General features: G+C 41.1%; 1 protein-coding gene across 4 annotated transcripts; it reads right to left on the reverse strand.

Annotated features, from left to right (window-relative positions):
* Positions 1–9,143: 9,143 nt before the first annotated feature.
* Positions 9,144–94,538, reverse strand: IPCEF1 (interaction protein for cytohesin exchange factors 1). Of its 4 annotated transcripts, none has more exons than XM_055713359.1 (11): positions 94,229–94,538; positions 56,151–56,201; positions 50,195–50,231; positions 49,357–49,526; positions 40,677–40,750; positions 38,886–38,957; positions 35,858–35,919; positions 31,785–31,873; positions 26,120–26,489; positions 16,786–16,976; positions 9,144–13,250 (listed from the first exon to the last, which is right to left on the reverse strand). In XM_055713359.1, the coding sequence occupies exons 2-11, from the start codon at positions 56,172–56,174 to the stop codon at positions 13,050–13,052; spliced, it is 1,290 nt and encodes a 429-aa protein (XP_055569334.1). In that variant the 5' UTR covers positions 56,175–56,201; positions 94,229–94,538; the 3' UTR covers positions 9,144–13,049. The 4 variants fall into 4 exon arrangements, with proteins under 4 accessions (XP_055569334.1, XP_055569336.1, XP_055569335.1 ...); XM_055713361.1 differs by having other exon boundaries at positions 26,120–26,486; positions 94,229–94,536; XM_055713360.1 differs by lacking the exon at positions 94,229–94,538 and adding an exon at positions 71,703–71,773.
* Positions 94,539–106,081: the final 11,543 nt, after the last annotated feature.

Consider the following 106,081-nt stretch of genomic DNA (forward strand, 5'->3'; position numbering starts at 1 on the left):
CTTATGAGGAACAGCTGAGGGAACTGGGGGTTAGACTGAAGAAAAGGTGGGTCGGGGGAGACCTTATCACTCCCTATAACTACTGATAGGAGGCTGTAGTGAGGTGGGTGTCGGTCTCTTCTCCCAAGTAACAAGTGATGGGACAAGAGGAAATGGCCTCAAGTTGCACCAGGGGAGGTTTAGATTGGATATTAGGAAACATTTATTCACCAAAAAACATCAAGCATTGGAACAGGCTGCCCAGGGAAGTGGTTGAGTCACCATCCCCGGTGGTATTTAAAAGATATGTAGATGTGGCACTTAACGACATGGTTTAGTGGTGGACTTGGCAGTGCTAAGTAAATGGTTGGACTTGATGATCTTAAAAGGTCTGTTCCAACCTAAACAATTCTATGAGTCTATGATACTACTTCAGTGCAACCAATAGACAGAAACACAGGTGGTGTGACTGTGAATGTGTAATTCTGCTGCTACTTCTCCTATTTTTATACAAATAACATTGACTCTCTCTGCCACCTCTAATGCATGGTTTTCTTAGGAAATAAAAGCTTTCTTACAATTATCCCATATTAACAATTCCAAATGACAGCAATAATGATGGCAATTTTAAAAGGCAACATAAATGCTCTATCAAATACTTTAAAAAAATTAGTTTTGTGTTGCTCTGTAATGAACTGCATTAAGCCAGAGACTATCAGCACAGAGGGAAGTTATAATTATTAGCAACACCAGTGGGAGTCCTCCTGTTCAGAGTTCATCTAGTGATGATACTCATCTTCTCCATTGCTAATAGAACTATCGTCAATGCATGAAGTTAGGATCTGTCATAAGCTGAGGCTTAGATTTTGTCTGATCCTCTATTGATAAAAAGTAATCTCTTAAACATTGTATAATAACTTGTTAGTCAGTGTTACGATGTCACCATTCTCTGATTTTATCTAATTGCATTATGATACACAGAAGCAATCTTGATTTCTAAATCTTTCAGAGCAAGATTTGACTGCTGTTGTCATCAGACTCCTAACACATTTGGATCCACCAAGCTGTATTTATCCCTCTGACTCAAGATACAGGGAACTGGGATGAATGCTTTCTTCTGATGCTGCATACTAGCAGCATTACAAGAGAAAAAATAAAATAGATATTTGCAAAAAGGGGCTGTGACAGTAAACAGATGTGCAGAAACACCCAAGTAATGCATCATTTACATGCAAACAGCGCATGCCTTGAGCCCTTCCATTTCCTGTTCTTTTGTCTTCTGATTCTCTGGAACATCAGATACAAGGGAATATTCCAACGAAGGAATACAAAAAAGCAATTAAATTTGAACAGCCTATATAATCTCTGCAGTGTTGACTAAACCAGGCAAACATTCAATAAAGAGGTTGAATATGTACATTATCAGACTTGTTAAGTAAGGAGAGAAAATTTGGATTGTCCTGAATTAAATTGCACTTTATTCACAAATATATTGATTCTTCCAAAAAATCAAAAGAAAACACTCATTGTTATAAATCTCAGAGGGGAAAAAAGGAGAACAATATGATCCTGTGCCTTGTTAAAATTCAGCCAAAAGAAGTGAAATAGTTTTCCTTTATTGTATTTACTAAAATGCAATACATAAAAGCACTCATCAAGAGGAAAATTTTTTGAAGTTCGAGAGAAACAGTGAATTAGAAAACTGGGTACCAGTGGAAGGTAAGTGTTGATCTTATTGCCTGGTTTGGAGATTTCAGTATTGACAATACCTATATGATGTATTTCCCAATCCATTATCAATCCTGCCACAAGATTAATCAATTTGATCTTATCTGATGGAGGTAAAAGTTTGGTAGAAAGCAAAAATTAAAATAAGGTTTTTCAATTTGTTTGTAGGAAGATGTTTTCAAGAGAACTCAGCATAATCTTAAAAACATAGTTCTGAGGAAAACAAATTACTTGGAAGTCACTGTAAAAGTTATTGAATGGTCTCTGGAAAAACATAGTTAATCTTTTTTCCTGTTATACAGGACCCTATATTGAAACCTTTTTTGGTCAAAAAATGGCAGTGAATAATAAGTAGTAAGGACAGGGACATCCCAAGGGACCATGGCTGCAGGCAGCCCATGCTGGGGCAGGGATCCATCTGAGGGCACCAAAGCAGTATTTTGACCACTGCAGCTGGCACATTTTAGTTAATTTCCAGAGGTTTTCTTCAGTACCTGAATCCTGATGAAAAGTTTGTGGTAATAGGCAAGAATTAGTCAAGATTGTTTTGCCCGTGACACAATCTGCCATCCGCACCCTATTTTTTTCTGTTAATTTGGAGATATGGAAGGGCCTTATGGATTTCTAAAGCAGCCTCCCATTATTGAAAATGAGTCAGATGCCTGTAGCAGAGGGTAAGCCTACTCACACTGCCCTGACTTCAACAGTGATAGAGCCAAGAAGATGGAGAGTTCAGCTGCTGAGCCCCCCTCCGCAGGGTGCCAGCTGAGTGCACCCCTCTGCCATTAGCTGAGTGAACCAGCACAAGCCAGCTTAGCTGTGTATTTCTTCTGAAAAGGCATCTGCAATTGCACACAGCTGTATTCTAGCTTCAGGAAAGACAAAGTCACACAAGAAGAATTTGGCTTATGGGGTCTAACTCCACAGTGGACAATGTCAGCTCTAGGATGCAGCACCTCTTGCCAGGGAGGACACCTAAGCAGGGAACCTCTTCAACTTGCCTCTTGCCTAACACAGAGACTCCTAATAGTACGTAGGGAATTGGCTGATGTAGTTCCCAAGCCACTCTCCATGATACCTGAAAAGTCATGGCAGTCAGATGAAGCCCCTGGTGACTGGAAAAAGGGAAAATTGCACCCATTTTAAAAAAGGTATCATGGTTTAACCCCAGCCAGAAACTGAGCCCCACACAGCTACTCACTCACTCCCTGCCCTGGTGGGACAAGGGAGAGAATCAGAGTAAAAATGAGAAAACTCATAGGTTGAGATAAAGGCAGTTTAATAGGTAAACAAAAGCCACATGCACAAGCAAAGCAGAACAAGGAATTCATTCACCGCTTCCCAATGGCAGGCAGGTGCTCAGCCATCCCCAGGAAAGCCGGGCTTTGTCACATGTTAACAGTTTCCTGGGGAAGACAGGCATCATAAATCCAAACGTCCCCTCCTTCCTTCTTCCCCTAGCTTGACATCATATGGTATGGACTACCCCTTTGGTCAGTGGGGGTCAGCGGTCCCAGCCGTGCCCCTCCCAGCTTCTTTGCACCGCCAGCCTGCTCACTGATGGGGCAGCATGAGAAGCAGAAAAGGCCTTGGCTCTGTGTAAGCACTGCTCAGCAAAAACCGAAGCATCCCTGTGTTATCAATGCTGTGTCCAGCACAAATTCAAAATAGCTATATACTAGCTACTGTGAAGAAAATTAACTTCATCCCAGCCAAAACCAGCACAAAGGGGTAGAAATGAGGACCCCTGTGAACTACCAACCTGACAGCCTTACATCTGTGCCTGGAAAAATCATGGAACAGATCCTCCTAGAAGCTGTGCTAAGGCACATGGAAGACAAGGAGGTGATTCAAAACAGCCAGCATGGCTTCATCAAGGGCAAGTCCTGCCTGACCAACATACTGGCCTTCAGTGATGGAGTGATACATCAATGGACAAAGGAAGAGCTACAGATGTCTATCTGGACTTCTGTAAGGCCTCTGACACAGTTCCTCACAAAGTCCTTTTTTCTAAATTGGAGAGTTATGGATTTCATGGGACTGTCAGTGGATAAGGAATTGGTTGCATGGTCGCATCCAGAGTAGTAGTCATTGACTTAATATCCAGATGGAGATCAGTAACAAATGGTGTCCCTCAGGGGTCCATACTGGGACCAGTACTGTTTAATGTCTTCATCGATGACACAGACAGTGGCATTGAGCGCACCCTCAGCAAGTTTTCAGATGACACAAAGCTGAGTGGTGCAATTCAAATGCCTGAGGGACAGGATGCCATCCAGAAGGACCTGGACAATCTTGAGAGGTGGGCCCCTGTGAACCTCATGAAGTTCAACAAGGCCAAGTGCAAATTCCTGCACATGGGTTGGGGCAACCCCTAGTATCATTACAGGCTGGGGAATGAAGGGCTTGAGAACAACCCTCCAGAAACAGAAATGCAGAACTAGACCAGGTGATCTAAGCTGGATCCAGATCCACAAATCAGCATCATGTCAGAGAACAGTTAGCATGGGTGCTAACATCCAGAGGAAAGGCCTGGCCGCATCATCTCCCATTCCTCTAGCCCAGCACCGAGGCAGGCCGACCTGGGGTACGGCCCAACCAGATTGCCCTGCAATCTCTCAGAGCAGCCATGGTCCCAAACCAATCAACACCTTCCAGCATCTGGGCTTTGTTCCCAGGGGTCACTTTGCACTCGGATTTTTGTATGAACAGTGCTGTCACACAAACTCAGCCTTCATCATTCCTCTGATTCCTCAGGGGATTTGTTTCTTTCCTTTGCTTAATGAGTGAGGTTCCCACATCACCTTTTCAAGACGTGTACATCATTTGTGTCACTGTCTCCAAAGTACTGAGCTTTGTTTGCTGCTTCACTCCTGAGACTCTCACCTGCTTCTTCCAGCCAGTACTTCATCCTTTTTTGTGTGTTAGAAAACACAGTTCAGGAACAGCACATAAGATGCCACCAACAGAATTGTCTCAACTTGTCATCAGCAAAATGAGCAGAATAAATTATTTCACAGAAAAAAAGGGATGCTCATGATAAAATATCACATCAAGCTGGAAAGGTGATGTGTGTGCTTTACAGCAGTATGAAATCTTATTTGGGACTCCTCCTGGCATTTGTAGAGTGAAATTTTCAAATTACACACGAAAGGACACAACCACCAGGGTCATTTTCATTGCTGCTGTAATTTATGGACTTCAGTGCTAGCCAAGGTGAACTGAATTTACTATCTGTAATAAAAATAAGATTTAAGAAAATGCACCTTAGAAACATATCTTTTACTTCAGCAGCAGGACCACAAGAGCACAGATAGGCCCATAGATTGCCAGGACATGGCTGCCAATTGCAAGAGCTGAGCACGTTGGAGATGCTGCAAAATTTTCAGCTGTCTTCCTGTACCACACCGCGATGGTGGCTTTTGGGTTTTACCAGACCTGCACAGACATTTCACAAGGGACAGAAACATGCCACAGTCCCTAATTCCAACATGAGAGCATTTTCCACAAAAGAACCACCAACCTCTCAACCCTCGTCTTCTAGGGTGGTCTGCAAAACAGCTTCAACAACTCACTGGCTGAGATTCACGGTTGTTAAATAACCAGATACTAAAACCATCCCCCCGAGATTTGAGTTGTATGGCAGCTTTTGGGTTTCCACTGATCTCACACTCCTCATTTTCCCACAGGCAATAATCACCCCTTTCCCCCTCACCCCTCCCCACCACCACCCCCACCCCACCACCCCACCACCACCACCCCGATTTGCCACCTTGCCTTCCCTAGCGCCTGCCTTTGCCCCTTCAGGCATTAACTTGCTTTTCCTCACAGAGCATCTTTATCCTCATTTTATCCTTATTTTATTTTAAACTGAAACTGTACCTGGTTTCAGTTTACTGCTGCTGTTTCAGGTCTGGAGAGGGCCAGTGCGCCAAACAGCATCTCCGGTTTTCCATCTGCAGCAAATGCTGTCACCTCACTGTCAAATGTGCTCAGATGCAGACTAAGACCATCACGACTACAGCAGTAACTACTTTCCCTCTTCCATATAAAGCGGTGTTTCTCCCTTGCTTGCTGCCTCGCCAACAGCCAGCAGGTTGTGCTAAGGGACCAGCGTTCTCCATCCGCAAAATGTGCGGAGCCCGGTTCGGGAAGCGGCGCTCTCCCACCGGCGGTACCCGGGGGATCCGCGTGTCTGCCCGAGGCTGACACCCTCTGCCTAGAAGTGGAAGGGGGAGAGACGCACGTTTCCCCATCAAAATAACGGAGCAGGTTGTCACCATGCACGACATTCCATGTACTACCAAGGCTTCTGTCGGGCAATTTTAAACATTCCCTAGTGACAGCTAGGTCATTTCTTGAGCACAGGAAGGTAACACAGGAACTTGCCCCCTGACAGCAGGTGCTTTCTTCCAGTAATAAGAAACAGCCCATGATAACAGCAGAAGAATGATGACCGAGCCTTTCCAAAATGTGAAGTGGTGAGATAGGGTCAGATGCCAGCAGCAGTGCCTTTGTCCTCTGTGTTGCCAGCAAACGTACTGACCCCAAGCTCACAGGGACTGCCTGGAAGCCCAGCGAAGCCCAGCAGGGTTTTTTAAGCAGAGAAAAGACAAATGTCCAAATCTTGATGTGCAACTCATTTCTGTTCTTACAAAGCTTTGGAGCCGGTTATATTTTGTACTATCACAGGAGGGTGTAAATCAAATGCCAGAGGAAAACAAGAGGCGGTGCAAGTCCGAGAGGTGCGGGTGTGAGAGGTGCGGGTGCATAGCTAGCCTAAACAGGTACACGTATGGTCCTTGAGCCCCAGCCACTGCATCTCTCATGCCTGCACCAGCATCCCTGCAGCAAGCATGACAGAAAAGATGTTAAGGAAACATAGCACTTTTTTTTGTAGAGTTTCACTTTCAGACCCAGAAACAAAATGATTGGCCATGCATGAGGCATGGAAAGCAAGAGCACAGGCTGAGATCACAGTAAACCCCACATGAAAATCACTTCCTCAGGTTGTCTTTGCAACCACATGTTGCAGGGCAGAAAAAAAGGAAATCACTTGGTGAAAGTGAAGCTATAGCTTTGTGGGAAGCTGAGTCAAGCTAATGCTTTGCTCCTAAAAGGAAAAGGACCCCTCTTCCCTCCTGCTTCCATAGCTCTTTTTCCTTTTTCTTCTGCCTACACAATCCAGCTGCCTCCCTTGTGAGGGCTGTAGCAGTCATTGAACCCCTCCGTAAGCCAATTTTAGTCACCATCACAGTAGGTGACTATCCAGCTTGCTGCGTCTGTTTCTTACTGCCTGACTCAGCTGAGCTGAGACAGGTGCCAAATGATGAGCAGATTAGCCCAAGGCAAGTGGTGGGAACATGTAGGAGACTGGGGGAAAGAGGGGGACAGGGACATTCTACCTTCAGGGCAGCTCAGCCCTTAGACAAGCTCATTTCTTAGGAAACACACCTTCACTGTGCTGCTATCTGACTGGCCTGGCTGGCTAAACCGAAACTCTTGACAAAGATCCCAGTCCTCTTCTAATTGAAACAGGCTGCTCTGTCCGCTAAAAAAAAAATAAAAATCCAAGAACGCCCCACGCCTGTCAGAAAAGACCACCATTCCTTAAGTGTGGCTACAGCAACCTGTTAAAGAGAACTACTTTAACAGCAGTTTCAAAAATTACATTGCAAACTAGTGGAAGGTATTCTCAGTTAAACCATTCATTGACTCTTCCTGGTTCCAGATTACTTAACTTAATAGTAATATTAGTCCCAAGGAGAAATTGCTTGTTTAAAGAACCAGCAAATCCTTATTTTATTATATAGCAGTAAACTGGAAAATCTGCAGTGAAAAGTAAAAAAAAAGGCTGAGCAAAATATTCTCTCATTTCAGTGTTTAATTGACAAGTGCAAACATAAGGCTCTCATTCTGCAAGATGTGTGTATCATTCCATTAAAATCAAGTCACATATGTGGGCAACAAGCAGTAAAAAGGCAGTGCTGAGTGCAAACACTGTGCTTTGAGTTTGAAACGGGGGGCGGGGGGTGTGGGGTGGCGGTGAAGCCACAGACTTAGCAGATAAAATACCTAATTGGGATTCCATGTACCTTCATGGTGCTGCAGGCCCTAGCCCTGCCTAACAGATACCCTCACAAATACTCCTCTGTGCATGGCTTTCCCTTTCCACACAGAGGGTATGGGAATAGATGCCCCCATCCCTCCCTTTGGCCAGCCCTCAGCACTGAAAGCTTTGCACAAAAGCACTGCTATTAGTACGCACATATGCCATTTCACTAGGGGAGTTATCTTGCTAAATGTTCGTTAAGTGGCTTACCTGAATCTTTGCTAGGCTAGTGCTGGTTTCTCTTCACATGAGAGTGGGAGGCATGTTTTCGAATCCCCTTTTCTTTGGTTTGAGGCGAAAGAAGGTAAAACTGCCATAAGCAACAATGGTTTCCCAATGAAATAAATTGGCTGCTTTAAAGGCCCGAGTCATTTAAAGTCAATCATTTCAAGGTAATACATCAAGATTGACGAACTATCAATGAATTACATGCATGCTTCATTTTTAACTTTCTGCCAGCTTATAAACAACTGCCTTTGGATTTTTACCAGGAGGAAATAAATCAGAAAAATACCCATTTTTCCAGAGCAAACAAGTCTTGGAACTTTTCCTGTAGCAAATTTCAAGGAATGTAGTACTCTCCTCAACACCTATCTTTTTTCAGTGTGGAAATGCCTAGCTTTTGGCAAGCTTAACTCCCATTATTCTCATGCACAGAGACAAGAATCATAGCCTGATCTTAGCTCAGAGCTTTTCTGTTCCATCTTTTTTCTTCTTTCATTATTAACTAAAGCCAGTTCTTAAAAATGCAAGAATGTGGCAGCTTGCAGCAGTCCAAAATGGGATAAATTTTCAAGCCATCAAGGAAATGCTAACTGATGTCTTAAGATGCCTGCTGCTTCATCATGCCCCACACAGAACAGGAAACACCACTTGGGCTCTACTGCTACAAGAAAACCACTTTGGTTTCCTGGTAACAGAAAGACTTTTCATATGAAGTAAGCCCAGTTCCTCATTGCAATTGGTTACTTTTGTACCACCAACAAGCAAAACAAGACAAAAAGCCCAAACCCCAAACTTCAATCACAGTACATGGTGTTCCTCACATAGAACTAGGATTACATGGACTCACTTGCTACTTTAAGAGTTAAAAAATACAAGTTTTTGTATTAAATCTGTAGTACACATAAGCTTACAGGCTCACACAATAGACACAGCATGCCCATAATTTTTCTTAGTTATAAATAATTTAAAATTCTTAAATTCCACATAGTTTTAAATAAATGCCACCTCTTTTTTTCCCCTCCCTCCTTGGCTGTCCCAAAACAGTCTTTTCTCTCAATATCAAGGTTTTCTCCAAAAAGAAAACTATTGGCAAAAACAAGAAGGTTGTAGCACATTATTTATTCCTGTTTATTCCTGTTTCACGTGAAACCCAATATTGAATGAATCATCAGAACTAGATGTGGAAACAACTCACAGTCCTCGCGTGAAACCTCTTCCATCTTAGGAAAGGAAATGCGTTCCCACCTCATTCTGGTAACTCATTCCGGTGACAGCTACACCACCAAAACAGAGATTAAATTTCCAGAAAAGCCACCAAAGCCAGGCTGCAGAAACAACTGAAATCAGATATTGTCATTAGTTACTCCAAAATCTGGATAGCTGGACTTTTCTGCGCCAATAACCAAAGGCTTTACTGACGAAAGAGTAATTGTGCATGTGCACACGTCCATAAATACACACCTTCTCCTGAATAATTACATAAAACAGGTCCCATGAGGCAGATGGTTAGCGACTTTTAGACATTCACTAGGGATGCACAGTTTCCCTATGTTATAAGTCAATAGTGCAGGCCTTCCAAATTCAGACCAACAGATACCGTTTACCCCAATATCACTGAGTGGAGCGCAGAGTTGTCCAAGTTTTTCCTGCCAAGGTGGCTCCTCGCTGCATCCACTACTTGTAGCTGCCAGCTCGTGCACACTTCTTGCTCCAACTGTGCTTCCACGTTGCTGCACAGCCCCTTGTGTGAACCCAGCACGAGGTGAAAACTGTCACATTAATTAGCAATGCTGGAAGATGAATCCTGTTGTACTGCAGTTTTCACTTCCCATTTCCCACACTTTCCATTTGTTTTGTGTCTAAATAGTAGCTGAAAGAGAATGGAGATAGAATCCCAGCACTGCGCTTGCATAAAACCCATACATTTGTTTTCTTGAACAGCCAGAAATTTGTCATAACAACGGCATTACAGTAACCCTATTCAAGAATTTTCTGTTCTTTTCTAAGAGGGTGATACAGCCCATCCTCAGCAGGTTCCCAAAACCTCAATAGTTCAATAGAAAGTATCTGCTGACCACCTGAGAGTCTTTTAAAAGCTATTTTAGGCTATACAATCTGTCAAAACCAATAGTACAGCTTGGGCACTCTGAGGACATTTGTCTGTCCCTATATTTGGGAAACCTGTTTTGTATATTCTTGTATAAGCACAGTGTGAAAACAGCCAACCCAACCTGTGCAGGCCACATAGTGCCTTCCTTTATATAGTGCAAATCTACATCAGCAAACAAACTTGACTAGGACTTTGCTCAGAACTGCAAGGCACTGACTTGTCTGGCTCAGTTTGACAGGCCACTGAAGTATGTGCTTGTTTTTAAGATCTAAGTGAAGACGCTTTTGAAGAAAAATGGTGTTTAGATGCTTTGTTTCATGAGAAACTCATGAGAAAACGTACGTGCAATTTGAGCTCCATTATTTATCAGTTATTTCGTGCCAGTTCTTTAAATTGAGATAGACCAGGTAGATTAATCCCTACACTCTTAATTTTCAGTGTGCTCTCGGCAGTTAATTGATATCATGTCAGAATCAGGGACTACCCCTCTCCCACCTATACATCTGCTTCGAAGAATTTCAGTTAGGAGCAGGACACTCACAGTTGTCCGCTGTCCAGGGGGTCTTCTGGGAATGGTGAAAGATTTAAAAAAAACCAAACAAACAACAAACAACAAACCCACACCTTAAAACGGGCTCAATTTTTAAGACACAATTTCTCTAAATGAAATCACACCAGTTCTTGAGCTTGCTTAATTTCCATCAGCTTCTAGTTAGAATTAGCGAAGTCACCCACTTCCAGGTCTCAGCTAACATTTGTTCCCCGCTGGCAGACTAGCCCTAATTTTAAGTCCTGACCCAAGATCAGTCCTTACCCTCACATTCCTCAGCTCTTTTATACCTGAGGCAGTGATGCTATCCCAAGCATAACCCTGCTTCAGCATTCAGCTAGCCCCCATTTTCCTTGACTTTCTTCCCTTAAAGCCTGCATCAGAGGCTTACATTCTTCCTTCTGTTTCTCCTTTTTTATAGCTTGGTATCTGCTCCTCAGTTCTCACACTCAACACAGCCTTAACTGCCATTTTTGGCTGCCTTGGCATGTAAGTCCATGTCTCTATTATAAAAGGAAAGCTGCTGAGTATTAAAGATGCAGTATGAACAGTCAGACATCGCTACGCAGGTGGAAAAGTTTTTACGTGTTCCTACTAACACTATTAACTTTTGTTTCTTAGTCAAGCTATGATAAAACATATAATGTATAAAGATGGATGACTATGGCTGTATCTGTATAGCATATTTGGCTTCAAAAGATAAACTGTGTTGAAATCTAATGACAAAGAATATCTTTAGGAAATAGCCAACAGAAGTACAGATTGCAACAGTTCCTGTAGTGGCATTAGTTTGAGAATGGTGGGCTAATTCTTGCTTTTCAAAATTCATCACTCTGCAAAGTTCTTCATACTTGTACACATGCAGAAGATGAGAAGGCAAAAATCCCAAACCTTGTACTGAAGGCAATGAAGCCAAAAAGTTAGGATCCTGCAGCAAAACCTCTTAACTTGCTTGGTTTTGTTTGCGCAAAGAGAAATCCTGAAACTTTCTCAAAAACTTCATTTCCTGCTCCAAATTGTACAGATTTTCTTAATCCAAAACTTAAAGCTAGAAAGACAACAAAAAGTCACAGCACATGTCTCAGGGTAATCTCAAATTTCCAGACACTACTGTGATTTATAATGGAATGAAAAACAAATAGGCATTTGAGGTCAACCTGTAAGCACTCTCATCTGGGTGGGCCTGGTCCATGTGTGCCTATCTACATTAAGAAATTCAGCATATATAAATATATAAATAAAACATATATACAATACATAGTCACATTCATATAAGCCATAACATGACATATATTTACAAAAAATATTTGCAGCTATATTTTGCACATTCAGGTCCACATCAGGAATTCAGTTATTTAGCTTCTGCCTTGTAGAACTTGATCACCTTCCTAAGTAGGAATCTGGGATGAACTTGTACCTTATATATTCACAATATCCAAAAATAAGAAAGAAGAAAATAATCGTCCAAGGAGTTCTGCCAAGTTTATAAGAAAAGTTGAAACTTGTTGAAGCATTAGCTGCCTCCCCGAAGAGTGAATTACATGTTAGCAAACATTGAGAGACCTTCTCTTCTTCATGTAGAAAGACAGTACTTTGGCTTGGTCCATAAATAAATTTGAAACTCCTAAAATGCAGGCAGAACACAAACTGGGTCCTGACAGATGTCCGTAGTATAAACTCATGCATAACTGCTATTCCATTTGTCTCAGTTTAAACTGGTAGAGTGGTGAAAATGAACAAATGTAGAGATGAAAATGCCTACATTAGGTTACCTTACAGCGTAAAAAGGTAGAGAGTAGACTACATCCTGCTGGCATAGTTATAGTTTCCTTTAACGGTAAGTTACGTGGTTAAAAAAACCCCAAGGATCTCACATTTGTACAGGACATATTACACAGGTCTGTGATTTCCAGGAACTGGACATTTAATTTATTTCTCCAAAGATGGAAAAACATTTCTTCGCTGCTTCATAAAGTAGTCTTCTTAGGTATGCAGCCCAGGTTCAGGCATGCTTTTTTAAGCTGGGGGGATTTGCCCTCTTGACATGAAATGCATTTTGCAAGAGCAATTAAAGCTTTGGAGAAGGGGTTATTTTCCTTTCAAAAACACTTGGAAAAAATAAACCCCAAAATGCAGTAGTTTAAAGTGCCTATATGTCTGTCATGGTTTAACCCCAGCTGGTAATTAAGTACCACGCAGCCGCTCGCTCACTCCCCCCTCACCCAGGGGGATGGGGAGTAGAGTTGGAAAGGAATGTAAAGAGGGGTGAGATAAAAACAATCAAACCCAGGAAAACGTGAAGACCCGTGGGGAAGTATTTTGACATGAACTGTTGAACCATGGCCTCAGATAGCACTTTCAGCAATAGGCTGTGAAGTCATCTCTTGCTCCTCGCTATTCTCTGTGGACACGTCCTGGACCTCCTGCTGCTGATAAATATCTTGGACCAGCATGATGTTTGTGTTCCTCCACTCTCTGTACTTCACTGCCGTCAACTTTGGGTCCTCTAGCAACTGGTTAATTGTGGCGAGGTCATGTTCCTTACACTAGGAAAAGAACAAGTGGTTATTTCCTATAGAAACTGTCAAGCTCATTGTCCATAACAAAAACACTCTGGGAACATTAGAGAACCATATCACAAGAAGATGGCAAATAATCCAGCCTCCTGGCAACTTGTTTCCATTTTTAGAAAGCAGATCATCAAAGTTAAGTCCACAGCAGAAATTTGTCCCAGTTGAATGAAAGATTATGATTTCATGTAGTTTATGTTATAGGATCCTTAGCAAAACCTCATGAGAGGATTCATGTGAAAATTAGACATTGCTATACTGACTCACAACAAGTTAGTGCTTGCATGAAACTAGCACAATAGCATTTATTTTTGTTACTTACACCAGTTTCAACTTTCTCAAAAATACTTATTCCCTGGTCACATTATAAAAGTTTCCTCTCTGGGAGCTAGCAGAAAATAATTTTGGGTATTATCTGTGCACTGGCATTAGAGTGGCTAAAGTACATGTGGCGGCTAATACATCTACCACTGGCTACTACTACTAAATCTGGTCTCTACTTTTAGGCAAGAGCAGCTCAGACCATATATTGCAGGCACTCTGATTCAATTGAAAGGTATGAACTGTCACTGATGTAGGGACACCAGTACCCTCTACGTCACAGAATCACAGAATGGTTGAAGTTGGAAAGGACCTTTGGAGGTCACCTGGTCCAACCCCCTTCTTCAGGCAGAGCCACCTAAAGAGCAGGCTGCCTAGGACCGTGTCTGGACGGCCTTTGAATATCTCCAAGGATGGTAACTCCCCAGCTTCTCTGGGTAACCTGTACAAGTGCTCATGCTAACAAGAAGTGTTTCTTGATGTTCAGAGAGAACCTCCTGTGTTTCAATTTGTGCCCACTGTCTCTGGTCCTGGTGCCACTGGGCACCCACTGGAAAGACCCTGGCTCTGTCTTCTTTACACCTTCCTTTCAGATATTTATATTCATTGCTGTCATCACATTTTCTGACACAACTTGCTTTTCAAGCCCTTATTGCTTATCCATGCAGCGGACCACAGGAAAAAGAAGCCTTTGTTAGCAGCCACAATTTCCTAATGGAGGCACACAAACTTTCCTTGATTTTGCCTGGCTCTCCACACTCCTGTGCCACCCTGTCCTCACCCCCACCCCTTCTCTGTGTGAAATCAGTGGAATAATTCTAACCATTTTCTTCTGCTGCCACCAATTTGGTCACACCTGAGGGCACTCCATGGTAGTGGCTGCCTTGAAAATGCTCCCACACATTCATGACACTTCCTAATAGTAGCAATTGGCTGCTTAAACATCCATATCCCACTACTACTCTAACAAACTATCTGCTGTAATACCTTTGATACCTGCACCATTTTTAAATACAAAAACTTGTTCAACTGTTGGTTAACAGAGGTCCTACTCTCAAGACCTAGTGCTGACCCTTGTAAGAAGACTTCTGGCATTGATGCAGAGATATGTGCAGTTAGCCTAAGAGAAGAAGAGGAGACAGGGAGACAGAAAGGAGAAAAGAACATTTCCAGTGGACAAACTTGGTGGCAAAAAGCCATGCAATGGAATTTTTCCTGTAGCACTAAATCTATTTCCCACATTCATTAAGACTGTGATGCATTTGCACACAGCTTCCTCCTCTTCCAAACTATCTAAAGCATGTTTTGTTAACGATATGTTGTAGCAGCAGCATTAAACTGTTGTTAAAGATGTGGAGTCAAAAGTTCAAAATTAAAATTGCACTGAATCTTGCATAAATCGCTTCTCAAACTAATAGTTTTTTAATTAAAGCACAGTAAATATGGATCAGATGCAAAACTTTCCTGATTTTTAAACTTCCAATACATTATTTCTAATTATTTCATGTCTCATGTTATATATTAAGAAAATTGACTTTAAAAGCACATAATCCTACTGATGCAAAGAATATGGCACTTTCCCACTGCTGCAGGCATTTGCCTTTTAGATAGGCTAACTTAAACACTCCATGCATAGAACTCTGTTTGTGTCTGTGAGAAAACGTCTGTGCTATGTTTGTCTTGTCAATACTCCAATTTCTTAGTTTGAAGAAAGAAAAAAATATCAACACATTTTATACATTATGAACACTCCAAAAGTGATTTTTCCATATTAAATACAAGTGTTAGACAAGCCTAAGGTTATAAGCACTACTAATCACAACTTATACAATACTCCCATGCTAAATCAATGTAAAGCTGTCCTCTCTGCTCATGTCTGGCAGTCAGACTTCCATTCAGCTCCATACTAATTGAAATTGATTGTCCCACAAGGTACAACTCCATTTCATACTAACTGGTTCTTAGATTTATTAATGAGGTTCCTACCAGGGAAAAAACTTTGCAGTATGTTTCTATATTTAGTTTCCCATAGCATAAAATAGGCATACTTTTAAAGCTAACTTTCTCTTTTGTGGTATGCTCACTGTATTGCTGATGCAGATGGATACTGCTATAGTCAGTACCGTGTCACTGAAGACTGATCCTGAGAGACTTCACCAGGTCTTGTATGGAGCCAGGGAGAATGCCTATATTCCCACTTGTCTTCTCAACTGTATCATCAGGAATAATAACATTTAACAATTTGGCTGAGGTGCCAGAGCTCAAGCCTCCCATTGCAACTAATAATCTAATGATAATAATAATAATAATAATAAACTAATAAAAATTAAAAACAATTGTGCTGATAGGAGAAGTTTTTACACACATTTCTCCAGCTTACAATGCGTGATGCCAAACACACACACTTGAAACAAGATACTCAATTCCTGCTTCTAATGCATACAACAAGAAAAAAGGGAAGCCCCAGGTTTGCACTTATTCTTTCTTCTCCTTACGATTTAAATACTATGGTTAAGCTTTCAGTCTCCCTCAGTACCATTCGGAAGCAGGCTTTGAAATCCCATGACGCTTGATGCTGGCGAGTAAACAGCCTCATAAATCCCCATATTCCAGACAGATTTACTGGCCCTTTCATGGAACATCCCCTGAACCCCTCCACCCCTCCAGTTCACGATACATTTTCAACATAAAAGCAGGATGCATTTGTTATTAAAAATATTTTAGTTACAGGAGGTCTTTACAATAGCTTTGGCACTTCCTGTACATTCTCCAATAATCACATAAGGAAAACTTTTTTTGGCTCAGGGTCATTGTCATGTCCTTTATCATCAACACACTTTGTCTGCTCTTCCTTTTTTTAAGGCTCTCCTGTTTAGTGTATTCAGCCGAGATTGTAAGTTTTCCAGCTAACTAAGAGAAGCTTTCTTTATTAAATTTTCCAAATGGGCTGGAACTTCTGCAAGAAAAGTCCCTTCTGAACTATTGCCTCTGCTTCCAGTTCAAACTGAACAACAAAACACAGCTCAGTATTCAGAATGAAGTAGAAAACAATTCAAATCTTAACCAAATTCTCTGGGGCTTTAAGGAAATACGTAATTATAGAGTTTGGCTGAAGTCTAAGCTTGCTGCTTTTTTCAGCCAAAATGTTTCTTTCTCTCAGGCTTTTCTTTGGCCAGCTCTGCGATCTCACCTTTAATGTGCTGTTCAGCATTCGAATTTTGTGGAGTTTCTCATTAATGGAGGGGTTTTTGCTGCGTTTTATAAATGACTTCCTGAGCTCCTTCTTTGTTGACAGCCGACGATCACCAATGGGAGACAGACTTGCTTGTTCTAATGACTTGTAAAGTCGCTCCATCTCATCATCATCACATTTTTCCTGATCTGCAAAGAATAAATTGGGTATGAGAATGTGAATGTGGCAGCAGATAGCAGAAATGTTAGGTTCAGCCATCAGGAAGGCTCTTAGCCATCAGGAAGGCTCTTAGCCAACTGTAATATAATGGTATTAGAGTTAAAACCAAGGGCAATTTTTAGTGTAATTTATAGGGTAATAATGCATATGAGAAAGACATATTACCAGACTCAAATGCTTTTAAGAACCAGGTCGTGATCCAGATACAAGCACGTATTTCCACTGATACAATGCTGCCTTAATGCTCTGAATATATCACAGACTTCTTTGAACAACTGTCAGTAATACCACATTTGAACAAAAAGAACTTTGATAGCATCTACACCCATTTACCTTTCCCTGCATGCTGCACACATTTCTACCTGGCAACTCACAGGTCACATTGTGTTTGGTGTTCTTATTCATCACCAGGTTTTGATAATCATTAAAACCAGATTTTAAAAAAACTGAGTGGTGAAATGAAACATAGGAACTTTTCAGGGCCCCCAAGAGAAGGTCCTTAGACAACATATTAAAGCAGGAACCCTTGAGGCACCTGACACCTAAACCCTGAGTTTCACAGATTGCAGCACAGAATTTGCTTTTGGTGCCTTACAACAAAGACTTCTTATCTCCACCTTAATTTTTGTGATGGCTTTCAAGCTGTGGTACCATCTTCCATGAGGGAGAGGACATGAAAAGAAAAGCTAGTAAACAGCTGAGAATGAAATAACATAAGATAAGACAAAAATTGAAGCAAAGACATTATCCAGAATAACACAACTTAAAAATGAACAGTCAGAAACTAAAAATGTACCAGATCTATATAGGGGGGGGTTGGCAGAAAGCCATTCTCAGCAACAGACTGTGCAACCTGCTTCTAGTCTCTCAGTCCACACTGCAAGCTTTTCTACTTCAGTGTTAGCTAAAGGAAAATCTTAACACTATTGGTGTTTTCAGGGTGCTAATGAAGCCATCAAAATCCAACGGGATAACATCTGTTTTTATTTCACTGGGGATGGTGGTGGTGGTTCTTCTCAGCTGCAGTCCGTGTGCTGGTCAAACTGGCTGGGCTCTTTTTTCTCTTAACGAAAAGTTAAACATTGAGTTCTCTACATCACCTTCAGCCAGCAAACATTTTCTGAACAAAAGGAGAAGTCCTTTTTCTCACTCATGCTCTAGCAAAAAGACTTCTCCAACATGTCAGCACACTTACAAGGCTGCTCTTTATCTTCACCATGTTTTAAAAAGTACAGCATCCTCCTACACCCCTGTTCTTTCTAAATATTTAGGTTACTAGAAAGGTTTATGATATGCTACAAATATTTGCCTTCACTGTGTTGCTGGCCTTTTTTCACTACTTTGAGATTATAAAAAGTCTGCTGTAACTGACAAGAACTAAATATAACTTCTAACATTGGTACAGTGCTGGGAGGAAAAGGAGAACTGTTGTATATTTAACAAGCTGAGGGAAATAGAAAAAAATGCAAGTGTAAGGCATAATACACGGCAGTAGTATTTCCTGAAAACTGTTGGCTCATGCCATGAGGCTCATAACTATAACTAGCTTCCTGCCAGCTTTCTTGGGATGAAGCAGCTGTTTGTTTCATTAGCCAGCTCCTGCACAGGAGTGGCTCAGCTTTACCATAGGCATCACCCATCAGGACTGTACACAGTATCACTTTGAGAAAGAAATTGAGCTTTATCAGACATCCAAGAAAAAGTATATAAGAAGAAAAAAAAAATGCATTGATCCTGTTCAACAACTTTAAAAAACAGTCAAGCCCTTGGGGACATAAGGTCCCTCCTGATATTTTTTAAGGCTAACTTGTGAGGCTCCTCAGTGTCTTAAAAGGGTTACAGAGCAGAAAGCACAAGAAAACACCCTCACTGAACTCTTCTCTTCCATGCTAAATACTCTGATATCTACCATGCACTTGTGGGTGAAGGTGAGGAGGACAGTAATACTCAGAAAAAGATGGAGCCAAAGTCAGAAATGCCCAGCAAGTTGCTACCAGAAAATGCACTTGATGAGCAATGCATACTCAGCTCCTGCATCCTTTCAAGATTGCGACCGTAAACTACTCTCCTATTTCTTATTGTTCCATGATTACCACCCCCAAAGGACTGATCAGGGTCAGGTAATTCCAGAGGGAATGTGCTAGATTCTTCAGATTGGGTGGATAAAGGGAGTGACAGGGAAGGAGCTAAATAGGATTTCAGGAAACAGTTGGAAAACAAGGGTGAGTGAAACGTGCCAGCTGTATAGAGCCAGGTATGAGCTATAGAGTACCATTTTTTGTCTCCATCTTTGTTTACATTGATGAGCAGGGAACCCCTCCCACAAGTTAAAAAATTACAAAACAGTATCTTAACATTGTGCTTTTGTATAGAAGTAGATAATGTTGCCATCGATGAAGAGCATGGCTGCCAAGAAACCTCTGTAAATTGAGGCCAGACAACTGGTACCTGCCTGGACTTTTACCTTCACTGTCCCGAGTTCCCCTGCACCAAGCTCAGAAAGCAAAAGCCCATGTTTTGCAGGCTTGAAGCTACCACTGAACACACTAGGTTGATGCTGTAAATCTGAAAGGGGGAGAAGTAATGGAGGAAGGGAAGAGACATTATGTCTAGCAGTCAATTAACAAGCCAAATAAAATAATCTGTGATAAGGAAATATTTCTCCTCACTCACACAATGGTGCATTATGGTATTTCACAAGCCTCTTAATGCCACAAAAGTAAAAGAAGAAAGCACTACCTGTAGTTTGCTTGCTTGTTTTCTCCACAAAACACCCGAGAGAAAATTAAATAGCAGAGATAAAGCAAGTCACTCAAGGCTTAAGCACAGACCAGACTTTTTTTCTCCAGCTTCAAACATTCACAGCACATTTTCCCAGCACTTGGTATCACTTAACTCCCTTGCACCTGGAGTCAGATCACTGTCCTGCAGATGAGCAAGTCTCTAAAAGAAGCACAGGCATTCACCAGCTCTGTATTTTTAGGCTTCAGTGATCTGGATTCCTCCTATGAAACCTGAACTGTCTAGACTATACTATCTGATTGTTATAAAATATTTGCTTTCCATTACAAAGTAAAACAGTATGCAAAAAGCACACAGAACACAAGATCGGGGCCGGGTGTTAAAATGAACAGATTGTCTGTGCCAGCCTCCCAGAGATAAATGTACCATGCCTACTCTAAGTTTTGTTAACCTCTGAGGCTTTATAACGATGGATGTATTTTGCTGGCAAAGATTTGTAATAGCATGCGTCACTAGCACTGCTCTGGAGTGAGTCTTTCTAGACAGGTCACACAGCTAACAGCAAGCACTCATTCAAAATCACTTAAAAATAAAACATTGCAAGTTAACACTTTCACCAGTCCTCTTCAAGCTAAGCACCTTCAGTCTTGGGCATGCATGTTAGGAAACTGAAATGCTACTACAGCACTTCTTTATCTCATGTTATTTTAAAGATAAAATACATTCATTTTTTCTCTCAGGACCTACTGAAGGATTAGTGGTAAGGAACAAATGGCAACAGCAGAAGGATACTACATATCATGTGCATTTATGAGTATGCACACAGAGAAACGCATGCATCGTGCACTTTTGCCTTCCCTCGGTGGTATTAACTATAAGCAATTCTGTTCAGTGATGCCACAGAAGGATCAGTCTTCTGAGGATCCTTCACCATGCCCTTCACTCACAAGCCTTGCAGCCTGCTGAAGTTTCATAGCACTTCTGGAAAAATTCTTTAGTGTTGTACAGCTCTTAATTAGGCAAAGTCTAATTGGACAAAGTCTAACTTTGTCAGACTCCACAGTGGGGAAAGTGGAAAAGAACCAGTGCTGACCTGAGGGAAAGAGAAGCTCTGCCCTGAGATATTTTAACATTCAAGAGAAAGAGACCTTCTAGGTTGGAGTGAGGAAAAAAAGTTAATATTTCAGGCAAGCCAGAACTTCTGACAAATTCTGTTTCAGGAGAAGTAAAACACAATTTTGTGGCTTGATGCAACTTAGCTGGAATTTTCCTTTAACTAATGGAAGATATTACAGACAAGAGCAAGCCACCAGAGGTTCAACACGCCAGCTTTTCACCTCCTCGATTTTCAGCTTCCACCTTCCTGTCGGCCAACTTACCACAGGTGGGAGACATTAAGGTATTGAGACTACCCACCTTTCAGCAGCAATACAGGACCCTGCCTGAAATCTCAACTTCCATGCTTTTTAAGCCTAAAAAAGTGAAATTATCCAGAACTTTTCAAAAAGCAGCTGTGGGAAACCAAGCTGATTGTTTCCCAGCAGTAAAGATAGAGAAACTGGCAATGTTCAGCAGAAAGTGCATTTTGCATTAAAAACTACCTCCAACAGAACATATCTTACTAAATCTAAACTGAAATATGAATACTTGTTCTCCCATTCTCTAACTGAGATTCCACAGCTTTCCAACTGTGTATTAATCCCAGGCAAAAAAAATAAAATAAAATATCTGCTTCTTCCTCCTGTCTTTGCTGCTCTTAGGAGCTTCTTGTAGCTGTGCCAGCACCTCCATTTCTAATTCTTCCAGAACTTTTGATGCCAATGGGACAACATATACACCTAGGCTGGTGGGAGCAGAGGGAAAAAACCATAAACTGCTTTTGCCCTTGCCTACCCACCTACCCACACCCCCATCCCTTCCTTCTCCATAGTGGTAATGGACTTTTCAATGGGAATATGATGATACTTTGGGGAAATCACCTTTTCCACATAGCTACAGAACAGAAAAGACAGGAAATATTCAAATTACATGGGCATAGCTTAGGCAAACTCCTCACTGGCAAATGCGGAACTAAAGGTAGAAGAAAGTGGGAGAAAATAACAGGAAAAGCATGTTACCATGAACAGTTAGATGATCATGACTATAACAGTATAGAGGACTCAGCAGTGAGGGATAGCATTTTAACAAACTGTGACTGAACTGGAAACAACACAAATAAGTATCCCTTTTTCAGAGAGTTCAGAAAACCATAACATTATAGTTTTCACTGTGATTTCTAAAGCCTTTTTGATGAGAAACAAAATAATCATTCAAACACAGTTATTTCTCTACATAGTTGTTCCTACCATAGGCACACTGCTTGGCTAGTCTCAGCCATGATCTGGACATTTTGTGTAACATTTGCAGAAGGAATAAAGGGGCCAGAGCACACCAGAGGATCTGTTCTGGCTATTACTGGCACAGGCAGACTACAAAGAAGAAGAGGATGTCAGTTCTGAGAAAAGAAGGAATTCAATTCATCCAGTTCCTATTTAACCAACTCCTTCCCACAAATCCAATCCAGGTAAAATTCAAGTTATATTTGAAAAGCTTTCCAGGTTTTTCAAAATACTGGCACACACCAGATCTTCTACTAGCTACTGTGAGCTAAGGTAAAATAAATAACCCAGAAGTGGTACCATAAGAATTCCTTGCCAAGGTACATTAACTTCACGTGATCATAAAACCTTCAGAAAATGCAAGGAAGAAGGATGTTGTTGCTACAGTAGAAGATCCCTAAATAAATATAAACACACACTCCTGCTCTCTTACAGTAACTTCTCAGTTTTTGCAGCTTCCTTTTCTTATCATAGTTTTTGATGATGATGGAGGTGGGTCATAGTCAGATTTTTTTTTGTTCCAGTGGTTGCCAGAAGAAATATAAAGGATGGAGTTCGGCTGCAGAGTGTGTCTAGCCATTCCGGACAGGGCAAGGCCAGCTTCTGGATACAGAGCACGTAGTCAGATAGCTGTTTGTATTCTCAACCATTTCTTGTTTACCTTTCGGTTTCTTTGTGTCACAGGCAGCTTTGTATCCTTTGTCACTATGCATGAAGCAAGCTGCAACATGAAAGTATTAAATATTCCCACAAAGCTGATCATCTTCCAAAAGAGAAAACTGTTAAACTCATCTTTTTTGTACCTTTGTATTGCTTTCTGGTATGTAACCTCTCCCCAGTAATCAACACTGAGAATGGTCATAACACTAAGAGTGTTCCAGTTTCACTAAGAGTGGCTGGAAAGATCATTAAAAACATTGTATGGTACAGCTCCTTGCACCAAACACAGTTGCTTAGCAGATTTCATTAAATAATTTTCATTGAAAAAATTACCCATGATCATTTAGTTGAAGCTGTAGTTTCTCCTACAGAGATTCATCCATTTATCTTTGAGAAACTTCTTCCATTGTTTAACTCATCACTGAGGTTTCTTCACTATTTTTGTATTTTCATGATAAGTTCTTCCCACAAAGCCACAACTACTCTTTCTTCCTTCTAGGTACCAACTTTTCTCACATTGGCCTCCATTTCTTTTGCTATTTTCCACTTTGGCCACCAAAAGTGTTCTTCAACAAAAGTGCTCTTGAAAACTCACACTTCAGCTCTAGGCTGCTATCAGCTACAACCAAAAATTCCTCATTGGCTTTCACTAAACAGAGTGTGGCTGCAAAACAGAGTGTGTGACAGGTTTTTTCTGTACTCACAAGGAGAAGGAGAGAGCATGGACACACTTGAACACTCTGTGGGAAGTAGGTTCAAGGACCACATACCTGTTCTGATAACAGCAAGGCTGGCTTTATGCACAGGGGACATGCACTTCCAGGACAGATGCCCATGCAAGGCAGACCTGTCTCCTCCTGGATACAGTCTCAGTGCTCTAAAACATGATGAGCTGTTGAAAATACGCTATTCAGAAGCATTGTATAGCAAATAATATGAACTGCACTGAGATATGCATTCTTGTTTCACATCAGATAACAAGGGTGTTCTTACTAGTTATTGTAAATCATGAGGCTTTGCAGCTAGCTTTTATCCCACAGTTTGCATTCATCTCACAGTATTTGTGCACATCCTTATCAACTAGCTGGAGGGGAAAATTCTTGGGGGATAAGCCACAGAAACAGAATTGTATCCTTTTTGATAACTTTCATTTGGAACTGAATTGCTATTTTATGTTAATCCTTTTTCCTACCTCATTCTCAAATTGAAGTAGCTTAACTAATCTCCTTGCAAATTTACTTTTTCAGTGGCCATTGCAGGGGAGGGCCCCACATGCCAACACTTTCCATCCCCTCCCCATACTGAAAAAGAAAAGAAAAATGTGTGTGGTGTACATCTTACTTGTTCAACAGTGGGTTACAATGCAGACAGTAACTAGTGAGGTTATACAGTTTCCATAGTGACTGTCTCATTGAAATGATCTATTTCTGGAATTCCATCAGAGATCACGGGTGTGCTTAGGATGGAAGTATTCTTCGATCAGGGTTGGCCATCAGCTAAACAGTGAGCAACAGAAGAATTCATTTCCCCGGGAATATTTTTGGGAAAATTAAACCACTTTACAAATGTCAGGAATATACTAAAATGTGCCTTGATTTACAATTTAATCCTATTTTTATTGGTTAGTATTATTGAGCCTGTCAAACTGTGCTTTAAATAATTATAAATGTGTCATGCTAATTCTACAACCATAGAAAGTACTTGTCACCCTTGCAGTTATGATGGAAAGCATTAACCTATGAATTACTGCAGGACTGCTGACAATACCAGTGTAAGATATTCTAAGCAAAAGTTCAGATTTCTGAAGAGCAACCACTGAATCTTGCTCAACAGGATCTACAAGCCATCATGTCATAAATGACCTACACTGCAACAATCCACCTGAATGTACCTAATATTGTTTCCCAAAGGCATTACATAGTCAAAATTAACCCAAAAGGTGAAATTACAGAAGACTATGCATTTACTACATCTTTGTGACATTTTCTATAGGGATCCTGTTTTTGCCAGCCTCAGCCTTTTCACTACTTACAAAGACAGAGCTTATGGGAATTAGATTCCACAGTAACTCTCCCAAAACATCCACTCTTTTCTGCCACATGGTACATACATTTGCTCTCAGTTTTCATACTGATCTTCATTGCTACAGAAGTCTCTAGTGGAGCAGCCTAGAATATGGATAATGAAGCTGAGCACAAAACACTCTGAGTTAATTTTCACTTTTGCTAAAATCTGTACTTCACTCAGTTTCTGGGGTTTTTTTTGGAGGGGAGTTTTGGTTGGTTGGTTGGTTGGTTGTTTTTTTTTTTAATCAATGCCAAGCTCACCCACAGAGAAAAACTCCTAAGTTCCCAGCAAGTCCAGCACGGTTTCTTTCCACCTTCGCCTTACCTTCAGCCTAAGCTTTTAGATGCAGCTTTGTTTTGTATTGTAACAAGACAACACTGCTCTTCCAAAAAAACCAAAGTACTTGCTTCAAATCTTTACAAGGATTTGGAATCATGGGTAGACCTGATCCACAAAAACATTGTTGCTTCCTCATGTATTACCTCTCCACACAGCATGCTGAGCATCTTCTCATTTCAATATGTTGTATGCCAGGAATGCCTCATGCTTCAGTTGCTTTTAATGCAGGAAGAAGCAGCTTTGCTCAAAAGGCAATACACATTGCCTGGCTATGGCAGGAGAGCTATTAACAGTAACAATGAGCAAATTCTGGAACTACGCCACCCTTTTAATTTAGCAGCACATTTCATTAGGAAAATACCTATGTAGATATCCATTTGGTTAAGCAAAATCAGTGCTAATGGACTTTCTTATTCAGGATCACAGTTGTTTCCTTTTGATTACAATGAAGCTTAATGAAACAAATAGGGAATACATACTGGAAGTAAATGCAACTGCTTTTATTTTTAAAATTAGGTTGACCTAACCCCGTGCTCAGCACTTCCTACATATGCCATTTTCCTTAGAGTGTCAATTCTGTGACATACTTTCTTAAAATTTTTATTCAATCCAAACTAATAAAAGACAGCTGTATTGAAATAAAGCAAGCTAATAAAAATGTGTCTATGTTAGAATTTTATACAGAGGCTATGATTTTAACACATAAGAAAAATTTGAGAAGATCTGTAAAGGTACTTACCAATTAGATACTAGGTTACATATTTAACACGCAATAAACAAAATATTAGTTATAAATGATGTGCCACTGGAAGACTCTTCAGTGAAGAATGTAAAGGAAGGAAGAGAGGAAAGGAAGCTGAGGAAAAACCCTGAACTCCCATATCGTATGGATTTGCAGACAAAACTCTCCTCTCTCATTAGCTCACCTTTGGCTAGTGATCTCTGTCCTGTTGCGTCTGGCACAGCTAGACAATTTGTATCTGGACCTAAAAAAGAGTTTTGGGATCCACCACTGGGTTTGGAAAGCTGGACCTCCTGGCTGTCTGCTGCATCTCCACAGTCTACTTCTGGTGGCTCATCAGAGTGAATCTGTACGCAGAAAGTTAAAGGCTGATCACCCTCTTCCATGGCAGAGCTGTTAACTAGGTCAAGCCAGGACTGCCTCTCGGAATAAACCACTTTGGATGTCAAGGAAGATGATGACTCTTGGGAGTTGAAAGTACTTTCAGGAGAGGAGAGAGAACAAGATGCTTCACTTGACAGAGTTGAGGTGAAAGAAGACTTCTGTGGATCCTGCTTTCCAGAAACAAGGGGAGAGGGGGAGAAAAATTATTTGCAAGTTATTCTTGTTCCTAGGTTCTATATGTAGATATGCAGCTGAAATGCTGACAAAAAAAATTATGTAATCTGATTAAGTAACCATTCAAACAAGCCTGAGATATGGCAGCCAATATCAATCTCCTACAAAGCAGTAACTTCAGAAACTAAGCCACAAGGAAGCCAGAGATAAAACAAATAAAAAACTGACAATGCCTAAAAAAAACACTAAGGAGAAATATTGCATTGAATGTAGCCTTCCATGCTAGGCCTTACACTCACATTGACTTTTTCTTCTTCATTTTATAGGTCTAATCAAGAATGCAGAAAAAAACCTCCTAATTAGCACTGAACATGAAGTTGTTTTGAAGATTCAATAAATCTGCCAATGCCATAGCCACGGACAGACAGAAATGGGCCCAACGCACTGAAGTACTTTGGCCTTCTCACCACACAAAGCCATTTTACCTGATCCATTCAAGGGACTAATCAATCACCACGGCAAAAAGGTTGATGAGTAATAAGATAGCAAATTAATGGTGGAAATTAAAAACAGACAGTCATGGGGCGGAGGGCGGGAAAAGGGGAATGGTACAAGATTTGTGCTGCTAGTTCACCTGCTAAGATTCATCCTTCAGTACATTAATTTGGAAAGGGACCCAAACTTTACTAGAAACATGTCAGAAATCATTAAGACATCCTAAGGCCCTCCATACTGAACTTGTCACCCTGCTTTAACAAGAGCACATACAATCAGAAAGGTCTCAGAGACATCTAATAGTCATCGTTAGGAGCTAGGAGTTGAATGAGAGAGGGCTTGATAAATGCACAATTAAATGCAAAGAAAGGTTGAGAGAAAACAAAGTTTTGAGAAGTATTTAGCTTCCCAGACAAGTCATAGATGCCCATCTGCCTACAGTAGGCATCTATATTGATTGAGTTGTATTATTAGTTTGGTCACCAAAAGCAACTCACTCATGAAGAACTAGCTCTAGTCTGCTTTTTAACCACCAATACCTACACAAACACACAAATATGCATCCAAATATGCAGAAGAGGATTAATTGACAGCAATAAAGTAATGGAAGACAAGGGGAGACAAAGCCTTCAAGTTAAGCTCTTAGCAGAAACTACCAGAAATTGTGATGAGATCATCATGATATTAAAGCCAAATTTCTTGTATCTGCTATGGCAGAAATTTACTCCTTTGCAAATCATCTGCTACTGGCCGATGCCAGAATCAGCATACCAGGCTTAATGGACCACAATTCTGGCTAGTTTATGTTCTTAATACGTATGTAGAATAGATTTGTGTAAGGATTAAACCAGATGATAACTAAACTGAAAGTACTGAAAATTACTGAAGTGTGAGGGAAACCCAGACAAGCTGCAAGCACAATAAAGGGACTAGCTTGGAACACTTACTTACAACCTGGTAAACTAGAAATAAAATCTATTCATATAAACCAAACCAAGAGTGACAATTTTTTTGTTTATGATATTTAAACTTCTGCAATTCAGTGTTGCTGTATTGTATACTACTTCCTTTTCACAGGGAAAAAAAAAAAAGAGAGTAAATTTAGCTTCTGTGCTTCTAATGTAGCTGTATCATGCAGCTACTAATCAATTCAGAAGATGAGGAGGACCAATATAAAATTGTGGGTCACCATTTGTAGCACTTTCTTCACTTATCTAAATTTTCAAAGCAGTTCCTCCAAGACTGTCCCAAAGGAGACCAGACTTAATTTATATTCCTATTACAAGACGTACAACATTGTGTTTCAGGTGCATTTTTGTTTTTAAAATGGAAACTTTCACAAATGCATCCTAAAGCAAAGGACAAGGAGATGTTGTCATAAACTACAAGTAGGAGTAATAAAAATGTCCTTGGGAACAAAGGGACCTTAAGCATTTCATCTAAGAGCTCCTATTGCAATGACAAATTGTTGAAGCATTTGTATAGCCAAGCAGAACAACCAAACAGTAAAAGCTCTTGCTCACTTGGTGTGGATCGTCTCATTTCAAGTGTTCAAAGACAGGAAAGGAAGATGTTAGATCTCACCTCTATTTTTCTGGCATTTTTCCATGCAAAAGAAAGTGCTAATGAAATGAAAACTGTGCCTTACTGAGTGGAATATATTTTTGTTTTCATTTTCATTGTGTATTAAATAAAAAAATGTGGGTGAGAATAAAGATGACTACCAGAATGTGTTTCTTTTTCTCTACATATGTGTTGTGCTTTTTTTTTTTTTCTCCCCTTTGGCATGACAAGTGTTTGCCTAACTTACTTGTGCAGTTCCTTTGGAAGTTTTGCAATCATCCATATAATAATAAATGTCCATTTGAGGACATTTTAAAATGCAGATGCTTGAGCCAGCAGATCATAAGGATTCCACTGAAGATCAATGAGTCTCTAGGCATTTTTTAAAGAAAAATTATCACCATGAAACACCTCAACTGCTCTTTTGGGACTGCTGAAATCTATTGTCTCAATATATAGCTGCTGCTTTTAAAACTTTAAATCCATTCACATGTGGAGAAGTCAATGCAGATGGTCAGTTTAACTTTTCTCCTACAGATGTTAAAGTTTACTTGTTCCTCGCTTGCTTTTTTCTTCCACAGTACCCAAAAGCATGCATAGACATAGAAAGCTCATAATCACTACTCTTTTATTTTTCAAGATTCAGAGTGGTTTGGATCAGCAAGTGAAAATTTTTTGCTAGAATTACAGCAAAATATTTGCTGTTCTAGTATGTCATAGAGCCTGCACCTGGGTGGCTATTAATTTCCAGGCTTAACAGTTTTAAGTCTGGAGTTGATCTCAAGAAGTATGGAGGCCTTTCTGCTTAAAAGAGTATTGGTCTGATTTTCGAAATTACGTATAGCTCCTAATATTTTGCAAAATCCCTTTGGCACTTGGAAGGAAGAAGTGCAACAGTAAAAAAAGATAAAAATTATATAAAATAATGAACCCCAGTTGCTGCCTGTGGCATTCTTGATCCTGGGCTGGGTTTCCAGGATAAGTGTCTCTTGCAGTAGCAATGTGAAAAGGTTCAAGCAAGCCTTCCAAAAGTGGTGTACCCACAGAGTGTCAACCCAAATCCGTCACATGTTTGGGACCTCACAGCTTGGTTCAAAAACTCCACAGCAAATAAACAGGCAGCAAGCAACGTTTAACCAGCCTTCCCTGAGACAACCAAGAGTTCCACTCCTAGAACTGACTTTCCATCAGGAGCTGTTCTTTCCCAACAGTTCCAGTTTCCTTGCTCCAGTACTTGTCCAGAAGGGAAAGGGTCATTAAATCAAGTGTTTAAAAGAAGACTGTTTTGCAGTCAAACACAGCTGTGTTGGCTCCTGTGGCCACTTCTGGGGTGAAAAAAATGACAATTTTTCTCAGGAGACACTAACCTTTGTCCATGGGGGAAGGGATGTTAAGCTGGGGATGAGGAGAAGGAAAATCAGCTGAGAGAGCTAAAGGCTGGAGGGAGGATAACTTTACCTTTAAGGTAAAGGCTGAGAAAGCAGGACCCCCCAGCACCTGCACCACTGCCTGCCTCCTATGTGTCCCCTGCTGAAACGTGGAGCCCAGCACTCAAGAGGAGCATATGGGAAGGATACAACCGGAGATCACCTCTGCAGCAACAGACTGACAAGCAGCAGGAAGCCAGAAAAACAGAAAACTAAAAAACAGCACCTGTTTAAAACTCATCATCTGGAAAAATGCAGGCATTCTCTCAGAGGTGAGCAGACGGGAAAGACATCTACAGCCTTTTAAAGGCAAACCACTGAGGCATAAAATTCAAGATGCTTCATTATCGGCCTTGGGCCTAGAATAACTCCTGAAGACATATTGCCAAGGTTCCTATTTTCTCCGGTATTTATAGCCACTCAGCCACATTTAACTTCCAGTTAATACAGGCAATGAAGAATCACGCTTTACACAGCAGCGGACACCACGCACCCCCTGAGTGCCGGGTGGGTTGTTTTACAGTGATTAACATTACACAGCTGTTTCAGGAGGGGAAGTGAAGACTGGCTTATCTGACTGAAGCAGAAGGGGGCAAGTGAGTGACAGTGTGATATACACTCCCAGTTTTGCAGAAGCTAACTAAGGATTGCCAAATAGGCAACCCTGCGCTTGACATCTCCTTTTATTGTTGCCTGTGACCGCGCAAGCTTCTCCAGCTCATCTGTGTATTTCAAATTTGCTCCTGCTTCACTGCCTCTGTGCCAACTGCAGCTACTGGGTATCATTTCAGTGTGCTATACGGGAACCTGTGCCACACCAGTGAGGCAGCAGACACTTCCCTTCCATGAGATGCAATGAGGTGATTTAGTACTAAATATATTGCTGCATAGCCCTCAATGTTAACTTTCAGCTGGGGAAGGGAAAGGCTTAAACTCAGGATCCCCTGTTTCAGCTGCATTACCATCCCAAACCAGATTACTCATTTCTAAACACAGAATTAAGTAAACCTCATATCTTAAAGCACATGTAAAGGGAGATGAGATCACTGGGAAGGGCAACAGTATAGAAATAAGATTAATAGGGTGATAAGTGGCTAATAATTAGGCAAGTCAATTTGATTAGATGCATAAGGGTACATAGTGCTTATTCTAATTTATGAGATGAAGCAAGGCAGGAAGGAAGATTCCGGGCAAATCTGCTTCAGCGAGAGAGAAAAATAGCATAGATTTTGGGAGGGTGGCTTTTTTCGTGTTTTCATAATCTATTTTTCAGAAGTAGAGGAAAAGAACCAATTTTATCACTGTAAGAAGAGGCCTCTTTCCCTTCACTTCAGTGCCACAAAAGTAGCTTCAAATTCAGTAGCCTTAAGAACAGCTCAAATAAATATAAATACAAATCTGTTGGATGATGCTACCAGGGTCACAAAAAGAAAGAAGATTTGGGACAGGTTTTTTTTACAAAAAGAATAGTATGAAAATCTAGGTTATGGCAGTGTGTTAAAAACCTTGTAAAGAAAAGACACAGCATGCATATGAGGTAGGGACATCTTCCATTCTCCAGCAAGACAAATATGCCTCCATCTGAAATAGCTGCTCTTTTACAGCATGAGGCTCCCGGCAGCACAGGTTGCAATAACTGCATGTTCTGCCATGGGGCAGGGGCAGTCAGCGCATCCTCATGTCACAGGCACACAGGGTCAACATTTCCAGCCACTTTTTAGGTTAGTCCTCAAAGGTCCACCACCTCAAGAAAGTTTTGTTCCAACCAGCTAGCAAGAAGAAACAGGATAATTACAACCTACTTACCGAAGAAGGAGGTGGTGGCTGGACTGTGTAGGGAGGAGGTGGTGTGTCTGTTATTTCTGGATCATCATGTTCACTTTCACTATAGCATTCTGAGGCAGACATGGAAAAATGAGCAAAAAAAGAAGTATTAGACCAATGCTTACTTATTTCTCACAGCATTGCGGTAACCAAAGATCACCAAATAGGATGTCCTGGGCTGAGGACCATGCTGTAACATCAGTGTCTCCTACAGTGAAAATTAACCCACCTGTGGTAATGTGGTACTACTTCATGGCAGTATTTTTTTCTTTTTTTTTAAGTAAAAAAATCTGCTATGGCTGGAAACACTAGGTGTCCCTCCTCTAAATAGCTTCACAAATAAGTTTGGGGTGGGTTTTTTCCCCCCCTCCCTTTCTTTTAAAGGCTGCATCATTTGTAGTCTAAGTTAGGGAGACAAACTGCAAGTAGCAGATGCTGTCCCTTAATCTCTGTAACTAGTAAGTTTTCCTGGAGCTAGCAACAGGCACTGGTGTTTTGGCTGCAGTTTTGGAGGAAACAGATTGCTTACATAGTGCTTTGGAAACCATAGAGCAGCCTTATGAGAGTCTTCTGTCACCACACAGTAACTCACATAGGCATGCCATGTGGTATGGCAGTACATGTGCAGAGCTAGTACTAGAAGTAAACACAGTACTTTAGCACTATATGCACCACTCATTTTTTTTCTCTTTTTTTTTTTTTAATTATTATTTAATAAAAAGTAAGCTGATGGACTCTCAATATCCCTTGACAAGTGGCAGGCAGGTAATCACATTGTTATTTCTTTCAGCTACCTGTGTAGCAGGTGAAAGCATAATCTTAGATGCTTTTAAAAAGTGGATTAAATGAAGTGCTAATCATTGATAGAATGAGACACAAGAAAGAGGAGGCAGTAAGTTGCTGGTTCCTATTCCCAGGGTCTGGCTGCAACCACCGAGCAAGATCACTTCCTCTGCTAAATCTCCCAGCACACGTTGGTCAGCAAGTGGTGAGCAATTGTATTGTGCATCATTTGGTTTTGGTTTTTCCTTTTGAATTTTATTCCTCTATCCCTCCCTCTCCTTTTCATCACTACTATTATTATTATTCCACTACTATTATTATTTTTATTACTACTACTACTACTATTATTGCTATATTTCATTTTATGCCAATTATTAGATTATTCTTATCTCAACCCAAATATTTACTTATTTTCCTGATTCTCCTCCCCACCCCATGGAGTGAGTGAGCAGCTGCGTGGTACTTGGTTGCCAGCTGGGGTTTAACGACAGTCCTTTTTCACTTCCAACCCTTACAGCAGCAAGTGCTTGCATCCTGCCCTGCACCACGTGTGAGGGGTGACAGTGCTCATCCCCATCCGACAGAGCTGGGGACATGAAAGGTTGCAAAGACACAGCTGGAGCTTAATGAGGACAACCTGAGTGAGTACCAAGGGTCAGGAGAGCAGAGGCTGCCCTGCTTCTGCATTCCCCATGCGAGCTAGCACTCTGCACTGCCTCTCCCTCCGCTGCTGGGGCATGCAGCAACTTGTGCTGTCCCAGGGCAACTGGGACTCTCCAGTGGAAACATCCCACCAGGTCTCTCCCCAAGTAGGTGAGGGTTGTTTATGTTCTGGGATTACTTTGTAAGAGCTGGACTTCTGGGTTCACACCACTAGAAAGCAGTGTGTTGGCACCGTTTCTGGGAAATCACCTGTGATTATCCCATCTTTTAACTAAATACCCACACATCATCTTTTTTGTGCTTGTCATTTGGGTGTTTTAATAAGTATAGTGTGAGGGGAACAAATTTTTGAGAGAAAAGTTTTATACGTCAGAGATAAGTTTCTATGTTAACAAAGTCAAATTTAAAGAGATTCATCACTTTTTCTCCCCGTACTGCCTGCAGAACTATAGGGGGTTTTAACAGCATAGTTGCTACTCTGTTTACTGGAAATATGTGCTGGCACATCTTAGCATAAAGAACTAAAACTGGCTGCAATAAGGCCTATATCAAATTCTAAGGCTTTATTAATGCCTTCTTGAATAACTCTTAGCAAAGAGCTTATTGTTTCTACAGCTCCTCTTTTAGGCACACAGAAGAACTGAAAAAGAATCAACAGCTGTTTCTGATACTCTGAACAGGCAAATGGGGTTGGAGGGGGGGGTGTTAAAATGCATTGAAAGTACATGAATACACAAGAACTGCCATAACAAGTGCCAAGACCCTCCTGAAGAGTTATGATGTGTGATACAGAGGAAAGAACCAGGTTAGTAGGAACAGAAGTGACTGTGGGTAAGACAGCGTTTTTCTGAAACATAGCAATGCCCCTGCAAGGGCACGTCCCCTCAAGCATGTCAGTGGGGTGCTAAACCCATGCTCAAACCCATGCTCAAGGCTGCTGCTGGAGCACCTGTGACAAAACACACTTGCAAAGATGAGATGTGCTTGAAACCAGAACTGGAATGCCTTTTTCTGAAGTGGAAGTGGGCCACCAGCTTTAAAAGCTGAATAAATCTTAACTATGTTATGTTCGCTGCAGGGTACTTAGATAACCTGATGCAGAGGTTGAGTAGATTATTTTGTATCTTTCTGTCATTTTTTTTTTTATTAAGATTAGTGGGCTGACTCATTTTGAATTGAATTCTCAATTCAGCCAACACAACCAATGCTACGTTTTTTGAGGCTTTAAAGAAAAATTGTTTTCATGTATAGAATTTTCATGATCTTCATCTTCCATCCGACTCCTGCTTTGTGAAAACATGGACAACATATTTCAACGCTTCCTCCCTGAGTACAATTACTATGCAGCTCTTGCTACATAGTCTAATACTCAATATAGACCTTTATCCTGATTATCTCTGACTGTTTTTATACAATATTGGGTTCAAAGAGGACACATGCATTTCTAAGTAACTTGGGAGCATGGGAATTAACAAGTTTCCTAACAAGAAATAAAGAGGAACCATTAACTGAAAACAAAGAAATTGATGAGACCTGCTGAGTCTTCAGAAATTGGTGGTGTGTATGATTACGAGCCCTAAAGCTGCTTTTATTATAAAAGGCAGAGTATAAATGGAGCCAGAATATAAACAGAGCCAGATCAAACTGATCAATAGTGCAATTACATGTCCAAAGCCTGGACTTAAAGCATAACCTTATTCTGGGAAACTGCAAAAGGGATGCAGACAGGAACATTTCAGTGCTTAGACAAAATGGGCTGCACCACCTAAATGTTCATACTACTACAAATACCTGTTTCTTCTTCATGACAGCTCATTCACAACCTGAGAAGTTCCAAAAAAGACGCTGGGTACCAATACCCTAAAAACAGAGGGTCAAAAGCCCAGATGTTACATGTTCCTTAGGTCAGAGTCCATCCCTGGTGTGTTAACATAACACTACACACAGCACTTCTCATTCTAAACAAGCTCCCAGGATGTGTCCTCACCAGCAGCTTTCCCAAGCACTCTGACAGGTGACTTGCTTTGTCTCTGCCCAGTTTTGTGATCTGAGTGCAGGTACCCTCCCCAAAAAATGTTCTGTTAGGTTAGGGTGCAAATTAAGACAATAAATAAATTGATAGGGAACTTTTAAAATTACTCATTCCACAATGAACACTTAGGCTTGGCTCTGAATGAACTTGTAGTCTTCAGTACACCACTACTACCACCCCCGAACATTGCTGTTATTGAAACCTTTGCACAAGATGTTCCCAAGCTAGCAGGCTCCTGGGCCACAGCACAACTCTTGTAATATACCTTACCAGCTCAAAACTCAGAGTAGTACAGCTCTTTCTCTTAGTATTTGGTAGGCTTAGCAAGCTGGCAAACTGCTAGAAAGTAGTTACACACCTTTCACAAGACCACTGCGTGTCTCAGCAGCACTGTTTCTCACCGTTGATTCTTTTTTCTGTGATTACTCTGTGCTATGTCAGTGTGGTTTCTCTGAGCTCAGTCGGTAGATGGACCCAAGTTGACAATTTCAAAGAAAGAGCTGACAAACATTTGGCCAAGCAAGAACTGTGAAGAACATGATGTAGTTACACACTGAAACCACCATTAGGAGCATACCTTCCTCATTCTTCCCATTGGGTGCCTGAGGGTCTACAGCCATTCCCAGCTTACTTAGCCACCTGTATTTGAAACAGAGGGAATATAGAGTTAGGGGTACTTGCATGCTGTTCAGTTTTGCCCCTTTCAGATGCATCTGTATCTATTTTTATTAACCTAAAGATGTAAAATATTTCTTTCTATTTCTTAGATCAGATCTTCTTTCTAGAAAGGCAACAGTTACCTGAATATTAATTCTCCCTGTGGCGAGCAGGACTAGTTGCCTGTGACATCTTTCCCTGACCTTGAAAAGAGCACTTCTGATGACCAAGGAGCTGCATTCGTGGAAGCTAAAGGAAAAGTACCTGTGCTGTATCATAATGTCAGTGGCTTGGCCCTGCTCTTGAGGTGTCTGTCATCTGTCACCTGAGACGAAGCAAAAGGCATAGGAGCCACAGGAGATGGTGTCAGCTGCCCTGGCCAAAGCTATCACAGCACAATCTAAGAACATGAGCCATTTAAAGCCAGACTTTCTGACCATTATATACTGCTTTCTTCAACTCTCTGTGTACTTCTGTTTTTACTAAGTTTCACTTCCTGTGTTGCTTTAAGCTATTACCAGAGGTTTTTTTCATTGATGTTCCTAGGTGGCTGCATTTTTCTAGTGCTAGAAACAATCCCTAGATATAATTTTTGTATATTGTGTTTGCCTGTAGTTCATTCAGATCTGTCCAGGTTTTAAGAAACGACTGAAAAATCTGAAGCCTTTCAGATTAAAACTCAATGCCTAAATAGGGAAGGTATGAAGAGCAGGAACTAAGGTTCATAACTGTGAAAAAACATTGTGTCTGATCTTGATTCTACTGAAGCAATGGGAAATTTGCTAGTAGGATCAGTGTCAAAGTAGCTGGATTTTTAGACTGCAGTATGAACAATAGAGCCACATAATTCAAGAAAACAAAGTATCATTTCTGTAAGAGTGGATTCTTGACTTTCTTCTGACAATTAATCATAACAGAATGATATTCTAAATTTTAAAAATCCTAACAAAATAAAAGGTTTGCTAAAAAATCCAGGACTTCATTAACCACAAAGACAGATCACAAGCAACTGCATACAACTGGCCAGGTAAATGCACTCAGCTAGCCAGCACACATTTACTTCTCATGTGTGCATGACAATAGCAAATACATGCCAAATTAATGAAGTAAATGACTGTATTAATAAACCCACTATTGATTTAATAGATATATATGCATGAAGAGTTACAAAAGGTCATGATCCAGAGAGCATTTATGCACACCAGTAACTCGACATGCATGAATGCCCCGGTGAGTTCAGTTGGAACCACTAACATGCATATGTATTTGCAGGAATGGAGCCAAGAGAACAGATGTCTTTTAGTCTGTTTTGACATATGCGTGAGTATGCGTGTACTTTATGTATTAAATGCATGCATTTTATACTTTGCCAAGGAAAACATCATCAGTTACAACAGTGAGGAATTAGTATTAGAGCAGTATAGTGCAAGCTGCTCTAACACCAGGCTACCTAGCTTTAAGCCAAAATGAAATTTACTCGAGAAGTGGAGTTTGAAGAAAACCGTTCTGGGGACATAAGAGCTGGGACACCTGCAGAAACTTCAATCACTCACTCACATGAGACTAAACATTTCAAAAGTGTCATTAAGACACTGAGAATTTCCAGCTGGGCTCCAAACTGGCTGTTAGCACTCACTAACGTCCTCCATTAGCTCTAATTTTCCTTTTGCTTCTCCCTTCATCCTTCCCCCTCTTCTCTCTCAACCAGGGTTACACTTTCAACAGAAACACTCCTGTCCAGCAGTCCCTCATTCTCAGTCATCCTCAGCCCACCTGCCTCAAGAACTTCTCACTCCATTCAGGAGCTCTGGTAGGAAATGCAGTGATACAGAAACGGATGGTTATCTCCCCATCAGCATGCTCTGTGCTGCTCCAAGTTGTAAAGGACAATGCATTTTTTCCATCTCTATTTACTTGTAAGCATCTATAGAGTACAGATTTATGAATAAATATGCAAGTATGTACACTGCTGTAGTATTGTGCATTCCTGTATTTATAGCCCTTTCAGAAGATCACACAGGTTCTCTCAACCTTTGTCATTTTCTGTTGTTGGTAAGTATTTATAAGGTTCCCTATTTATAGAGGGAAAGAACAGTCAATGCTCTGTGAAGAAACTCACAAATATCGCCAGCAGAGCCATGATTAAAATCCTGACCTGACTATCATAGGCACTCTCTTCCCATTTAAATTGTGTTGCTCTGAGTCCAGTATTTGTCCATTTAATGCAATAGCATTGTGAACAGACTGGAATCTGGAGTAAAAAAGACAAAGAAAATACGAGATGTATATAAATAGGCCCAGACTGGATCAACAGCAAATAATTTCTATTTCTGAAAGCTCAGTGGTTTCTAATATATCCATTTTACTTTTTTCATATCCATTTTACTTTTTGCATTTAAAAACTGCATGAATTAATTGTTACAGACATTTGTGGGAAAGATTTATGATCTGTCATGAGGACTGGTTAACTGCAACATAGTTTGGCATTGAAGTAACTGCTTACTTACATTAAATAACAGCCCTTTCTATCCCTTTAACCCTCCTTATTAACTGATATGCTACTCTGAAAGCAGACACTGTTATATTCTAGCCCTAGATCACTTCTTGGACAAAACAATATTAAGCTTTTCCCTCCCTTTCTTCCCTCACTTCTCCCAAGGTGATGAACTTGTTATCAGATCTTTGCGCCTCTCTAATAGAAAGGGATTTATACTAGCAAATGTAGAAGATTAATACCAAAATCAGGCTAAGAACACAATTCTGATTCCAACTGTCATAAGTGAACAAATAGCAGTAGTTTCCTTCCATACAGTCACCAGAAAACAAAACAGACCCAGTAATTCCCCAAATGACTTTGTCAACAACCACTTGACAGTGAAAGAATGAGTTTTGGAAAGGTGTTCTCAGGCGTGAGACAGGATGAAACATGGCCAGTCGCTCCTACTTACGTGTTCATTTCCAGAACATTTTCTGCGGCAAAATAAAATGTCTTGATCTGTGGGTGGCTGATCTTAATAGCACTTTAAGAAAAGAAAAATAGAAGAGATATGAAGAAAACTAAAAATAGAAGAGTTATGAAGAAAACTAGTTCCCATAAGAAAGAAAAAATAATAGCTGAATGGATTATTTAAAATATTTATTCACTCCAATATATTAATCTGGATCAGTTTATCCATCCATATAGCTCTTTCCTTAGAACTCTAGTCTATTTTTAGCTCATTTCCTAAGCCGTACATTATTCAGAGGGTATAAACTAGAGGAACTAAAAAGGAAGGTATAAAGAATAAAACAAAGACTTCCGTTATTCCATTACATAATTCTGTTGTGTGCCCATATCTCAAACACTGTGCAGTTTTGCTTCTCCCAGCTCTGAAAAGCAAAGTAAAGCTAAAAAATGTTCAGAGAAAGAACCAGGGGTGACCCAAGGTATGAAACAGCTTCCATGAGTGGTTAATTAGGCTAAGACCCCACAGCATGGAACACTGATGGCTGAGGGAAGGGACATGTTATACAACCAAATGACAAGCTGCACACAGCAGGTGAATAGTGAATGACTCTTTACTGCCTTTTCCAAGACAAGTTTTAGGAGGCATCAAAGAGGCAACTAGGTGGCAGGTTTGAAACAAGCAAAATGAAGGTAGTCCCTTGACCATCTCCAACAGTTCACCTGTTGGTTTCAGCCCCAGTCTATGCTTTAGTTGAATATTCACCATAAGACTTTTCAAAGTAGTTTGGGTTTTTTTCCCCTAAAACATAGTGTCCGATCCTGAGACTGCATGGCTTCCCTTTTTTGTTCCTTGGTAGGTGATTGACCCTGTCCCATGGAAGCACACGCTGTTTGGCTGGGCCCCAGATGACACAGCAGCACTGGTCACTCTTCACCGTTGTCCTAACTTAACCTATCCCATGTAAGTGATGAGTATGTGTTTCCCTCCCAGTCATCAACAGCCAACAGCTGCAAAAGTGAAGGGCAACATTTTCTCATGGTCCTGTACTATGTGACTCAACCTTTCTTCTGAGAAAACAAAATGGGGCTCCCCATATTCAAAATAGCTGTCTCCTTTCTTTGGAGGAGTCAAACCCCCAGTTAATCTCAAGAACACCTACAGCTAATCGCAGCATGAGACCTTAACAGAAGAACAAAGGCTTTCTCTTGAGGGACAGAATAAAAACCATGTCAAGCTTACAACTTTGAACAGCAGCAACACCCCTCCAAACCTTTGAAGTGTATTCAGAAGCAGCTGGAAGTCAGCGCTGCATATGGATTCTGGAGAGAATATGTTGAAATGTGTACCCTGCTAAACGAAGTTTTTATTCCCTGCACAAACCAGAGACTTCAATACAGCCCAAGTTCTGCTGCACCACAGCAGCCTAAAGAATAGTCCTGACCTGGAGGGAAGCAGTGTTACTTACACCCCCATTGACGTCCTCACCCAAGAGAAGGTATCTGAGATAGACTACAACTTACTCATAATCAGTGAACAAAGGGGGGAGGGGGGGGGGAGGGGAATAATTTGGCATACTGATCTACTTTTTTATTTGTGGTTTTAGCAGAGCACAACTGGCAGAGAATTTTCAAAAATCTTTTTACAATATGGTTTTCTTTCAGTAGCTCAGTATCTCATTATTTATAAAACACAGAAGAGCTTCTCACAGCTTCATTGTCAGACACTACTGATGTTTAATTCCTTGCAGCATTGTAAAAATCATGCAAAAGTAGGGATAAGAGATAAACTTACTGCTTTTTTTTGCATTCAATTGCTTGGTCCACACTGAAGTCTGGAAGTCTGATAAATCCTTCTGCTTTTTCAGACTGAAAAAAAAAAAAAAATCACCGCATCAACGAATTGGTAAGCTACCAGGCTCAATGCTCAATGATATTTAACATGCAAGTGCTTGTTTTTGACAGTTTTTTATACTGTGAAAATATATGCTTATCACCATGGGGACAGATTAACACCCTGTTTCAGGCAGTATTTGGGAACAAGAAATATTCCTATACGTATACTACTTGCACAAGTCCTGGATGCTAGAAAGCCGCTGCCCTGTCTGTGCAAGTGGTAGAGTATGAGCATAGCATTTATTGTACAATTCCAAATATCAATGTGCCTGAAGAAGGAAGGATCCTCAACTTGTACAAGAGTGCTGAGGTAGATGCCCTTTCCTCCCCTCCCTGGAGCATTTGTATCAGAGCATCCCTGCACAGGGATCATGAGTAAGTCATAAGTCTAGTCCAGAGTCTGAAATTGTCAAGTGCAAAACTTAGGTTTGGATCAAACCAGGACCTGAAAACAGTGGGAAGGTGGAGGAACCCAATTCCTTCTCAGCCATCAGTGATCACATAGCTCCTTTCAACAAAGAAAAGCCACACTTTGTGCATAGACCACAGAAAATGAAACTACTGATCCTCAGCTCTAAAAACAGAAGCTTCTCAAAAGAGATAGATGATATAAAAGAGCACAAGTTTGAGCTATATCCTCTGGTCAGGTCTGGATGTTACATACAATCTCAAGGGAGCATTTGTTCCATTGTACAACATGCATCCATGTTACACAGATACATAACAGCACCACATATAACGATTACGTATATTTGAAAAAGACATGTCTATAGTGACAGGAATTCAAAAGTGAAAAAGTGACCCAAAATGATCCTAGGTAGAGATGGAGGAGGGTCTTCCTGGGTAATTGTAACATGGACCATTTCATATACATATACATATATATATATATATATATAACTCATATGGGCCTGTACATGAGTACTGCAGAGGCTTCCATGCCAGGAGGTGAAATGGTGCAAGGGGATGGTCCCACACCACTGAGCGCTGTCAAACACCACAAACCAGCCTCAGATGGATTTGGCCACCCAGCTGCCACTCCCCCCAGAAATTCACAGGTATGGTACAGGAGTTAACAAAACAAAAGCCATGCAGACATTTACAGTACATTGATTATATGCAGTCATCTCTTTCTGGATAAGAGAGGATTTGCTGAGCATTCACATCTCTCTTCTAGGTCAGCTGGACTCTGCATCGGAAAACAGCTCCAGCAAAACTGGAGTTACCAGTCAGCCTCAAATCCCTGTTCTTGCTGCCTGCAGCTGAAACCTCTCCCTGTACTACATCTACATTCACCTGATTAGCCACAATAAGCCTCCTAAGAGGAGCAATAATGTAGACAAAAGTCTGTAGCACATAATGTTCGGAAAAAAATGTACTTTCCGAAACACAGTGTTATCTCCTGAACCACTTTTTTGCTGCTCCCAGCTCTTATCCCTGAGCATATTAAAATTCAGAAATCATACACTAACGTGTACGTAAAGCAGGTAAAATGTACACAAAAATTACAAAGACAGAGCATAAATGAAGATGACTGACAGCATCTCAAGTCACACAATGCATGAATATGAAGAGACTATAAAAAGATGTTCATCGAGATTTAATGCTTGGAAGTATGAATCTCTGGGAACTGTGATATGGATACAAAACTGATATTTCAGTGGGTGGCTTCTGCGCACCTGTGCATATCTGTTGTCTGGTATATAATAAATCACAGCATAACCATCATTCCTGCAGTTTTAATGTGTTAAATATTCATATGAGAAGTTTACATTTTTCATCTTCACCAGTAAATGGATAGTTTTCCCTGCTCCAGGACAGGGGGTGGAGGGGTGGAAAAAGCAGCAGTAGAAGGGAGGTTTTTTCTTATTTTCTTCATTACAGAAGAAAAAATGTTCATCAGCATCTGAGCTGAAAAAAACTTTGATTTTGCAACATGGCTTCATTTGTACCAAAAAGTGCTTATTAGCTATTGTGGGTTTTTAACTTTCTCTGATTATATTTGTATCTGTCAAACTTGTTTAGAACCTGGCTTGGGGAGCTTTTGTTTCCATTCCATAGGTTAGAATGTAGTGAGACTAAACTCACTGAGATAAATTAATAATTAACTAAATAAAAAAAGTTACAGGATTTTTTAAGTCTTTTTTTTTAAAAAATAATAAGTGTATTTCAATCAATTAGACCTTAAGCTAGCATTTCCATCCCAGATCCATAGTACACCAGGTACACTGAGATGAGTAGGGATGAGTAAAGGAGGAGTTCTACTCATTGGCTGCATTGTATTAAAGTTAGAGAATATACTATCCTGCATTTCTGTACCAAAAAGAGTGGTCATTTACTAGACCAGGTGCAGCAAGGACACTGAAATTCCTGTTTGGTTCCCAAGACCAGCCAACACCAGAGACCAACCTCAAAAAAGCAGTTCATGAGGTATCAAAGCCATTATTACACACACTGATGGATGAGAAATATATACAGTGTCAGCTGTTTCTCTGCAGTATGAATAAATAAACCCAGTTTAAAAAAAAAAAAAAAGATCCAGAAGACCCTACATGAAGGAATATACCCAGGTCCCCCTTCTCAGCCACACACCAATAACTCCATGGCCTGAGCTAGGTAAGATACCAGGTGGGTGAGTGGGTGACCAAGGTCTGGGGCGGGTTGGCCTTACATGCTATGAATGCAATCACAGCTCAGCCAGTTTTATCTGTTGGTGCAGGAGCCATTGGTCTAGAATGCATCCTATAAATTGTGCAGGGTGCTGCACAAGCACTCATGAGGAGAATAAGCCCATGCAATGGCATTAGATAGGTCACTGTCTCAACAGTCAATGTATACAAATATTTGAACATTCGGGTTCTGTACTGAGACTAGTGAATTATCAGGACCCTTTAAGCCAGTGTGGGGACATTCACCTGAGGTGCTCTCACCCATACGGAGGTAGAACTTGGTCTTGAACCACTGACATATCCAATGAGTATCTAAGTTCGAGGAATACTCTGTAAATTGCCAATGAAAATAGATCTGTAGGCTTTGATTTCAGTAATCTACATTCACCAGTTTTACAACAGAGAAATCCCCAGACTTCTTATGCAGTATTTGGCATGTTCCAGTTGGTAAAAGATTATGTTCTCTCATATGGATTCTTTCTCGATGCATTCAGATTTTATATTAATTCTGTCTGTGATTTCACATTTGTGCATTTATAAGGAAATTTTAATGTTTCATTTTATGTATGAGTGAAAGAGGATAACAGTATGAATTTATTTTTTTTTAGTGCACTATTGGTAACATCTCAAATGTGCTATCTATATAACAGAAAACAGGAGTCTGATGGGTATGTAGTTCCATAATTATCAGAAAAAAAAGGAAAACAAATCATAACAATAAAACCTTATGAGAGTTATTACAATCACCAAATAAAATTCCAAATAAACACTAGGGGTAGAACATGTGGAAGTCATCTTGTTGGTCATTCTTGGAATAAAAATGGCATTTTCAAACATTAAAAGTGTATGGGAGTCCTAAATATTTTATTTTCTCAAAAATGTTACCTTTAATGTAGCTTTAAGCACGCTATAACTCACACATTCCACTCAAAATTCCTTCAGATTTTATTGCAATGTTGTAAAATAGCCCTAAAAAACTCAGATTAAAAGAACCTTGACCTGTTTCCTATCTAGTCAGGATGTTTAAAATAATAAGCTTTTATGTCTTGTGGGTTTTATGCAGGCTAGCCTAACATATAAATCCGTGCATTTTGCTATGCCCAGTTGTAGGAAAATAATTTCAATAACAACAACTGTCTCTGCAAATGCTTGGGGCAAAAAGAAAGTAACTACTTTTTCACAGAAAAAGCTTTTCACTCAAAAAAAATTAAATATATTTATGAAACATAATGCATTCATCCAATGAAAGAGACTGATGTCCTTTTTAGCTTGCCTCAATACATTGCCTAAATGTTGTGGCTTTAGGAGATTTAGTAAATCAGTTACTAGGCTTTTTTTCAATATTTAAAGTGAATGTAATGGTGCAGAAAGAGTTTTAAAAACAGTGCTGTAAAGGGGAAGTAACTAGTTATTGTGGAACAGCTCCAATCTGCGATTCAGGGTACTCCTCACGGCTTCAAAGTGTTTCAGTGCTGCCCCCAGAAGACCCTGTGTTGGAGGAGCAGGTCAGTCCTCAGCCTTTTAAGTCATTTTTGTCTCTGCCAAGTACACCAGTGAGACAACCTATAGAGCTGTGAATAATTTGTGTAAGATCCAGAGGTCCCCAAACCCTTCAGCACAATCAGTTGACATCAATGACTTTTCATCATCCATGTAAGCAGCTGCTATAACTTAAAGGTAAAAGACTTCTGTTTTAAAAGACTGCAATTATACATCTCCTGGCAAAGCTGTTAGAGTGAGGACCAATTTAAATCCAGCAGACAGGCAAAAAAAACCCCAAAGATAAATAGTGACAGTAGATCACAGCCTGCAACCCTTTGATTTTATATTTATATTTCTTTTCAGCTGAATCCCCATGACAACCATCGTTAACACGTCCTGCAAAACTGTATTTCAACTCTACTTGGAAAACTAGCTGAGCTACCCTAAAGGCCACAAGACAGAGGCATTTATGTCCCTTTCCAGTCAACACGATCCAACATGGTCACAAGGAGCCAGGAGCCTGGGATTACACATGAAGATCATCCCCACCACCCCTCTTCCTATGCAAGAATACTGATCCCTCTGGGGTTTCAGTATGAGAACTAAACTGCTTAAGGAACAGAAAGGGTCACACACTATCCTTTTTAAATAATTTTCTTTAGGGCAGCTGCCTACAGAGAGCAGTACTCGAAAGGGGGAACCAAATGTTAACGAAAAGCAGTTGTCTAAGAAGTCTGGTGTTCCTGAATGCACCCAAGAAGTCCGACTGATCAGATCCATTTTCTGATATTTTCTGTTTCCACTGCAAAACCAGACCTTCTGTGTTTCTTCCTTGCCCAGACATCTTCCCCTCCCCAGACTGGGGCCACGTATATGCTGCAGACAGGTTTACCTGCCTCATTGGTACCCACGCTTTACAGAAAGAGCAAGCCTATGTGGGAAGATGTTTCAGGGCAGTCTACCCAAGTCTGCTGAGACCACCAGGGCCCTGACTTTGCCACTCACAGTACCTCAGTAGCTGGTCAAAAATTAATTTGGATTTGCCTGTGTGGTCTGATTTGCTTGCAGTGAAGGAGAAGCTTGACTCTTGGGGTGTTTGATCTGCTATCGCTGACCCTTCTCAGCGTTTTACTATTTTTTCCTCTTTTGAGCTGTGGTTTTCACAATGTGTTTTATGTTAAATTGAAGGAAATACCACCTGCAAATGTCACACAGAGTGACATTGCCTTCTCCAATCTGCCTCATGTGTAAGATGCAGTACCAGAGTGGCCTGAAGGTAAATTAAATCAGAGCAATAGAAACATCCAGAGCTTCTGAGGTGCCTGAAGACAGACTTTGCCAAGAACATGATGTTAGCTGAGGTTACCTACCCAAATCCGGGACAAAGCACATTCCCATACAAATTCCACCCACACTCTATTTTCTCCATCTCCATTAGAAAAAAAGGTCCAGCACCCTGTTGCTATGCTACAGTTGCCAGTGTCTGGTTGACTGCAGTTTCCACACAGCCACAAACAAAACACACTCATTTCTCACAAGAACAAAACTGGTCAGACAGAGCTAGAGGCAGCCAGTGTGCCCTGGTTCCTTCAACCTCAACCCTGCTCCTCCGCCACCACCTTTCACTTCAGCTTCTATAAGAGGGTCTGTCATGGGAAGTCTCAGCCATGTGAGGACAGGGCTCCTCTTTTTCAACACAGCTATGAATTAAAGTTTGTCATCTTGGATGCCCCATTGGGACTGAGGATTAACTCCATTGAAGGCAGTGGAAATGCAGACAATATTAAAGCTAGGCAGATAGTAAAAAGAAATATCAAGCAAGCGAGTATGTCACCGTTATTTCTGTTTCATTAATCTAAAAGTGAAAATATCTGTGAAAATACAACAGGTCTAATTAATCTTAGATATGACACTGAGCAAGGCCCTGGTCTCATCAATTTAAGTAAGCAAATCTTAGCAAAAGACACCTCTCCTTCCCACACCCCATTGTTACTGACATTACAAATGTTGTCTGAATCTACAGTTATGCAGAGGTTGCACTTTAAGTTGTCCAAAGAAACCTCAAGTTTTTAATGTAAAATAGCATGTGTGTCAGCAGAAGTTGAAAGCAAAGAGGTGCTATCAGCTAACAAGTTTGCAAGAACCATGATAGGTGAGAAGTCAGAGGTCACATCAGTATTTTGAAGCCATATGAACTCTTTAGAGCATATGAAATAAATCTGAATGAGGGTGCCACCCGTTCTTCAGCCTTGTTCATTTTGGGGCAGTCAGTGACAGCCAGAAAAGCAGGCATGGACTAAAAGGATGAGTTTACCCGACTGATGAATGCTGTCTAGTAGCACTGGATCAGCATGACTATGGTTTCTCTGGATGCCAAGAGCAGAATTTAGCCAGGTCACACCAACTAAAGGAGGTAGAGGACTTTTCACCTCTTCCCCCACTACCATTCTCTTCACAGAAGGCAAACTTTGACTAGTTTTGCCTTGTTTTATTTCCTCCCAGCTTGACTGCTCCTCAGAATAATTCCTTTCTGACATTGCCCATGTCTAAAGGGCACATCAGCCAGCCGGCTCACCTTTCTTAACATTGCTTGGCCAGAAGTACTACTGCAAGCAGTGATTTAGAGCAGCCAGTGCTAATAAGGGGTTTGCAGGGTATTAATGCTGCTGCTGAGTATATCTGTCAGGCCACGTCTTTCAAGCAGAGATATTGTAACCGTTGGAAAACAAAGCCCTGTTATTCTTTTCTACTTTTCCTATTTCTTTTCTTTCTCCTTCTCTCATGCACGTATTTGACTTGACTGCTTGAAGGTTCCTTTCTTGAAAGGAAGCTAAATCAGACAACCACAACACCACAAAAAACAACAGCCCAAGACCAGCAGTATTGTTTTCACTTTTCGTCAAAAAAAGAATAGCTAATACCATCTTTAAATGCCAGTCAAAGTTTTTATTGTTACAAAAACCCCACCACTGTACCCACAACTAAAAGGAGAATGTGAAATACTCTTTACATGAGTAAAGTTTTATTTAAAGTAATAGGATTTTTATTATGGTTTTAACTATTTCATTTGTTCCCTGAAAGTAAGCAAGATTTTAGTGAGGAATTACTGCAATAGAAATGAGCAAGTGGAAACAATCCAGACTGGATTTAATTTCTTTAACTGCTCTAAGGATTAATAAGGATTTCTTAACCTTCATCCTTTTCTGGGCTTGGGACATGCTGATTTCCAGAGCAGCCCATTTGCATTTAGGGAACCTGATGCCCATCCACAATTCTACACTGAAGCTGCTGAATTCCAACCTATGTTGCTGCTGGCACCCCCCAGTCCTCTGCATGCCCCAATTCTGGTCTCTGTCAGTCCATCATCTGAACATGATAGGAGCTTTTTTCAAGGTAGCAGTGCAAGAGAGCAAAGCAAAGAGAATAATTATGTCTGAATCTTCCTAGGACAGGCAAGACACCCTTTCTGCCCCATCAAGCCGAGCTGTAGCAAACAGCCTGGAGTAAAGCCAGCTGTCCTCTAGGACCCACTGCTTCTTTGCACTCAGCCATAACCTTTCCTTAAAAGGGTTACTCTGGATTGCTAATTATGCCTTCCCCACCCCTTTTCAACTTTTAATTCCTAGTTTCTTCAACTCATTACAGGAATTCAAGGCCTGCTGCTCTTTATCTCAGACTATTTCCCGCTTGCACTGTAAGTGGAGTAGACTACTCGAGCTGGATCAGCAGAAAGAGAAATGCTATTCCAGCTGTCCTGAGGAAAGCTCATCCCCTGAACAGAAAGCTGGACCTTGACTTCCAAACACTGTGTCCTCCTGCAGATTTGACTTTTAGCATCAACTCGACAGAGCAGGAAGCTAAACATCAGCAAGAACAAGAGAACCTTAAATAACAATTCTGTGGATGAGACACCAGCAAGACCAGGAGTAGAAACATCACCAGCTGACAGTGCTTGTATCTGCAACCCTACCCCAGTGCAAACTGGGGAGGTGGGGGGGAGCAGGAAAAAAAACAAGAAAACAAACAAACAGATTAATCTCAGTGTGGAAGGGGATAGAAAGAGAAGCAGAAAAGAGACTTCTGAAAATTAAACTAGAAGTGAAGAAGTGTTCCTGTTTTGGGCATCTGCAAACTACCCAGCCCAGGAAAACCTTTCTCAAATTCAAATGCTTCCAGTGCCTGCAAAGAGCAGCTCTTTAAAGTGCAGAACAGACAGCAAGTTAACATTTCACAAGTACTTGCTGAAATAGAAAAAACATTCTGCTTGTTTCACATTCACATAGACACTTCCCAGATTACAAGAAATGTCAGAGCTGAGAAATGCACATTTGTACATCTCCAGGATGCATCTAAATTGTGACCCCAGCTTCCCTTTTTTTGATCCCAGCACACATTTTTTGTCCAGAGCCGGACAGACGCCGTACTCACCAGCTGACTGCTGTACCAATACAGCGATGACTCCTTGAGCACACACCAGAACTTTTTCCATTTGTTGCCAATGAAAGCTCCTTTTTCTTTCTTTTTGTAGAGCCATCCTTGGCAATCAGCTTGCCCCAGCTCTTTACACGATATCCTCCGTCGGCTCATTATAAAGAACCCTGTGCCATTAAAAATACAGTGGTGTTTGTTTAAAAGTCATTACCAGGAAAGATGTAGCTGGCAATTAAAGATATCAACCTTACTTAGCAATTTCAGCGAGTCAGCCGAGCGTATCTTAAAATATACTTAGAAGTCGTTCAGTTTTATAATGGCTGTGACAGTAACACACATTCAAAAGGCATTGTGATGTGGAGAAACAAAATATTAAGCTATAGATAATGCAGATGCTAATTAAAGCTAAGATAACCATACAGGAGATTTTGTAAATTAAAAACATATCCTTTGATCTTTTTAAAAGAAGCATGCATATATTTCCCTTCTCACAGCTGCACTGAAAAGAATACATCTATTTAAGTCAGCTAGAGAAAACTATTATGCCAAGTACATGAAAACCGCTAGTGTGTGTGTGTGTGTGTAAGTGCAGGCAGCTGAATCTACCTTACTGATTTCCAGCTTTGTTTCAACTAACATACCGCAAGGATTTAGTCCAAAGGAACAGCCTGTTGTCATTTTTCTCAGAATCGGTGCAAGAATCAGTGGAGTTAAAAAGCAGCCTTCTACCAGCTGAGTAGCAGTATAAAATCCTCACTCTCCCAAGAATAAGACATACTAAGAAAATAACAAAAGAGGAACCCAGGATAGAAAAGAAAAAACAATCTCTCATTACCTTGACTTTTCTTTTTTGCCTTCTGACGCAAGGGAACCTGTAAGAAATGCAGGAAGGAAAGAAAAGAGGAAATTTCAGATTGTGTTGCAACATTTGTGTAGAAAGGGGAGGGGGAAGCTAGAGAAGGACGTGGTGGTGATGCTGGTGGTATATGCAGGATGGAAACACATAACCCACTCACTGCTGAAGGGATGTTAGCAGCTGAAGCATAAAACGTGTTAATTAAAATTGATGTATATCTAGTTGAGCAAGAGCAAGCGTAACTATTATACATGTGTCTATCTACTAGTGCTTCCTGTTTCACACCCACAGGCAGCTTCGACTTTGCTATGTTTGCCTGAATTGTATTCTGTGTTTAGAAGTTAAAAAAATAGAAGTTAGGAGTCCAGCATTTTAATGCTTTATTATGATCCACAAGAGGGATTTATAAATATGGGGAGATTTAAAATACATGCCAGGTGTCTGCTTGATGTTTAGCTCATTCTAAGAAAAAATTGGATTTTCCACTCCTGGTTTTTTATTTAGTGCACAGAATGTATTTCCCCCTGTAAGAGTTTCATAACTTTTCTTTTACAAAATTAAAAAAAAAAATAAATTCACGTGAACCTGACAGATTATCCAAACCATAAAACATAAACATGCTATAAGTTTGCCATTCCATATATGAAAGTTTTAATCACTGCAAAAATAACACAAATGAATTATATTTACTCCTTTGCAGTCTATATGTTTCATCCCACACAAACACATAGAAAATGAAACTAAACCAGAAAACTATGGACCAAAAAAGACATCATTAGAAATGTAAGGTCTGGCTTTTGAAGTAAATTCTCCGCAGTCAGGCTGGTTTGGTCATATGATTGTGGACAAAGCACTTGACTCCTCTTTGCCTCAACCTTTCCACCTCTAGCATGGGAACAAAAACATTCACCTTTTTTCTATTTTTAGGAAGGTTTTGAAGCTTCCAAATGACAAATGCTGGATAAGGTGATGTATGATTTATTATGCTGGCCACAATGTTGCTATGCAAAGCCGGTAGCTACCTGATCCGCTGCAGAGCTACGCTATGAACATCCCTAATGCAACCCCTCTGCCTAGCCAGCTGGCTTTTCAGGAAAACAACCACCCATTTCATAATATTCTTGAAGGATTTGATGGCTCTTTTCACAGGGGAATTATAGGTGAGTAAAGCTATATCATCTGGAAACAGTAGAGACCACTACCACCAGTATTTGCAAGAGCTAGAACTTTCTGTAACCAATGATCTTTGCATCATGTATCACAGACTACAGAACCGTGTATGACAGTCGTGTGCTTATCTGATGCCTATTTGAGATGACCTGAACAACACACGTGTGGGAGGCTTTACCAGGAATGAATAATCCCATACTCCTGCTTAATCATCATGTATTCTTTTTTCTTTTTTTTTTTTTTTTTTTTTTTTAATTCTACCACTATCTCTCTCAGAGTATTCTCCATGACAACAGACAAAGAAAAGCAATAAGAAAACACATCAGCGAGGCTTCACTATTTTCCCATCCTGTACAGGCCACCCCTTGTGTCTTTGTTCCAAAGAAGGTAATGCCCTATTAATGACACATGGAAATAATATATGGCCTCGGTGAATCAATGGGTCACACAGTCACATTATTTTCCTTTAGAGCTACCCAAAACAATAATGAGAAAACCAAATATGAATCAGCTCTCCTTGCATAAAAATTATATAGTGGGTCAACATCACATCTTTGCTATGATACTATGGTAGGGCCGTTTCACCTTTAAGCAACATACAGTCGTACAAAAGCAATACTGAGACAGGATGTGGCTCTCTAAACAACTGAGGAAGTAGATCTTTCCACTAACCTTATTGATGACCTAAAGTACAACAACATGGTCTGTGGCTCATCTGCCAAGAAAGGGTTAATGTACATATTACATACCATCTTTAGGGCCCACTTTATATACAGACTGAGTTAAAAACTGATTACCTAATAAGATATTGGGGTAGCAAAAAGAATTTACAAGTGTGTATTTATTAATTCAGCAGCAATGATGGTATCCTGTCCCAAGTTGACAGGGATGATGAATCCTCATCTCTTCGTATTTTGTGGCAAAAGTTGGGTAATTGATGGAGAAAGGAAGGGCAGTTTCCCCAGCCAGCACTGCATTTAGTTTGCCTGGATAAAATCAGTGAAAAATCTCTAATGAAATCATTGCTGAGTGTCATTTTGTGAATTAAGATCTATTTCTGGTTGTCTTTCCCAGTATTCCTGAAAGCTGAAGTAAATTTTCAACAAATTAATCCCAAATCTGGAATTCAGCAACTTTAAAATGTTTTTTAGTGCTGTTCAGAAGCCCAGTATCATCTTATTAAAAAAAAAAATCTATTTTGCTCTGCACAAGAGAAACTTCTAATCCCAGACTGCAGCAATGAAATCCAGTGTTATTCACAAAATTGCTTTCCCAAATTTTTTGATTTATGAACAAAAGCAGCCTCTTTCTCCAAAGCACCAGTTGTTAGATTCAGACAGATACTTTATGAAATAAACAGTTTTCAGTAAAACTGTTTCCATTTTAAAATGGGAGAAAAACTGTATTTAAATGAATATCACGAAATTCCAAAATGCCTGACCAGCAGGATTTTAATTCAGTTTTCCATGAGAACAGAACACATTAGCAAGTCTCCAGTGGCAAATCTTTGCTCAAGAAGTCAAGTCTCCTCCTCTGAAAACGGGCTTATGAGAGCCAACATCTTTCATTTCAGTGAACCTGGGTGAACACTGATTAAGCGACACTTTTAAGTTTCACTCCTGAGAGACGCTAACACCAGTGCAGAACAAAGAGGAAACTGAAAGGCAGAGTTATTAAAGCAAAAACCAACATTACTGACCAGGGGTGTAGCAACAGTTTAGATGTAAATGTACTGTAACTACCAAGCATAGTCACCAGAACAAGCTGAAACTGAACCAAATGTCATGATTTTACTGTGCTTCTGACAATATTGGATGTTTCCCTGCAAAGCTTAATTGCCTGATGGCAAATGATTTATTTCATTTGTCACAGGTTCAACTGAAAAAAAAAAACCCAACAAACAAAAAAATCAGATCTGTTTTCTAGCTGTCATTATTACCAGGGAAAAACTGAGAGCAATATCCTCAGAAAGCTCAAAAATAATGCAAAACATTACAGTTACTTGCACCTTTAGGAGGGCCATCCTTTCTGTGAAAGGCTGGAAATACAGTGTAGGTTTTAATCTTTTTTGGTAGGTTTTGGTTCACTGAGGGCTGAACAGGATGGGATGGTGATCCTGCAGGACAATACAGGCTTCAAGATTTCTATCCATTACTGCTACATTTGGCAAATACCCCCATGAGCCAGTTGCAAGGGGAGCTGTACAACCGAGCATTGTCCACAGCCACTTCCACACCAGACAGGCTCCACCAAAATGACAGCTTCAATGAGAGACTTCTGTCAGTTTAGAAATCCTTTTTTTTTTTTACAGAATCACAGTATGATTAAGATTGGAAGGGACTTCTGGAGGTCACAGAATAGTCATGGTTGGAAGGCACCTCTGGAGATCATGTAGTCTAACCCCGTGCTAAAGCAGGTTCACCTACAGCAGGTTGCAGAGTTGCATCCAGGCAGGTTTTGAAAGTCTCCAGAGAAGGAGACTCCACAGACTCTCTGGGCAGCCTGTTTCACTGCTCTGTCACCCTCAAAGCAGAGAAGTTTTCCCTCATATTCAGATGGAGCTGCCTGTGTTGCAGTTTGTGACCGTTGCCCCTTGTCCTGTCACTGGGCACCACTGAACAGGGGCTGGCCTCACCCTGAAGGTATTAGTACGCATCGATAAGATCCCCTCTCAGTCTTCTCCTCTCCAGGCTAAACAGGCCCAGTTCTTTCAGCCTTTCCTCACAAGGGAGATGCTCTGGTCCCCTCATCATCTTCATAGCCCTCTGCTGGTCCATCTCCAATAGTTCCCTGTCTCTCTTCCACTGGGGAGCCCAGAACTGGACACAGCGCTCCAGATGTGGCCTCACCAGGGCAGAGTAGAGGGGGAGGACAACCTCCCTTGACCTTCTGGCCATGCTCCTCCTAATACACCCCAGGATACCAGTGGCCTTCTTGGCCACCAGGACACACTGCTAGCTCATGTTCAACTTGATGTCCACCAAAACTCCTAGGCCCCTTTTCTGCAATGCTGTTTTCCCACTAGGCAGTTCCCAACATATACTGACAATTACCCCTGGCGCTATCGTTTGTGCTCACATGAAATAACAGTGGAGGTAGAAGTCAGAGGGCTGGACAAGCTTTGACAGTCCCTCTCAACATCCTGGATCCTGGCCCTTGCCAGGCAGCAAACCTCTCTATATGGCTGGTCAGGCCTACAGATAGGTGCCTCTGTCCCCCACAGCAGGGAGTCAGCCATTGCAACGACTCACCATTTTTTCCTAGTAGCCTTGCATGGTTTATAGTTAGGTGAACCAGGTCCTTCACTAATAGGTCCATCTGGCTCCTTTTCAATTTTGAGGGCAGTCAACCTCAACCTGCTTCGCAGTTGCAAGTTCTTAGGTGGGGTAAGAGCCTTTATCTTGGTACTAGCAGTCATCACCTTCCATCCCTCTTCTCCACAGGTTTTGCTTACTTTGATAGTGGGGTTAGACACTGCTTGTTTCTCCATTGCAGGTGGGGACCGAGGCCCTCAGAGAAGACCCTATTTATCTCACTTCGATTTTCTCTGATGCTGCACAGCCTGCTCACTTCCTCCTTTATCTCCTCCGCTTGCCAGAACAGCTCCTCCAAGATGGCGCACCTCCTGCAGGGCAGAGGGTCATGTCTCCTGGCCTCAGAGAGAGGTCCCAGGCACTTCCTTCAGTATGAGACTTGGAGGACTGCGTCCGCCATCTGAAACTGAATCAGTGTGGAAGCCTCTGCCCTAGCAAAAAAAAAGCTGCTTCCCACATCTGTTGGGGAAACTGCCCTGTTACCATCATGCTGAACACTTACAGCAGCACAATTTCAGCTGAGGCCCCCTTACTTTGCTTGTTCTTCACACCCTGCTGCACAAACTTCTGGGTGGTTGGCTGTGCTGTGGGCCTAGGTCTTAGCTAAGTCCCTCCTGAGTACCAGTTAATGGGTGCTTGACCTTCCCCAATCAGAGGGAGACGCATCAGAAACTCCAGGCACCCTGGGTCAGGGGCAGCTGATCATAATCATTAGAAGCTGCTGGATCTTCCTTGGGCCCACACCCTTGTGGCTCTCCTTACCTTGCCTAATGGCAAGGATTTGCAAATATATAGCATAGGGGCTACATGTTCAGTCTCCCTTCCAAATTGCCTTGAGCAATCATCTCTGGGAACCAAACTCAGCTGGGCAGCATCCCTCTAGGGAGCTGCCAGGAACAGTCAGGGATTGCCCCAAGGGATGGTTCTGCCTAGATGCTGAGGAGCTTGCAGCCTGCAAGCTCCCCAGGAGAAAAAAAATGGGGTGACATAGGTATATGGGGCTGTTTCAGGGGATAGGGGTGGGGTGGGGAATTGTTTTATAAGTAAAAGCAAGGGCATTGGGCTAATACTGAAGACCAGATTTCTTATCTCATGAAGTTCGAGTCACAATGCATGAGTCTAAGGTACCAAAGGCAGCTGTGATCCACAGTACATCTTCAACAGAGTTGTGCTTTCCTTTACTAAGCACATGTATACTAAGTTACTGCTTTCTCATCCATTGAGGAGTAGGACTTGGAAGTGAGGGCACCCTGGCATCAGGCCCATACAATAGACTTCATTTCATCCTTAGAGCAAAACTGGGGCAGCCTGTGGCAGTTTCAACACTTGATCTGGCCCATAAGCTTGGATACTGATGTTGTCCACAGTCTTCTATGGTTACAAGGACACAACCTGCACATACAGCCTCTTCAGCTGATCAGTAGGCCTGGTAAAACTTTAATTATACTTACAAGAGCGTTGCCATCAGCTTCCATGAATGGTTTCAAAGCTTAGTGGGAACACTGTAAAAAGAGAAAGTTTCCATTACTTCTGTATTATATTTTCATATAATGTAAGACTTGCCAGTAAAAAGCTGTGTTAATACACTTTGACCTGCCAGCTTTACCCTCCCCACACCACTCAGCCCTCAAAGAAAAAGACCTTTTCAAAAGAGAATGCTATGCTATGTGAACTGATTTTACTGATTTAGAAGTCAACCAATAATAAGGAACACTAACTCAAAGCTATCAAAGTTTTAGGGGGGGTGCTTTTTGTTTAGTTGTGTTTTGGGGTTAGTTTTTCACGGGGGCAGGGGGGGTGTTGGTTTGGTTTAGTTTGTTGGTTTGGGTGGTTTTTTTATGGAAATGCATAGAGAATAAATCAGTAAAACGGGACAGGTTGGGAGTTGGAATTTTTTTCCATTTAGTTTTTTACTTTGAAAAAAATCTGTAAGATTTTTATTTCCATTTTGGCTGAGTAATTCCAAGTGTTTTTTGGGAATTCTAATTAGGTAACCTGCTGGCTCTCCTAAGTGGGATGAGATCTCATAGTGAATTACCCATTTTATATCAAATTGCAATTTTCTGTTCTCAAGAGCAAAATCTGTGCAGTCCAACGGTAGATGCTAGGATGTATTTTCCGAAAAAACACAAAGTTAGTAGTTTTCCATCTAGGTGACAGTTCAGGTGATTTCATTTGGTATATACAACTGATAGTCAACTCCCTGCATGATTTTTCTTTGACTGGTGGAATGGACAGATGATGAAAGAAACGGTGCAGCATACAAGATGAAGGAAAACATACCAACTTTTTAGTGCCAGTAAGGTTCCTACAAAACTCAGCCCTCTGCATATGACAGAATCATTGAGTGAAACAGCAGAGGATACAAGACTGTTGAAGTGAACAAGAAAGGATTTCCAGAAATAGAGCCACACTTCAGAGGAATTTCTAACGAGAACTTTTTCCTGTTACTAGAACCAGTAATTTAAGATATGTGCCATTCCTCATACATAATATTTGTTTTAGTTTAAAATAAAAACTTAAAACAAAATAAAAACCCACCTACTGGCTTCCAGCAATTTCAAACCAAAAATAGAAAGACAAACAAATACATATTTTTCTGGCTCCCAACTGTTTCTGTCCAAAAATAGAAAGAAGTGCTTTCTATTAGTGGCTCAAATTGAAGACATATTATGATGAGGAGAGATGTTATAGCAAATAGATTCAAGGATGTTTAGAAATCATAGCTAGTATCAACAAGTAGAGGAAACACCTTTAGTTATACAAGCAAATTAATATCAAGACTCAAATACCGAGCCAGAAAGCAAGGGAATAACAAACTAAATTATAGTAATTATTGTGATGGGTACTTTTTTCCTGTCATTTCTTCATTTTATGTGTGCTGTGGATTTAGGGAGGGTGGGGTGCAATTATATGAACTACACAAATTTGAATTAGCCATGGTACGGAAGCAAGAGGAGAAGTGTTCGTTAATTGGCAAGGAAATGCTTCCACCTGCGTGCTTTGTGTTGAAATGGATTTCAGCAGAATGTTGTCAGTGATTTTAACTCAAACTTTGCTTTAGTTTCCAGAAACTGGATAAGCAATCTTTGAGCCAGCATCCAATTTTTAAAAGCAGCATTAACTTCTCTCTCATTTTAGCTAAGAGCATAAGTTATTATTCCTTGTGTAAAGGAAGATATTTTAAAAATAAATAAATCACACATTCACTGCAGAAATAATTCTCATACACATAACCTGAGTTTATTTCTCTTAAGTAAACCCAACTTGAGTGAGATTAGTTACACTGTAAAATAACATTAGGACTTTTATGTCTGCTCAAGTGTACTGAACTGTTGCAAAACCAATATTTCGGAAGGGCATAACCTGTTTATCTCTGCACTATGATAAAATAAGTGTTTCCTTTCAATTTTCTGCAGGTGCTCTGTATGAAAACCATCTATCCTTTCTAAACAGACAGGTGAATTAGGAGAAGGAGCTGGATAAATATGACCACTCAAGTAGAGCTAGTCTATACCCACCTTACTGGTCTAGCATGAATCCATAAGGGCCGTCTCTGGAAACCATAACCCCCTACCCCCCAGTATTCCCCTCCCACAGGCTGCAGTTTGCATCCCCTGCTGAGCTGTGCCCCTCACATGCCCTCTGTGTGATGGTAGGTGGTCACACCATGGCAGCCCAGGGCTGGTGGTTTTGCTGGCAGAAGAGCTTCTACACCCACAAAAGCTACACCTGAGCTGGGGAGCTGGGCAAGCCTGCGAGGGGTCAGCAGGAGACAACATAAGTTCACAGCACCGGGAAGGTGTCTAGATTCCTGACTGGAACCACTGCAGCAGGAGATGACTTGGCCCAGAACACCTCGTTTCATAGGACTCAGGGCAGATTGGAGACACCTGTGTGTGTATCCTTGACCTGACTTAGGTGGACCTTGAATTTGAAGGAGGTGTCACCCCCTAAGCATCAAGGTGAGGGTGTGGGACTCTGCTCTTCCTCCTAAGCCTCTCCATTTGCAATGAGATAAGAACAGAAAGAGAGGGAAACCCTCCAGCCTACAGATTAAGGCACCCACACGGAAAATGTGCACCAGGAATGCAATCTGCTGCCATGGATGTTCAATCCACTAAAATTGCAAAGTGGAACAAACTGAAGACAGAAAAAAAACCCAAGGCACAGTGAAACCTCTCCCACTTCAAATGGCTTTATAAAGAAGAAAACAAACTGGAATCTCTTACTTCCTGGAGGATAAAGCAGAATGGATCTCCTAGATAAAAGCAAAGGGGATGGATTTACATTATCATGGGTAAACCATAACTACATTTCTTTAGCTTTTCTTAGAGGTGCTCGAAACGGCTCATTTAATTTCAGTCTGAATTGCATACAGTATGTCAAAAGTGGTTTCAGCTAAAAGACTTCAAATTCAAGTTTTTGAGTGTTTGGTTGTGGGGTTTTTTTTTTAATTTTGATTCAACAACTGAATTGTAAATATCAGTTTGCACAGCTGTAGTAGTCCCACTTCACTCCTGCTCTTTCAAGAAGAGTAATAAACAAGTAGGTACATGAGTAATAGCTGATGCAATAAATGTGGAAACACAGCAAGTGACTTATTAGAAGAACCTTGCAATTATTTCCATCTGACTACATCAACTCTTTTGAAATAAATGGAAATATTTCTGTTAAAGATCAAAGGATGGAAAAAAGGAAGAAAACCACTGATGTTCCATTGATTCTAACTGTAAAAAACAATCTTAATTAATTAGTAATGTTACTCTTGTGGAAGTCAAAATCGACAGGGCCTCATGCTGTCTCTAACCAGTTACAAACTGCGCTGAGTACGTCAATATGCAATGATGCTGACATGAACCTGCCAGACGTGCCTTCCAGGCATCCCTCAGATGACATCCAGAGCGGGCATATGCCTTCCTGCTTCTGAACAAAATATTTGAGATATGCAACATGACTCAAATGATTTGTGTTGCAGAAGCACCCAAAATATGCATAGCTCTCAGTTCCTGTTCAGATGGCAGATTACTCCAAAAAAAAACCAAACAAACAAAAAAAAAAGATGGCAGACTACTTAAAACAAACAAACAAAAAACCAACAAAAATAATCTGCTTTACCAAGTACCAAGTCAGGTTTATAAGACAACCTGGAAAATATGCTCTTTGCCTTCCTTCTGTTTATATTTCTCACACTGGTCACCAGCTTTAACCTCTCTGTTTGCTTTCTGTTTGTTTGGCTGCATGCAACAATCTGCACTTCAATGGACAATGAATTGACAGGCAATATGAAACTAGTGATAGTGCTACAAAAATTTCCGTTAAAAATATCTATGATTACTTAACCACATATCTCACTTAACAGGCATTAGGAACAGCATTGCCCTGTATTACAGAAGGGCTTGAAGCACTGTCTTGTGGCAAGGAGACAGCCTTACATAATAAACCTAAATTATCACATTACCTCTAACTGGGGTTCTTGCAACAATGCAGGGGGAAAAGTAATTACTGTGATCGTAAACCCATAGTTGTCCTTCGGGTTACTAGACATCAACTTAATCTGACAGAACTTTACCATTAACTACTAGTTAATCAGATCTAGCCAGTTACTTAACTGCTTAATTAGCTATCTAAATTGACTACCTTACTTTACAAGGAATTTTTTGATCTGTAGATTTTCTCTCATTTACTGACTTACCAGGAAAGTTGGATATTAAGCTCATGTTTTGCAATGTGGCAACGACAAACCAACATTAAGGCACTTTTTATGAAAGTTCATGGCCCATCCCACACCATTTATGTTGCACCCCACCCACCTCAGTCCCCATGACTTCGTATTTCAAATTGCAGATGAAACTACTGATTCACCATTAGCATCAGAAACAATAAGTATAATCATAAGTCATAATTGCCAGACTATATGTACAGCTTTGGCCACAATGGATAAATTTAAGCTTGTTAAACAAAAATTACCCCTTGAAAAGCCAAAAGGGTTCTTATCACAGGCTTAGCAGCAAGAAACTGCATTTGTCACTTTATAATAATGTTGGTTATAGCCTTATTTTCAAATGCATTTGAAATTATTCAGTCCCCTCACCTGCAAGCAATTCAAAAATTCAACTTCTGACTCTGTTTAGGAGAGAGCCAGGAAAAACTGGAACAAAGTTTACTGCTCCTGTGTCAGAGACAGAAAAGATCTGGAAACATTGCCCTGCTTGGATGGTGGCCAGGTCCTGTCACTCCAGCCAGGAAGCCCAAGAGCAGCAGGTTACAGGTCTTGACAGCTCTGAGCAAGCAGTTGCAGGAGCCCACGCTCAATGCCTTCAGGAGGAGAGGGGCTGGAAAGAAGAGATTCAACAGAGGAGAGATGCTCCAGCTGCCTCCGTGGCCACACAGACAAAAACAAGATATCAAAATGGCATGCTTAGTGAAGTGTGTCTGCCCCAAATGTGAGTTTGCATGCAAACTCCTGTTTATAGTGTTGAGCTGATTCCTACTGCTCTTATATTTGAAGGCCAAGGAAGAGTTTGCAGAAACATTAAGTGCAATGCTGTAATCATTACTGCCTCCTAACTGGCTTTTTTGCTGTGACAGGCAATAAAAGCAGGCAAAGTTAAGCTGGCTGCAGAAATGGATGAAGTATTAGTACAGTTAAGGTGTAAGGAAACACTCTAGGTCTAAAGAAGATTTTCCCTGGTGTTCTACTCTTTTCCAAAGACATGCAAGTTCTTGCTAGCCCAGAAGATGAAACACAGAGGAGAAGCAGGAAAAAAAGCCCAAAGCCTGTAGCCCCTCCTGAGACAACAATTAAGGGGTTTCTCTTGAAACAAGTTCCTTGCAAAAAGGTACCGATGAGGGGAGAGGGAACATTATTCCCTCCTGTTTTTTCAGACCAGCCATTCAGCAAACAGTCTTGAGGGAACACTGCAAGGTTCAGCATCTAAAGAGAGAATGAAAGGGATGTTTGCCCCCAGCACAAAGGCACAGAAATGCTGCACTAATCATAAACACGGGTTATTGTAGTGACAGGAACCTGAGACATCCTCACTGGAAGGCAGTTCTGACAAACATTTGGTGTCAAGACATTGCAGAAGGTTTTATGCATTCAGTGGAAGGTAAAAATCGTAAAAAAAATTATCACAGGAATAAGCTGCTACAAAACATGTTGTGAACTTGGAGGATGAGGTTCAGAGGAAAAAAAAATAAAGAGAAAAGTTACGGTCATCAAAATGAACCAGATCTCCTAGAAAAGCCAATAAAAAAATTCTGGCAGATAAAGCTGCCATGGGGAGACTGCCTGGCGCATCCCTGCTTCCAGCTCTGTGCTGCACCATTTCAAGACCAAACTGACTTCAAGGCCCTTTGCCCAGCACAACACAGTGTCATTTTCCTTTTGGAGAATTTATACCATTTCCCCTCCAGTGGCCATCAGGATGAAAACCCATCACAGAGGCTGGAGTCCCCTGGGCAGAGAATGGCCTCCCTGCAGCCCCCTTGGTGCTGCCGGAATGCACAGTGGGTCTCAGCCCCCACCTACACATTGCCAGAGGCATCTTGTGGGCAGTGATAATTTGATTTAAGTCAGCAAAACCACAACTAGAAAAGAAGTTTACCAGTCCTTCCTGTGTTTACAGCTGCTCTCCAGAGCACTGTGGATGGAGTTTTCTGCTATGTCCAAAAAGAACAGTTACCTGAGCAATATTTCCCAAGCTGCCACCCTGACAAGCAATGTAACAAGGAAATTCAGTTCCATTACAACTGCCACAACTGCAATGTAGTACATCAGGATAACAGGAGCACACTTTTGGCTCCTGCATTTGAGTACAAAAGGCCACAAAAAATTGCTACTGTTTGCACTCTCTGAATTTTAGATGTGAATCCTCTCCTCCTTTTTTCCACTCAGGCAATGGTCATTTTATTGACAGCATCATACAAAGGGCCAGCGTTCACACTTTCAAAGAAATGTCAAGAGAACAGGTTTTAAAAAGTAAAGCAAAATAGTTATGCTGATGATTATGAGAACGAAATAAGGAAGAAATAGCTGGAGGGGGCTTGTTGTTTCTTCCATCAAAGACTTCAACTCCATATTCACAAAGTTCACAAGAAACAGAAGTCTTGAGAGTCCTGTTTGATTCTTCATTAAAAGATTGGGAGCACTGAAGAGTTTATCTTCCTTCCACCCTTCACAGTACACAAAGTACATAAACTGTACTCAGATGTCACCTCTGCAACAGAGCAACCTAGCGGGGCAAGGGATGGCAATGGAAGACTGCCCTGGCAGGTGGCACCAGGAGGTGGAACTGCTCCTGCACTACAGTGTAGTCTGGTCAACCATAGAGATTTGCACGTGGTCTTCTTTTCCCCATGGGTGAAAAGCATTTCCCCAGGAACAAGAGAATAGAGAAAACTGGACTGTTCACATCAGAGCTTCTCCAGATAAATTTAACCAGCACCCATTGCTCAATTCAACATCTAGGTCCACGTGCTAGTATATAACATGGAGTTTCTCCAGGGTTCAGGACAGGCAGGCCAGCAAGCTGGGAGCGCAGTGCTGTTCTCAGTATATCTGAGTCAGACCAGATATGGACTGCTGAGAGGCAAAAAATCACCTCTATGATAAAACCTCAAAGATATGAGGAGGAGGTGCCTCCTCATGGAACACTTTGCCCTGGGAATCCAGTTTAATCATCAGTGGCTTCCCTGCTTCCAGGCTATTTCAGCACTAGATCTGGTTTTCTTTTAATCACATTCATTCTCATTATCTGTTCAAATTGCTACCAGCCATCTTCACTTTGACGTATGTTTGCAATGAGCAAGAGAAGAAAGCCTGTTTCACCACACAAAAAAGAGCATAGCAAGAGCATAGCAAGAAATATCTGCTAAAAGATTGCCTCCCACCAGTGTGAAAAGGGGGTCTTGTCCAAGATGGGTAGCATAACAAGCTGGTTGGCCCTGAGAGCTGAAATAAAACTCAGAAAAAACTATTACTGGTTACAAAAGATTGCTGCAATACTTTTCTACAGCCATCACTGCCTCTAGGCATTGGGGATTTACTATGATTCTTGCTTCTTAAACACTACATCCTTTGCCAAAACATCTGCACGCAGAAATAAATCATTAAAGTTGGCTATTTACTACTCCTACAAATACAGATCTGACTAAATCAGACACTTGCTTCTTGATTTTACATAAATGAACATTTTACCTTACTCCTTTTCTGTGGGTTTACCCTCACTGTAGTAAAATCTGAAAGGAAAGCAGTGATCATTTTTCTAATGGGGAAGGTAATATGGTGAAACTAGTTACATAAAACTAAAAACTGAACTTGTCCTTTCACAGAAACAATTTCCAAGTTTTCTTAAAAGATCTGGCTTTTTTTGATGTCATAAGTGGTATATGACAAAACATTTTCCCCTTAAATTCCACCATATTCTGACTCTCCCGATACTTCATACAAAGTTAAGTCTGTCTGTCTCCTTTCTCTTCTAAGGAGAGACTCTCTCTCCTCTGTTTTTCTTCTGAATCAGCCCCCAGCTGTTTGTCCTTTTATATTTCTATGATATATTCCAATATAATGTACCTTCATTTGTTAACTTGATTCTTACACAAATATCTTTCAAGTTCTACATAAGAAAAGCAAATAGAAAAAATAACTTTCAGACTTCCCAGTGATAAAAAACAGTAATAAAGACAAAATTATAAATTATTAGTATCAACTATTTAAATGGCAATGTATAGCTCACTAATTGCAGCCTCAATAGTTACTCTTACTTTTATGATTCTCTTTAAATAATGTTACTTCAGTTTTCCCTCTCATGCCATCTGCTATTTTGGCAACAAAAAATATTGGCAACAAACCCCCCAACGTAGGACAAATAATGAGAAGTAAATGCTTGGAGAAAAGCAACCCCATGCTTGGTATTTCCCATTGCAGCAGAGTTATAATTCATACCAGTTAAAGGGTTTGAAGCTAATATATGGAATTGAAGCACTCATAATTTAAATTGTCTCACTTTAAATCAACTCACTTGATGACACAACTTTCAACACACACTTTTCCTGACACGGGAAGGAATGGTGTATTTGTCTTCCTAGCTGATCTCCCAGGCTTTACTCAAGGAAGTGCCACAACGCATCCTGTTTCTGTTGTCAGTTAGATAGCTTCTCATGTCTTCTGACCAGATATTATAAACTAGCACATCTGTTTGGCAAGCATTGTCAAGAAAAAGGTTGTAATACACCTGTCTTGTTAAAGCCATGAAAAGATCGAGAAGATTGGAAGATCGTGGAAAAGACTGGATATAACTCCTCTAGGCATATCGCTGGCAGAACACAACTAAATTACTACCTCATGATGTGTGATGGTGCTTTTCAGACGACCAGAAACAGCTCAGTGAGCACACAGAGCTCTGAGGGGAATATCTGAATGCAAAAGTCCTGCTCTACCAGTAAGAACTTAATCTTTCTGGGCAAGAGCTGTTACTGTCCATTCCACCCTCATTTTTTCAGTAATGAAGAAATATCTTGAAGAAAGTCTAAATGTGAACAAGATAAGCATCACACTTAAATTACTTTAACATGCCAATATAACATCCCATTAACTAATGTGAGTTAACACAATAATCATGACCACAAATTTCTCATCTTCAAGCTATTAGTTCTTTGTATTTCTCTTCCCCAGAGAATCTCAGGAAAAAAAAAACAAAACAAAACAAAACAAAAACCCACAAAAAACAAAAAACACCGTTTCATTTAAAAGAAAAAAGAATTTCTCTCCCTAGAGATTTTAAGACAGAAAGTATAACAAGATTTAATAAAAATATACAGTTTTAAAGGAAAAGTCTTGCTTTCTTACCATGGGAAAAAAAAAGAGGGGGGGGGGGGGGGGGGAATTGTTTTTGTCTAAAAACACCGATTAGATAAAGTCTAAAAGCTGAATGACTGTTAAGGCAAATACATTTTTTCATTTGTGTTTTTCACAGTATTAATTCCATCTTTCCATTAATCATCCCTTTTGCTGAAACCCGTAGCCCAACACAGGATGACAAAAACATTAAGTGGAATCAAGCCACAATATCATGTTTAAAGTTCATTATGTCCTTATTTCAAAATATTTATTTTTCAAAAATTCTATTACAGTCCTTAAATTTCAATTTCACAACTTACATACAATTGAACAATAATATAAAATGCACCTAAATTCAGAAGAAGGTTAGCACAAAAACCACGTTTCTCATGAAGCAGACAGACTTTTGACTATCAATCTGTGATTTGCTGAGATCAATGAGGAAGAAAAAATATCCAAGCTACCCCAAACAAGAAAATCAAACTAATCCAGAGGACTCACTTTCAAAATGTTTGTGTTGGTTTTGAAATGTCTGCCACTCCATAGTTTAAACCCCAATTCTTAGCAAAAGAAAGTGAGCTGACCACAAATACTAGGATAAAAGAATGCTGAAATGTTGAATTCAAGGTGGCCAAGGCTGAAACTCCACAGGGCTTTGTAAGTCAGGTCAGAAGGTTGAACAGCTGTTCAAACTGAATGTCACTCAAGTTTTCAGCACATTTCATAATGTGTTGCATGTGCAACCAATATGCTCCTACTGTGTCACTTCAGTAAAAGTGAAAGAAGAGGAAGCAGCAGTGCAGAAAAGATAGTAACTTTAACTGCGCACCCAATGTCCTTGCACATCTGCAAGCAGCAATATAGGATACAAATATAATATCGTGATAATATTATAAAGCAATATAATGGCCCAAAAGCTGTCTCTAAAGCTGTCCAAAGGTTTCCATCGGGAGGCAAACAGGCTAGAACACAAACACCACCTGAAAGTATATCTCATCAGAAATCATTAACATCGCAGGGTTTTCCCCAGTTCCTCCAGCTCAGCAATTAACCAATACAAGAGCAAGATGTTTCTTCTGTGTTGCAGGAACCCAAGACTGAGGACAAGTTGCTGTGATTCACCCTGTTTCTAGGACTGTATCTCCGCAATGCATCTTTACTGGAAACGTCAGGTGCAGACAATGCATGCTGAAGACAAAAAAAATGCTAGGGGATCTTGCTTACCCCTGCAATGGCATGTACTATGCAGCACTTTAGAGTATAGCTTCAATCTTCATCTCAGCAGGAGGAAAAGTGCTTTAAGTGTACTGGTAGTGCACTTGGGTGCAACCCACAAGATTCCAGATAGAGACACAAGGCAAAAATCATACCTAAGAACCTCTACTCCAGTGCATTAAATTGCTAGTTAATAAATTTTAAAAATAGCAATAATTATTACTAATATTTGTGTTTCCCCATTCCTCACTGCCTCCCCTTCCCTCCCAATTCCCTATTTTGCTCTTAACTGATGTTCAACAAAAAATGTGGGAAGTGCTGCTTCCTACTTACTACAAACATCTTCAAACTGTTGCTTTCTGAGAAAATTTGACTATTTAACATCATCTCCAATCTCCTTGCACTTCATTAGGTCCACACAAATCATTTAAAGACTATACTAGGGAGCTACAGAAATTTCAGATGCATGAGCAAGTTACTGTGTCGGCTGAGACATATTAACTATAACAGATCTAAGCTGAACTGAATCACCTAGAAGTTGTATTTTCTCTAGATTAAAAGAAAATAAGCACAATAAATATGATTTATCTGGTACTGTACTTTGATGGTGCTTGTACCCATAAGCTGTTCCTGGAAGAACCTTAAAGACCAGGATGCACCAAAGAGTAAGAGCATGATGAGTTCTCCTGAGACCTTGGAAGAAGGAACAAGAATAACAAAGCAACTAAACAATGTAACAAAGCAGGGCACTATATAAAATGATTTACAGCATTACAACCCAAAGAAGTTGAAGAAATTTTGCTGAAGTATTGGCAGTGTAGATTGCAGTAAGTTTATTTCCATTATAATGGACCATGTGGCAGGTACTGTAGGAACATGGAAGAAAAGAGAAGGTAACTCTGCTCCTGGCAGCTTCCAGTTTAAGACAGAATACAACTGGACGATGTAGACAGGAATCAGATGGAGTCCAAAATAACAGAGACAACAGACATCAGGTTCATATGTTGGGTCTCAGCATGCTTCAGGACAGACATTGTCAAGGTTTGTGTTAGTGCCATAGCAAGTGGCTTTGCAAATGATGTGATATAATGCTTTCAAATGTTTGTAAAACTAAGAGAGGGATCCCAGGGAAGGAGGGAGGGATCCCAGGGAGTTCAAAATGAGAGTTAAGGCTCAGCATGTGTTTGGTGCTGTCCAGAAGCTTAAATAAATAGGCTAGGAGATTCCACGAAGAAGCAGAGCAAGAAAACTATCCTTGCAGTGAGTTTCTGAATTGATATGAGGTGGTGAAATTACTTTTGTCAAGGCCAGAGAATAGGAGATTTCAGTAAATGAGACATGAGAGAAATGACAGCTTGGATGACAGTTTATTTCTCTGTATGAAGAGTTGAAAACATTTGAAAGTCTGTGCAAAATTTAAACACAGCTTGGAAATGAGGACATAGAGAATTGAAGAAGGCACTTAGACCATAATGTCATTATCAGTAATGAGCAAGTATGATTTAGGAAAGGCAAAAGTTAATCATGCTGGATCCAGCTAGAGACTAAGCCATGAAATACCAGAGAGACAGACTAAATTCTACATTTGGTCAAAAAAAAAAAAAAAGACAATGCTGTATTAAAGGAGTAGATCTACCCTTTATAGAAGGAGATGTCATGCTAATGATTGTGAATAAAATTACTTGGGAATAACATGAGAGAAAAAAAATGGATCAGAGGATAGGATCTTTTATTAGACCATAGACAGTATTTTGGGGTATACCAGGACCTTCTAAAAGGCAATTTTTAGGTGTGTCTCAGAAAACAGGTGAACCATTGGCAGACAGAATCATGGATGGTAAGGTTTTAAGAAGAAATGTTCAGATAAAATCAGAGATAAGTGCCAGGATAAAATGATGGTAGAGAAGCGAGTTTTTTGTTAATTGATTGTATTTAATAGAAAAAATAAAAACGTACTGGCTGAGAAAAGGGAGATAGAGTAGAGGGCTGCTGGGGAAAAGCAAAGTAAAGGAGTCAAAGGAAGATGAGCTCTACCCAGATGAGGAAGCCATATCTGCAGGAGAAGAAGCAGTTAAAGAAGTAGTAGTGAGGCAAAGCCATGTCATTGTGTTAGTTTCCCCCTTCCCCCCTTGGAAACAATATGCAAGACCTGTTTGGAAAGGAAAAAGGCAAGACCATGGGGACAACTGAAAGTGTATGCACAGAGAAAGCATGACTCAGCTAAGCCAGAAGCAGGGGATAGAGCTAAAGGAGGACAGACACACTCTTCATGGCAGAAGAATTCAGCCTATTCACCAGACTTATGCCAGGGATGCTCCTATAGCAAAAGCAAAAGAATCAGACACTGGAGGGCAGCCAGCCTGTAACTTGATGGTAGGAAAGAGAATTGAACAATTAGAGGGTAGAGGAGGCTGCAGAAGGAAAATATTTTTAGAAATGTATGCCACTAAGCCATAAACAGTGCATACACATAGGCACTTTGATGAGTTAATCCTTTAACTGCATGTTTTGCTTTTCAGAAAAATCCTTAAGAGACAGAAATGGGTCTCTGCTTCAGCTGAGAGGGAAACTGAGATGCAGAAAGGGGTAATAGGTATAGTTTCACATACAATATTACCTCAAGGCCCATCTCCCTGTTAATGATTGTGTAACCACACTCAGCATGATTTCATTAGCAGTAAGTGATGCATCAGGCAGGACATTTCCTCCAGGCCCATAAACAGTACTAGCTACATTGGCCCATAAATAGTACTAGGTGTGTTAGTGAGTGGTTAAGTGATCCCTCGAAGTCAGTTCCACACACAAAATAGTGAAACTATTCAACATGTCACTCAGTGACACAGCTCTCTCTCTCCCTGGGTTACTGCTCCTGCCTCAGGATCCGACACCAACTGAGAATCTGCTAGGACCACCACATGGCAAGATGATCAATGGCAGGCTGCACACCTGTACCATTTAATCAAGTAAGTGCACAGTACTGTTGTCTGTACAGTGTCCTACTGCTGCGTCTTTATCCAAACCAGTCCTCATCCTATTCACAACCACAACCACTATTAGTTTAGCTAGAACATCTGGGAATATGAAAGGGATGGATGTGTGGGGCAATGGGAAACATCTGGAATTAACGAAGACAAAACAGACAGCATCTTAACTGTGGAAGCTTTTCAACCCATGTTGGCTCAATGCCTTCCCTGGCCACCTTGCAGGGATTGCGCAGATGCTGGTGCAGAGCACGCCATGCTGAGCATGCAGCACCCGGTGGCTGCACCCACTTACGGAAAAACACTCAAAAAAGTGAGATGCAAATGCTGCTTCCTGGCTACTGGACATGCCTGCAAGAGATCAAGTTTCCCCGTATGGACGGGACAAGCAGCTTGCACAAAAAGGTTCATGTGTACATTAGCAGCCTGGTATTAATGGCTTTTGTTGTTTATAGAGTGAAGCAGAGCTTTCTGTCACCCTTTTTCTTCCTAACTCTAGTACAGATGCTGTTGTGAAGCATGCTTTTGCACAGTATACATTTTAATGTGCCCTTTCATCTTTCCCACCTACAAAACCAGCATGACTCTCCAATGGAAAGCAGGTGTTGGAATGCAGTGTGCCAGGACCCACTCTCTACTTTGAGGAGCAGACGGCTCTCAGGGGCAGTGGTGAGGCAGCACGCTGGGCGAAGTCAAAGCAAGGCAGCACTTGAAAGCTAAGAGCTCCAGCACCCCTGACCCGAGGCACGCAGCCTTTGCCATGCCACGGGACTTCCACCTGATCAAAGCGTGTGCAGCTGTGTCACCGGAGTCAACACCAAGAGCTGGTGGCAGTCTCTCCTTCCCAGGGAGGCACTTTTCACCTCTAAAAAGTAAAAATTTCACCACAGGGTGAAATGCCATTTCCTGAGAAGCTACCACACAATTTCTCTCTTCTTTATGAATTACCACAAACCATTAAATGTTGGCATAACTGGCAGACAGAAAAATCCTGCTGAACTGAAACTCAACTCCTAAGCAGGGGTAACAAACCTTTCAGGAAATCCAGCTAGGCCCAGTAAAGGGAGATATTACCCTAAACCCCGAAAAGGACTTGTTGGAAGCAAGTAGGCAAGTGAACAATTAAACAATTTGTTACTATCAGCTTCCACCAGAGGCACATTTTGTTGAGAAAAACTCAAGTCCAGAGATGCAGTAAGGGGTCTGGGTTTTCTGTTTCAGTGCAAAGGACAGGAGGTTTCAATTCTGGCTGTCCTTTTGTTGACAGTATGGGTAGGCCCATTCACCTAGTACTTTTGCTGTGTCTTTACTCACACAATTTCATGTCTATGAAAAAAAGCATTAAAATTAATGTATTCTAGAATTCTTTTCATATTAAAACCAGAAATCAATCTGCTCAGTGCTGTCACCACAGCACATTATAGTCTACCCCCATATTGCAATTTAAACAGTCTTTACATGACACTAGATTTGCACATTTTTCTCTAGGAACCTAAAATCAATAAAGGAAGTGCTTCCATTTCCATATTACACACTTGCCTTCACAAATATCCGCTTTGCATGAAACAGTCATGACTAGACTGCCACCCTGTCCTTTGATGGATCTTAAAACATAACTGAATTAAACGGGTCCAAATCAGGAATCATTCACGTACATGCTGTCACTTGTCTTCACTTCAGAAACAAACTCCATTATTTCTAAAGATTTCAGCATTTTTAAGTAAACCATTTGCATTTTTTAACCAAAACAGGAGAAATAAAAAGAGAAGCGTAAGATCTTTTACACAACCCTTAAACAAGGCAATTACTTGTCAGTATGAACTTCCTTTATTGTACCAAATAAGTGTTGTTTTTCATCAGCTAAAACTATATTGTTTTTTAAAAAGAGAAAAAAAATAGATATAATTAGACAGAAACAACTAAGATTTGTCATTTAAGAGGAAAGAAATAAACCACAGCCTTACCAGCAAGGAATTCTGATGAACAGCCGCACTTGTCAACTCCCACACCTCACAAAGCAGAAAGGAAACTCTTACAGAAATCTGTTGCAATGCCAAAATTGCCCAAGAGGAAACTGCTGTCTCTTTTACAAGTCATGACTACGCAAACCACTAGCTAGGCATCAAAGTGAGCGCTAAAAGCCATGCCTGCCAGAACTATTAATACTAGAACCAAGATAGATGGAAATTGGGTAGGGAATGGGACTAAAACATCAGAAATATTCCCAGATAACTAATTTTTAAATTTTTTTGTAATGGAAACTGGTTTAAAAATTGTGCTATCAAATGCTTCTGAGAAGAGACTCAGAGTACATTACAGGAGACAGGAAAAAGAATATTACAGGTGTCTCATAACAGATCACAGTACCCAAGCTGCAGCGCAATCTCTGTTGCTAACCTGTTCCGCAGAGCACCCATCAGCCTCAGTCTCCCAGGGCCCGACAGCATCCAGACCCTGCACCCCGAGATACAGGAGAGCTCAGAGCAGCCTGAGCCCAGCCACACCAAGGCCAGGGAGCCCTCAGGACAAAAAGGATAGGGCACGGAGCTCTACTGGTTTGTTTTTTCTGGGTCACCTGCAAGGTGTGTCCCAGGAAACACCATCCAGGCAGGGACAGGGCTGACAGCAAGGTCGACAGAAGAGCACACAGGTCTAATAGTTTAAAAGCAATTATCTTTATTTCCCATTTTTATTTTTAACTAGCTGATGCAATGGCAAGCCAAAATTAATAGCCCTACTAAAAATATGAGACATGTTTCTGAAAGTTACATTGTTATTAGGCTTGGAGAATAAATAAAATAAAAATCAGGACCTTGTAGTTTTGGGTACTCTTCTGGTTTGTGTATTCAACAGTTTCAGCCACAGGTATGTGGACTTCAAGAATGAATAAAGACCTAACTACAGCAAAAACATCTAAATAGTTTTCATTGCTTTCTACACAACTCTACTTAATTCACATATCACAGTCTAGAAAAGACAGAGCATACGTTCTGATAAACCTCATCCATCTTCAAAATGTAGGCATTGCTAGAAATAAAGCCGATCATTGCATGATTTGCTGTGAATTTTCCTTTTTGACTCACTGGAATATTACAGACCAGTTTCTTCAAAGCAGGACAGAGGGATGCGGCTGCATAGGGATTCTCCTGTGCTTCCTCAGATCTCTCTCTACTGCAGCTGGGAAATTCCAGGGTGCAAAGGCAAGTAAAACAAACATCCAGAGATCTGAATGCTTTACTATTCATGATGCTGAAATTACAGTGCCATCTGTAGGACACCCAGAAGAAATTTAATTTGGACCTTGATGCCACAAATGCCAGTTGTTATAATTACAGGGCTTTCTAATAGTCTTGACAGAAGCATAAGAACACAAAAAAACGGATGACTCATGTCAGTCTACAGGGATTACCTTGAAAGCCTTGTTCACACAGAACAACATACATTGTTTTAAGCACCTCAGTTCACCCAGAAGAGTATATTTTGCTACAAAGATTAATCTTTTGTGGGAGCGGACATGCCAGTACAATACATTCAAAGTCCATCCACCTTAGAGCTTGTGACACTCTAGGCAGAAGAGAAAGGCCGCATCTTCAACCAGTTCCAACCAAGACTGGAACATGCTCAAACAATGAAACTGAGGAAAATTTCCATTATGGCTGCACACTTTTTTTCTTTTTTAACTTTCCCACTTTTTAGCTATTTACTACATAACTCAATGCATCACACTTCCATGACTGGTATTTACATTGCATGTGGTGCTTTGCATCAGTGTTGTGAAGCACTCAGTATATCCTTCAGGATATACTAATAAATTTATTTTATGTTGCCTTTCTTCCCCCCCTTTTACCAACTTTTTTTTCCACTTTTCTAACCCATAGCTAAGATGACGTCTGTTAAGACTTCTCTCCAGTGTAACATTTGAAGATACACAGTAAGGCAAAGCTAAATATATGCACCTTTGTTGTTAAATTTCTATTAATAACGTTTGAAGTGCAAAATACTTAACTGATTAATAGCTCTGCTTCTGCAAACAGACTTAAAAGAGGAGGTGTGACATGTTCAAAGGAAGCTTCTGCTTAATGTTCAGCCGTGGTCAAAGAAGGAACAAAATGTTCAGACAAATGAGGAAGGGAATGGTGAATAATATAATGGATTTAAGAATGCTTTTGTTTAAATCAACAGCAGTTTTGTGTGGAGTATTATGTAAAATAACCATCACCAACAAACAATAGAAAGAATTCTGTAAGCCTAAATAGCAGTGAGTGAAAAGAATGAGCTAGAATTGCCGGGGAGGGGGGCGGGGGGGAAGTTCTTGTAGGAAGATGGATTTTAATACAAACAATGCTTTGTAGTATGGCATAACTGATAAGTGATGCAACATAAATATTTAAAATTGTGATTTATATAGGGAAAAGAGAACTCTTTCTCAGTTATATAAAACAAAAAGGGAAGGAACAAACAATTAAAGGTAATAAAATGGACAAAAGGAAGCGGCTTTGAGCGCGGTATTCGGAACTCACTGCAGCAGTGAACAGAGCGTGCAGAATTGAAAATGTTACCCTGTGAAGCAGGCAAATAGCAACGCACTGTATGCACAGAGCAATAAATGAGGTGATTTCCTGGAGTGTTGGGTTGAAACACACATGGCAGATTTTACAGCATAAGAAAATTATTCTCTGAGTTTTACTAGCTTCTTATGGCCACAGCAGTGGCAAAGAGTAAGAGAGCTTCACTAACTTTTGAAGCAGATGCTGAGCAACACAGGAATAAAAATTTTAGTAGGGTGAGTGATGCAGAGAGTTAAAAAAATATGCATAAATTTGTGCAAATACAGGCTGTAGAAATCACTAAGCTTCCATCCATGGACGTGGGGGATGCAGAAAAGAGATTTCTAAAGGGACTTCCAAGTCCCTGACAGCTTGCCACCATGCCTACAAGGACACAAGAAAAGTTGCAGGGGGTGGGGGGCACCACAAAAATTTAGGAATTCCCAATTCCGATTTATCTGGCAAGCTCCCTGTGAGGGAGCAAAGGACAGTGGAAGCAGAATAACCAAAATCACATGTACCAGAAACATAAGGGCAGCTCACAGAGATAAAAGAAGTAAGGCTTGGTGAAAAGCAGGCAGGTTAAACTACTTTTCCCTTGTGTTCCTACAGAAGATTTCAAATCCACTGGACCTGGACATTATACAGGGGAAAACACATCTATGTGGTTAAAAATTCAAGACATAGCATCTGTATTTTCTCCTTGAGTCGAGCAGCATTTGTCACAGGAATCAGAAAAAGAGTAACCCAGTTCACATATTCATTGCATTTTTGCAACGGAATCCTATTAGACACTGTGTCTTCGTTCCAAAACGCTCTATGAGTGTTTGTTTCTCACCAGATAGGAAAGTAAGGTTTCATCTGAGCCTTCCTTTGTCTATTCAGCCAACTAAGTAACTGGTGAACGTACCAAAAGGTATGGGAAAGCCACTGAAAGCAGATTACATATCACTTACCAGCAAACACTATTGGTTGCATGACTTCTGCCACCAGCTGTGGAGACCACAAGTGGGATGAGATGAGACTCTATCAACCACTGTGATTCATATTTGCTGTACTCATCTGTTACATGCAAACCAGTTGCTGCTGGCACTCAACGTTTATGACTGAAATCTACCAACTCCCACTACCATGAAGGTCTCCTTCTAAGCAGTAAAGATGTTCCAGCTTCCTCGGTGAGGTTTCCTTTATATTTTAACTTCTTTCACCCAATGAAGTGAAATTGAAACTGAGAGCACTCACCAGCCCTTGAGCACTCCAGTGCTGAGGGACCGATGGGATTTTATACACATCACTTCAGTTTTGTATTTCTCTCTTCCCTCAGATCAAGTCAACCTTGTGGGACCATTATTTGCAAAATCAAAAGGGAGGAAATCAGCTGTATATTTACCTCTACCACTTGGCTAAATCCCAGTGTGAGACTTTGAGAATGAAATGCTAATGGACAGCATGGGACTAGCAGCCTTTGAGCAGGGAACGAGCACTCAGACTCCAGCCTTGCCTACTTCCATAGCGTTACCTCCACACTTTTAAAGGAGGTACATATTACCTACATTGGAGAAATGTTTTGAAAATTTACTAATTAATGCCTCTAAAATATTTGGAGTTCCCCAAACTAACTGTTACACAGGAGAGCAGTATATGAACGATCTTTATAATGACAGTGTTATCAGAAAAGAAAAACAGAACGTCTTTAAAGTGACCAGAAAATTGCTTAATCATATTGAAAACAAACAGCTGCCAGAGTTAAACATTAGACAGTGGTTTTATTGCAGCACTATACTAATCAAAGAGTTTAACATATGTACAGAATCCTAAATCCCACTCTTTGCTTCAAAATAATTTCTTGCACAACCTTATACCACTGCTTTCCTTTCATCTCTGATAAAAGGCCTTCAGCAGTTCCAGTCATACTAACACTACTGCTGGTTGCTGTGGCTGCATGAGCAAAATGCAGTGACCTGCCAGAGAGCCCGTGACAGCTTCCCATTGTAAATATTCACATGGACAATTTCATCACTAACCCTGTGACAGGAACTGGGTGTTGCAGATACACTGGGAGTGTGGTGGGCTTGTAAGGAGGGTAACAGCATCATGGGCTATATTGATGGGAGCATAAGCAGGAGATCGAGGGACATAATTATCCCCCTTTGCTTGACCTGAACCACATCTAAATACTGTATCCAGTTTGAGATCCCCACCCCATCCCCCAGCATAGGAAAGATAGTGACACACTGGGACAAGCTCAGCAGGGGACCACCAAGATGGTTGGAGCTGGACACGTGTCCTGTGAGGAGAAGCTGAGGGACTGGGACATTTCCAGCTTAGAGAAGGGACAGCTTCAGGGGCAATCAAGCAGCCCTCCGCCATCTACAAGGGGGTCAGCAGGATGATGGAGATAGGCTCTTCCCAGTGGTGCATGGCAGAAGTATGAGACACAACAGGTAGAAGCTGAAACAGCAGAGCTTCAGACTGGGTATAAAGAAAACCTCTTTCCCCATGAGAACGGCAGGACTCGTCACCCAGAGAGATTGTGCAGTCTCCATCCTTGGAGGTTTTCAAGACTCAAGAGGATAAATCCCTGAGTGAGCTGGTCTGAGCTCACAGCTGAGCCTGCTGTGGGCAGGTGGCTGGACTGACACCTCCTGAGCTCCCCTCCAGCCTGGGTGTTGCAATGAGCCTGCATTCCCCATTAGATCCAAACCTACCTCTGACTAGCAGGTCATCCACGAACCAGTAGTAAAGATATTAAAAAGCCTTCCCAGAAGCAGAAAGATGTATATATTTTCAAAAAGCAGGATACACATGAGTACAAATACAAGTTTAAGAGAACCTGTGTACTTGTGCACATTTGTAAAAATATGTGCTAAAATCCAACTGTAAACTACCACTGTTAGGGATATGGTAATGAATTAAGACTATTCACCTTCAAAAACAGACTCCTTTAGAAGTTTTCTTTTCTCACTAAGCCAGCACGTCCTTCTCCATTCATACGTTTCAGTGGTTCTGCCAAGTCATCAAACTTAAGAGTTTTTTCATGTTTTTTCATGGACAGGACTACCTTGATCCAACTACTGCATGTTTTTTTAAAAGAAAAAAATTAAGAAAAGAGGGGAGTTGCTGGATGCAATGCTTTTCTTGAGAAGAAAAGATTAGTTAAATAAGAAAAATAAACCAACACCACACACATTTTTTGTATTCTCACTCAGTTGTTTCTATTCTAAACACAGGGTAATTTTGCAAAACCAAATATTAAAAAGAAAAAAAACCCTAGCATATTTCTTGAAAAAGAAAATATTTTAAAGTGTTATAAAGTCTTCTAAAAAATATCATTATTCTCATGTATCTCAAATTTATTTTTTGAAGTAACTGAGTTGTGCTCTAAGCTTCCTCAGGCTAGCCCACCTAATCAGTTGTAAAGAACACAAAAAAGGGACATCCCATTCCAGCTGTAAAATAAATAGATTAAAAGCCAATGCAGCCACTGACTTGTGTCATCAAATTCAACAATTCATCAATAAACTTTAATAACTTTGTATATAAGTCACTGAGAGTGCATTGAATTCAATCACAATTTAGGGTCACATGAGCTGCATTTAAATTCAAATACTGTGATGATATAGCCACCTGAAATGCAGAGCCTTCAAAAATCTTTAACTTGCAAAAGGCCAGTTTTTGAAACATTGGTAAGAAAAGGCTGACATACCGTGGTCTTTTTGTTTGCACACCTGTTTATCAAATAATGGCTTTTCAAATGATATATACACATCATCTGTATTCATTTGGATTAAATTGAATTTCCCCAAATCAAATTCCCTCCCAGTTTATTTCCTTTGCTGTGCATCCTTGGGCTGAGGGAAGCTGACTGCTGAGCTCTCACACCTCCCAGGAGCAAAGGAGGTCACGCTGACCTGTTCACCAGGGAAAGCACTGACCTCAGCTGCATGTGTGTTGTTTCTCATCAGTATTTTCTGCTGAGATTGCAAAGCATCCACAATTGCTATTTCCTTGTTCTCTCTCTTCCTCCCCCACAGCATTCATCCTTGGCACAGCAATAAACCCACCAGGACGAAGAAGTTGAAGGATGCTCTCCTGTCACTTTTTCTGCCCAGCTATGATTTCTATCCTTCCTCCACCTCCCCAGCTTATTTGCATTTTTCATCATCAACAGTCAGTCATAATAAGGTGAGAGAAAGGATTAAAAGCATCTTAGTAAACATTTGAGTCATCGTGGTCTAGTGATGAAAATCTCTCTATTTTAAATAGGCTTAGTACCTAAGCACTAGACTTCAAGAAATGTAATTGGGATTCACTGATCCTTTTTTATCAAGTAATTTTTCTTCGAGGTTCAAATGTGCCTCAACAGGGCACTTCACCTCTGTGAAGACTTAAGTCCGGATATCTCTGCAAGACTTAAGGAAGACAGCTCAGTGTTAAGCCCATTGTATGGATGAGGAATGTGAAAATGTAAAGACTAGATTTTACCCTGATCAAACAAAACCAAACAAAACCCTAAGAACTTGTGTGACACCTCTACCAACACTGACGTTGCTAATGGCAGCAGTTCTGTGCAAAGATAGCAAAACTTCCCATGCAGGCACACTAAAGATATTCCACTGGTTTCTGCTTTGTTGTAAGGGAGCAATTGCTTAACCAGCTCTCAAAAAAGCCTTCTTGATTAAAAAGACAATGTTATCTAGGGTTTTGTCAAATACAGTTTTCAAGCTTGTCACCACAAGCAGGAATTTATTTTCCTTTTATACCAGAACTGACTAGTCTTTGGGCAAATTCCCTTGAAAGCAGCAAAGTTCAAGCTGATGGAAACAAAGCAAAGAGCCCTTCAGCTGCTCTCCAACATTGTGGCCAGCATGACTCCGTGACATTGCCACATGTCATCCTCCAAGCTTCAAGCAGGGCTCAGAGCTCCTCCACCCCTCTGCTACTCCTATTGTTCCACCACTATAAACAGCTGCTGAGACCCAAACAGCTCATCACGCAATGCTTTGGATGTAGCAGCACTTCAACAAACATTTCAAGCTCATATATTATATTTTAGTTCCAACAGTTCCTGTTATATAGGAATTCCTTGTCTATTCCAAAAAGAGACAAAGGGGAACAAAGGTGAATGGTTAGTGAAAAAGGGGAAGTGGGAAGGCAAGAAAGAAGATGTGATTAGATGAGCCAGTGTTACAGATTTCTGCTTTGCCACACACCTTTTCCCCAAGAGCCCACACCAGTTCTTTGCTGAAGAGTCCCAAGCATCTTTGAAACTTAGAAGAGCACCATATCCTTCGGGGAGCTCCCTGGGCAGTTTCTGCTTCCCAGGACACCCACCCACCTGATCTTCCAATTTTAACTCTCTAAGGAGCTGTACTTGTTTTCCCCAGTGTCATCACTTTAAAAGTAGTTCCATTCCTGTGGTACAGGCTGCTACAACAGCTGTAACCACAGCTGTAGCATCCCTGGTGTCACCCACCATCAGAAACTACCAAGGTACCCTATGAACATTCTTGCTTGTCTCAGTCCTTGGCAAAGCACCTCTCCCCACCTGTCCCATGCCCCACCAGCCACCTCCCTGCTACCACTGATCTTTGGCCCAGATGCCCAAGGGCAACATCACTCCCAAGGCTGACACAGAGACAGTATAACCAAGGTACTTCCACAGCTGGCTACTACAGCAAGACTCTGCAAGTGAGGTTACAAATGGTGCACAAGGCTGAGAGGCCCTGCACAAGTCTTCACAGCATCAGCAGGATCTCCAAAATTAAAGCACACTTCCTTGGCCATTGAAAGGGAATGCAATGTTGTTGGAGAAGAATATACGTGTGCAGATTTCATCTACAGCACTTTCTAGAGACCTTGCCCCAAGGCTGATATATTAAAAAAAAATATGGATAATTTTGGTGTCCCCCAAGGGAATTCAGAGATGAAGCACTTGTATCTTCAATAACAAGCTGAATAAAATTGATTTCACGGATTATTATTTTTCTGGATTACTTAACAGATTTTGGGGGGAAAAGAAAATGGAATTTTTATTCAATGCTGTGAACTGTATCAGAGTAAAGGTAATCCCAAACCCTACCTCTGACAGTGGCCAACAGCAGATGCCAAAGTAGAGAGCATAGGAACAGAGACAATGTCAAATGAGGCTTCCACAGGGGCTTCAACCATCCCACAGTCTGGGTACGTCTTGAAGCAAGACTTCCACAGCTTTGTTTTATGCAGTAACTCTCAACAGCCTGTCCTTCCATAAACTTTTCTTCTTGTTTTTTGAATCCATTTACACATTCAGCAAGACAGAATCCACACTCACTCCTACAATTCAATTGTGTGGTGTGTGAAAAAGTAGTTTCTTTTGTGCTTAAATTTACTGTCAGGCTTGTTGGTTTTAGGGTGTGGTGGGGGTTTTTTATTTTTTTTTTTTTATTAAAAGGCGCATATTAGTTTTCCTGTGAAAAAGTGGGTATTCAGCGCTGCCCTCTAACCACCCCTGGGCCAGTCAGAACTGACAAACCTTTATCACATTAACTTGCAATCCTCTTTTTCAAGCTGGGGAGCCCCAATGTACTGAAATTCTAGTTCCCCTTTTCCATATCTTGTTTCTGACCTTGACCTTCACTTGCCATCTTTTAATTAGCCATTAAGCTTCAAAAGACCTGTAGCTGCCTGTCACAAGCCTTTGGCAATAGCCCTGCCAAGTCCACTGCATCAATGGGCACAAAGTGCAGTAGGCCAACAACAATGAATTTGTAAAGCAAAATAGGTGGAGCACATCTAGTTTAATTTTATTCCAAGGATACTCATTTTAAATAACACGAGCTCAGTCTACCACGTGTGCCACAGCAAGGTAAGTGGGAATAATCAGAAGATTTGCTTCAAAGTGCACTCCTGGTCTGAATTAACATGCTTACGGCACCACATCATCTATCAACTGGATTAACCTTCAGCTCAGGTTGGTTCACAAATCCAAGTAGTAGTTCAGTTTGAACTACTTAGATGTCTTAGAAATCTTAGAAAGATGACTTAGATTGCTTACTTAGAAATCCTTCGATTTCTTCAACACAAAAAAACTTTCCACTAGAAACATTTAGTACAAGGGCTCATTTAACACTGTTTCTTATGGTCTTGTCATCTTTTCCCACTTCTTTTACAACTCAAACAGGATCAAAATATTTCTCTGGTTTCTGTTTCTGATGTCTTGGAAGGATTTTTGGCATGTACCCCTCCCCAGTTCATTTTGTACTACTTTAGCAATCAAACTAAAAAACCTAACAACTTTACCAGAACTTATGGTCCTTGCCATTTTACTTTATTGGATATGACTTCCATTTAAAAAAAAAAAAACACAACATATTTTTATTTCTAATAGACCCTTGTAATTTTCTGCTTACACATACTATCTTTTTCATTTTATTATTGGTACTTTTTAAGTCTTCCTTGACAGGAGACAAATATTTACTCTTAGTTTCTAATAATGGTACATTGAAACAAAACAAACATAAGAAGTCTTGATGCATTTCATCCTTTTAGCTGCTCCTCTTATTTTTCTCTCAACACATTTTCTCATATCATTTAGATCCACTTTTTAAAGTTACTTTATGTGGTTTCTTGAGTAGCAGATTGATGCTGAATTTGAAGTCACTGTGCTTCCTACACTTCTTTAATCTAACGAAGATGAGACATTCAATGCTTTCTTTGGCATTCCCTCTAAACACTGACATTTGGAATTAAAATTTTATCCAGGATGTTTTCTTTCTTCTTAATAAGTGCTTCCTACTAAACAATCTTTATAATTGAGAGCTTTTGTCCATCCTCCAAAAGAAAATCCCTGTATTAAGCGCTGATGTTCGCTTTCTTAGAAATCAGGGTGCTGCTGCTGCTGCACGCTGGGGCTGGTAACACCTGGCAGGAGAGGATGTGGCCAGGCTCTCCTGGGAAGCAGCACCATGCCCCAGCCATACGCAGAACAGCTGCTTACCTCTCCCACTGCGCAAAGCTACTTGTTTAGTAAATACTACATATACGTGCACACATTAAGCATACATTTGTACAGCAGTGTATTTACAAAACCCTTTCTTCTCCCCCTTAGGCCGTCTGCCAGAAACACTCAACTGCAGCAGTTCAAGATTTCTCTATAGCCTAGCCTCACATTAAAAATGTGAGCCAGCGTATGACCCAGCCTCCACCAGTCATAAAGTGTTTAACTATTAACTACTCATTAGACCACAAAAGATTTGCATCAACGGCACGCTTCCTGATCCAGCCATGGCATTACAGCTGGATGAAGTGCTGGTTTAAAGAGCAGAACCTGAAAGCTGGTGGGGTGACCTCCTCCAGCCAGAGAGGTGAGCAGGAGCCTACACTTGCATTGGGGCTCGCCCTGTGGGGAGCTCAGGTTTCAGTCGGAGGCTCTCTTGGAGCTCTTGTGCTCTGGGATGAGATAAGCAGAGCCTAATAAGACATCTAGTTTCTGTGCATGATCCCATCAGCTCTAATCAAAGCATGGTAGAAGCTGGTTATGCTGGAACAGCATGCAATTGTGTAAAATGTTAGCAATTACAGCTATACAAAGTATTCAAGAAAGCACTAGTTACAACCAATTTTGAATCCAATGAATGGTACTCAGATTAAATGTTTAAGTCTCCTTTCCCAGTTCTGCCCTATCACACACAGGGTAATCCAAAAGGAGCATTACCTACAGCTAAAAAGCCTTTGGGAAATACATAGGAAGATATTTTGAAAGAAGTGCCACATATAAATCCAACTCCACTGAAATCTCTAGAATGCAGCTTTGTTCCAACGACTACAGCCCAGCAGAGACTCCCCCTCCTGCAGATGTCTATTCTCAGCCTTCTGCTGTAGAAGGTGACAACAGTACACGTGTGTCATACCCAAAGAGACTGCACTCTATATGCGCACAATGGAGCGGGCAGTGGAAACATCACAAGCCACAAACTTTGAGCCTCTCTTTACACAACTTCTTCATACCACAGCTCAAACCATTTCCTTCCCCCTTCTCCAGTAAGGAGAACTGTGTGCATTCTAATCCAGGGGAATTAAATGGAAATAAGATTTAGACCCTGACCACCTCTTACTGCAAAAAGTAAGTGTCATCATTCCAAACATATCAAAGCACTGACTAAAAATCTTAACAGAAAATTAAAACTCATTCTGGAAGAAGAAATATCCAGCCAGATGTTTTCCTTAGTCCTAATTTTCAGACTAATGTTTTTTCATGTTCTTCATTAAATATGGTTCAGACAAGTTCTCTGCAGGCACAGGAACCCCATCTAGCAAAGGTCATTTCAAGGACCAAATAACTGGTAGTGACTGACCACCACCACGTACTACTGAATGATCCACAGCCATTGAAAAGTTAAAAGATTGACAGCAGGGAAAATAGTCCAGCCATAGAAGAGCACTGGTTTACAATTCAAGGGCTTTCTATTCCCCCGTTTGCTTTGCAGTGCCGAGCAAACTTGGCTTACCTCCCTCTCCATTCCCCAAATCACCCACGGAGAGCAACAGCTGATCTCTCCTGCAGACGGAAACATTGTGAAGAGCAGACACAAATCCACTGAGCGCTACAGGGAACCACAGCTCCCCAGCTGTGTGGGCTGCAGTCCCCAGGTACTACCCAAGACAGGTATTTATTATCAGACACCAATCAGGATTAACCTACCTCATTAACAGCAGCAGTTAGCTTTTCAACCAGAGGAATTAAAAAGATGCAAAGACTACTAACTGCTGGCCAAAGTCTCATTATTTTAAGTTAACAAAGCTGATGACAATGCCATGGCTACAATAAGACAGAAGTCAGCTCTTCGTGCTGGTACCCTCCCACAGAAGCACCTCTGGTCCAGGCGCTGCCAGTTTCCAGGAGCTGCCATGTAACATTAATGCCAACACATTCTTGACAGTCATTTTCCTTAGGGTTACATGCAGTGTCCACTTATGTTGTCCAACAGCAGAGCCTGAGGACAGAACTAAAGTTTCTAAACCTACTGATTCTTCTCCTGTAACAAGGGAGTTCCCTACACCAAGCCTCCAGTTTCCAGGCACTTACAAACTCCTCATATTTCCTTTCCTGAAGAAAGGTGATGAGAAGCCAGGTGATGAGCTGAGCCTACGTGTTCAATCCTAGTTTCATGGCATACAGTTTCAAGAAAATGTTTGCTTTTACCCCTCCTCCCCCCCAGTTTAGAAGTTTCAGACATTGCATAATTAAGGCAGTTTCCCCAACTTACACAATGCTTTCTTTTCTCCTTCTCTTCCCTTACATCCTCCAAGTTGGTGAAGCAAACGACATGGACAAAGCTCCAAGAAGTCTGCATGAGGAAGAGCAGCGGTCCTGATACATTCTCACCAGTCATACTACAGACCTCCCAGACCCAGCCAGATGAGGTGAGCGCCAGCCTTCCCCCACCACGTGGGGATGCTCCTCATCAGAAAGAGTTACACCTCTGCTCAGCAATTCTCTTCAGAGAGGCAGAAGGAAAAGGCAAATCCAAACATGCATAGTTGCTTTGCTTTCTTGCTTTAGACCTACTGACATCCCCTTTTCCTACTCTTCAGTTCAAAGGATTGTATTTTACCTGCTGTCCTTACTCCAGCTCCAGGAACACCTGGATCTGAGAAGCGACCAATAGTTCCAGGCAGCTACTTTTCCCAAGCCTTCAGCAGCCTGGCTGCAACTGAGTTAGAGCTGCAAGTGTGACAGCTGAGCCAGGAGAGAAGCTCTGAGAGCTTGCTCTGGTGTAGGCTAAGGGTGGGAGGACTGGAAGAGGACTGATGTACCAGTGCTTGTATAAGGCCTTGTGACAACTAGCAGTTGTCTCAGTGGTTTTGCAAGTATCAGTTGTATTTACTCTAGCTGAAGTGTTGCTGTCTGCAATACAAATTCAGGTTTCCTATGGCTGCTTCCCAACTCAACATTCATGAAACAGCCAACACCCTTGGTCAGGATCAAGGCTTCGTCATGGTAGATACTAGGTAGATAAAGAAGATGACTTCATCCCATCTTAAAGACTTGGCAAAGATAAAGAGGAAATAAGATGATGACAGTGTTCCTGGAAAGGGAAAAACCATATTTAACCATGCCGCCTCTTGGCCTCTATCAAAATAATGATTATGCTTAAAGCCCCAATTGCATGCAAATATGTAAATAAAAACCAAGACTCAGACTCAGAGCCGGGAAGTTGTTTAGCTGAAGCCTGAAACCTCTTGTCTGTAATAATCTTCCTGCCTTCTGATTAGAGCCAAGAAAAGGGTTTAGCATTTCTCCTCTTCTCTAATACTATTTGTAAATGTGTTTTTCCTCCCTCCTATCTTTCCAGTTGGTTTCATTTATGTAGACATGCCAGTGTGGTAAATTTCAGACCTATAATTTGTAGCTTCCTGACTTGGGGATGGTTCTGAACTAGTTCTCATATGGCTGTTCCTCCAGCTAAATATTTATACACGTATACACTGTGCATAGCTCTTACTTATGTGCATGAGCAAAGGCTCTGCATGCTTCACATAATTTTTCAGAGTCTACATGTGTTTTCAATCATGACAACACAGTGAAAATATGTGCCTACAAAACACATTTTAAATGTATTTCTACAAAACAGTATGTGCTTACCCTTGAGGTGTCCTCTATATATAGAAAAGCTGAAGATTAGACTTCCTGTTCTCATTCTTTCCCTTCAAGTTCTTCTCTTTTTATTCATTGTATCCAGGTTTCCATTATGACACCCAGCTATACATGATGTTCTCACTGGCATGGAATCAATTCAAATGTGAATTTTGATAGTACACATGTACATGATAAAGCATGAAACTATCCCCTAAAGAGGCATTTGAACTTCATATTTCAGTCAGCTCAACAACGATGCTGCGAGAATGAATGGGCACCATTCTCCTGCTCGGTGTCTACTAAGAGACCACAGCTTACAAGTCTTCAGTGTGCCAAAAAGGAGTACAGTTATAAATGACTATTGACACTCACTGCCATCATATTTAACATATACATGATTTAAATGTCTTTTCTTTAAAAAAATCAAATTCAATTTTGTCTACCAGAGTGGTTTTAAACAGTCATTTAGCTCCAAAGCCTTTTGATTGTTTGTTTGTTTGTTTGGGGTGGTGGGTGTGGTGGGGAGGTGTTAAGTTGTTTTAGCTTGTGGATGAGGCCATACAAGTCATTCCAAGTTTTCTTCCTGATGGCAAACCCGAAGGAATTTACAAGAAGTTTCACACCCAAACCTTGCAATAAGCTACATTCACTATCAAATGTCAGTTACCCTGTTGACCCCAAATAGGAAATATAAAGAGCCATAGCTAGTTCTTGATTGTCTCACAGTTTTTTATAAGACTTTGTAATAAGAGTTAAACATTACTTTCTCCTACCATCTTTGTTTTCCTACTCCTGAGACACAAGATGTTAGGCAGGCTGAGGAGCCCTGGGACCTGCGCTCACATCTTGCAAGTTCACAGTTAACAGCTGTTTACCTCTGGGATAGCCTTCCCTTACCGATATACAAAATACACCTGACCACAGCCTGAAGACTAAAATAGATGAGATTTAACAAAATTGATTTGGGTATTCCATGGCTTTTTTTATTCTTTGAAGTACTCTTCAGAACAGTTCTCAAAGTCAACAATGCTACGTAAATGTATTCACACACAGATAAATGCTTGCAGGACCAGGGCATAAGTTAAGCACATTCTACAGACTTGGCTAGTATCTGGGTTTACAGAAGACTATCTATTTGACTTATATATGAACCATTTTTATCATCATTATCTTGAATGGATTTTTATTGATGTGCATGACTGGACAGTCTGTGCTTTATATGAATACCCATATTCATCCACAGAGGACAAATCATCTTTCTCCTACTGCAAGTTTGTCATGGGGCAGAGAGACCCACACACAACTCAGGCAGGCAGTCAAAAGCCACAAATAACAAATAGGAAACCATGGAAGCAGTTTCTGAAGGATTTGTGCACCAGACTGTTATACCTCAGCTGCATGTCATGCTGTTACAAATGAGTTAAGTTGTACAATTCAGGATCTTCTTGCAATATATTTGAGATTTTTTTAAAAAAAGAGGGCTGAGTGGATCAGAAAATCCAAGCAGCACTAGTCTCCACTAAAACTCCTCAGAAGCCCAGCTAGCTGCATAGCTACTGTTGTGCCCTCCTGCAGCAGTCATACAAATAAAAGCCTGGCTGCCCAACCAGTCAGACAGCAAGCGCCATCTGCTCACACAGTGATATTGGGGGGGGGGGGGGGGCGGGAAGTGAAATAACACAGCAACAGAACATTTTCAGAAATTCCAGATGAGGGCTAGCCTTTTGCCCAGATCCATTGGAAATAAATCTAAAGAAAGTAATATGAGACTATGCTGTATAAGTAATACACGTATCAGTAGTTACTGTCTGCACACTCACACAGAAGTTCCCATCTTTGCCAAAACCAGCAGAGACTGATGTAGGGTCTGCAGGGTTACTAACACAAGATGCTGCAGTTTGCAGAAAAGCACCAGATCTCTCCAGCTGTACCTCTAATGTCTGCGTACGCTCCGTGAAAGGAGAAAAGTGAGGAAGCTCCAGCAGGCAAGCACCAAAGAGTATTGCATCTAAGAGGAAGACCTTCCTCAGACAGACCTTCTGACCAGCACCACAGGCACAAATGCCTCAGACCCACCAATGCTGGGCAGTCAGTTGGTGCCAGTCTCCAAGGAGTGAGGTTCAGCAGTGGTGCCACTGTGCCTGCTTTCACCTCACACAATGACTGTGCTGTGTGGATGGACTCTGCAGACATCAGACGTGCTTTGGTGTAGGGTATCTTACTCTTTGCTGTAATCTACAATCCTCCTCAGGGATCTTCAGCAACACCCAGCACTCCTGGCACAACAGGATAATCAGACAGACACATCAGCTCCTCCAGCCATGGTCCGGTCCCTACCACAGCACCATTTCTCCTCCACCCTCCTGAGTAGGACCTGGCACTGCTGCAGCCTTGTTCTGCAGTGGGAGGAATCCAGCAGAAAAGCAGAGATACCAGGAGGACAACCAGCTCACTTGGGAGCTTTCTTAAGAGCCCTTTGGTCCCAAAACAAACTCTGGACTACAACCTCTCTCAACCATCAACTATCTCTTCCTAATGAAAACTCTGGGCCCAGGACCTGTGTGCAGGGTCACTGGCAAGAGGAAGGTACTGATGAGGAGCTGTTTTGGGCAACAAGGAGGCAGAAGGACTTAATGATGGCATGTTTGGGAGAGAAAGGCTTGAGCATGTCCTGAATGCACAAGTCTTCCTGACAAGTGTCCCAGTGCTGGCTGTGTCTCCCAACAGAGCTTCAGGCTCCTAGCGCCAGTCAGATATCAAGAGACAAAAACTGAAGGTAAAAATAAGTAACCTGCAGTCTCGAGCCAGAAGCCATTTGGGGTAACAGGTTTGTTCCCTGAAACGTTTACCATGTTTGAGTCTTGTTTTAAGCTTGGAATGGAAATTCAGACCACTGTTTTACCCAAATTTTATCCAAATATGCAAATGCACAGGAAAAATAAAACAGGAATTTTAAGTAAAATTCTGTTGGTAAAACTGAGCACAACTTTAATCTATTTTCTCCCATTCTGATAAACTCACAATTTGACACAATGGTATTACAAATTTAATCCAGAATAACCCACTTTTCCTATTCATTCTGATGAGGATCTCTCAAGAGAATAAATGGTTCTTTAAGGCAAAAAGAATTGAAATAAAACATTTTTTAAAAAGGTTAAGTGGCGTCTGATAGTCTACAATCTGTCAAATTCAGCAAACGAGGGGGGAAACTCTACCTTGTAAATAAGGCAATAACAAATCTAGTTTCTACACCCTGGAACGAAGCCAGGATCTAAGTGTGAAGGATTGAGAGGAAAATATGTTGTAAATTCCTTCAAGTGAAAGTCCCTATTTAAAAGGCAGAGAACACCAGTTTTAGAAAGGTCATGAAGTCACAGCAGTTTTTTCAAAGCACAACTCCTAAATGTCAATTTGACCTCTTTTTAAAGGCAGAGACAGACACAGCTGCACTTGGAGTGTAACCCTTACGCTAGAAAGAGAATAGCAATGAATAACAAGATGTTTTGCACTGAACTTTGTGTAGACAGCCATAAAAAATTTAAATATGTACTCAGTAAGCATCACAACCTCAATGATTGTAAAAATTTATTGCTGTGTATTCTCAGTTGAAAGAAAAAAAAGGGGGAGGGGAGAGAAATATGCCTCTTGTACAGGCATAAAGTTGCAAGTCACACAAGCTGCATAATTACACCATTCACTTGAGCCTGGTTTTACCCCCTTTCTAGGTAAGAGGACTTGCTGTGAGGACAGGGAAATGTGGCAACTGGCAGACCTGTGTGCCTTGACTTTATAAGTCTAAGCTTTTGGGAAGGGTTGTAGCAAAGGTGGAAGAATGACTCTGAAAGACAGAGCTGACAAGTCCTGCTATTCCATCTCTGATAAATATTACAGATGAGTAGTTTAAATTCAGGTGGGATTCAAAAATACATGGGCATATACACATATACCCACAAAAATACACACATGTAAATGCTCATAAAAAGCTCAGGCAAAATCCCCTGAAACTTGGAAGCTGGACTGGAAGATTCATTTTACATTAAGCCTTTGCATTTTATTCATAAATTAAATAGAATGTGGGTGTTGTGACTAACTGGCAGACAGTAAATTGAGCCACTGTGTGGTGTTTGCCACGAGATAAACTGTTGCTTCTCCTGATTTTTAAATGGAGGTTAACTGAACTCTGGCACACTCCACTAAAACCAAGAAGACAAGGAACAATTTCATGAATATATTCCCATGGTCCATCAAACATTTGTCACTTACATTGCCCAGATACACTGTCTGTTGGGGTCTGCAGATAAGTTAGTTGACCTCAAAGACTTAGTTAGCCGTGTACCTTTAAGACAGATTGTCAGGTATGTGAACAGGATGTGAAGAATCGGAACTTAGAACCACAGCATACGGGCACCTACAGCAACAGCAAATAGCAAGCAAGAAGGAGGACACAAAAAACCTATCAGGGTCTAACACCTGCACTGTGTAAGATATATAAATAGTTTGTATAAACAATAAAGGCCATTTTGTCCGAACCCAGCCACGCAGACATAGTGTTTCTTTTAAGTCTGCCTCGACTTGCGTCACCACAACTGTCAAAGTTGATGAACACACATATCAATAGCCTGATATTCTGCTCTATTCCCCATCACAAAGGTAACTGATTCTGCTTTCCAAGGGAAGCAAAAATGTAGGGTGCAACCACACTCAAGAACGTGAAAGAAAGATCTGGCTCCAACTCTCCAAAGCTTTCCTGAACATGTATAGCATAATACGATACCTTGATCCTGGCCCTCCATTTCTATTCACCTCAGATGCAATTGTACACACATGCAGAAGTGACTATGAAGTAGATATAAGTGACCTGGTAACATTTGACATGCATCTCCTGCATAACACCAGAGGCCTCATGGCAAATGCTCCAGCCACTTGCTGTTACTCCCAGTCAGGATGCTGGCAGATCACACACACACACACAACAAAACACAATACCAATAAAACATTGCAAGAAAGAAGGGTGCTAAACCCTAGAGCAAAACTACTATGAACCATAGGACACGTAGGTAGACTCAAACAGCAACCATCTGGCAAAGCTGCCACATTTCAGGCAGTACATATCTGAGCATCTCCAGCCTATTCGGAGTTCTACTGTGGCTCAAGAAGAGATGCAGACACATAAATATCTCATTTGCACCTTTCTGCATACTTTGAGAAACAGAGGTTATTAGTTATTGGTTTTTATCTTATCAGATTATTATTCTCCTGCATTGCTACTTTACTATGTGTATTATTCCCCACCCCCCAAAAAAATTAAAACACAGTGTCATTAATCAGAAGTTTTTCCCACTAATAAATTACTTATTTAATATGTTTATATAGACTCTTTTTGCACAGTTAGAGTCATGTTGAAATTGCTCTAATTAAAATATTTCCATTTATTTGCATGACTAATCAGTATTTATCAGCAACATGGCACTTTATATCTTCAAAGCACTTCAACTGCATATAAATGGATTACCTGAAAACTTGCCCAAGAACATACTTTGGAATCTGATACACAGACTCAGCTATTGCTTCCTAAAATCACTACTGCCTTTGTATGTGCATCAAGTCACAGAAAGGATAACAGTGACGGGCCTGAAGAAGTGCATAGTGCATGTGTTACTTACAGAAAGAATTAATGGTCCATAAGAGACAAAGACAGCAGACCAGATAGTGTTCAGTGATGACATGGAAAAGCAGATGGCTTACTCCTTTGAGTGGTTGAAGAGACACAGTCTATCCCACTTCCCACCATGCTTTTTGTTGAAGAGAGCTGTTGTACTCATGTGCAAATGAAACCCCACATCTTTAAAATTGCTAGCAAGGGACCTGCCACCATTCTTTCAGTTCCTTTTCTTTGGAGCTTTCTACAGACTTGCATACCAAAATAATCAGGGCATCTGGTGCTGCTTTCTGGAGACTGGCCACTAATGACTTGCACTGTATGGAAAACTAATTTTTCAGTATACTGCCATCACTGCATCTCCCCACAAAGCTCTTATCCCTGGGCCACCACCCATTGGTTGAAAGATGGGGTTGGGTACTTTTTTTTTTTTTTTGCTTCACAGCTTGTTTTAACAAAGAACTTATACAGAAACAAACTACTTCCATCAGCACTGAGCTACCCTGCCTGTCCACTAGTTACTTTTCCTTTTTAAAAATTAAGGATTACAATAGGAACCAGGCAGAGGAAGGTCTTTCAGCTTCATCATACCAAAGGAAGCAATATTAAAGAGTAGGTTTTGTAGATCTGTTGGTTTTGTTTTCAAAGACTGAAACACCTTTTAGAACTATCAGTATGCTTTCCCTTGAAGACTCAGAAGTGTAGCACCATCCTTAATACTTTCCTTTCGTTAAGGGAAAAACACCCTGTAGTTTTTCAAAATAAATAGCTTTTTACAATGTTCTGCAAGTGCCTTGACTGAAGACATGACAATAGTAATCATAGAAGATGATGAGTCGATTCCAGATAACTACAAAACAGCAAAAGTACTGATTCTTTTATGTTACTGCTCCCTGTCCTTTTTTCCTCTATGGCGCCACTGAACTGAATCCCCTCATGCATTGACTCACATTGCTTCAGGCTCCTTTAAGCCTCAAAACTTCACTATGGTTATAGTGATTTGAAGTGCATATGGTGGCTTTTATCCAGAACAACCTGGAAGTGCTTGATGAACTCTACCAGGAGGCAATTATGCACAGCCTACTCACATCTCTGCAGATTCATAACATTGGAAAGAGACATCAAGAGATCATTAAGTCTGTCCCTCCCAGCAGGATCAATTATACTTGGGCTATTCCTGACAGAGGCTGCCTAACCTGTTCTTAAATACATCAAATAATGGAGGTTCCACAGCTTCCTTCAGCAGCCCAAACCAGTGCTTAACTCTCCTTGACATTAGGTTTTTCTACTGATTTTAGGCTCCTAAGCCTACTGTCTCTTATCTTGTAAAAATCTGTCCTATAAGTTTCTTACACATATCTTTATAATGTTTATTCTTACAACACCAGTCCAGTCACCTCTTCTTAAGACTATGCAACACCATTTTATTTAATATTTCCTCAAAGGCCAATGTTTTCTGAGCAAAGAACTGTTACCCCCTCGTTAGAACTACCTGCTGTGGCGAGTACTTCAGGTTATGTGACAGGCACTGCCAGCCCTAAAATGACAGTCACCAAAGAGAATGGAAGTGCCCCCCAGCACAGTCAGCAGGAGACTCTCTTGAAGAACCTGCTGAGAAGAGTAGTCCTGACCCTTTTTTTCTGTTCTGTGTTAGAACAGTTGTTGGTTAGAAATACAAGCAATTCGCCATCATTTCCCAGGCAGATTATTATTCATACTGACACAGTCACAGAGTTTGGTGCAGACAAAAGAAGATTTGAATGCCTGCTGGTTGTGTCCCTCTTCAACTTGGGATGGGGGGGGTGGAAAAGAAAAAGAACAGAAAAGAAAATCAAGCCAACAAGAAGATCTCTGAGCAAAGCTTCTTTGTGTTGCTTTTTCCATTCTGCTGCTCTTTAGGCCTTTTGAGCTGTATTACTACAATTCAGTATGAAAGTGCCTAGAGACCAATTAAATCACTGACCCAACATGCTCAGGAAGTTACAGCTGTAAGATATGGCTTGCTACACACACACACACACACACAAAAAAAAACAACCAACCACCAACAAAACCCCCCACAACTTATGATCTAAATAGATAAGACTGTAATAAAAGGATAGAGCATTAAAAACAGTTAATTTGTTTGCCAACGTCAATTAAACAAAACATCCCACAGAAAACTAGATACATCCTACATACAAAAAACTAAAGATCACGTAGCTGTAGGGTGTGTGCGGGGGGAGTGTCTGCAAAACTACTATCGCCCCCACGCCTGTCACCTGTGGCCCCCACTCCTCAGCTGGAATCCTTTGCAGCATTAGACAGCCCTTCACTACCACTGAGCTTAGGCAGGTAAACATACACATTAAGTTTACAACACAGGCAGCACAAGAGAAGCAGAGTTGTCATCTTCTGGCTGGTGGCTGAGAGGCATCAAATCTCACAGTTCACCTCTGGATTTCGAGAGGGGAGCAGGAGCACAGAAGCCACCCAGTCTAAAGGATCCCCAGCCCTAGCACAACTCCCATGTCCTCCCCATGAATCACCAGTTGAAATATAACTTATACTAAGCAAATGGTTTCTGGGAAGTGGATAAAGCACTACTATTTCAAAATAAAACCACTGGTAACCTAGTTGTAATATATATTGCCTCTTCAATCCTCTGAAAAAGTTTTAACTTACCACAAATCTAGAGATCTCTCAGGAAAATCATAAAGTTTGCACATATGAACCAAGAGGCTTCCCCTCCCATGGAGGCTCCTTCCCATCTTCTTTTTCTTCCCCCCCACCCCAAATACAGGAAGAGAGATCACCAGCTGCCTGCTGAAGAAAACAACCACCAAAGAGTGCACATCATTCAGATGGCTTGGATGATTCAGCTTTTCCACGTGAACTTTACTGAAGTTGCACACAAATGGTGCTTTGTGCATTTCTGAATCAAACACATAATTAATAGTCCAAGTACATATCAACACAATCTCTATTTGATGCACTTTTCATCTAAAACAGTGTATCTGTTACCTTACAATGGCTCCGGTTCTCAAACCTATCAATAATTATATCTACCTGTGCTTATATACTGTGGTATATATCCCCAGCCTTTAAAAATCCATTTTACATTGTTCTCAAAAGTTGCACCAAACAGGGCAGTGAAAAGAGGATCTAGTGACGAGCTCATCATTTTGAAAGCCACCTGATGTGATGTGCATTGGTTTTAGAGTGGGAGGACTGGGAACAGAAAAGCCAGATGTTGCAAGCAGTCTGCTCTCCCAGATACAACAGCACAATAAGCAGCAGCTTGATCATAACCGTCCCTCAAAATTACCTGCAGCTACATTTTGAAAGTTCAAGATATTCTTATTGTCTGGAAACTTGTAGGAAAATAATATTAAAAGTTTCCAGACAGCAGGCTGAGAGGAAAAAAAAAAAACCCACACACAAATGCAAAACGCATACACATTCACTTGGTGTATTTTTGGTTTAGCACTGCTCAAAGATGAAGAAATAGCGCCTGTTTTTACTTCTCTAATTTCCTTGGCCTTTTCTTGTTTGTTCAAATGTTCACTTGAATCCTCTTCATAAACAGCATCCTATTTTCATTTCACCCCTGCAGCCACAAATCAGAAACCGATCTAATAAACCTAACATATTTGACACAAAAAGTAAAAAGAAGAATCACACCTAGTGCTGCCTTGGACAGGATCTCTTGCCAGAGAAGCTCTGTTTACTTAGCAGGAGAAATGTTTATTTATCCTGGAGTATGAAAGCAGCACAAGCATGTTGAACACAACACTGCCTTCTGCAGGCATGCAAGAGTGAAAATGCAGAAACTGCCCAAGGTGCTCAGCAAGGACAGACAAATCGGAGCCACTTAGAGGAGCACACAACTGCAGCCCAAATGCATGTGCAGCACCTGTGCCACCACCAGTCACCTTGCTTCAGCAAAGGGAGAAGGCAGCAACAGACTGAATGAGCTGGTCATCACTGGAAGCCACTCAAGAGCTACAGAAAAATAACAGAATTGTTGCTTGATCTGGCGCTTTGACCAAGAGAAGAAAGCCTTTGGGGTCACCTAGTGTGCCTCTTTCTTTTCAGGCACTACCTGGGATTTTGTCTTAGGGGGTGCAAGGTAGGTAAGAGTACTGGAGAACAAGCAGAGAACCATGCTTTGGCAGCGTCTCTTCTTCCACTAATGGCTTTGTTTTTGTTTTGTTTTGTTTTTATAATTTACTTTCACTTTATTTTAAGATGTAAACGTGTTATGTCTGTCTAACCCGAAGAGCTCATACTAAACTAGTCAGGCTGGTGCAACTCTCAACTTGCTCCTGCCCCAAGTCAACACTGCCAGACTCGCCCACTCTTGCCAAGATGTCTCCGATCACACCCAGCTATGTGAGCAGCAAGCACTGTGTGAGACCAGAGGGTGCCTGAAAATTTCTGCATTTTGAAAACATGTTAAATACTTCACTGGAAACTAGAGGAAAAAAAATTATCTACATTTTCAGGAGCAAGCTGTGGGAGACATCACGTGCTTCAGTTACCAGGGGTGATTCAGGTTTTCTGAACTTCAAATTGCTGGTGATGGTTTGGGATTTTTTTATATTTTTTTTTGTTCACTGCCATTTCTTGACACCAACAGGAGTACTTCTCATCATGGTTTCCCATCACATTCCCCCCTTTTTGGTCAACCACTGGGAAAATGAGTCATGATATTGAAATCTGAGCCTCTTCCACATCCTGCTAGAGCTTTACTCCACACACACAGACTATATCCACCCCACGCACAACAGCAAACGCCAGTCAATTGCACTTCTTGTGGCCAGGCTCACCCATGCGTGAGCATCCCCGGGTGTCTGCCTCACTTCACAGTCTCTCCCCAACAACCCCAGCTTACTTGCCACTTTGCTTTCATAGAATTATTTAGGTTGGAGAAGACCTTTAAGATCATCAAGTCCAACCACTAACCCAGGCCTTTCTGCACAGCACTAGGTGAATCATGGCCATGCCACATGAGGAGCTCAAATGCTCCAAAACCTTTTTTTTTTTTTTAAATAATGGCTCTCTCATGCTGCCTCTGCATTAACACCATGCTGTGGGACACATCATCTCTCCAAACTGTTCCCACACTTCCACAAACTTTGCAAAACAAAGAACAACTCATGCTTATCACATTAGTCTTCTACTCTGGTTTTTCATTTTCTAGCCCCAGATTCATTTGCTATTCGAGTACGCTCACAAGCTAGTTCTGACCCACAGCTCATCGGGACCACAGTCACAGCCGTCGAGTGCAGGTTATTCACCACAGGGCCCCACACAGTTGATGTGGACCAGGTGTATGACCCAGCACACCACACCAGTCTCTCCCTGCTAACTGGGAGTGAGTCTCACCTGGCTCCCAGCTCATGAAAAAGCCACACTGAAGGAGGAAGAAAATCCCCTACTGGGCTACAGGGCAGCAGGAAGCTCTCAGTGCAGATGCTGTTAATAAAATCCAACCCAGCCCTGAAAAAAGCCACAGAGCAGCTCCTCCAGGATGGCATGAGGGCCACGGAGCTCAGCAGGAGCCTGCTGCTTCAAGGGTTAATGCCCAGCCCCATCGGCAGCATCCCAGGCAAGACTCTGACTGGGAAACAGTAAGGTGCACTCGATCCTAAAGGTTTGTATTTCCCAACTTTGATTTTATTACTTCTAAAAAAAAAAACAAACCTGAACAACTACTCATCTCTTCTGCAACCAAAAACATTCTATATTTGTATTTTGAAAGCTGAACCAGAGGCCTGCTGCTCAGCTCCTGAGCAGGAGGAAGAAAGGGACTGCTGCTTTAGCTGCTGGGCTCCTCCCCACCTTCTGGTCCCTCCACCACCCTGCCCAGGGCAGGCACAGGCAGCAGCAGAGAGGCAGGAGGGCTGTGCAGCAGGTCCGCACCCATCTCTCCAACAGGACCTGTGAATTCAGAGTTACAAAACTCAAAAGCAAGGAGAAAGAGCAGGCTCCTCTTCCTCTACAGAGATAAGAAGCCAATGTGAAGCTAAAGGGCAAGGGCTGCTTGGGGTGGTCTAAGCAGCTTCAAAGCAGAGTTTAAGCCAACAGCCTACTAGGCAGAGAGGAACTCTTACGCAAATTGAGAGCTTGGAAATACTGTCTTGCCGGTGGCGCTATTTTTACTGGAAAGCTCTGTCCAAAACTATCTTGGACATCAAAACAAACTAGATTATGCTATAAATATTAAAAGCTTTATAGCTGCTTGTTTGTGCAATAAATTCCTGGAAAGTCCCTTGGCCTTAATGTAGGTAGGAAAAGGTCAGAAAGAAGGAAGTAGGGTAAGGGAAATAATTCATTTTGGAGATAGTTTATATTTTGTCCTCATCCTACTCACTTATAGCAACTTATACCAACTTCCCACTAGAAACAAACAGCCAAGAGCTGTGCCAGAAGATATTAAGAGTTGTGTGTTCAATGGGATGTTCAATGGGCGTGGGGAAGACAGTCTCCTAAGTTATGCTTAAGAAAGAAGACAGTCTCTTAAGTTATCCTTAAGAAAGCCTTTAAGTTCTGATGAGAGAAATTTAACCACCACAGTTGCTCTACAAGAATCTACAATACCTGAACTGCTGCCCTCACTTCCTACTACCATTTAATAAAATCAAACAAATCACCCAAGATGCAGCCATCTGAGTGATCATTTCACCTGGGTGAAAATCCTTAGTTTCATTATGATTCATTATCATTCCTGAAGTTTATTATTATTTTCTACTTTATTATAAGGTAGGAAAAGTTTTTCTTCTTGTGTTTCAGGGGTTTTTTGGTTTGCTTGGGTTTTACACAACTTACAGATAAAATTATATAGCCCATTTATGACTATTTAACATTTTCACTGGAAATAGGTGAGGATTTCATTAGAAGCATTTGCATTGGAAATAGCTAATGGGGTATGGAAGAGGGAAGCACGTTAATAAGTAGCCACAAGAAGCATGTAATTACTTGGAAACCCCATTAAATACAGAGAGCTGTTTTAGACTGTGGCATTTTCTATGGCTCTCAGTAAATGTTTCGCAAAGAAAAAAGCCTCTAAGCGAAGGTCACAAGGGTCTGGAGGCTCATTACCTGCAAAGGCACTCCCAGAGTACATCAAAACTCATGGCAGCTGAGTGCCAGCAGCAAGCACAGCCCATGGCTTCACTGGGTTTGCTCCACAGGCATGTTCCAGCAGCTCCTACTCTGGCCCATCCATACTGAAGGAGGGCTAGTTTATGGGGGTGGAGGAAGAAACAAAAAAAGAAACAGCCAAACACAACACCCAGGCAGCTAACCCGCTTTGCTGAAAGTGGCACTATAAATTGGACTTGGTTGTCCTCTGATTACTTGGCTGCTGCCTAGCTGCCAAACTGGCACCATGCACGGTGAAATTTCATCCTCACCAGAGCCCAGGGAACAAACAAAAATTACAATCACAAATTGACCCCAAGGATTGTCCCTGTAAATCAGCACTGTCCAGCATGTTTTTTGTTTAATTCCTCCACTTCCGTACCCAATTAACAAATCATGTAATCATCTAAGATGTCTTTGCCCTCTCCAAAAAAAAATATATTTGGTTAACTGCAGAAACACTTAAGAGGGAAATTCAGTGGCTTACATCATCCTGAACAACTGACATGGCCACACAAGGAGATGTAAACATTTCTTTTCAAACCTATTTCATGTCATGCTAAAACAAACACATTTCTCCCACTGGCAGGAACTGGAGGACACCCAAAGGTCTGGGGTTTTTTTCCTCCACCGAATATGTAATCTTAATTTTTCTTCCTCCTGGCAAGTATGTGTAACAGACAACTCCTGCCTGTTTCATACTTAGTATGTATAAAAAAAATCCCAACTCTAAGTGATATTGGTCCAGCAACATTGTATTTAAATTTGAGTTTCCACTTCTGGACGGAGTCCACAGTCACCCAAACTAACCAAGTTTTTGGACCACTGCGTAAGGCCCTGTGGGAATGACACGATCTCACCAGCAGTTCCCAACTATCACAAAAGAAGGCAAAACTGATGGTTACACACTTGCCAGAGAGCTGGGCTCACATCGTGTGGGCAACAGGATAAAGAGGGGTTACTATTTTAAACCGATGCAGCAGCAGCGTAGGCAGTAGAATGTGGTGAAAGTATATATTGATAGCAGATCTTGACTGCTTTTGTCATGCATCTTACAGCTCAAATGCCATGCATGGAACTATATATAACTACTTCGAATGACTTTCATATTCCAGCACCACAAAAATGTAGCAGTAGAAACAAATGGGCATGTAACACTTCAGCAGGTTGGTTTCTCTGTGGAGTTACTGCTACACAACTGAAACTTATTTGACATATCCCACCCATACATTCAGCTTAGCCCAGCCCCTCTTCATTCTCCAAACTGAGTCTTTTTGTAGCGCTCTTTCTACATTTTACTTTAAGTCAATGGCTTTCTCGAGAGCAATCATGCATTACAAAACCTTACAGCCTGCAAGATGACAAAAAGCATTTCTATGCAATGACCACAAAAGTGCTCCATAACCACAGGATGTGCAAAGGAAAACTCTAACTAAAGAGAGGAATGAAACCACAGTAGTAGAGCAGGACAAGGTCAGTTTAATCCAAAGGATCCAACACATCTTTCCAGTTGGGCACCAGCATTTCGAACTCACACTCAGAGATGGCACAGTAGGATGTGTGGTGGAAGCCAGGGAAAGAAGTACTTATCTGAGTGCAGAAACCACAAGCCAGCACCCACCCTCCTCCAAGATACCAATCCTGCTGGCAATGGCAGTTCTGAGAATGCATACACACAAGAGTCTTGCTGCCCAGATCATGAACAAGACCAAAAACTGACTGATGAATGCCAAAAAGCTCCTGAGGAAGTAAAACCTGCACAAAAAGATTTGAGCCTGATTTTTCAGCAAGGCCCAAGTTAAAGTCTGATGAGAGGTTTTAACTTTGTCTATTCAGGATATGACTGCAGGTAGAGGGCAATTTGTGAACAACTGCCTGCTGCCAATGTAAGAAAACAGGACATAAGACTGAACAAAAAAGCCCTAGTTTTGTAAAAAGAAAATGCTTTATCCTCTCCGACTGTAAAGCTAGTCTTCACCATCTGTTTCCTGGTTTGGCTAAGTTTTAGATAGCCCCCCCCCATTCAATGAGCACTCAGCTTATGGAAGATTATGTTTTTAAAACAAGTCCTGTCTAAGAGGAAGAAAAGGTTATCACTTCATTGATTAGTACAAAATTAGCATAACACTCTCAGTACTCTGTCCACCCCGTTGGTCATCCACAATTCAAACACTAATTTCATTAACCATAATATTAGAGGAAACATTGCTTTTAGAATTGCCCTGAACTCTGTCTCTACAAGCCATTAGTACTCATTTTTATCTTATTTCCTCTCGCGCATTTTCATCTAGAATATTATTTTCTTGCAACAGTTAATTTAAGGGAACACCCAAGATATCAGCTTCCAAATGCTCTACAGACTAAAATAGAAGCCTGCTCAGTATTTCTGAAGTGCACATTCCTGAAACCTCATTATACATATATGCAAGAGTACGAAACATTCTTTTTCATTCTTGTGGACTTTACAAACTTTTCCCATTAACTGTGTTGTTTTGCCACTGTGACAGAGTATTCAGAGTATTGTGGAGTACTGTACCATGGCAGGATATCTGGATTCACGATGTACTCATTAGGGAAGTCAACTTAGGCCCGGTTTTTGTCAGAACAGATACATGTACCTTTCATACCAAGAGATGAGACAAGTTTCTGCATAGCAGCAGTTTCTAACTTGTACCTACGTTTTTCTCCAATTAAGCCAGAAAGATATTGCTTGTGATTTATTCCTAGATCTGTGGGTCTTTTTTTAACCCCCAAACTACAGAGCACTATTTATATTTACTATGCACAGTAAGTTAAGCAATCAACGTCTTCCAAATTTACCCTCATCAACAAAGAAAGTGCGTTAGTCTTTGGGAGTTCAGGCTTTTCAGATTTTTCCCCTCGATTTTCAATCAATAAGCTACAAAGAAGAATAGCAGAAGAGGTGGGTAGGAGAAATTATTCCAAAAATGCAGGATGGATTTCACCCTCTTCAAATGAGATTAAAATGAAAAAGAAACAATCTGAAAAAGCTAAATTTTTGACACTTCTCCATACACCAGAACTTCTAACAGAAGCCATTACTGTAAAAAAGAAAAATAACCACTCAGGAGTGCTGTGACATGAACCACTATGGGTCTATCCTGCATTTTAAACCATTCTCCCAAACCAACAGCAGCATTTTCTCCCAAATGGCAACAATAGTGGTAAGTGATCTGCAACGTGCTCCTACTTGCTAAACATCAGCTGGTTACTACCGCACACTGTGCGTAGACAGAGAAAGCCAGGGGGTTTAAATCTCTGTTCTTTGCTAGGGAAGAGAGGTTGTGTAGGGAAGCAAACCATCTAAAGTCTAAGTGCTTTTCATAGAAAAGCGTAAAAGCTGCTCTTAAAGATCTGCTTTCTATAAGTTCCTTGCAACTTCACTTTATTTCTCTTCCTACACTGGTACCTATATTTTCCCTCTCATTCGGTGTTCATGCAGTGAGGGCCTTCAGTAGTTCTTTGAAACAAAATGTAGGACTATTATTTATTAGCTGTCACTACACATCTGCAGCAGCTTATTCAACCAATTACACTATCACCCAATGGCAACACACTTGTTCTCTACATGGTCCCTCTCCAGATCAGAGCCCCATCAGTTCTCTGGGAAAGACCTTCCTAGTATTATTAGCAATTTATAACAAATAGGAAGGAAAGGAAATAAAGCTACATGCTTCCTCCTTGGTAAAGGAGTCATTCGGACATTATTTGTGCATACCTGAGCCAAGAAACACCCTTACTTAGTGGTCATCTCTCACAGCCACATACAACCACTTCACATAGCAAAAAACTCCACAGGACGGAGGAGAGAAGCTTTAGTGTGACATATACATAGGCAAAGCAGCTGCCATAAAGTCCTTGAAGATGTAAGTATGGCTCCTTCTGCTAGGGTTGGCCATACTGGTTAAGAATAATGTTGATCACAAGGGCTATGGAGCAGTGATCCTCCCTTGAAATACCTAGGCTGCAGGTGGCTATGGACTTACAGACTTCTCCAAGTTCTTCAGGCCTCCTCCCCTCTCCATGCGGAGAGGGGACTGTCACTTCCCCTTGAACTTGACATAATTTATGAACATGTCTCCCTCATAGATATCCCCTTGTTTTCCTTCCTTTCCCTCAGGAAAAGGGACAAAGCGGGTTAATTAAAACCCATTTTCACTTTGAATCAAGATTTCTAGAGTGAGCAAATGATGAGCACATAAGCATAAAGCCCAACAACATTTGATAAAAACTTGTATTAGAGGAGAATCTTGCAGCTAATACTTTAACAGCTACTCTTCTGTAGCAACATCAGATCAGGTCTTTAAAAAGATGTAGACATTTGGAAGAAGGTCAAGTTACATATGTTAAAGATTATACAGGCAAAGGAAAAAGGGGTCTGATGTTTAATTTGCTTTATCAAGTGCTGGAAGTTACAGCTATCTATTTTAGTGTTCTTTTAAGTTTTCTTCATGCATTTGATTTTCAGTAATCAATCTCACCAGCAAAGGAAGTCAGAAGCTCTAGCGTATAGATATTAGAAAGAGTAGAGTCTGCTCCTGCAAGTCTTTCAACTGCACTCATATCCTCATATTCCCCAAAACCAGAAATATGGCCACGCTTTAGGTCACTGTCTTAAACTTCTTGTTCCCGTAAGTGAAGTCGCTGCCCTAAAAAGTCATGAGAGGTAGAGGGGTGGGGGGAAAAGCACGTGCATCCAATAATTCACACCACAGCCCAAAGTAACCTATATATTACTATCGAGAACAGCTATTGGAGCTCTTCCACCTGATAATCAACAAGGGAGAAAAAAGAACTCAGTACTGATGCCATTAAAATGTCAGCTTCCCAGAGAAAGGCTCTTACATACCATACGTTACATAAGGTTTGCAGCATAGTGAGCAGTAAGCAGTACTTGCAGACAAGTGTATCAAGAAGTCAAGGCAGCTTACCCGAGCACACGGTCAGTTCACAATAGTGAGGCTGTGGCTTTTGCTGCAAAAGCAGGCATGTTGTGTTCCGCTGTATTTATTCTGCACTCATATACTCCAATGGTCAGAAGTCCATCAATAATCATAGACTTATTTAAGTTGGGAAGACCTTTAAAATCATCAGGTCCAACAGTTAATGTAGCACTGCCAAGCTCACCACTAAACCATGTCCTTAAGTGCCATACCTACACATCTTTTAAATGCTTCCAGGGACAGAAATACCTCCAGGGATGGCGATTCCACCACCTCCCTGGGCAGCCTGTTCAATGCTTGACAACCCTTTCCCTGAAAATTTTTTTCCTAATATTCAATCTAAACCTCCCCTCACGCCACTTAAGGACTTTTTCTCTTGTTCTGTCGCTAGTTGTCTAGAAGAGGCTAACACCCATCTCACTACAACCTCCTTTCAGGTAGTTGTATAGAATGGTAAGGTCTCCCCTGAGCTTCCTTTTCTCCAGGCTGAGCAACCCCCATTCCCTCAGCCACTCCCCGTCAGACTTGTGCTCCAGACCCTTCCCCAGCTCCATTGCCCGTCTCTGGACACGCTCCAGCACCTCAGTGTCTGCCTTGCAGTGAGGGGCCCCAACCTGGACACAGGGTTCCAGGTGTGGCCTCACCAGTGCCCAGCACAGGAGGACGATTGCTTCCTTAGTCTTGCTGGCCACACTATTTGTGATACAAGCCAGGATGTTGTTAGCCGCCTTTGGCACCTGGGCACACTGCTGGCTCACATTCAGTCAGCTGTTGACCAACACCCCCAGGTCCTTTTCTGCCAGGCAGCTTTCCAGCCGCTCTTCCCCAAACCTGTAGCATTGCACCAGGTTGTTGTGACCCAAGTGCAGGAGCTGACACTTAGCCTTGCTGAATCTTACGCAGCTGGGCTCAAGCCCACTGATCCAGCCTGTCCAGATCCCCCTGCAGAGCCTTTCTACCCTCAAGCAAATCAACGCACCCGACTTGGTGCCATCTGCAAATGATGCACAAAACTCAAGAAGGGCCAAAAACCCCCAATATTATTTAGCTTTTTGAGCAACATGCATGAATGTTTTCCATGATCTTGGCTAATTTACAGTGGAAACTCGGCTGCATTAGACAAAGTATCACCAGCAGGTTGAAAGAGGTGATCCTCTCCCTCTACTCAGCACTGGTGAGGCCACATGTGGAGGGCTGTGTCCAGTTCTGGGCTCCCCTGTGTGTAGAGAAACATGCACATACTGAAGAGTGTCCAACAAAGGGACACAATGATGATGAAGGGACTGGGGCACCTCTCCTGAGAGGAAAGGCTGAGAGAGCTGGGACTGTTTGGCCTGGCGAAAAGAAGGCTCAGGGACATCTCATCAATGTGTATTAATACCTGAAGGGAGGGTGCAAAGACGACTGGGCCAGGCTTTCTTCAGTGGTGCCCAGTAACAGGACCAGAGACAGTGGGCACAAACTGAAACACAAAAGGTTCCCCCTCTGAACATCAGGAAACAGGATTTTTACCTTGAGGATAACTGAGCAGTGGCATGGGCTGCCCAGGGAGGCTGTGTAGTTTCCATCCTTGGAGATATTTAAAAACTCCTGAGCAACTGGCCCTGCCTAAGCAGCAGGGTTGGACCAGATAACCTCCGTAAGCCCCTTCTAAGCTCAACCATTCTGTAATTCTGAGAAACCGCAATACCACTCCTGGTAATTTCCAGAAAAGTACCTCTGTTTCCCTGTTCATAAGAGCCAGGCAATTCTTTCCCCTGGACAATCAGCTACTAGAAATCCTTATGGACTGAAAAAAGACAAATTCAATACCTTAATTTCGCATAGTTCGGATGCTGGAGCAGGGAGAGGATGAACATGGAGAGAACATTGGTTGGTTGGTGGTTGTTTGGGTTGGGTGGTGGTTTGTTTGGTGGTGGTGGTGGTGGTGGTGGGTTTTTGGCAGGGGGAAGGAGGGGGGAGGTGATTAGCTTTTATTTAGGCAACAAGGCAGATCTTGCAAGTTTCATTCTGCCTAAATGCTTACAAATTCCTCTTTCCTTATAGCTGCAGTGGTTTAAAGCTACATGTTAAGTTAAGGCAAGCTTATTTCACTACCCTCAGATCAAACTTCAGAAGAACCGAACCAAAGGAAGCAAACTTTTCAGTGTCTTAACACAGTGCCCAGGTACAACCCAAAGGAACCAAGTACCATCCATAGTTTCTCCACATTAATATGCATGATGCTTCCCCATTCATTTTTTAAACCACGGAAAACAGGACATGAAATATGAGCAAAAGTTCCATTTTGAAGTCTTGTTTAGACAATGTCTCTGACTTTAATCTAGTTCAGTAACTGTGACTTCATTTAAAACAGTCAGTTTGGGGCTGGACCATACTACACCACAGTGCCTACAACAAGGCGGTTTCAGCCCTCTTCTCAGAG

This window comes from Falco cherrug, chromosome 6 (assembly GCF_023634085.1).
Source record: "Falco cherrug isolate bFalChe1 chromosome 6, bFalChe1.pri, whole genome shotgun sequence".
Lineage (NCBI taxonomy): Eukaryota > Metazoa > Chordata > Aves > Falconiformes > Falconidae > Falco > Falco cherrug.

What these genes read in the sequence shown, in the direction of transcription:
- IPCEF1 (XM_055713359.1), bottom strand. Translation starts at nt 56,174, where the DNA reads ATGGAAGCTGATGGCAACGCTCTT. An exon ending in GGCAAAAAAGAAAAGTCAAG is followed by an intron (nt 49,527 to 50,194) that starts GTAATGAGAGAT and finishes TTAATGGCACAG; the next exon opens with GGTTCTTTATAATGAGCCGA. An exon ending in AGCCACCACCTCCTTCTTCG is followed by an intron (nt 26,490 to 31,784) that starts GTAAGTAGGTTG and finishes GTTTCTGGAAAG; the next exon opens with CAGGATCCACAGAAGTCTTC.